The sequence below is a fragment of the Myodes glareolus genome, chromosome 4, assembly GCF_982192425.1.
Source record: "Myodes glareolus chromosome 4, mMyoGla1.1, whole genome shotgun sequence".
Taxonomy (NCBI): domain Eukaryota; kingdom Metazoa; phylum Chordata; class Mammalia; order Rodentia; family Cricetidae; genus Myodes; species Myodes glareolus.
Genome location: NC_142029.1, coordinates 112,003,362 through 112,141,900, shown reverse-complemented (window position 1 = coordinate 112,141,900; position 138,539 = coordinate 112,003,362). Strand labels below are relative to the sequence as shown.

At 40.7% G+C, this 138,539-nt stretch overlaps 3 protein-coding genes across 9 annotated transcripts; 2 read left to right on the top strand and 1 right to left on the bottom strand.

Annotated features, from left to right (window-relative positions):
* The first annotated feature begins 19,107 nt into the window (after nt 1-19,107).
* Mtmr2 (myotubularin related protein 2) lies at nt 19,108-84,284 on the top strand. Of its 2 annotated transcripts, XM_048433523.3 has the most exons (16): nt 19,109-19,365; nt 26,047-26,117; nt 53,854-53,959; nt 61,319-61,394; nt 65,524-65,618; nt 65,972-66,082; nt 66,660-66,761; nt 68,145-68,228; nt 70,288-70,437; nt 71,038-71,226; nt 74,978-75,163; nt 75,675-75,881; nt 79,470-79,562; nt 81,401-81,514; nt 82,656-82,832; nt 83,245-84,284. In XM_048433523.3, exons 4-16 carry the CDS (start codon nt 61,349-61,351, stop codon nt 83,404-83,406), a joined length of 1,716 nt encoding a protein of 571 aa, XP_048289480.1. In that variant the 5' UTR covers nt 19,109-19,365; nt 26,047-26,117; nt 53,854-53,959; nt 61,319-61,348; the 3' UTR covers nt 83,407-84,284. The 2 variants fall into 2 exon arrangements, with proteins under 2 accessions (XP_048289472.1, XP_048289480.1); XM_048433515.3 differs by lacking the exon at nt 26,047-26,117 and having other exon boundaries at nt 19,108-19,365.
* On the bottom strand, nt 70,760-103,446 carry Cep57 (centrosomal protein 57). 5 transcript variants are annotated; one of them, XM_085689913.2, is made up of 13 exons: nt 102,969-103,446; nt 100,097-100,253; nt 97,163-97,342; nt 96,654-96,775; nt 94,742-94,858; nt 94,138-94,215; nt 91,745-91,855; nt 90,925-91,002; nt 88,244-88,479; nt 87,444-87,588; nt 86,556-86,667; nt 85,212-85,263; nt 70,760-71,288 (listed from the first exon to the last, which is right to left on the bottom strand). In XM_085689913.2, the coding sequence occupies exons 1-12, from the start codon at nt 103,011-103,013 to the stop codon at nt 85,244-85,246; spliced, it is 1,401 nt and encodes a 466-aa protein (XP_085546039.1). In that variant the 5' UTR covers nt 103,014-103,446; the 3' UTR covers nt 70,760-71,288; nt 85,212-85,243. The 5 variants fall into 5 exon arrangements, with proteins under 5 accessions (XP_085546039.1, XP_085546040.1, XP_048289505.1 ...); XM_085689914.2 differs by having other exon boundaries at nt 85,212-85,260; XM_048433548.3 differs by lacking the exon at nt 70,760-71,288 and having other exon boundaries at nt 85,094-85,263.
* A 408-nt stretch (nt 103,447-103,854) lies between these two features.
* On the top strand, nt 103,855-122,706 carry Fam76b (family with sequence similarity 76 member B). Of its 2 annotated transcripts, none has more exons than XM_048433581.3 (10): nt 103,855-104,175; nt 104,869-104,933; nt 105,847-105,901; nt 106,821-106,976; nt 108,831-109,030; nt 112,258-112,305; nt 112,486-112,566; nt 113,204-113,336; nt 116,015-116,116; nt 120,155-122,706. In XM_048433581.3, the coding sequence occupies exons 1-10, from the start codon at nt 104,089-104,091 to the stop codon at nt 120,242-120,244; spliced, it is 1,017 nt and encodes a 338-aa protein (XP_048289538.1). In that variant the 5' UTR covers nt 103,855-104,088; the 3' UTR covers nt 120,245-122,706. The 2 variants fall into 2 exon arrangements, with proteins under 2 accessions (XP_048289538.1, XP_048289529.1); XM_048433572.3 differs by having other exon boundaries at nt 103,857-104,175; nt 113,201-113,336.
* The last annotated feature ends 15,833 nt before the right edge of the window (nt 122,707-138,539 follow it).

The following is a 138,539-nucleotide window of genomic DNA, read 5'->3' as shown; positions in this document are numbered from 1 at the left end:
TCCTTCAGTGGGCTGCATGCTGGTGGGGAGAGGGAGGGAAAAGAGGAAAAGAAGAAGGGAAGAAGGGAGAGAGAAAAAATTGGGAGGGAGGATAGAAGCGGATCTGGGAGGAGCTAGGGAAGGACAGAGTGAGGAATGTGATCAAAATAAATATATGTATATATAAAATCTCAAAGGATAAACATATATTCAAAATTTATGTGTTGCCGGATGGTGGTGGCGCACGCCTTTAATCACAGCACTGGGGAGGCAGAGGCAGGTGGATCTCTGTGAGTTCGAGGCCAGCCTGGCCTACGAGAGCTAGTTCCAGGACAGGCTCCAAAGCTACAGAGAAACCCTGTCTGGAAAATCAGAAAGAAAAAAAGAAAAAGAAAGAAAAAAAGTATGTATTAAGGCAAGGTCCCCAGTGAGCTTTGTTTGTAAAATAGTCCCTGAGTGAAAATTTTGTGTGAAGGGTCTCCTGAAGGAGAACCAAGCCCTAAGCTTCTAGCGGGCTCAGAGAGTCCTGCGAAACTTCAAAGATAGCTAGTGTCAAAACTCCTGAAGTCCAGGGTGCACTCTAAAAAGCCTGCACCAGGCTCCCCGTGGTGAAAACCCGAGCTAGGTAAATACACACCCTTGCCCGGTCTCCTCCCAGCCCTGAAGCGGACAGGCCTGTGCACACCTGCCCTCCTCCACAGACGTTGCAGACTTCCTCAGTTGATACTCAGGGCCACTCAGAGTGCTTCTACCACACTTCCTTTGACCTTGGGCTCCAGAGTAGTTAGCACACCGCCACCTGCTGGGGAGACGCGCTCTAAAGTCAGCACAGGACTTTGTCCTAGAGTTCAGAGTCTAGCCTGACAAGATGAAGTAAGTAAATGGCCCAAACTGTAGGCCCTATATAGAGATCGGGGCGCACAGACAGAGGACTAAGACTGGTGGCCACAAAAGGTAGAGAGGCCTGCACCCTCCTCCGGAGACTGCAGCCCTCGGCATCTGAGAGTCTCGGATGCTTCCAGCTCTGTCTCTAGCATTTCTCTTCCAACATAAGGAGGCTCCTCCCAAGGCCATCAACACAACATGGTGACTACTGTGAAGGGACTCGCCCCAAGCTCTCGGGGTAAGTGTAACTACAGCCCTCGGTAAACAGAACTGTTCATGAGCTGATTCCAGTAAGACCACTACAGCGCTAGGTTCCGCCATAGGCCCACATAGTTAGGAATGGCCTATTGCTGAGGGAACTCCTAGCTGCCTGCTAGTTCAGCAGGAGAGTGCTGACCTAGCATTGGCTTGCTGGTTTCAATCCCTAACATGAAGAAGGAAACGGAGGGGGAGAAATCACAAATAAATGAAAACATGCTGAAGACATAGCCAAGAATTTGAAGGAGGAAGAGAAGAAAGAGAATGAGAAGAGGAGGAGGGAAAGGGGAAGGAGGAAGGGAGAGAAAAGAAATTAAAAGGGACCCATGGACAGACCTCCTGTCCTCACGGGTTGAAATAAGCAATTTTGCTCAAAAACAAAAATCCATACAACCCAAAGTGACTTACAGATTTAATGTAGCTCCCATCAGAATACCAATAACAATGTTTATGTAAAGTTTATATGGAATGATAAAAAACTCCCAATATGACAAGCAATTTGAGGCAAAAAGAACAAAGCAAAGGTCATTATGCCGACTAACTTTCAATCATTCTGCAAATATCTATACTCAAAGCAGCATGGTACTGACAGAAAACCAGATCGAGGCTGATGGAACAGAGGTCCCAGAGACAAGCCCACATGCCTACAACCGTTGGTTTTCAATGGTGACCACAGTGATACATTCGTAGAAACATGGATTGGATAAGGACTTTTTTCTTTTTTGTCTGTTTGAGTCAGTGTTTCTCTGTGGGTAACAGTCCTGGCTGTCCTGGAACTCACTCTGTAGACCAGGCTGGTCTCCAACTCAAAGATCCGCCTGCCTCTGCCTCCTGAGTGCTGGGATTAAAGGCGTGCTCCACCACCACCCACTGAATATTCTTTCTAATTAACACTGCTGAGAAAGTTGGATGTCTACTGCAGCGTGTTCACACTAGAGATGTAGCTCTCACCAATGAAAAAGAAAACAGTTGAAGTGGATCAAAGAATTGAAGCTATAAAATACATAGAAGAAAACAGAAGAGAAATGTTTCATGTCACGGTGATGGACACAGACATTTGGGGACAAGGTTCCTAAAGTATAGGAAACCATACTGAAATAGACACGGGTGACTGTGTTGAACAAGAGAGCCTGGGGACAGTGAATGAGATAGTCCTCAGAGGGAGACAGCCTATAGGGTGGGAGAAAAGATGGCAGACTGTATACCTGACTAGGGGTTGATATCCAGAATATATAAGGAACTCCAAAAGCTCAGCAGATAAGAATAAGAGCCCAAATTTAAAATGGGAAAGGATTTAAAGAGGGCAAGTGAGTAATTTAAAGTGGGTGAGCAGACTCTAGCTGACTCCAGCTGACTCCAGCTGACCGTGGGTAAGCAGGCTCCAGCTGGCGGTGGGTGAGTGGGCTTCCATTGCCATAGGCAGGGGTAGGTCCCCCTGATACACCTACTCTGCCATGAAAGTGTAACATGACAGGCCTGCTTGTTGAAGTTTCTGTCCCACCTGGTACCCCACAGCCGGCAACTCCCAAGGAAAATCACACACAAGACTCCATAAGATTATAAACTGATTGGCCCATTAGGTCAGGCTTCTTATTAGTCCTTGTAACTTATATTAATCCATTATCATTATTTATGTTAGCCACGTGGCTCGGTACCTTTTTCAGCTGGGCAGGTTACATGATGCTTCTTCGGTGATCAGTGTAGGAAATAGCAGAGGGAGCTTCCTGCTTCCAAGAATATTCCTGTTTTCATCACCCCACCTCTACTTCCTGTCTGGTTGACCCACCTATACTTCCTGCCTGGCCAATCAGCGTTTTATTAAAATACACAATTGACAGAATACCGACAATTCTCCCGCACCATTTCCCTCTTTTTTTTTTTTTTAAACAAAGGAAAATACCCATAGTCCATTTGTTGGGAATGTGGGCATAGTATTTCAGGCTACTTCCTGCTGGTTGGGGGCGCTGATGATCTTATGGGGAACTAAAGAAAATTATCATCAAGTCCTGACTGGAGTATCCTGTGAGTCTTGATCATCTCAAGCAGCAGTCTTGAATCTGTTCTGGATGTAGAATTCAGACATCCAGGCCATCTGTTCCTACTGGAGATTTCTTGGGTGGTTTTCCTTGATGAAATCTGATTTTTTTTTAGTTCAGAATGAATCCACAGCCTCTCATTTCCTATGTAAACAAAAGCAAAATCTCTTCTCCAAAGTATCATACCTTTTGACTTCAATTTTGAGGCTAAGGTATTTTCAAAATACCTTTCTTGGATTAGTTCAGCAGCATGTATAAACAAAAGTCTTTTAGCAGCTGTTGCTCCTTCCTCAGCAATCAAACAATTCAAAGAGAGCATAATAGAACACAGTATCAAGATTCTCCATGTATTTTCCATCTTTATGTGGCTTTATTTTAACTTCTATTTCTTTTATTTTTACTTTTAACTTTTGGCTTTTTGAGACAGGCTTTCTGTATATATCTTTGTCCTGGAATAACTCTGTAGATCAGGCTGTCCTTGAACTCACAGAGATCCACTGTCTCTGCCTCCCCAGTGCTGGGATTAAAGGAGTGTGCTACCACACCTTGAATTCACAGAGATCTGTCTGTCTCTGCCTCCCAGGCATTGGGATTAAAAGTGTGTGCTACCACACCTTGAAGTCACAGAGGTCAGTCTACTTCTGCCTCCCAGGCATTGGGATTAAAGGTGTGAACCACCACACCCAACTACTCTCTTTCTTTTTAACTTTAAGAACTTTAACTTTTAGCCTGCATATGTTTTTAACACACTGTAAACCATTTAGAGGTTTTCTTCATCTTTGAATCTCTCTTTACTATATATATATATATATACAGTAAAGATATATATATATATACAGTAAAGATATATATATATATACAGTAAAGATATATATATATATATATATATATATATATATATATATATATATATATATCTTTCTGACTACATGAGTCTTTTTGGAGAGGATTAAAGCCGTGGCTTTGATGGCTAGAACCAGCCCATTTCTTAGCTTTCCAGCCTCATGGCAAAGGTACCACCAGAGTCATTTTTATTGCCACAACTCTATGGCGTTTCAAGGTCCCTGCCAGCAAGCAAGCTGCAGCATTCTGCTCACAGACCACACTCAGTCAGACTGCCTGCCTGAAAGAGTCAGAGTTTGCCCTGGTAGGACAGCCCAGAAAGCCGGTATTTTAAAACAGCGCAGCTTTTTTACTGCTACGGCTAAAAACCCGAAAAGCATACCTTCAGATTTTCATCAACAACGTTTAAGTGTTTCGTGGCAGGACCTCTTAAAAGAACTGCAGGGTTTTGCAGCTAAAGCTGAGTCAGGAAGCCTCTCTTAGATGAGAGCGCTTGCTTGTCTCTAGCAAGCAGAGCAGACCCGAGAAATTGCGGCTACCAAGAAGCCATGCTTTATTCTTTCTCAAGCTTTCTGTGGATTCAGTTATCCATGTGGGGTGCCATAAGCGGGCTTCCATTGCCATAGGCAGGGGTAGGTCCCCCTGATACACCTACTCTGCCATGAAAGATGACATCTCTTGAACCACAACCAAAGTTAACCTTTTCTCCTTTGAGTTGCTTCTTGACAGGCATTTGTCATAGCAACTTACACAGTGTGCTCCGCCATCTCACACTACTCGTTAGATGTGCATATGCGCTATGTGTGTTCATATTTGTATATGTGACATATTTCACAACAAATCATTTATAAATACTATCAGATGCTATTAGATATATGAGATTGCAATAAACTAACATTATAATCACTAAAGATTTTTCACTCAGATTACTATAAAGTGTCTTTGAGTTTCATTCATCTTGATAAAAACCCGTGTTTGAAATAGTAGAAAATATGTTACAAAATGGCCCAGGCAAGAAAGACTAGGAGAGTAAAGTCATAGCTGAAAGGTTTCAGCCTCACGAGTCTCAACAACTGTGAACAGGACACTTAATAAGCTTGGAACAAAAAAAGAAAGTTTTAAATTAAAAAATTTTAGGTCATATAAATTTATTTTTATACAATGCCTATATACACATAAGTAATTCTAGTCTTCCTCCAGGCTTATTTTTATTTCTTAAATTAGACATTGCTTCTGATCGTATCACGTAGAGATAGAGGGTGATCTAGTTTATTAAATATTAAGCAGACTGAAGTTTGCATATAACTTTGAAATATCTGCAAACAGAAAATGAAGTTTGCACACAGTCCCAGGAGTAATAGGAATTGAGATTACAATGGCATGGAGGTCACATGCTTATAAAAGTAGATTTTCTCTGTTAAGCATTAAGAAAGGTTATATGGAACATGAATGAGTATAACATTAAATTATCTTCAAGGATGTGCTTGCTTGTTACTTGTTCTATTGTAACTTTAAAGCAATGTGCTCCTCAAAGCTCTTTAGAATCAGCGAGGAGGACAGAGAGCAGGGATCACCCCATTCTGTGTAATGTGTGTCTGTCCTATCTTCTGTAATTCTGCCTTTTATCATTTCTTGAGATGAGAGAAGATTATTTTCCACCTGGTATTCTGGTTAAAGTTAGCAGGGCATTCTCCTTAACCTTTGGAATGGTCAGTGACTTGGAGAAGGCTTGTAACTCTGCTTGGAGAGTGACAAAATTGATATAGTGTTTCATTTTTTAAAACCAAATGCCAGTGGCATTTGTGAGGATTAGATTTTGACAATTGAAGTTAGAAAACCACTTTATTGTGGGAAACTATTCTGTATATGAAGAGAGTAGCCCAGTAGCTCCATCAGACTGCAGTTTCAAGTGTTGGGGATGAGGGGCAGAAGACACACAGCTGTGGAAGGGCAGGGGCGAGGGCTGATTCGAACGCTACTTGGCTGCAGTGAGGAGAGTTATTCAAGACAGTTCCTAAACCTCGTTTCAAAGCTTGGCCCTTTAGCATTTCAAAGGAAGTGGATAACATCTGGAAAGGGAGTTTCATTTCTTCTAAATCCAATAATCATGTGGTACTAAAGCTAATTAACAGACATATAAAATATTGTGCACCAGTGCGCTCTCCACACTAACTGTGCACAGATGTCCCAGGACGAGGTCTTCTCTCCTGTCAGTATAATTCTCATTTCTGAGGACATAATTCATACTGCCAGAAAGTCATTTGCATCTCATTAGGGAACACGGATAAGATTATCTCCAAAAGGGTTTAGATCTCTAGGTTAACTGATCTCAGAGTGAACTATGAAAAAAAAGGGTGTGTATTTATTTTCTTTTATTTCAAATGCTCAGAACATTTTGAGGTGTATTTCACCTCAGAGAAGCATTCTAGAACAATTTCCAATTTGTAAGTTAACATGCATGGTGCTTTGTTAAGAAATCTCAATTCTTAAAAAGTTATTTAGTGCTAGAGTTTTTCCAAAGACTGTATTTCTTTTCTGGAGGTCCATTGATAAATTCATTCCAGCAGCCAGTTAGTGCAGATACTTGTACTGGGCCTTGGTTAAGAATTCGAGTCCAGCCACTCAGCATCTTCTCAGGGATGCAAGGGACCTTGTTCGGGGAATTTTGCTAACAGAGAAAACCTATCTTAAAATTTTAATTTCCTAGATCAATTTTCTAGTGGATGTCTGTGGTACAGTTAGGAAAACACTACCTTGTGTCAATGTAAGAGTGTACTCTTGGGGCCTTTTATAAAATAAGATTTTTTTTAAAAAAAAAGATGAAGTGCTAAATATTGACATATTTGCAATGATAAAAACATTTTACACTTAAGTTTAAAAATTAAAATTTTATTGGTTTACCTTCAAGGTTAACCAGTCTTTCCAAAGATTGCTTTAGTTTCCCTGCCATGCCCAGAGCAGAGTAGAACGCTCCACACGACATTGAGTAGAGCACTCACACGACATTGATTAAGCACTCACATGACATAGAGTAGATGCTCCACACGACACAGAGTAGAGCGCTCATACGACACAGAGTAGAACGCTCCACACAACACAGAGTAGAACGCTCCACACAACACAGAGTAGAACGCTCCACGCGACACAGAGTAGAACGCTCCACACGACATAGAGTAGAACGCTCCACGCGACACAGAGTAGAACGCTCCACACGACATAGAGTAGAATACCCCACATGACACTGGAACACTTTTCAGGTAAGAAAGGCATTGAGGAATTGAAGTTTAACATGAGACGACCAGGGTGGGGAAAGCACCCCACTTTCTGTTTTGGGAGGAAGGGCTCAGGGTAGCATGCCCTGAAAACCGGCATTGAAAAAGTTGCACTTGAGACTCAGGGCATAAGAGAGAGTGAGGGAGGCCGGTGTCAGTTTTAGGCAGAAAACATCTTCGAGGGACACCGAGGAGAACAAAAGTAAGAGACATTTTCTGGACATCTACTTTTGTTTGAGATCTCGCGTTAGCTTCTTAGCCGTTAGTATGGGTTTATTTCTTCCTTAAAAACCAGCGCATGTTCTTTTCTCTAGACTGTGAGAGTCAGTTGCCAAGCACTGCTTCACATTCCTGCCTCTAGTGCCTCTAGTCTGTACAGTTTTTAAAAAGTATGTGTGTGGGTGTTTTCTCTACATGGATGACTGTGCACCACAGTGTGTCTGGTGCCCTAGGAGGCGAAGAAGGTGTCGGGTCCCCTGTGACTTGAAGGTTGTGTGAAGTTTCGGGCTTCCCTTTGTCACAGCCCCCGCACTGTTCACCAAAGATGAATATGTTATTTTATCTATCAAGCATGATTTTTCAATTTTTTAAGGATTCATTTATTTTGTATGTGTGTTTGCATGCATATATGTATGTGCAACACATGTATGTCTGGTGCCTACAGAGACCAGAGAGGACATGCATGATTCCTCCTGGGACTGGAGTTACTGACAATGATAGCCTGCTATGTAGATACTGGAAATCAAACCCAGATGGAAGAGCATCCAGTGCTCTTAACCACTGCGCCATTTCTCTAGCACCCCCCCCCCTTTTTTTGAGACAGGGTTTCTCTGTAGCTTTGGAGCCTGTCTTGACTCTAGCTCTGTAGACCAGGCTGGCCTCGAACTCACAGAGATCCACCTGTCTCTGCCTCCTGAGTGCTAGGATTAAAGGTGTGTGCCACCACTGCCCAGCTATTATTTTTAATTTGTATCTTCTGTTTTCCTAGTATAATAATTTTCCCCATATCATCAACATTTCTTGACATTTGTTTTTTCCACTTTATTACCTAATCCCCATTTTATCATGTAGTCATCTTGCATTTTTCTTTTATATTGCTTAACAAGAATTTTAGCAGTCACTTAACTTGCATGATCTTTTATTTAATAAATATATCATCAATTATTTCCTTCTGCTCTTGAAACTTGTTAGGTGCCTGACAGCAGTCTGAGCAGAAATTGAGGGCAGTCCTAATCCTAAGGAGCCAAAGGTACTTGAATTTTTCTTTCTCGCTTCTTTAGTTCATCCGTTCATCTTCCCTTAGAAGACTTTAGTCTTCATTCTGTCTAATGTTGAAGACTTTGAGCTTACAGATACCTATAGAGAATCCATTTGAGAGTATAAAAGGTGTTTTGTGGAAAGCAGACACACAACTAAGTGTCACTTAGTAAACAGGAAGTGCAGAGCGAAGCAACTTTTCAAAGTTATATAAATGAAAAAGTCACCTGGATGCATAGACAGTCACCAAAGTTTCCTCTGCAACATTTTCAGCCTACAGGCCTAGAATATCTGACAGACTTTTCTATGAAGTAGAAATTTTGAAGGACTGTCCCACCTCATCTTGGGAAAACTCAGCAGTCTTTTTCTTTTGTGTCTTCCTTGTCCAGTTTGTACAGTATACTGTCAGCAGTCAAGGCAAGAGCAGTTTCTTGCACTGTTGTAAGCCACATTTTTGAGTGACTTCTGTCATAGTCCAGCCATGACCTGTTCTTATGTTCTAAGGTAGGGGCACGTGAATTAGAAAAGTTAGGTAGAATAAACAGAGATGTGAAAGAAACACAGAGACCAGGATAGTACCAGGAGGGCAACTCAGTGAATACTGAATCCAGTCCATGTTTAATTTTTATATGCTTTTATACCCAATACAAAAAGGGGGAAGGCAAGACTGCTTTAACATAACACAAAGGACGACTAGAACAGTTATTTGCTTGAATACTTGAAACATCAAGCCACCATTTCTGAGTTAAGCTTTCTGATGTTTTGGGCAGGATATGCAGAAAATATAACCTAGACCAAGTATCCTGTAGGCAGCCACTCCCTATGTCAAATTTTCTGTTTTAAAATGAAGGAGCAGGAATAGGCTTGAATTCTCTGGCCTTTGTTCAGAGTGGAGTTCATCCACCTCTGTGGGCCATCTTAATGCCCAGAACACCAAGTAACCACACCCTAGGTCAGGATCTCTTGTTTGTTGCCACACCTGTTGTCACCAGCTTTGAAAGAGTAAAATTAAGCTCAAACTCTCTGACCTCCATTCAAGGTGGAATAGGCTCACATCTGAGGACCCTCACAATTCCTTCCTTTTTTTTTTTAAGATTTATTCATTTATTATGTATACAACATTCTGCCTCCATATATGTCTGCAGGCCAGAAGAGGGCACCAGATCTCATTACAGATGGCTGTGAGCCACCATGTGGTTGCTGGGAATTGAACTCAGGACCTCTGGAAGAGCAGCCAGTGCTCTTAACCTCTGAGCCATCTCTCCAGCCCCTCCCTTCTTATTTTAATTAATAAAGCCTATGCTTCTGCTATGAGACAGATGACTATGCTGATAGAAGCAGACATGTCTCACTGTCAAGAAAAGCCTTAGGTCATCTTAAATGTCATATTCTGAAGATCTCTGAAGCATTTGAAGATTATCTATCTACTTAAAATACATCTGTTTAACCTTGAAAATATACCTAACATGACTATAAGTTTGGTTGTTATAGATGACTAATAACTAACCTGCATTTCTTAATTATCCTAAATAGTTTGTAGAACTTTATTTTAAATTTTAGGGTTTTTTTTCAAGTCAGGGTTTCTCTGTGTAGCTTTGGTGCCTACCCTAGAACTGGCTCTTGTGGACCAGGCTGGCCTTGAACTCACAGAGATTCTCCTGCCTCTGCCTCCCAAGTGCTGGGATTAGAGGCATGTGCCACCACCATTCAGCTATATTACATTTTAAATTGGAGCGGATAGGTAAAATACCTTAAACAAGAGTAGAAATATATATATATATATATATATATATATATATATATATATATATATATATGGTATGACAAAATAACCTTAAATTTATATCACTATATAAAAATCCATACCAATGTAAAATATTAGAGATGAATAGTCGTCTTTTTATCCTATATTCCTTTATTCCCACTAATGACAGTAAACATCTATAACCTACCAAATGATCAAATAGCACTCACAACACCTCTTGGAAATGTGGGCATTGTGTTCTTTACACTGCTTCCTGCTCTCTAGGAGTGAGGTCATCCCCAGGTGAACCTGAGAAATTGTCAAGGCCTGGGAAAACTAGCTATAACACTTGTTGCCCAGTCTCTGTGTAATGGGAAAGTGCAAGGCTTATCTGCTGTCCTGGCTAGTATAGTTTGTGAGACTGGACCATCTCAGCTAGCAGCCTTGAAGCTATTCTGAATGCAGAACTCAAGAGGAAACTGCAACAGAGATACTCTGAAAGGCTCCACCACCTGACCACCCATTTTCATTGGTGTCTTGTCCCCTTGCTCTGAAAGCACACGAACTTTCAAAGGTTAACATGCATATCTGCATCAACACAAGTTTGGACTGTTTATTGTACACAAGCCAAACAAAGATGATTCCTTATTTTATGTTTGAGCAGATAAAGACAACTGTCAACTTTATAAGTTTGTTTTGACTGTATAACCAAACCTCTATCCATGCCGTATGAAAGGATGGTATATAACAACAAGCCATGAGGACTCTGTAGCCAACAAGATCTATCATGTCTCATCCAGTCTCAGGGCTGTTTCCATGTCAAGGGATCAGCGTATGTCACCTGTCTTGTAGTCTTTCTAGGTTTGTTTCTTTATGTCTGTAGTCACAATTTTTAGAGTCAATCAAATCTAGTCTCTATTAATTTTGAAGAAATCAACAACCTTTCATTTCCTGTGGAAACAAAACATAACCTCCCCCCCAATGCAATACAGTTTCTGAATTCAATACTTTTAGCAATAGAAATCTTTTATTCTTGACCTTTGTTTACGTAATACTTAGCTATTGGCACTAATTTAGAAAAGATTTAAGATTCAAATGGAGTGGTCCTTCAATCCCTGTGTCTACTTTATAGGATGCCAACCATGTTGGTTAGAATCACAACAAACAGCATACATTTAATGAAGCACAAATTAAATAATTCTCCACATCATCCAAACTCAACTGCCTGTTTAATCCTTCAAAATTAAAGTTTTGAGCATCAAAATTTTCATTTAATTCTCTTTTATTAATTTTTTCATTTGTTTCACATACTGACCAGTTTCTCCTCCCTCCTCTTTTCCTGTACCCTGCCCCTGCCTTCCGTCTACTTCACTCCCCACCCGCTCCTCCATTCAGAAAGGGGCAGGCCTCCCATGGATTTGAACAAAGCTTGGCCCATCAAGTTGAGGCAGGACCCGTGCTGGAAAGGATGTGAAGTAAGGGGAATACTCCTCCACTGCTGGTGGGAGGGCAAACTGGTACAGCCACTTTGGAAATCAATATGGCAGTTTCTCAGAAAATTGAGAATCAACCTACCTCAACACCCAACTATACCAATCTTGAGCATATACCCAAAGGCTGCTCAATTATACTACAAGGACCCTTGCTCAACTATGTTCATAGCAGCATTACTTGTAATAGCCAGTACCTGGAAACAACCTAGATGTTCCTCAACTGAAGAATGGGTAAGGAAAATATGGCATATTTACACAATGGCATATTTCTAAGCTGTAAAACATCAATAACCTTGTGAAATCTGCAGGTAAATGAGTGGAACTAGGAAAAAAATCAATCCGAGTGAGGTAACTTAGACCCAGAAAGACAAACAAGGTATGTACTCACACATAAGTGAATATTAGGAGTGAAGTACAAGATAAGCAACCTACAATCCACAGCCCCAGAGAGGCTAGGTAACAAGGAGGGCCCGAAAGGAGGTGCATGGATTTTCAAGAGCAGGGGAAACAGAAGAGATCTCCTGGGTAAGCTGGATGCAGGAAGAGCAGGAGGATGGAGACAGGAAGGATCAGGTTGGGCAGGCTGAGCATGGGAGGCAGGTTTGGGGTGGGACAGAGGGAAGAGTAATGAAAGAAACATCTTAACAGGGGCATTTCAGGGTTCGAGAAAACCTGGTGCCAGGGGAGCTCCCAGGGATCCACAAGGATGACCCCACCTAAGACTTGTAGCAACAGTGGAGAGGGTGCCTGAAATGACCATCTTTTGTAATCAGATCGGTAACTACCCTAATTGTCATCAGAATACCTTTATAAAGTAACTGATAGAAGAAGATGCAGAGATCCACAGCCAAGCACTGGGCTGAGCTTTGGGAGTTCTTTCATAAAAAGGGAAGACAGGGGCTGGAGAGATGGCTAGGCAGTTAAGAGCACTGACTGCTCTTCCAGAGGTCCTGAGTTCAATTCCCAGCAACCACATGGTGACTCACAACCACCTAAAATGAGATCTGGTGCCCTCTTCTGGCCTATAGGCAGGATACTGTATGAATGAATGAATAAATAAATCTTAGAAAAAAAAAAGGGAAGACAGGTTATTTCAGTCAGGGGGGTCAAAGTCACGAAGGGGGAACCCACAGAGACAGTCAACCTGAGCTCACGGGAGCTCCTGAACTCTGGACTTGGGGAGCCTGCATGGGACTGACCTAGATCCTGTGCATGTGTGTGACAGTTATGTAGCTTGGTCGGACTGTGAACCTCCTAAATAAAGTTCTCAAATAAAGGCACAAACACGTATTAATGATTTAACCCTCGACCTTTAGATTACGCTTGTCCTACGAGTTCTAATAAGTTAATTTAACCTGTTTCTATTCTTCTGTGTTTTGCTTCTTGGCTTTTTACCTTTTTTTCACTCTGTGTGCCTTGCTTTCCTGCTTCTTCCAAGTCTGGTTGACTGCTGGCCCCTTGTATCTCCCTGGCATCTCCTTTTCTTTCTTTGTTGAGCCTAAATTCCTCCTCCTATTTATTCTCCCTGCCCAGATGTCCCAAACATACCTCCTTCCTTGTTATTGGCCACTCATCTTTTTATTAGACCAATCAGGTGCCTTTAGCAGACAAGGTAAAACAGCAACACATCTTTACATAATTAAGGAAAATGCAACACATCTTTACATAGTTGAACAAATATTCTGCAACATAAACAAATGCAACACATCTTTACATAGTTAAATAGTCCATAACACATTCTCACTTGTGCTTATTTTCATGAATATTATCAAATCATATCAATTTTTTAAACTGTGAACTATATCCATCTACTCATTCATCTCAATATCTTGTTGAATGCCTATCTCACACCATGACCTCTTGCACATGCTCGGAAAAACATTGGTTGGCAAAGTTGATAGATTTCATCATATACAATTGAGGATTATACCAATACATAATGAACAATAGATAATAATATATTGATTATATTATAAATATACAAGGTATAAAAAAGACAAATGTAAATAAAGAAAATTTGAATGTAGAGTTCATGTAGCGATTTTAAATAGGATATTCAAGGTAGGTAGGAGAAAGGAGATATTAGATTTAAGTATTTATACTAGGATACAATTGCTGTTAGCAAAGGTATGTCAAACTCATTGGCTATGGTAAGAGAGATTGAAGCAAAAATAAGCTTTAGATTATTTTTACTCAATTTTATCCTCAATTCTGAATGTTTCAAACTGAATTCAGCCTTTTATGAAGATATGTGTATTTTTATTAGCATTCATTTTAAAACAGGAACTTCATTTAGGGTCATGGAAAGGTGACTGCTGGTGTATTCTTATTCATTGTCGTGGGTTGGAGCAGACATTCAAAGCAACTCAGACCACAAAAATGGGATGCACATTAGACAGCAAATGTTAGACACTGGGGACAAGAACCAAAGCTTGGCAATTCATACAACACCCTCCAAGAGATTCAATAACAATATATCAAGATGTAATCTCTTCCAGGACAAATTCATTCTTCCCAATATGCTAGCAATCTTTTTCTACTTCCCCATGCTTGGAGCAATATATCAAGAAGTCACAAGAAGGTGGTGAATGTGAAAGTCATTTTAATGAATCAAAGGAAGACAGCAGCCTGTGCAAAGCTGTGGAGTTTAGGAACTGGTATCAAACTGAGACAAATCATTTTCTCAATGGAAAAATGACTACTACTCAATTAAATTACAGTCATAGAGATCACATTACCTGGGAAGACGAAATGAATGGATTTAAATTCAGAAATAGTTTATCTCTAAAATATGTTCATCATAAAAGAGGAAAAGAGTATGGGGGTAGGTTGTAAGGTAGGGGTAGGGTTAGCAAGGGGCCGGGGAGGCAGGGAAATGAGAACTATGAAAACATACTTTATTGAAATATGTCATAATGGTGTCTGATTTTTAAAAAATTTATATATATATGTGTGTGTGTGTGTGTGTGTGTGTGTGTGTGTGTGTTAAGTGGTTCTGTCTGTGAATATTGTTTAACATATTCCTGGGTTCTCTTAAAAAATAACCATGGGGATCTTTAGTTAGTTCCAAACCGGTTGCAATGCTCAATCGCTGTCTCTTTTCAGTCTGACCCACACCGTTATGTCTCTCTTAATGCAACAACAGTTTTAGCAAACTGTTAGAGTTATGTATGCTTCTTGCCAGACACTCAATGGTTTATATGCGTCTTACTTCATGCTCACATTTGAATGTGTGTGTGCTTGTGTTTATACGCACATGATTTGAGTAGATGGGAAGAGATGGAAAAGTCACCAAAAAACCCACTAATTTATACTATTAGTATGTGTTAATTAAAAGCGGTTTGAAGTAGTTTGGTGTGATGACTCATGAGTGTTTGCAATCCCGACACTTGGGAGGTCAAAGTCAGGAAGACTGCCGTGAGCTTGCAACTAACCTGGCCTACACAGCAAGCTCCTAGCCAGCTCGTGCTACAAAGTTGGACTTTGTCTCAACATAGAAAAGAGAAAGGAAAAGGAGAGAGAAAGGAAGAAAAATAGGATGGGTATTTTTAAAAAGAAGGGATGTTAACTGTATCCCCACATGTATAGAAGAGCCAGAGAGGCTAGGTAGTCTAAATGCACTCTGCATCGAGGAATTTAGAATTCAGGTACCTCTCCTAGTTTGCCTCTCTGCTGCTGTGATAAACACTATGGCCAAAAGCAATGTGTGGAGGAAAGAGTTTATTTGGCTTACACACCATCCGAGCCCATCCTTGAGGGAAGTCCAGAACTGTAAAGGAAAGTTGTCTACTCGCTTGCTTTCTCATATAGTCGAGAACTTTCTGCCCATAGTGGGCTGGGCCTTCTCATAACCATCATTAATTAATAAAATGCTGCACAGACGTGTCCACAGGCCAATCTGATGGGAATAATTTCTTGAGGCTCTTTCTTCCCAGGTGACTCTAGTTTGTATTAAGTTGACAGAAACTGACCAGCATACCATCCTTCTTGCTTTGTGGGAAAGACTCACTTTTATCTGAACTCCTCAATTTGGATAGCCTGGCTGGCCAGAGAGAACTAGGAATATACCCATCCCTGTCTTCTGGGCAGTGAGATTACTAGCAGACCACTGAGTTCAGCTTTCTCTCTATGTAGGTTCTCGGGAGTGGAGCTCAGCGCTCTCTCTCTCTCTCTCTCTCTCTCTCTCTCTCTCTCTCTCTCTCTCTCTGTCTCTTTCTCACTATATAGGTTTCTCAGGGGTGGAGCTCAGGTCCTCACGGTCAAACAGCAAACACTTCACTGATCTGTCTTCCCAGCCCAGATGCTGTTATTCTTATAAAAAATGAGACAGCTGAGGTACAGGAAGGCTTAGGTTCATTTTTCTTAGTTATGTGACAGAGCAACCAATGTATAAGACAAGGAATGCAGCAATTTACCTTCCATCTGAAATTAAAGTATTCTTTGCTTGTTACTCTTCACTCAGGTTAGAAGTAAAGCTGAAGCGCAGTGGGAAAGAAACAATTACAGCAACACAATCTATTTACTAAGTGCTTCCTGCGCAGAGATGAGAAACAAGCATTCAGGGCAGGTTTCAGCGACTGCATAGGATTGCAATGCAGGCTTTTCTGGTTGTAATCTCGATCCATTTAACACTGCCCCATAATAATCGCTAGAGAGGGCCATGCACAAGTTATTACCCAGGAAGACATTTTTTTTTCTAGCATTCAACACAATGCTAAAATGAAGTGGATCTTCCTTTCAAGGGTTCATCTTTCTCCAACATGTGTAACTTGGAAGACACAAATTGAAGTGCCAAGTGATCGTGAGTCAGCATTTAGAAACACTGCTTGGGACAGAGAAGTAGATGCATTCTCTCATGAATCTTACAGATATTTATGCTTGTCAAAGTGTTTATTTGACTACTTATCCAGCTGGCCTATCAGAAAGGTACAATTAAGATCTCTTGAAAAATTAGAGATAAAAACAATTGCTTGCCATCTGTCCTTGCACGGAAAATGGAAGAGAAAGGCTATCTCTTCTGAGGCTAACTGATGAACTAGCCTGCCTCCATCTTGGGTTTGAAAGCCATCTTATATAAAGTCAAACTAGATTCATTCTGTTTATGATTAAATCTGTTTCCCAAGGATTGGGCTACGCTCCACCTGTAACCTTAACAACTGGCTCTGTACTTTCTGCTCCAGAAAACAGAACCATGCTTCTGTTTCAAAAAGGTTAAGATTACCTTGCAATCATGCCTTTGTTTCAGGTTCTTATGATTAACTTGCTATGCTTAAGTTCTGCTTTTGTAACCACCTATTTACCTGCAAAATTCCCCACTTGGAAACCCTCTACCCCTGAACCATAAAACCTTATCTTCCCCACTTCCATGGCTCTTTTTTTAAATCCCATCTTTAGCGGAGACAGCCCATGTACACAAATAAAAGGGTTGCTTTAATTAATTTAGCCATGACGACTTGGGTCAGTGATTTTTTTTAAATCTTTTTTTTCTTTTTTAAATAATTTATTTAACTTTATGTGGATTGGTGTGAAGGTATCAGATCCCCAGAAACTGGAGTTACAGTTGTTAGCTGTTATGTGGGTGCTGGGAATTGAACCCAGATCCTCTGGAAGAACAGTCAATGCTCTTAACCGCTGAGCCAGCTCTCCAGCCCCTGGGTCAGTGATCTTTCTCCTCCAATCTGTGGGATTAACATAACCAATAAATTAACATATTTATTTATTCATTGATAACTTTTCTAGTTTATGTAGAACACAATTCAGATAGGTTGAGCTTGTGATCTTTCAAATTGTTGAGGTTTTGGATATGAGATATCTTCTACAGGCTATGTCTCTAAAGGTTAGGCTGTCATCTGATAGTGTCACTGGGGGGCAGTGTGAACTTTAGGAGGGGAGTAGTTAGAGTCTCCTTCAAATGGGGACTAGAATCCTCCCCTTTTCTCTCCCTCTGTTCCTCCTTTCTGGGCACCTGGAGATGAGCAGATTCTTCTACCACGTGTTCCCAGCTAGGATGTTCTCTTGTATTGCAGGCTCAAAAAAATGGAGCCTAGTGACCATGGACTGGAATCTTTGAAATCATCAGTCAAAATAAGTCTTTCATTAGGAACACTGTCACAGTAATGGAAAGCTAGCCCACAAATTATTTCCTTGGTTCTAAAAATTAAAATTTTCTTTAAAAAAAATCAAGTAATTGCATTAAATTAAATCTAATTTGCATAAGCACAATTATATTTACCCTAGCAAGTAATTTTTAAAAGAGTCTCTAATTTATAGAAATAATTTTTGCATTAATTTTACTCTCCATATGTGTGAGGGACTAAAGCGGAGTCACAGTTAGAAAGCTTCCTCTAATATTACCCATCTTGTATCCTGAGTAACAGAAAGTCACTGGCATCCACAGTCTCCTTTACCCAGTTCCTGCTCCCTTATCAAACTCCATCTCCACACTCGCTTCCTGTTTTGCAGGGGAATCTGAAGGAGTTGGGATCTGGAGAGGTAAGTCTGTCCTCTGTTTCAAACACTGCATCCAGCAGTGTTTGCATCTAGTTCTTTTTGAGAATTTCCCAGTCTCCCCCATTCTCTCTCCAGTCCTCTTCCTAGGATTTACAGTTGCTGTCCACGTGCCTGTCAGTTACAGACCCACTCCTAAGTCACACTGACCCACACTCTTGTCACAAGGGGCCGGAAAACTTCAACTCCATCCCCATTCTCCTCTGTATAATGATGGTCAGAGATGGAAAGAAATGTAATTTTCGGCGTTTTCCCTCCGCTTCCCCACTTGGGGTTGGGGTGGGGAGCAACTGGTGGTACCTTTCTTCTCCCAACCATTTGTTATTGGTCTGTGATCCTTTACTTTAGCTTTTGCTCATAACAGTTACCGATTATTAAATCTGTTAGAATGTTTATATGCGTGCTCCGTCTTTAGGCAAGCATTGTTCTAGGCGGTTTACGTTTATAACTCACATAGAAGGAAGCTGGTGGAAATGCAACAGGTGGCAGTGGAATCTGAGTCTGCTTTGCTTCACAATAGATTCTCAAGTAAGCTGTACCTTTCGCTACCTCTAACCTCATTCTTCAATACTCTAGCCCTGGATCTCCTCAGGTCTCTTCCTCCTTTCCCCTCACTCCCTCATCCCACAGACTGCCCACGTTCCTCTATTTTCCTCGACTCCACCGCTTCCAAGGCCTCGCATCCTTCCGTCTTCTCTATGATAAAAGGGTGTTCCCTTCCTTCTGGAAATTTTCCTCTCAGCTCAAAGTCTCCACCCCGCTGGCCAACTCCTCCTCATGCAGGCCAGGCGCTGGGCGGTCAGAGCGCATGCGCAGGGCCCAGTTCTGCAGGGCCAGGGGTCCCGGCTCCCAAGAGCCCCCGCGCGCGGTGCAGGCTGGGGGAACATGGCCGCTTCCGGTCTCGCACTGTGGCTGGCGCTAGGCTGACCACGGCCGAGGTCCTGTGCGCTCCTCCCTGTGCATCTCTCACCCGCGGCCGCAGAAGGTGCAGCGGCCTCCTGTTCTCGCGCCATGGAGAAGAGCTCTAGCTGCGAGAGTCTCGGCGCTCAGCCCCCGGCGGCACGGCCACCTAGCGAGGACTCACTGTCCAGGTGGGGACGGAGGCCGGGGCGGGCGGACGGGAGGAGAGGAGAGGCCAGCGGAGGCTGGCAGAGGGGCAGGGGCCGCGGGAGAGATGGAAAGGGCAGAGCTGTGCGGGGACGGAGAGGCCGGGGCCCTGAAAAGGTGGAAGCCGCGGACAGCCGGTGCGGGGATGGAGAGCCCGGCCGAGCCGTGGCTCCTCCGCAGGGCCCTCGGTGCGAGGGGGAAAATGCAGTTTCTCTGTGGCCTCTGCCCTTCTTATCCCTACTCACTTTCCGCTCGTCGAGGTTGCTTCAGTTGTGTTTGAGGACACAGCGTTTTTACTTTAACAGGAGGTCTGTTGTCAAGGGCTTGGTATTTTCACTCTTCTGCCTTCATTGTCACTGAGTTTGGGGGTCAGCACGTCACTAGACAAGTGGCCTTTGGGGGCACTCTGAGACAAGTATGCTTGGGACACACAGCCACACAGAGCCAGTGTCTTAGCTTAAACATCAGTGATATTACCAACGTACTGTGCATTCTATGTGGTGTTTGTTTGGGACACTCTTTAACTTTAGAGAATAGTTTCATTATAGGAGCTTTTTAGCTGCGTTTTAGCTTAATGGAGACAAACAGTCACAGGTGATTCTAATGTACAGGCAGGGCAGACTATGCTATTTCTACTAGTGTATTTTATCTCAAGTTTTGTTAGTCTACGAAGGACTACAGGTAAAGTCTGGATGTCTGCCTGTGCTAGCTCAGCTTTTTGTCTCGTCACTCTAACATTGTACTTTGTTTTTTGTTTTTATTCAGAGCACGAATAAATTTTCTTATGAATTCGTCTTCATACATGCTACAAAATAATCTTTTATAGTGCTTCATGTATCACACAGTTTCTTTCACCCAGTAGATTGATAAATTTAGGAGACCAGAAGTTCAGAAGGGGATATCAGATTCCCTCAAACTGGAGGGCTAGGCAGATGCTAGGTGCTGGGAACTGCAAGAGCAGCAAGTGCTCTCACTGCTGAGCCATCTCGTCAACACTGACTTAAATTTCTATTGAGTTTAGCTACAAGGAAAATTATGCAAAAATTATTACTTTCAATTTCATGGAAAATAGAAACTGTCTCCTCAGCTAAGCAAAAAACTTCAAATTTATAACCGAAGTTGATAAACCACTCACCTCTGATGGTCTCAAATGCTTCTATGATGAGATGAATTTGGGTGAAATATTATGTCTGAACAGTTAAATAGTTAATTGATAGTGTATTTTTGTCCTTTCTGGGAAGAATATACAAGGAAAATGAACACTATAGCTCGTTTCAGGATCCCTTTGTTTTGGTTTCTCTGTAGCTTTGGAGCCTGTCCTGGAACTCACTCTGTAGACCAGACTGGCCTCGAACTTACAGAGATGTGTCTGTCTTTGCCTCCCCAGTGCTGGGATTAAAGAGATCCATTGTTTCTTAAAAAAGGACATACTCTGTTGAAGTTGGTTGAAAGACTTTGGAAAGTCTGTAGTTCCTACTAAAAGTGTGTTGTCTTGATAGAGTGTGATGGGTCCTTTTAGAATTGTGCTGGTTTAACTTTCCTTCTTGGTCAGCATAGATCTGATTGATCTTTTTGGCTGTAAAAGACCATTTATTTTTCTTTATTCAGATAGTTTCTAATGAGCTGTAGTAAGCAGTGTTTGTGGTGAATCTTGCTTTGTATTGCCCTCTTTAGGCAGTTCTTGCCTACTCTGCACACATGTAGCCCCTCCCCGCCAGGGTGTTGAGACAAACTTTATTTTATCATACTGGTCATCCAACTGTTTCTATAATTATACTTTTGTTGGTCTCACTCTGATTCTTGGTGTAAGTAGGACTCAATGAAATATAAATATAAATACGTCCTTGCATAGGCCAGTTATGAAGGCTGGGACAGACCTGTCCTTCGGCAATGTATTGTCCTATTTTACCACCTACATTTAGTTTCTGTCTTCCAGGCTGTTTACTGTAGATTGCACTGTCTGAGTAGGTTTCTTTGATGTCTGCTTTTTACAGTGTGTCCTCAGATGGGGTCTTTCTAGTAGGTGCTCTGAAACAGAGGAACGTTGATGTATGTTCACCACTGGTCTTGTTTGTTGTCCTCATTCGGAGGATTAAAAGGGACTCTGTCCTGTTGTGACTGACCTGAACTGTTTGACCTCAGGTTCATCCTCAGCTTTCTTGTCTGCGAAGCACATAGCACCGGTGTGGTCTTTATTGACAGCATGTTCTCACTTCTAAGCAAGGTCCTTTTCTTGTGTCCTCCCCTTGTTTGTCATCTTTCAGTATTGATCACTTTGACTCCCTATTCTCTAATTTTCCATGCCAGTCACTTTAATGTGTCTTTTTTCCTCACCACATATTCTTCAGCTGTAGTTATTCTGGGTAATACTTGCTTGTCTCTGGTTATTTTGATATATCAGTTGTTTTCTAGTTGATAAATAATTTAGCATGCATACTCTGTGCCCCATATTTATGCCTAACTTTCATTAATAAAACAAGAGAATTTACACATGCATAACTGATTTTTTTTTTTTGAGGAAGGCTCACTGTGTAGCCCAGTCTGGCCTTGAACTAAAAAATTTTCTGCCTTAGTCTCCTGAGTGTTGTGATTACAGGTGTGCATTATCCTACCCTTCAACTTAATTGCATTTTTAAATTGCATATCTTTCTTAAAACTATCATCATTTGAAAATAGTGAATCCTAGGCTACTGTTTCTGTGAATTTTAATTATAGTTTTAGGTGGCAAAGACTTTCTGGGATGCCGAAAGCATATTTTGTTACAAAATCTCATCTGTAGTTTTAGCTTGAAAGTGATATATTGGTACGAAGTATCTTTCAGATTTTTTCAGTAGTGATGGATTTATATCATCACATCCTTACCTATTCAGTGGTGTGTTTTCTGGAGCAGCTAGCCAGAAGTAGTGTTTGAAGTTACAGCTTCAGGACAGAGTGACTGTCTGGTTGAGTGTCTTCTTCGGCATTGTTAGTACTGGCACTGAGTCAGGCACTGATTGTAGTGGTAATCTAAAAATCATTTTGAAATTTATTATTTCTTCTCTATGTAAGGCCCAATATTATTATGAACTTACAAATACTTACTATCAAGATTTTTAAAAGCCTGATTACTATACGAAAGTATGAAAGTTAATCCTGACACTGGGATTGGGTCCTGTATACTTTGTTGTTGTTTATTAAATCTCATCTTTAGAGGAAATTCTAAGTATTACTAGTATTCTAGTATAGAAGACTTTTCATTTTTAGGGAAAATGGCTTTGAATTTGTAAAGTACTTGCTATATTTGTGTCAGGACTGGACTGATTTCAGTTGTGAATACACAAGCCAAAACTGTAGGCTCTAGGACTTTCCCTAAAAATAGGCATCCTATATAATGCATTATAATATGATACATTTATAAAATTATTATATGGAGAAATAATGTGAGAGCATAAACAAGTCAAACCAGCAACCTGACTTGTACCCAAGGGAAGGCAGTAACTCTGGAGGGCACATTGATTCAGAAGGCAGGAAGTTTATTTTGGAAAGCTACCAAATTAATGCTATTGTATTAAAAAACCACCAGGGCCTAAGAGTGCGTGTGATTGAGGATTTTGAGTAGTGGAAATTCCCCCAACAGATTCTAGTATAGAAGGTTTTTCATTTTTAGGGAAAATGGCTTTGAATTTGTAAAGTACTTGCTATATTGGTGTCAGGACTGGACTGATTTCATAAGAAGTCAGGTTAAAAGTGGGGTTCTAAAGGTGGTGATGTCAGAGCACAAGGGACTGTGGGAGATGCCCTCCTAATGTAGCCCCTCCTGTCACTGTAACACACAGCTGGCTGCTGACCCCTGTACTGTGATGGTCACTGGAGGCCACTGAAAGGACAAGTGAACTGACTCCTCGCTGGGTGCACAGGACCCATGGTAGGAACCACTTTCCTTCACAGACTGTGCTTCTGTGAATAGCCTTGAGCTCTTCGAGGACTTTTCAGTCCAGATACTGGGCTTTAAATGTAAAAAAGGGAACTTTAAAACATGCTTTAATATATAAGGCACCCCCCCCCCCAGCCTAAAACCTGGTATGTGAGAAATTTCTCTTTTTTTTTTTTTAGGGTTAGGCTGTGCGTATGTACACCTGTGCTTGTCTTTTCTCTCTCTCTCTCTCTCTCTCTCTCTCTCTCTCTCTCTCTCTCTGTGTGTGTGTGTGTGAGAAAGAGAGAGAGAGAGAGAGAGAGAGAGAGAGAGCGCACACAACTGTGTTTGTGCTTGTGGGCGATGGAGGCCAATTTTGGATGTCTTCCTCTCGTCCTCCATCTTACTTTTGGACAGGGTTCCCTAGTGAACCAGGAACAGACTTCCCCTGGAGTCGCCAGCCCAGGAGTCCTTCCCTCCTCACCATCAGCCTTTTTCTACTTCCAGCACTAGAGTTACAGATACTTATGCCTGGCTTTATCTGTGGGTGCTGGGGATCCAAACTCAGGTTTTCATGCCTGCACAGCATACACTTTACTTACTGAACTGTTTCCTAGGTCCCATGTTTTATGTTTTTATTGATATTTAGTTCTGTTTTGCAGTACTCATGATGGAACCCAAGGCTTCATGCATGCTAGGCAAGTACTGGACCTTTGAGTTATGCCCTCAGTTGGCTTTAGGTTTAGTCGAGTACAACAGGAAGCATGCACTAACGGTGATTTAATCCAACAGATTTTTCTTTTCTCACATGAAAGTCCACAGAGTTAATGCAGTTGTAATGTAGTGTATCTGAGTCAAGGATCCAGATTCTTCATGTGTATTAGATTACAAAATTACTATATGAGCCATGATGGCAGGTAGAGCCTGACATTGCATTTTCAGATGAAAGGACGTTTCCTGTCTTTAAAAGATGGTAGAGCCTGACATTGCATTTTCAGATGAAGGGACGTTTCCTGTCTTTAAAAGACATGCTTTAGCGATCACAAGTTGCTTTTAAGCTACTATCCAGTTGACTCTTGCTTGGTCCTGTGGCCATGGCTAGCTGTAAGACAGTCTAGGATATTAGGTTCTGTAGACTCTTTTTTAAGGCCTTGTGCTAAGGCAAAGCTTGGAGGTTTTGACTTAAGGAATAGAAGAGAGAATATAGGAGACAGGCAGTGATTCTCCCTGACACAAATGAATCCTTTAAAAGCAAGAAGCACGTTCCTGTGATGCTCATACAAGCTGGACATGCCTCTGTTTGCAAGGCAGTGGTCACAAGAGAAAATGAGTGGCTTCAAAGCCATTAACAAAAACATTTTAACCTTAGCCACACGGCAGTGGTGGTGCACGCTTTTGATCCCAGCGCTAGGAAGGCAGAGACAATTCTATGTGAGTCAGCCTGGCCTACAGAGCAAGTTTAGGACAGGCTCCAAAGCTACACAGAAAAACCTGTCTCAAAAATCATAAAAACAAAGGGGGAAAAAGAAAGAAAGGAAGGAAGGAAGGTAGAAAGGAGAAAGAAAAGCAAAACAAGAAAACCAGTACCACCACCACCAACAACAACAAAAAGTCTTAAGCTAACTTTACTAACAGTCTACGTCTTTCTTAGGGTGTGATTGAATCATTAGTCTGTTCCAGCAGCAATGCTTGCAGAAAGCCAATCACTGTTATTTTAAGTACCAGTGGCACTGCCCAGTGAGGTGCTAGGGACCTCTGAGAGTTTCCATACAACTTATAGATTGTAAGGGATGTGGTGACTTAATAGTATCGAGGTCCTAAGGAAACTAGTCCTCAGGGCTCTGCTTCTCTAAGACACACCCACCATGATTATGCTAACCAGTGAGTTTCCCATGAGTTCCAAAGCTGCTTGCTGTTCCTCTCCATGGTTCCTGACAGCAGCAAACGAGTGGTTGTTCCGGCAGTTCTATGTGTCTCACCTCAAGTTTGTGCTTCTGTCAAAAGGACAATAATTGATGGGCCAGTGACTATGGGTCATAGGTTTCTTAAACTAAGCAAAGATGCCTGCCTGTAAAGGTCAAAAATAAAGTTATTCTTATTTTACTATTATTAAAAAACATTCGTTATATCAAAAGGGCTAACAAAATAGAAACATCCATGGTAAGTTTTGCTTTTCTCATTATAGTTGTTACAGTGACAAATTAATAGAGTTAATAAACAACATAATGTAAACAGTAGCCCTGACTGTTTGTTGAAGGCTTACTATGTGCTGTGACGCTCGGTTTCCTAGGTGCTCTTCTCACCTAAGTCTGTATAAGCTGGGCAGTATTAAATTTTCCATTTTACAGATAAGAAAATTGAAGATAGAATGGAATGTCCTTGGAGTCCAAGTCTGTTTGGCTTCAGGGTCTGTAGGACACAGAAGCGATTGTACCTGAAGATTAGGTGCCTGGGGTTCAGACAGCTTTGCAGTTAGAGGACAGTTCCTGCATAGATTGACACTGACCATGTTCCCTGTGAGAAATGGGAAGTTACGTTGGTGAACTGAGGATTTTCTTTAGCTTTGAATATTTCTTTTTCCATAAAGAAAGTTGGTGATCATGTAGTTTTCATTTGCAAGGACAGTTTTCTTTTCTGAAGACCACGTGAATTATGCAAGGGAAGCCTTTCCCCCTCTTTCCCTGCCCCTCAGACTTTGCACAGTCATTTAGAATACTTAACTCTGGGCTCATCCAGTGTCTGAACCCCTAAGTTCCTTTGTGTTTGTTTACAGTTAATGTGTTAAGAGCCATTGACATTTGAAGATCATCAGAAGTGAAGATAAAAGATCTCAAAAATTATAATGTAAGTGAATGGGAAACTATGAAAAATGGACAGATATTAATTGCCAGTATATCTTTGGAATCTGATGTTATCCCAAATGAAATGTGTGCACATGAGTAATCAGTGATTTCAAACTTTAGTCTCAGTTCCATGCCCAGTCCAGAACATCCTGTGATTCCTTCTACCTGGGGAAAGCAGTCATTAAGTTTTAGTCACCCAGTAATTTTCCATTAGACTTTGGGGCATGGGGTGCTTCTGTGTACTTCCTCCCTTTTCTTCCTTTGAAGTTTGATGTGAGAACAGGATGAATAGGGTACCAATTGCATTTATGTGGAAACTGTTTTCTGGCAGTAGATACATATGTGGTTTATGTTGCTGCCATGTTGTATGCCTTAGTCTTAGTCTTAGAGAGGACCGTTAGAGGCAAGTCTTCTCCCTCCCTTTTCCATCTGTTCCTTTCTTTGATTCTTCTGTGATTCACTATGTATTATTCTATGGGCTACCTCCTACATTTTTATTTCCCTCCTGAGAGTCTAACGTAGTCCAGTCTGGCCTCAAACTCACTTTGTAACTGAGAGTGGGCATGACTTCTGATCCTTTTGCTTCTACCTCCCGAGCACCAGGACTACAGGAGAGCATCATAGCACTTGGTTTATGGGATTCTTCAGATCGATCTCTGGGCTTTTTAAATGCCAGGCAAACTCTCTACCAATTAGTTCTGAATTCTTGATAACTTGGTGCTGTGATAGCTATATTACAGTTAGGTCCATTAGCATCTCTGAAAAAGATGCTCTGGAGACCGCACATTCTAGTTAGGTGATGCTTGGTAAACACTTAGTTTGCAGTTTCTAGCCTGTTCTGGATTATTGGGAACAGGTCCAAGAACCTGTACTGAAATTTGAGATCCATTTTGTACTCTCAGTCCAACTCCAAGTTTGCAGATGATGGAAAAATGTTGGGAAGTTTATTTATCCAGTTAATTTGGAGAGACTGGGAAAGCTTAGTGTTTTTTTCTCCAAAGTCTTCATGGGTCATGTTGTATTTTTTATTTGGCCAGAGAGCCTCACTGTCCTTCATGTTTCTAGGCCCCCTGCTTCATCTTAGATATTAGCATCATGACCAATGTTCCTGGAAAAACCCAGAAGCTGCGGATGTATCATTTTCCTGAAGATTGTGTTGCAAAAGGAGCGGCGCAGTGGCGGGCTGTGTTCCCGCCCGAATCCCGGCTAGCTTACCCCGAAATAATTACACAGAAACTGTATTATTTCAAACACTGCCTGGCCCATTATCTGTAGCCTCTTGTTGGCTAACTCTCACATCTTGACTAACCCATATCTAATAATCTGTATGCCACCACGAGGTTGTGGCTTACCAGCATGAGTCTCTAGCCAGTATCCGTCTTGGGAAAGGGAATCATGGTGTCTGCCTCACTGCCTTCTTCCTCCCAGCATTCAGTTCTGTATTCCCCACCTACCTATGTTCTGACCTATCAGGCCAGGCAGTTTTCTTTATTAATTAACCAATGAAAGCAACAGATAGATAGAAGACTCTCCTACATCAAGATCACACACTTTCTCAGTCTTTAGCTACATGTATGGTTGATTCTGATTTTGAAATCATTGGGTAATAGTTTTGATGGAGAAAGAATACTTTTTTTTAATATCAGACATTCATACTCTTGTCTGGATTGAGTGTCCTGTACTTCTGAAGATCTTAAGTCTTTTTTTTAGAGTATGTAAGTGGGAGGTGCAGACCAGCTGTGCTGTGAGCAACTCTGTTTATTGTTTTTCTTCCTTTGGGCTCTGTGAAGCAATGTTGGAGTCGTTGAGTTTACTGTATGAACCACAGAGATTGCCATTGAAATTAATTGTATTTGTAGTATTTTTTTCACAGTGTATTTGTAATATATTGGCATTTATTGACAACTCTAAGGAATGTTTTGAACCATACATTTGGAGTTAATTTTTTATTTTACATATTTCATATTGTATCTTACATTCCTGAATTATACCTTGTATTTTTAAATGAAGTTAGCTCCGTTTAAAAAAAAAATCCTATAGTGTTGGAATTATAAGAAAGTTATATTCCTAATCTTACTACTCAATTTCTGAGTGTTTTGAGGTATGTCTTAGTTTAAGGATGCTTTTCAGGTGTTAATTATTTGCTTTTGTGATGTGGGGGACCAAGCCTAGGCTTGCATATACTCAAAGTGCTTGTTGTAAGTAGCTGTTCGTTATCCTTGGCTTCCCAGATGCCAATTCCATTATCATTGATGTTGTACCCATAGGCTCAAATTTGCAAATAGATCATCTCCAGAAAGGGACTTAGCCTGGGAATGTAGCTCATTGGTAGAACAGTGTTGGGCATTCACAGGTTCAGTCCCCAGCATCACAAAGGAAAAAGGACTTTATTTTGTAGTGTTAATTCCCTTCCAATGATATTGATTTAAGACATTTCATACATGCTGAAAGATACTTCGGAATGACGCTATATTTCTAGGATGACCTGGGAAAAGTGTGGAAACCTAGAATGTCACAACTGTAATGTAACTGTCACAGAGTTGCCCTAGTATTTAATTATAAATGTTTGCCATTAATTTAGTTTAAAATCAGAATGAAAAATGTATATACTGATCTCTTGACTTGTTTCTTATTTCTTGCGCTCAGATTTTACTAAGTATTTAAGCATATGTTATTAAAGTAATCTTTATACAAGTAACCTATATTCTTTCATTGTATAAGAGTCTGTGATGTTGTCTACTTGACAGGATCTAGAATCCCCTGGGAGAAGTGCACTTGGCTTGCCTGTGGAGAATTATCTTGATTATGTTATTCCATGTGGGAAGACCCTTCTTAATAGAGGTTAGGACTTCTCTCTCGGCAAGGATACATAAAATGGAGAAAGTGAACTGAACTCTAGGACATGCATTTCTACTTCTTGACTCTGGATGTGAGGAATCTACTGTTTCCGGCTCCTATTGCTGGGACTCGGAGCTGAAATAAATTGCTTCTTCCTTAAATTGATTTGTCAGGTCTTTTATCACAGCAACAGAACAAGGAACTGGAGCAGAGTTTTAGTGATCAGTCAGCTCAGGCCATCACTTTCAATACATAAAACACTCAAGGATACTGTATTGGAAAACTTCTTCCAGGAAATAGTCACAAGAAAATGATTAACAAATAAATAAATGAGTATCCACTCGTCTGATAGTGTGCAACTAGATGTCAGTTTTATAGATGCACAGCTCTTTTGCCTATGAGGGCCGTAATTTCTCAAGAGCCCTGATTTGATAGATAACAGACTCAAAATTTTGCACTGTCCCTGCTAATGAAAGATGAAACTGGAATTTGGATTTTCGCAAAAGTGCTCTGCTGTTTACAAAATGCTCTCCCAATATAAACTGTAGAGCAGGAGTGGTGAAAGTTCTTGGGGTGAACCTGCATAGCCTAAGGAATGACACCAGTTCATTTAACAATGAATTCACATTTGCCTGTAGCATGAGAAGATTGTACAAAAAATCACTTATTAAGACACAAATGAGGGTGGGGAGATAACTCGGGTCAAGAGCACTTGTTGCTCTTGCAGAGGACTTGGGTTCAGTTGTCAGCACCCACATGGCAGTTACACCCACTCATAACTCCAGTTCCAGGGTATCCGACACCCTCTTCTGACCTCTACAGGCATTACGCATACATATGGTACACAAATGCTCATGCAAGTAAAACACGCACACAAAGTAAACAGATGTGAAGAGTCTCAATGTGCATGTGTTCTCTGTGCTTGCTGAAGTCAGTGTTGCCCAGATCGAAGCTTTACTGACTAACCTGACTCCAGGTAGCGTGAGTTATAATCTGAAAACTTCAGTTTAGATTATTTCTCTCTGCTAACTTATATGTGAGGAGCTTTGCCTGTCGGTTACTTAGAGTCCACTTAAGTACTAGTTTAAGCTGCTCTCTGAGCATGTAAAAATCATTACAAGTCAGTGATTTTTAATAATATACACTTTGAGTTATGTTAGTGCTGCTGTGGCTGCCGGGTTGGTGCTCATCCCAGCCCTGACCTTACTCCACCTCGTGTTGACACTTTGATTACAATGCTTTGGTGATGTAGGAGGGTCATCTGTCTATGTGTTACTTTCATTGGTTAATAAAGAAACTGCCTTGGCTTTTGATAGGACAGCAGCTTAGATAGGCGGAGTAGACAGAACAGGATGCTGGGAGAAAGAGGTAGAGTCAGGCAGACACCATGGAGCCAGCTGCCAGGTCAGACATGCTGAATCTTTCCCGATAAGCCACCACCTCGTGGTGCTACACAGATTATTAGAAATGGGTTAATTAAGATGTGAGAGTTAGCCAAGAAGAGGCTAGATATAATGGGCCAGGCAGTGTTTAAATGAATACAGTTTCCATGTAATTATTTCGGATAAAGGTAGCTGGGCGGCTGGAAGCGGCCCACCGTTCCTGTTTACAACACTTTGGTGTTTGCCAGGTCTGTCAAACCATACGGTGGGAAAACAAGTCTTGCAGGCTGTTATCAGTATAAATTAGCTGTTAGATTTATGTTGAAATTAACAGATCACATGCACTGAATTGATCTGGAAATAAGATGATACCAATATAACTGTGTGTCCTGGATGACCTGTTCTTACTTTGCATTTTCAGAGCTCAGGTTCACTTTGTTCTCTAAATGAAGACTTAATTTCTGTCACACAGCGCGATAGCACATTGTTTCTGACACCTCTTTTGTCCTGTAGATTGGTGACATTTAAACATCAGAGCTGGCATAGCATTTTAACAGTACACAGTACTGTGTTATAGTGAGGTGTTCTCTGTTTTGGAGACAGATATTCTCACAGTAAGTTTTTGTGTTGCAAAACACACTGCAGGCTTTTATTACTTTAGTACAATTTTCAGCATGATGACTAACAAGCACAAGCTCATACGACGGTTAGGAAGGACACTGCAGTCCATTGTGTGGGTGCTGAGAGCAAAATTTGCATTCCTAGAAAAGCTTTATCCCAGTCAGAATACAGAACGCATTCTTTAATATTCGTGGGCGACAGCATTATTAGGAAGAAAACATTCTGAAGGTACCTCTCCTTTTCATGGGATACTCACCAAAAATGGAATTGTTAATGAGAGAAGCTGTTTAAACAAGGCAAGTGGTTTAGATCTTACTTTAACAGCTGTGTTCAGCTGCGCCTGGGCGTGTAAGAAACAATGGCCGACAGATCCTGAGCCCTCTTGAGACTTGTTTACGAGGACTGAAAAGCAGGTGAGGACTGAAAAGCAGGTGACGTGAATCTAACTTTCTGGGCTGTTTTAAGTATGTGTGATGCTAGTAACGTTTCTAGTGTCTCTGATGTCACTTTTATGAATAGTGGGTTAGGAGGAATCGGGCATGAATATTGGAATCTGTTAGTGCTTGGATTTTATTTTCTGTTATTGTTGAGTGCTGCTAGTGATGAGTGACAAGGATGTAGTATGATTTTATTAACAATCCAGCAAACCCGGTGTCAGAGACAGGACTCCACTGTTGTTTTCATCACAAGCACTGGTGGTAGACTTGGCCTTGTGATTGAAGCTTGAATTAGTCTTCTTGAATAAATTGAAAGTTGTGCATGGAGTGTGTGTGTGTGTGTGTGTGTGTGTGTACTTTTAAAACTCTCTCCTAATATTTGTTTAGTGTTGACCAGAATTATTTTGAGTTTAGAAATTTGTCAGTTTTCCATTGTACATGAAGACACTTCACAGTGTCAAACTCATGAAGATGGACTTTTAGGCCCAACTGTTTAGTTTGATTTTCTTCTTTTAGTAGTTCCTTATTTCTGATTTCATCTTGTTACTTTTCTAATATAGTGCTCTTGTATTTACACAATGCTGTTGTTTAACACTTTCTACTAGTTCAATATTAAACACTACTTTTATATAGTGTCAGCAGTTTATTGTATGGATAAAGAAAGAGCTTAGATTAAGTTGATTGGATTTATTTGTCAGGTGGTGAAACCAGGATTCTTTGACTGAAAGCACATGTTTCAGCCAGTGGATTCTCTCTGTATTCTGGGCTTTCCTTGTTTTCTTTACATCTTTTATGAACCTTCATCCTCACTTTGGGCTGTGATGAGATGCCAACGTATCAAACTAGCACCTTGTTAGCCTGCCGGTCTCTTAAGACAGTGAACCTACTTTTTACAATCCATGATACACAATAACATATGTTGGTTATGTAGCAAAGGCAGATGAAAAAGAGATTGAAGAAGTTTCTGCTCCTCAAATGGAGAGAAAGAGGGAGAGAGTAGGAGGGCGGTTAGCTGACCCTGCAGTTGGAGGTAGAATTCCTCAAACTCCATCTTTCTGGGAAGCTGAGGTCGTGCTTTTAGGTATAGGGATGTTTGAGGTGGTATATGAATCCTGCTGTCTTCAGACATTATTTTTTTCTTTAGCAACATTAGCAAAAGATGCTTAAGTCTGGTAATGTCTCAGTACTTCCTTAGGTACCCAGAGACAATAGCATTCATTTGTTTAGGAGGGATTTTCTCAATTTGCAAGTTTGCATATTAACCACTTCTAAAATATGTGTATTAACCACTTCTAAAATATGTGTAGCAGGGGGACAGGGGCTCCCAAGTAAAAGAAACCCCAGTAAAATAGAAGTTTCTTTATGTAGCCTTTTTTATTGTTTGGAGAAGGACAGAGAAATTCCCGCCTGCCTGTTGGGTTACTGTTCACATCAGTTCTGCACTTTGCAGTGGTGGAAGTTCTGAGTGGGACAACAAAGGGAAAGAGCATTGTGGTACCGCAGCAGGTGAGCAGATGATGGGGGTCTGTCTGGTTCTTGTGGATGAAGCACAGCCACTGGCGGGGGGTGGGGAGGGCTGGGGACAGAGACTGAGTGCTCTTGCTGCTCTGTGCCCTCTCTTACTGTGTACATGTCTATCTTTCAGAGCTGTGTGGGAAACAGAAATTAGCATTCAAATAATACCAGCTTTATTCTTCTTATGTAGGAACTAAAACGAGTGTAATTTGGGATATAAAGAGGAGAGAACTTAGATTGGCTTCCATTTTTTAAAGTAATGCTGAAAATTTAGATAAATGCATTTGTGGTGGCCATTGAGCTCATGGGTCTTACTTCTCCTAGGCCGCACACAGCCATTAAGTTACAACCAAGCATGTTTGTGAGTTGTTAGTGGCCTTCTTATGGGGTAATGGTCAGAATTTATTATATTATAGTAAAATCGTAATGCTGTTGTGAGGGGTATTCCTCATAGGAAAAGCTGTCTACACGAATACTGTAAAGTACAATTGATGTCTTGGACAGTGCTGTCTGTATTCTGACCAGCTTTGCTATAATGTTCATTAATTTCTAAGATTGGTGCTGTTGATGCTTTCTGTCTTGACATAACATGCTGGCCTCTCTGAAGAGATACGGCAATGCTCTGGGGCATGGAGTGTGCTGATCACTTCATTGCAGAACACAGTCAATTCTGTGTCACTTTAAATCCTACTGGTACTGACATGTTATCCAGTGCCATGGAAGTTGCTACTAATGGCTTTTAGCTATGTCAGAATATGTTTACTAAGTGTGTGTATGTGTTTGTATGTTGTGTTTATATATGTGTTGTGTTCATGTGTATGTATTTGTGTTTAAATGTGTGCGTTTTTATGTATGTATGTGTATTTATATATGTGTGTGCTTGTATTTCCATTGACAGATATACAGGAATAGAAGAAGATTGTAATTTTTAATTTAATTTTAGTTCTTAACTCTAATTTTAGTTCTTAACTCTGCTTACTGGCTTGGGCCAAAAGGTCCACACTGATCAGAAATGAAAAACGAATGATGCTGCAGTTTGAGGAGAACTTCTGCACGGGGAGATAAGGGACAAGGCTAGCATCTCTCAAATGTTTACATTGTGTGTGTGTGTGTGTGCGCACACACACACGCACACACATACTGGAGAGGGGAGAGTTGGAACTATCCACTGTCAGGGACTGAAGAGTCATGAAGACCCTGAAAACTAGTTGAGCACAATGTTTTCAGTGTTTACAACTATGGCTCTCAGCTTCGGTCAGTCTTGAGGCTCAGTCTCTCTACTGGCACTGTCTGATCATGGTAACTCTTCTGTTTGCTTTGTTTGAGGCAGGATTTCATCATTTATCTATAGGCAGGCTAGAACATGCTGTTTGCCTCTGCTTTCCATTCCACATCCTGCTAGCTGTTTCTTGGTGTTTTGGTTGTGAGCCTAGCCTTTAACAGATGAGCCATATCTCTAGCCCCAACTCTGTTTCTGTAAGGATCAAATTGTTAGACTGTAACCCATTTTAACGTTACACTTCTGTATTTAACTCCATGGTGGTCAACTGGGGTTTCTAGTTGTTGGGAGGAGTCCTTTTCTCATCTCCGTAGGTAGAATAATAGTGGTTATGGTATTGCTTGCGAGATAAGGTGCTACACTGTTACATGTGTTATTTTATTTTATCATTATATTTATATGTATATGAATAGCTCGTGTGGGTAACTACTCAGTAGATATTAAGTGATTTATCAAATACATTTAAACCTGTGAGTATCTACTGTAATGCCAGCTATTGAGCTAGGCCAGTGTTTATCATTCATGAAAATTGTTACACTCCTAAGGAACGTTTTTTAAAATACATTTCTCTTTGTTCTGCCCCTTCCCCCATGCTCACAGAGCGAATATGATTTTATATACTATGTTTTGGAATTGAAATAATAAATTTTCATTGATTGTGTTGGTACATGCTTGTAATGCCAGCGCTTGAGCAGTGGAGATAGAAGAGTCAGGAATTCAAAGCTAACCTGGGCTACATGAGACTTTAATCTCAGAAAACAAAATAACTTTAAATTTTTTTTGTTGTTTTGTTTGGCCCTACCTCAAAGGGCCATTTATTCACACCTATGGCGCTCATATTCTCCCATTGGGAATATAGATTTTTGACTCTGGGGATCCCATGATGATCAACATAGACAAGATGTGGAATCCTTAAAGGTTTGTGCTGTAGTGAATATGGGAGACAGAATAAACACATAAGACAAAATGTGATGCTGTAGAAAGAAAGGAAGAAAGCAGGTGGAGGATGGGTTGGTAATGGTGCATTTTAAATAAGAGAACCCCATGTGAGCAACAGTTCTGAGAGGACCAAAGGGAAAGCAGGAATGTGTGCAGGAAAAGTTATCAGGAGTGGTGCCCAAAGGTGCAGCGGAGCCGTAGAACAGATAGGAGATGAGGTCAGGACAGCAGCAGATAGTGAAACAATGCATGGTCATTTTAAGGACTTGGACTCACCCTAGCAGTGGCATGGAAAGCTTGGGATAGTTGAGAGGAGATGAATGACGACCAGCATTTTCCAAAGGCTGCTCTGTGAAGAGTGAATAAGAACAGAGGCAAGGCATCTGTTTAGGAAATCATTCAGGAAGAAGATGGCACACTAGCAGGAGAGATGTGTAACGGTGGAGAAATGTATGTGTTTTGGAGACCAAATAATTTCTTGAGAAAAAGTGAAAAGTGAGTCAAGTTTTTGGTTGGAGGAAGCAGAGGGCTAATTGCTGTTTACTAAGATATGAAAGACTTTGGAGCTGGGTAAAGAAGCGTAGAGTTAGGTTTGGGGTCTGTGGGGGTACTTAAATAAGTCATTTGCTGGAATCTGAGAGTCTAGAGAGAGGTCTAGAGAGAGGTCTGGAGTTGACCAGAAGTCAAGATTCCCTCATGTAGAGGTGGCGCTGTTGAGAGGCCAGATGAGATTATTAAGGAGGGAATACATATAACCCCAGAGAAAAGGCTCAAGGTCCTGGTGGAGGTAAGGGACAGTCCAGTGTGAACCTGGGGCCTGGAGAAGGGATCATTTCAAGAGACAAGAAGAGTGGCTTCTGAATAGGGGGAGACTGACTCCGTTGGTTCCACATGTGACTCAGGTTGTCATCCTAGCCGAGGCTCTAAGCCTGAGGTACCTGGTGTAAGTTGTCAGGACAAGCCCAGGCGTGCTGACTTCCCCATGTTGTCAGCAGTGCAGGTGATTGTTCTCATAAGCTTCTCAAAAGCTGCTGGCAACAAAATTAAAGGATACTGCTTGGAGTATATCCTTGGATATATCCACAGGTTGTTTAGGGATTGTGATCTTTGAGCTCATAGAGACCAATCCTCCTGCCTCTGCCTCCCAAGTGGTAGGATTAAAGGCCTGTGCCACCATTGCCTGACTATTAGTCGTTCTCTTCAGGCTAGAATCTGAGAGGAAGTGTTCTGTCTAGCCTCTTAAGGAGCCATTGCCTGGGAGTGGGGCCCTTGATATATGGTACATAAAAGCACACACACAGGACTCCAGAAAGCACAAACCTTGCTTTTCTTTCACCCGCCACCTTTCCCTAAGTTTCTTTTTCATTTTATCTGTGTGTCCTCATCATGGCCCCTAAGGGGTTTGGTTTAAATCATCCAGTCTTTTGATCCTTATTCTTTCACTCATGTATTTACCAACAAGAACTTTGCAAGTATCTGCTTGTTGCCAACTGCCTGGGAGAGTCTAGGGACAGAATGGGGGTAAATAACATTCTTCTTTCGTGACATTCCCCTTCCTTCTTGAAATTTGCGGTCTTATGGAATGTAGTAATTTATTAAAACCCTTGCCAAGCTATGTAGGAGCAGACTAGGATAAGTGGAAAGATATAAAAGCATGAGTGCCATGAGTTTGCTCTGTGGGTCCACATCTGACAGGTTCCTGAGGAGATGATATGTAATAAGTCTTTTTCTGTTCCACCAGCCAGCTCCCAAATGATGACATGGAGACTTCTTATTAGGAAAACTCAGCCTATAGCTTAGGCTTATTCCTAGCTAGCTCTTATAACTTAACCCATTTATATTAATTTACTACATTCTCTTCCATCTTGCACCTCCTGTTTCTTCTGTGTTTTCCGGCATCCCCTGCATGCCTAGATTCCTCCTCCTCTTCATTTATTGCCCCAGAAATCCCACCTATACCTCCTGTACATGTATCCCCACAACAGATCCCCCCTTTTGTATAAATTAAAAGGAAAGGCTTTAACTCTAACATAGTAAAACTACATACAATAAAAACAATTATCAATTAAGAATTACATTCACAATTGCTTAGTCCATATGTATTTGGCAAATTTGGAGAAAGTACTATATTATCTATTTTAGTGAGTCCAGAGTTTTATACCTAAACTGTTTTCTATCATAACTTGTATTACTTACTACCCAAAAATATCTTCTTAGGTAAACAACTTAAACTTTTATGTTTCTTAGCCTTATAAACTTTACATCTCTTATGTAAGTTTCTTTTCTGAATTTGGTAACAAAGAAAACTATAACCATCTCATCTTCAACTTCATCAGAGACCCCAGAAGGAAACAACATTATCTGAATAAACAGTGTGACTTCCAAGACTAAATAAATGTGAGAGTCATCTGGATGCCTGGATAGTCACCCAAGGTTTCTCTGCAGTATTCAGGCATCCATCCTTGGTCTATAGGCCTAGGATATCTGATGGACTTTTCTGTGAAGAAAATTTAGAAAGACTGGCTTACTTTGTCTTGGCAAAGCTCAGCAATCTTTCCTTTGTGTCCTGCTTGTCCAGTTGTACAGTGTGTTATCATCAGTTTTAAAGTGTTTGAAGATCATCTACCTATTTAAATATATGTTTGACCTTGAAAGCATACCTAATATGACTATAAGTTTGATTTAGATGATTAACTACTAACCTGTCTTTCTTTATTATCCTAAATGTCTTTCAAGTACTAAAACTTTACATTACTTTTAAAAATAAACTGTATAGGTACAATATCCTAAACAAGAATAGAAATATATACAGTGTAACAAAATAACTTTAAATTTGTATCACTATGCAAAAATTGTCCCATGCTACCGTCTCGCCAGCAAGAACCACGCGGAACACTAGGATCCTTCTGCAGGAATGGCTTTAATACCCCTTGGGAGAGCGAGCATCAGCCAACATGGCCGGGGACCCAGATATGATGGAACCCATCCCTTATATAAGAAACAGACCCTGCTTCGGACGTGTCACTCTTGGATTGGTCCGCTGCTCCCAGCCCTAGGTGATGCCTCAGGAGTAGGCGGGGATGCTAGTGGAAAATTACCAACACGTGTGCGTTCACCTGGCGGTGAAGCCGGATGTCAGCGCCATCTTGATGATGGAGAATGTGGCTGTGGCCTTCTACATCTCCCCCTAATTATTACTGCTTGCAGAAAGGCAACTCCCTCAGAAGGTAAAGATAGAGGTCGCACTTCCCAAAGTGGAAACATTAAAATGGGCTTACACGGAATCTGCCCCTAGGTTCATGACACCTGGAACCTATCCAGCCTGCCCTCTGCCATTTTTCTGGGAAAGGGAAATATACGGAAGGAAACCCTTATGCAGGGCGACTTATCTCTCAGAGAGGGCTATTCTCTGTGCGATGCTCTTCAGCTCGACAACCTTCAGGGCTAGCTAAGCCAAGCACTCCACCCTGTGCCATGGACCACAGTCCTAGGGGTGCAGGAGCTGGTTGGCTTAAACCTTACTGCTTTAACATAGATAACCACATATCAAAAGAGGCTCCCTGTTCTAGGGCAGCCAGCGCTGTGCAAAAACCACTTTGTCCCTAAGACTTTGGTATTTAAGTCAGCAGACCATCCAGAGGAGAAACACTATTCCATAGCGTAGGACCGTTCCAAAACATTTCCACCCCCACCCATTCTTTGAAGTAGGGGATGAAAGACACGACCCAGGACTGTAATCCTATGGCCAAGCTTAAAAAATCATCTCTAGGACGGTGGGGGGGGGCAGAGTCTTATTAGTTGTAAAAAATCGAGGAAACACCGCCATCCCATGGCTGACTGGTAACAGCTTCGGGAAAGCTGAGAGTGTCCTCCATCGGTGCTCTGTCATCCATCTGCAAAATGGCAGGAGGAACAGCAGCCAGGTCCTCAGGCGAATCCATGTGTTGTGGATCACTCTTCACTGTTTGGGTCAGTCGCTCTTGCAGCCAGAATGGGCTTTCTTGATCCTGTAGGAAGACACAAACAGCTCCCCTGGATCTCAATAAGATGGGATCCGGGCCTTTCCATTCATTAGAAAGCACGTCTTTCCACTTAACCAAATCTTTGGGCCGCTGCGGATCCGAACAATGTCGTGTTGCAGCATTTTGGCCATTATCATCCAGATTTTAAAAATTTATGGTGAACAGAGCCATGGCGATGGCCACCCTTGGCGTCGTGGGCAGCTCTGTCAATATTCCCCCTTTCTGTTTAAGTAGACAAGATTTGAGTGTGCGATGTGCCCGCTCTACGATACCTTGTCCCTGGGGGTTATAAGGCAGGCCTGTAATGTGGGTGACCTGCATCTGCGCATAGAATTGCTTAAACTTTTGAGAAGTATAGGCAGGCCCATTATCTGTTTTTAAAGATGTGGGCTTGCCCCAAGCATTCCATGCCTCAAGGCAATGTTGAATGACATAAGAGGTTTTTTCTCCTGTAAGTGGTGTGGCATGATAATGCCAGAGCATGTGTCAATCGACACATGCACATACTGAAGTTTTCCAAAGGCAGTGATATGAGTTACGTCCATCTGCCATATTTGTAAGGGCGTAATCCCTCTGGGGTTCACGCCAGTGTGTCTGATAGGAAGAAACTGGCAACAACTGTGACATTGGGTTACAATGTCGCGAGCCTCTTTTCTGGTAAGTGAAAAACATTTGCGCAGGGTTTCAACTGTAACATGAAAATTATCATGAAAGGTTTTAGCGGTCTGCAACGGGGAGGCAAGAGCTACCGCAGCAAGCCGCGTAGCATGATCAGCCAGGTCATTGCCCAAACTCATTGGGCCTGGAAGCCCCGAATGTGCTCTTATGTGTGTGATAAAAAATGGAGCTCTCCTATTTAGTAAGCAGTCCTGTATCCTCTGGAAAAGAGCTGCCACTGTACTAGTAGGTTTTATAATTCCAGCGGCCTCTAATAATTTAACAGTGTTAACCACATAGGCAGAATCAGAAACAATATTAAGGGGACAAGGAAATCTTTGAAGAACCTCTCAAACCACCATGCATTCCACCACCTGGGGCGAGGTGGCAGAAAAGTTCTTTGTATATATTTTAGAACCTACAACATAAGCTCCCACACCATTCTTGGAGCCATCTGTATAAACCGTCATCCTGTCTTTTAGCGGGGCAGAAGACGTAACTCGGGGAAACACAATGGGATGACATGCAGCGAACTGCAGCAGAGGGTGTTTAGGATAATGATTATCAATTTTCCCTGAAAAGGTGGTAACCAAAATGGCCCAATCGTCAGAGGCGGCGGCCAAGGTTTGTACCTGAGAGGAGGTATAGGGAATTATCATAACCTCTGGATGCTTTCCAAAATGACTAACAGACATTTTAAGGCCTTTAAGGGCAATTTGAGCTATAGCGGCGGGATACCAATCAATACTTTTGTTAGGAGAAGCATGCGGATGGATCCACAGTAACGGTCCATCCTGCCATAACACAGCGGTGGGTAGCTTTCTTGTTTTAAACACACATAGAACAAATGATTGAGTTTCATCAATACAGCACAGCTGTGCCTCCTTAATGGATTCCTCCACTAGCAACAAGGCTGCCTCTGCTGCCGGCGTCAAGGCCCGAGGGGAGGTAATATGAGTATCTCCTTCCAGGATATCAAATAATGGCTTTAAATCAGCGGAGGGTATTTTTAAGAATGGTCACAGCCAATTAATATCTCCTAACAACTTTTGGAAATCATTTAACGTTCGCAAATCATCCCTATAAATTTTTATTTTTTGAGGCAGAATCTTTTCAGGAAGAATAACAGAACCTAAAAATTGGCCAGTATCTGCAATCTGGACCTTCTCAGCGGCTATTTGAAGACCCCATAGCTGTAAGCTTTTAACGAGCAGCGGGTAGGCTTCCTTTAGGACCTGTAAGTCCTCATGACACAAAAGTATATCATCCGTGTAATGAACCATGAGCAAACATGGAAACCGTTCACGAAGCGGTTTAAGAGCCTCCTGCACAAACATCTGACAAATGGTCGGACTGAGGCACATACCCTGAGGTAGGGTTTTCCATTGAAAACGTTTATCAGGCTCTATATGATTAATTGAAGGAACAGTAAAAGCAAAGCGGGGCCTATCAGCAGGATGCAATGGAATAGAAAAATAACAATCCTTAATATCTAGTATTACCAGACTCCAATTTTTGGGCAAAGCTGAAAGCACTGGGAGTCCTCGCTGCACAGGCCCAAAGAGGTGCATTTGTTCATTAACGGCTCTCAAATCATGCAGCAAGCGCCATCTTCCGGATTTCTTTCTAATGACAAAGATGGGTGTATTCCACGGAGAGGTGGATGGTTCTATGTGTCCCAGAGCCAACTGCTCATTAACTAGCTGATTCACTGCTTCTAGTTTTTCAGAAGTAAGTGGCCACTGGGGAACCCATACGGGGGTCTCTGTTTTCCATGGTATGGGCCGTGCTGCCCCAGTGGCGCCTAGGAAAAACCCAGGCCCTGTTTGCTGATATTAGGTTTAGGATTTATTGGCTCCTGTATTCCCTGCTGGGAGCGACCCAAGCCCTTTCCTGGCCTATGACCCATTCTGATCATTATATCTTGGGCCTGAGATGACTATGCATTAGATAAGGTCAATCCCATGCCCTGCATCACGTCTCTTCCCCATAAGTTGACCGGCAGGGGGAGGACATATGGTGTAAAATATCCTGACTGCCCTTCATCTGTTTCCCAGGTTAATCTGGCGGAGCTAATGGTGGGGTTTGCACTGTAGCCCAAGCCCTGTAGGGCATGAGACGACTCAGTAACTGGCCAGGACTGTGGCCACCAGCGCGATGAGATAATACTTTTGTCCACGCCGGTGTCCAAAATGCCTCCGAAGCATTTACCATTGACCCAAAGGGGCAGTTTGGGTCGATCTTGAAGGCTAACAACCAAGTAGGCTAAATCCTGTCCTGTTGACCCCATTAATTTATTCTCCGGCCTCTGGTGGATGTCTGCCGGGAGAAGCAGTAACTGAGCTATCCTGTCTCCTTTACTGATGGAAAAAACTCCACTAGGGCAAGAGCATAGGGCTTGTATCTCAGCAGTGTGCTGACTATCAACGAGACCTGGGTGGACAATTAATCCCTGTAGGGTAAGCGAGCCACGTCCTAAAAGCAGGCCCACGCTTCCAGGGGGTAGGGGCTCAGGCAGCTGCACAGGGACGGGTTGTACCCCCATTTGAGGCATCAATAAGAAGTCGGTGGAGGCACACAAGTCCATTCTTGTTCTGCCTCCGAGGGTCCCTCGGTCGTTGCCCTGACGAACTTGTTCCCATATTTTTGGGGGCCCTGGGACCGAGGGCCCGCCATCCCGTTTTTTGGATCACCAGTCTGTGGGTTTCCTAATGGTGGGAGGATCTTACCATGGGCGTCCCTAACGGAGCGGCAGAGCTCTGCCCTATGATAACCTTTACCACAGCGTGAGCAAAGCATAGGGGGCGCTCTCTCCTTTTCTGATGACCTACAGTCCCTTTTTAAGTGTCCTGGCTTCCCGCATTTAAAGCAAACTCTTGTGTCTGGCCCTTTAAAAGGGAGTTATTGTGACCGCAAGATGGCTGCAGCCAAACCTGCATTCATCAGGGGTCCTCCTAGTTCTCTACAGACCCTGAGCCAGTCCTGTAGCCCTTTATTTTTCCTAGGGGCTATGGCGGCACGGCACTCCTGCGTGGCTTGCTCAAAGACGAGCTGCTCAATTAGGGGCATGGCCATATCAGTATCGCCAAAAATGCGTCCTGCTGCCTCGGTCATTCTTGCCACGAAATCTGAAAAAGGCTCCTGAGTCCCTTGTATAATCTTGGTGAGCGGAGTGCTCCCTTCTCCCTTTTTTGACAAGGCTTTCCATGCTCTTACAGCTGTATCGGCTATCTGGCGGTAGGCGCTGTAAGGGTCGTTTGTCTGGGCAGCGGCATAGTGCCCTCGCCCAGTCAGGAGGTCAAATGTCCATTGCTGTTGTTCTGGAGTTAAGGCCTGAGCGTTAGCTCTGGCTTGTTCCTGGGCTGCCTCGTGCCACAGCGCTTTCCATTCCAAATATTGACCCATGCTGATGAGCGATGCTTTTGCAACTGCTTCCCAGTCCGCTGGAGTCATGGCAGACGAGGCCAATCTGTCCAACTGGGCTAAGGTAAAATTAGCAGTCACTCCATACTTTCTGACTGACTCTGCTAACTCTTTGATTTGGTTGTACTCCACAGGCGCATGTACTCGCCCGTTTTCCCCTTCATAAACGGGGAAGGCCAAGTGTAGCTTTCTCTTGACCTTGTCAGGGATAAATGAAAAGGTCTTTGGCCCAAGGCGTTCCTCATAGGGAGGCGCCGAAGGGGCAATTGGGGGAGGGCGTAGCCTATAAGGAGGCGGATGAGCTGTTTGGGATGACCTCATGGCCCTGCCGCTGGCTAATTTTGCCTCCCCCTCTGTATCCAGTTCTCCTACCTCTTCTCCTGAGCCAGAACTTTCGTGCTCACTTTCATGGTCACTTTCAAGGTCACTTTCAATTTGCAGAGTTTCAAGCCCCTGCAGAGGATATAAACTACTGTTCTTTCCTTTTTTCTTATTATTGATATCAGAAAGCTTTTGGCCTTGTGGGCCAATGTTCTCCCCCATTTTTACTTTCTTAGAATCACTGGGGGATCCTCTTTCCTTAATTTTTTTCCTCACGCGCGCGTCTGACCTCCCACTGCATTCAGTTTCTGATATTCTGTCCTGGATTTCCTCCGCCTTTGCAACAACCGCTTGGCAAGATTCATCTTTTAAGCAATTTCTGGCGGAAAGTAAGAGAATTGCTAAGATAAGTATCAAGGCCTGTATGAAACCTTCCCAATGCGGAAACAAGTCAAGCTCAAAACCGAAAAATCCAGGAGCAGACATTACCTCTCTGATTATGCAGACCCACAGTTCTGAATCCTTCCTGAATCCAAGGTGAATCCAAGAGATCCCCGTAGGTGCGGTGGTCAGGATTCCTCGGCGTCCCGAGGGTTTCGAGCACCAGATGTCCCACGCTACCGTCTAGCCAGCAAGAACCACGCGGAACACTAGGATCCTTCTGCAGGAATGGCTTTAATACCCCTTGGGAGAGCGAGCATCAGCCAACATGGCCGGGGACCCAGATATGATGGAACCCATCCCTTATATAGGAAACAGACCCTGCTTCGGACGTGTCACTCTTGGATTGGTCCGCTGCTCCCAGCCCTAGGTGATGCCTCGGGAGTAGGCGGGGACGCTAGTGGAAAATTACCAACACGTGTGCGTTCACCTGGCGGTGAAGCCGGATGTCAGCGCCATCTTGATGATGGAGAATGTGGCTGTGGCCTTCTACAAAAAATATCCTAAACAAGAATAGAAACATACATAGAATATGTTCTAAAAAATTAAATTTGTATTGATATATTAAAATCCATACCAGTGTAAAATATTTAAGATTAATAGTTGCTTTTTAAATTAAAAGTAGAGTCAATAATTTACCCTTTTATCCTACCATTCTTGTATTCCCTTTTTGTTTTCAGAAAGAGATCCTTGAATCCAGCCTCCCTTGCTTAGTTTCCTCCCTAACCATAACCAATAACAGCATGTAACCAACCTCCCTAAACAATGACAAACATTCATAACCCATGGAACAACCAGAAACTACCTACCTTACCTCTTGGGAATGTGGGCATTGTATTCTCTAGACTGTTCCTTGTTGTCTGAGGCTGACAGCATCTTTAGGGGATCCTGAGAAAATTGGAAAAATGGCTAAGTCCTGGGAGATCTAGCTGTATTAATTTTTGTTTAGTCTCTGTGTGATGGGAAAGTGTAGAACTTATCTGAAGTCTTGGCTGGATAGCTGTGAAGCTGTACCATTTCAACTAGCAACTTTGAAGTTTTTCTGGATGTAGAATTTTGAGGAAACTACAGCAGAGGCCCTCTGAAAACTGTACTTTATTTGGTGTCTGGTTCTTTGTTTGTTTGTTTTGAATATACATAAAGTTTTAAAGGTAACACACACATAAATCTGCTTTAACACAGTATGGAATGTGCAGTATGCACGTCAGCTAAAGATTTTTTTTGTTCTCTTTTGAACAGGTAAAGGGTGTCTGTTAACTTTGTAAGTCTGTTTGAAGTGTATAACCAAACCTCTATACATGCCATGTGAAAGGGTGGAATATAGTAAGTCAGAAATCAGGAGGATTCTGTAGGTCTCGTCCAGTCTCAGAGCTGCTTCCATGTCAAGGAATCAGCTTATACATCACTTGTCTTGTAGTCTTTCTTGACTTTTTCTATCATGTTTGTAGCAAAGATCCTCAGGGGGTCTCCCCCGGTCAAATCTGATCTTGATTAACTTTGAAGGAATCCATAGCTTTTTATTTCCTGTGGAAACAAAAGCTTAACCTCCCCCAAAACGCCCCAGTGCAACACATTTTCAGATTTCCAAAGTCTAGTGCAACACATTTTCAGATTTCTAAAGTCTAGGCTTCGGCAGTTCCTTCCACAACCCAGTGTCTCTTAACAGCTCTCATTCTCTGTTTGTTAGCATTCATTAAAAGTTAACAAAGCACCATACAAGAGCCACACACCCTGTGTATTTCCCATCTTTACGTGACCTTTTCCTTTTGTATTACTTTATTGTTTCTTTAAAGACTTCAACTTTTTTAAACAAGTCTAACAGAAAAAAAAGACTTCAATTTTTTAAACTATTTTTAATAACTGTCTATACTCATTTTTTTTCTTCAGCATTTTAAAGCATACTATACTTGTTCAGAGGTTTGTTTTGTTTTGTTTTGTTTTTTGTGGGGAGGGGTCTGGATCTGACTTTGTGCACATCTGCAGCATTCTCTGATTACATTGGCCAAACCTTAAACTGCTAAATGATCCCTATGTGGCTCTGATAGCTGGCTCTTCTCCCTTTGGTACCCTGAGAGCCTAGCCTCATGCCTGTGGTACCAGTGGAGATGCGTTAATATATCGCCCCAGCTCTGGGGATGTGTTGTGTCTGCCTGAAGCAGGAGTTTGTACTCAGTGCTGACTGTTCAGGTGTTTTTCCACACAGCAGGCAGGGCCTATAAAAGAGCTGCATCTGTATATGAAGCCTATCTGAGAGACTGATAGCTTAGGTTTATTCTCAACTAGTTCTTACAACTTAAATTGACCCATTTATGTTAATTTATGTTCTATCACATGGTATTACCTCTCTTCCATCTTGCATTTTGTCTTTCCTCTCCATGTCTCCTGGCATCTCCACATGCCTAAATTCTTTCTTCTCTCATTTCTCTCCCCAGAAATCCCACCTATACCTCCTGCCTAGCTATTGACTGGTCAGCTTTTTATTATACCAATCACGGTAATATGCCTTCACACAGTGTACAGACATCTCAGAACAGGTGATGCTTCAGTTGAGAACTGAAATTGAAGGTGCCTGGTGGAACCCTGCTCCCTGAAGAAGTCTAGCTTATTTAAGGATCACAGGGAAGGCTTGTTTGTTGGACTGAGGAGAACAGGGGAAGCTGGAGAAATCTGGGATCAGTTAGGATCAGTTAGATCATGTAGTAAGACATCCTTGGTAAGATCTGAGGGCTTTGTTGCTGCTCTTTGTTGTTTTGGGGACCAGAGATGATTTGTTGCCCCGGTTGACCTCAGGACTGTGATACTCCTGCTTCAGCTTTCCTAGTCCTGAGATTAGAAGCTGCATTACCACAACTCCCTCATGAAAGGATTTACGCCAGAGAATGACATGGTTTATTTCCATCTTTTTGCTATTATGAACAATGATACTATACACATTTATATCTGTTCATGTGCCTTGTGAGTCTATATTTTCATTTCTTTTAGGTCTATGTTTAGGAGTTGGAATTTCTAGGTCATAGTATTTCTTTGTTTCATTTCTGTTGCTGTGATAATATACCCTGCCCAAAAGCAACTTAGGGAAGTAAGGTTTATTTGGGTTACAATTTCAGGTTACAGTCTATTATTGAGGTTAAGGCAGAAACTAAAGAGCAGCTAGTCACATCATGTCCTCAGTTAAGACAGAGAAACAAATGCACCCAGGCTGTCTGCTTGCTGCCGTGCAGGATCAACAACTTCTTTACTTTTACATAGTTCAGGACCCAGTGTAGGGAATTGGTACTGCCCACAATAAACTGGATTGGCCTCCATCAATTAACAATTAAGATACACCCCTCCCATAGACATGTTCAGACATGTTCATAGGTTAGCTGATCTAGGCAGTTTCTCAACTGAGCCTCTCTGCTCAAGTAATTCTAAATTGTGGCTAGTTGACAGAATGAACCATCATGTAGAGTTATTCTGATTTATATAAACAGAGACTCCACTTTCATTTCCTGGACGCCCAGACCTGAATAATCACACAGAAACTGTATTAGTTACAACAATGCTTGGCCAATGGCTCAGGCATATTTCTAGCTAGCTCTTACATCTTAAATTAACCCATTTCTATTAATCTATGTGTCTCCATGAGGCTGTGACTTACTGGTAATGATCTGGCATCTTTTTCCTTTGGCAGCTACATGACATCTGCCTGACTCTGCCGTCTTTCTCCTTGCGTTCAGTTTAGTTTTCTTGCTTACCTATATTCTGCCCTGCCATAGGCCAAAGCAGCTTCTTTATTAACTGTCACGCCCGCCTCGACCAGCAAGGAAGACGCAACACAGACTCTTCTAACTGCGGTTTATTCAGGAACCTTGAACAATCTTCTGACCCAGGGGAAAGCCAGCCCACAGCTTAAATAGCCTCTGGGTAGCGAACCCCAGCATGCCACGTGGGAAATACAGATAGGTCCAGAAACACGGAAGCAAGCCAGATCCTTAGCTTTAGCCATATATGGAGTTGTTTATGACCAAGAGCACTCACCATCGGGAAGATGGAAAGCAGAAACCAGCACCATCTTTAAGGCATGGCATTACGCAACTCTCTACAATTAACCAATAGTAATAAAGCATATTTATAGCATACAGAGGGAAATCCCATATCAGATTTGTCTATCAAAAGTGACTGTACCATTTTGCATTCCAGTCAGCAGTGTTTGAGTTCTAGTTTCTCTACATTTTGTCAATTTATAATGTCCTGTTGGATGAACAGAAAATAGAGATGTAATTTTCAGTAGTCTAAGGATGGGGTGTTGACTTAAGAGTAAGAATATCACTGAAGTAACATGTTCAGACAATATGAAAATAGATCTACAGGACTTTAGAGTGATTAGGTGAAGTTGGTGTTCAAGCTAGTTTATACCCACTTGACACAGACTGGAGTCATTAGGAAGAAGGGACCTCATTTGAGAAAATATCCCTTCCAGATTGACTTGTGCACAAGCCTGTGAACATGTTCTTGAGTGGAGAGAGATACAAGAGGGCCTAACTCACTGTGGCTAGTGCCATTCCTGGGCAGTGGTCCTGAGCTGTGTAAGAGAGCATGCTGAGCAAGCCTGCAAGCAGTACTGCTCTGTAGTCTCTGCATCAGCTCCTGCCTCCATTTTCTTGCTTAGAATTCCTGTCTTGACTTCCCTCAGAGATAGAGTGTGACCTAAAATGTGTAGTGTAAAATGAAATGAACTCTTTCCAACTCGTGTTTTTTGTTTTGTTTTGTTTTTTGTTTTTTTGTTTTTTTTGTTTGTTTTTTTTTTTTTTTTGGTCATGGTGTTTTATAACAGCATTAGAAACTAACTTGTAGAACAGTTTGTAAAACAGAAATGAAGAAAAGGTAGTAATAGTTTTCAGAAATCACTTGGGAAGTGGGATTTTTTTCTGGGCACTGCCGTGGTTCTGAGTCTTCAGTGGACTCAGTTTCAGGATGTCTTTCACTGACTGTTAAGAAGCCCGTGGAAGTGTCTCCAAAGCATCAGGTACTAACCGAGTGCACCCTGGGAACTGTAAGCCTGTGAAAGTGTAAAGTTGGGGGTCAACATGGTGACTGCAAGAAGAGGACACTGAGGGTTTACCAAGGTAACAGAGGAGAGTCGATGTTCTCGTTCAGTGAGGCAGGCAGGGGAGAGCAGTGGATCAGCAAAAATGGAAGGTTTGATGGGCTGGAGTTGTGCGGGGCTGAGCACTAGCTGAAAGGAAGTAAGAAAGCAAGACTGTTGGAAATGAAAAGCATTTGTGGTGGGAAGTTGAATCCCTCAGGTTAAAGATAATAGAGGGTGGGTTGTTCTAGAACTGACAAGTTTCACATTGATGAAGTGGGAGAGTATATGAGGAGTGTATCCTGGTGAACAGTAAAATCACCACATAGATAGCAACTTTGGAATAGAAAGAAATAGGAAAGGGCCAAGTGACCAGCAGAAACCCTTTGTTGCGAGGTGTGCTTAGTTAACAAAGAAGGCTCACAGTGAGTTGAATAAAAGGCTGTCTCTCTTGTATGTGGAGATAGAAAAGTATACTACTATAGAGTCATGAGAACTGAGCTAGAAAAATGCTGGGTCACTGATTCTAGGGCCTTGGGGAAATAGATTCCTAGGAGATGTCCGCTGAGGTAGAGTAGAGGTTTTGAGAATTCTGCTGTAGTTGCCAGGGATGGATTTTCTGTGGAGTGAAGACTCCAGCATACATGTTGAGAATTCTTCATGGACATCCTTGACAGAAAGTGGGTAGTCGAAGTTAAGTAATATGTGAACACACATGTAACCAGGAGATGACTAGAAATAGAAGCCCAGCAGAGCAAGAGTAGCAGGGACGTGGGTGTGGACTAACGAAGTGTGTGTGCCTAGGAAACCTGAGGACAAAAATGGTATTGGTTGATAATTAATGTTAGCAGACTGCGTGGTTTTCCCTGAGATCCAGTGCCTTGCCAGTTACAAGGTTCTTAGTGTCTGACAGTTTATACTTTACAGGGGAGGTGGCCATGTAGTGTAGCTCAGGCTCTCCGGTGTAAAGACTGTGGAAACCTAAGACAGGAAAGCCGCGGTTTTCCCTGAGTCTGATAGGAAAGGTAAAATGTTAATAAATGGACTGAGCTAAAGAAACAGCCTGTGTGGGATAGCATGAGGTTTGGGCTCGTGGAACTATTGGTGAAACAGATCTTGACATGAAGGTGAGTAATGGAGAAATGGGAGAGAAAAAAGTGGAAATGAGATGTGTTCTTTAGTAGCCATGGTGACCAGAGCTTATATGTGAGAAGGAAAAAAGGGTCCTGAAATAGAGCTGTTCTGCGTTGTAGCCCTCAGTGCTCCAACCCCCTCCCACTCCCCAAGCAGTGCTTGATAAGGACAGCAGCTTTTGGCAGTCCTGCCAGTGTGTGTGTGCGATGTCATCACGGGAGAGTCTTGCGACCTCCACACCCTTGTGCCCTCCGTCTCCTCTTGTCTGGTGAGAGAACTTAAAGGCTGGCCAGCTTGTCCTTGCTTGAAAGCCCAGATTTTAAAATCGGTGCTTTTCCCTGCTACATTGATCTGTCAGTATTTTTCTAAACCGTGTCATTATCTAGAACTGTAATTTCTAATTGCATTTTATTGCTTTTAAAAGTTGTTTTCCCCATTCTCCACAGAAGGCTGTGAGGTAGTCTTGTGTGTATTTGAACTTTCCCACATAGACTTTGAGCTTGGTGAATTAGAGTTTTATTTAGTTGTATAGAGCAGAAAACCCTATTGCAATGATCTTAGAAATCAAGGTCATTTGTTTTGTGTGACTTGAATTCTGTTTTGTTGTGTGTGTCTCCCTCTGTTCTGGTGAACTTTTTGTGGGTCCTCCTTTTACAGAATGACTGCTGTACTTCCAAGACTGATACTTTCACTTCAGGCAAGGGAAAGAGAAGTCCACAAGGCCTGTCTTGCATGCCTTCCATACTCCTTTAATAAGGCAAGATCTCCATTGCTGGTAGCAGGCTACCCATCTAACCTCAGTGACCAGAGGGTTCTCTTCTGGTCTTCCTAGTCACATGGCAGCTAAAGTGAGTTTGTCTTCTCAGGCTCAGCACAGGATGATGGGAGAGGAAAGGGATTCATACATGGAGCAGTAAAAATGAGCATCACGCAGACCGTGGTCTCAAGCTTTATTTCAACTGCTAATGCACGCAGTGTTGAATTAGTCAGAAATAGCTGCAAACAAGAGAGACATTTTTAGCCCATCAGTTTTTCTTTTCTTATAGAATTGGATGATACAAAATAACAGGTGTTTTATTTTTTTATGCAGTGGTTTTATATTTTTGTTTATTTGTTATTATAGACAGGCTTAAGATGAACTTACTCATTTTAAAGATAAAATAATAAATATTGTCAGAGTCCTAAGATAGGAAGCATTTCAAGAAAATAAAATGGAACAAATTTAAATTTTTTGTGTAAAGAAAACTTTTATTTGGGAACGAGACCATAAAAAACATGTTTTTTTAAAGCTGTACCTGGTGGTTTACACCTGTAATCCAAGCACTTAAAAGACTGAAGACAGGAGGATCATAAGTTAGATGCCACCGTGGGCTAAATAGTGAGACTAATTTAAAAGTGTATGTGTGTGTGTATGTGTGCACTCGTGTGTACATGTATGTACTAATGTACATGTATGTATGTATGTTTTAAATCTACATTTTAAGCTTTAATGCACTGTCTTTTCATTTTTACTTTTTTTGGACTATTTTGTACTGATTTACATTTTGTAGAAATAAAAATAAAAACATAATTTTTATCCTTGAGGGGGAGTTGAGTTACATATTTGACACTAGTAAGTAATAAGATAATAAAATAATAAAAGTAGAATGTGATCAAGTATCAGAAGTTGTGAAAGAATTTAAGAAAGTAAGATAACTGGTGAGTGTGATTACTTACATAGTTGTTCAGGACAGGCTTGGTAAGAGTCTGGAGTCAAATGTGATAGGAGACCCCAGGTGCAGAGGCTCCCCGGCCTGTCTGCACATCCAGCTTTGCTGAACCACATATGGTTCCTTGAGTGTTCTTTGTGCTTTGATGTTGCCATACCTTTGTAGCAGGTTTTTTTTATTCATGAAAATTTATTGCATGACTTATTTTTTTATTTTTTAAAAGATTTTTTTATTAATTATATATACAGTAGTCTGTCTGCATGTCTGCTGCTGGCCAGAAGAGGGCACCAGATCTCATTACAGATAGTTGTGAGCCACCATGTTGTTACTGGGAATTGAACTCAGGACCTCTGGAAGAGCAGTCAGTGCTCTTAACCTCTGAGCCATCTCTCCAGCCCCAATGACTCCTTAATTTTAAATGATCAGTTTTTTTAAAATTTATAGTGTTATTCACGTAAAATAGTATTAAATGATACATTGTGTAAAACACAATGTATGTTACAGATCCCCCTCACACTCAAAAATTCTAAGGCCCTCCTACACTTTTTTTGTGGATGTAAAGACTCCTCAAACAGCATGTGAATACATTTTTTAAAAAGAAAATTAATGGGAGAAAATTTAATAGCACTATACTAACCAGCCTTAAAACCAGGGCTGACTCTGAATTGAATGCTGGCTTTTATAAGGAGATTATCAATAATGCTTTGTGGTCTTAGAGCATACTCACGAATCAGCACCTGAAACACAAAACCGTCTGTAATTACCACTTTACTGAACCATCTGGTTTATATCCATGGCAACATAACTTTTCAGTAAAAACTATGTGCCTGGTTTTTTTTCACCCCCCCCCCCAAATCAATATTCTTTTCCAAAACCTACTCACTAATGTAAAATATTAATCAACCCACTAGTGAGACACTAAAAAGAGAAATTCACAAAAATAACCTTTAAGTCTTAGTTATTTTGTTGCATTAACATAAACTGTTTGGAGTGCCAGTCAGACATCATGCCTATGTACTGCGGTCAGAAAGTATTCTTTGCAGTGCTTTTTGTTTGTCTTTTTTAGTGGCCTGGCAGTTTGCTCTTTCAGGATTCAGCTCAGATGCAGTTCTATGTCCCTGGGCACTGGGGTGAGGGGTGGGCTGTTGCAGGAAGACTAGGTTCCCGCCAGCCTGGGAAAGACACTGATTACCAGAAATTGAAGTATTTTTACAAAGGGCTGGAGTACAGCTCAGTGGAAATGCAGCCTGGAGTGCACACAGTCTGGTCCAGCCCTTGTGTTGTATAAAAGGCTCCCATCATGTGCCATTGCCTACGTTCTCCCTGAATTTTCTGATGTGTGTGGAGGGGGAGCTCTTATCACATGGCCCGTTTATTCATTTGCATGTTTTATCACAAGCTTGTGAACCACATGTTCATGGGGACTATGCCAAATTTGCCTTTGCCTTGCTGTGCCTGATGTAGTGGTTTTGCATATTGGAATGGTCTTTAATTTTTTTTTTTACATTTATTTATTTTGTGTATATTTGTGTTTCTTTGGGTACTCATGTGCATTATATTATATTAAAGAACAACTTGTGGGGAGTTGGGATCGAACTTACGTTTTCAGGCTCTGAGGCAAGCACTTTTACTTGTTGAGCCATCTCACTTAACCCCTCCCATGGATAAATAAATAACTGGATGGATGAAGGAAAGGAGTACTGGGAAAGTCTGTTCAGACTTGAGTGTCAAGCATACTTAACTCTTTAAAGAACGGTCTGTAATTTTTCTGTCTTTAGGAACCATGGAAGAGACAACCCAGGACCTGCTTACAGTGCAGGTTACAGTAAATATTGGAGTTATAAACGCTTACAATGCAGGTTGTAGTAAATATTGGAGTTATAAACCAAACATCTAAGATTGGTCTACATAGCCCCCTTTTTCAAACATCCTGTGTTTTTATATTTTGTAGTGCTTCTACTTCTCATTCAGAGAACTCGGTGCACACCAAGTCAGCTTCTGCTGTGTCTTCAGATTCCATTTCAACTTCTGCAGACAACTTTTCTCCTGATTTGAGGGTATGTATGCTGCATGAACATACTGAGGATATCAGGATATTCATACTATTCAGTGCCTGGCCAGCACTATCAGTAGAACCTATGTAGGTAATAACAGAGAATTTTCAAAGACCTCAGTCTTTACAAGTTATTCCAGACCAGACTGCCAAGCTTGAATGCTTACTTACTATTTTAAAAAATTTATGTTTCATTCTGTAAGTTAATACTTCTAAATATTTTGTTTAAATTTCTTGTGGTATTTTTTTCCTGATAGCTTTCATATTAAGAGGAAGTAATGCACTGAGAACTCATCATAAGCCACCGGTTCCTCCAAGTGCTGAACTTATATAATTTCTTGTAATACTTGTGATGTTCTCTCATGTCTCCATAGTACCTCAGATTAAGTAATATGTCTAGGAATGCATAGCAAATATCATAGCTTGTCAGTTGTATTGCCAGTTGCATTAGTCAGGGTTCTGTAAAGGAACAGAACTGATAGAATGAAAAATATATGTGTAAAGGAGATTTATTAGAGTGTCTTGTAGGCTATGATCTGAGTAGTCCAATGAAGGCTGTCTCCTGTGGAAAGACCAGAAAACTAGTAGTTTGTTCATAATGTGAGGGAGGCAGTGATCACTTTTTTTGTCACTTTTTTTGGTTTAATAAAATGCTGATTAGCCAGTAGCCAGGCAGGAAGGATAGGTGGGGCGACCAGAATAGGAGAATTCTGGTAAGAGGAAAGGCTCAGTCTGCAGTCATCACCCAGACACAGAGGAAGCAAGATGAGAAAGATGCTTCACTGATAAAAGGTACTGACACACATGACTAACACAGACAAGGATTATGGGTTAACTTAACATGTAAGAGTTAATTAATAAGTTAGTTAATAAGAAGCCTGAGCTAATGGGCCAACCAGTTTATAATTAATGTAGGCCTCTATGTGTTTCTTTGGGACTTAACTGCTGTGGGACCAGGTGGGACAGAAACCAATGATCAACATGTGCAGTCCCAGTCTGGTGCTGGAATCCCGGAGGATTTGTAGAGAGCTCCTGGTCTTTAGTTAGGCTCTAGAAGTAGATTCTAACAACAGTGAAAGAATGCCTCAGCAACAGAATAGATGAACTTACCAGCAAGAGTGAGGGCAAGCAGGCAAAAAGCGAAAACATCCTTCTTCCTTCCTTTTTATATGGGCTGCCACCAGAAGGTGTGACTTAGATATAATGTGGATCTTCCCATTTCCAATCATCTAATCAAGAAAATTGTTCACAGGAGTACCCAGCTGCTTGGGTTTTAGCTGATTTCAGATATAGTCAAGTTGACACCAAGATTAGGCACCACACTGCTGTTTTGTCCTGTTGAGTCCAATTCCATAGTGTAGTTAAGTAAGCACTAGGTGATGGCTCTCTGGCAGCATGGAGGAACAGTTGCTATGAGCTGAACCCTGTACAGCCATGCAAAGGCATATTTTTTGATTATTACACTAAAGTTGTTATTTGGGTAAAACAAGTTCCTCATACCAAAGCCCTGATCTAATCTGTGTGTTTCATGAAGGAAATATCACACCCTGCACCTTAGTCCTTGTTGTGCATTGTGTGCAGTACCCAATAGTGCAAGATGCTGCCGGTATGCCAGAATTGTCCTGACTAAAGTCGCACCACAATGGCTGCATTAGCTTTATATGTATGTTTGTGTGTGTGTGTGTGTGTGTGTGTGTGTGTGTATTATAAACTGATTGATTAGTCCATTAGCTCAGGCTTCGTATTAGTTCTTATAACTTATATTAGCCCATTTTTCTAGTATATGTTAGCCACATGGCTCAGTACCTTTTTCAGCGGGGCAGGTCACATCCTGCTTCTTCAGTGTCTGGACAGGACTGGAGAGGAATGGGTTTCCTCCTTCCCAGAATTCTCCTGTTCTCTTTGCCCCACCTCTACTTCCTGTCTGCTTGTCCCACCTATACTTCCTGCCTGGCTCCTGGCCAATCAACGTTTATTTAAAACATAATTGACAGAATATAGAATTGTCCTGCACTATTCCCTTCTCTTTTCTTTTTTCTTTAAAAAAAAACCAAGAACACAAGAACATCCATAGTTCATCTTTTGGGAATGTGGGCATAGTTTTCCAGGCTACTTCCAGCTTGTTGGGGTGCTGATAATCTTATGGGGACCTAAAGAAAATTTAGAATTATGATCAAGTCCTGACTGGACTATCCTGTGAGTCTTGATCATCTCAGGCAGTAGTCTTGAACCAGTTCTGGATGTAGAACTCTGACAACTGGGCCATCTGTTCCTACCAGAGATTTCTCAGGTGGTCTTCCTTGATCAAACCCGATTTTCTTAATTCAGAATGAATCCATAGCCTCTCTATGGAAACAAAAGCAAAACTTCTTCTCCAAAGTAACATATCTTTTGACTTCAATTTTGAAGTCAAGGTATTTTCAAAATGCCTATCATGGATTAATTCAGCAGCATTTAAAAGCAAATACCTTTTAGCAGCTGTTGCTCCTTCTTCAGCACTCAAACAATTCAAAGAGAGCATAATAACACACAGTATAAAGATTCTCTGTGTATTTTTCATCTTTACGTGGCTTTATTTTAACCTCTATTTCTTTTATGTTTACTTTTACTTTTTGAGACAGGTTCTCTGTATATCTTTGGCTCTCCTGGAACTCCCTCTGTAGACCAGGCTGTCTTTGAACTCACAGAGATCCACCTGCCTCTGCCTCCCAAGTTTTGGGATTAAAGGCGTGTACCACCACACCCAACTACTCTCTTTCTTTTTTGTATTAAGGACTTTAGCCTGCATATATTTTTAACATACTATAAACCATTTAGAGGTTTTTTCGTCTTTGAATCTCTCTTTACTGTATCTCTCTCTCTCTCTCTCTCTTTTTGACTACATGAGTCTTTAATTTGCTAAGCAATATGAAGAGGATTAAAGCCGTGGCTTTGACAGCTGGATCCAGCCCATTTCTTAGCTTTCTGAGATTTCAGCCTTATGGCAGAGGTACCAGCTGTAGCCATGTTTATTGCCACAACTCTATGGCATTTCAAGGTTCCTGCCAGCAAGCAAGCTGTAGCAGTGTGCTCACAAACCACACTCAACTGCTCTGTAGTTGAACCGCCTGCCTGAAGGAGTTAGAGTTTGCCCTGGCAGGATGGCCCAGAAACCGGCATTTTTAAACAACGCAGCTTTTTTCCTGGTACGACTGAAAACCAAAAAACATGCAGTCAGCTTTTCATCAACACCATTTAAGTGTTTCTTGGCAGGACCTCTTAAAAGAGCTACAAGGTTTTATAGCTAAAGCTGAATCAGGAAGCCTCTCTTAAATGAGAGTGCTTGCCTCTAGCAAGCAGAGCAAAACCTCAAAATTGCTGCTACCAAGAAGCCATGCTTTACTCTATACTTTGCTGTCTAGAATTACTTCCTGAGCTCTTTCAGGCTTTATGTGAATTCAGTCGTCCACACGTTGGCACCATTTGTAACATGAGGGCTGACTTGTTGGACTTTTGTCCTGCTCAATTCCCACAGCTGTTTAGGTCCCAAAGAAATCACAGAGAGAGTCTGCATTAATTATAAACTGATTGGCCCATTAGCTCAGCCTTCATATTAGCTCTTATAACTTATATTAGCCCATTATTCTAGTATATGTTAGCCACATGGCCCAATACCTTTTTCAGTGGGGCAGGTCACATCCTGCTTCTTCGGTGTCTGGACAGGACTCTGCTTTAACTTCTTCAGAAGAACAGCTTAATAGATAACAAAAAACAATCACTGTTTCCACAGTGATTTCTTAAGTACTTCCAGAAAACAATTCCATTCTAAAATTTAACCTAGATACAGTGAATTTACTAATTTTTTCTCTACAGTAATCTTCCTGGGTTGTCTTCTATTCACATGGTGGAGAATATAAATGTCTTCAGCAGGGAAGTTCATTGCTTTTGAATATTTATCGAGAATACTATCTTTTTCATTTAAATAAATACATGAAGATAGCTTAGGAGTATCTATAAAGGTTCTAAAATATTTGTCATTATTTTTGTGAAACTTCCTAAAACATTAGATTAGAGGCATTTCTCCAGCTCCAAGGGTTGTCTTCAAGGTCTGTGAGTGCCTTTCTAATGACAGTGGCTTCCTGCTGTGTTGACTGGAGGGAATGGTGCAGGCTTGGTGCTAAGTGGTGTGCTGCTGTTCTTACTAACACTGACAGATATGTGCTTTGTAGCTATTTTTGTCTGTTGTTGCATTAATAAAAGTAAAGTAGGGCAGAAGCTTGATTTTGAACTGTTTTGATCTACTTGTCAGATCTTTACTAATTAAAAACAGAATTGGTTAGAAATGTAATCTTTTCAGTTAAAAATAAAATTAGCCTCTATTGTCACCATCTTTACATAAAACAGTGGTTATTGACTTCTGGGACAATACTCTCAAAGATATTTACGATTCATAACAGTAGCAAAATTTCAATTATGAAGTAGCAACAAACTAATTTTATGGTTGGGGTCACCACAACATGAGGACTTGTATTGAAGGGTTACTGCATTAGGAAGGCTGAGAACCACTTGGTGTAAAGACTTCTTTCATTCTCTTAGGATACTATATATGCCTTAAGTAATAAGTGATTGGCTCAAGCTTGGGCATAATAAGGACCAGAGTGTTCATTTGTATATAAAATATTTGTTAGTCTTACTAGGTCAGCTTAATTTTAGATCAGTTTAGAGTTGAAGAAAAACTGCACACTGTTATCTCTCATAGGTCACATGTGATTTATTGTGTTGTTAATGTCTTATGTTATCAGTATGGTGTGTGTATCACATGTAGTGGACCAATACTTATTCCAGTTACTAAGGTAGCCTTTGGTTCAGATCTCCTTAGTTTAATCCAGTGTCCGCTCTTTCCCAGATCGTTTGATATTTGTGCCTCTCAGGCATCCCAACACTGTCACAGTTCAAGGACTGTTTGCCAAAGTGACCAGATGTTCTCTAGAATACATACCATTTTAATTATTGTTAAACTGGGGTTCCAGGTTTTGGAAAGCCCTCAGAGATGAAGTGCTGTTTCCTCAGCCTTTACAGGGTTCTGTCCTGTCACCTCGTTCATCACCACCATGTGCACCGTGTATAATACTGTCTTCTTATACCTAGTCTTCGGAAAGAAGTTGTTGCATACAGCCCTGTGAAGTTCTTTTTTTTGCAGCCTAACGAGTGGCCCAGCAAACCTCTCCACTGATGCAGTAATCCAGATCAGACCGAGTTAGAAAAATCCTAGGTTTAAGGAATGAAGCGCTCCCAGGTGGCCCTCAGGCCCCCCGGGGAGGAAGACTCAGAAACCGCGGAGACCAAGTGTTGGTTCTCTGGGAGGCAGTACCTGTGGAAGTGGTCTTGACCCTCTCTGGGGAGGAGGGGTCACCATTTGGCAGTTTTTCTCAGAGGTAGAGTCTGGATGACAGCAACTCCCAGGGGAGGCGGGCTTGGTGTGGAGCTTCCAACCACACATGCCAGACTCCTTGGATAAAGGGGTATCGGGGCTGGGGTGACACTTTCAACCAAACATCCCAGACTTTTTATATGAGGATGTTAGGGGCTGAGGTGATGCTTCCAACCAAACAAGCCCATCATTGAGACCTGACCCAGGGCAGAACATCTACATACAGTTTTTGGTATTATTTATGGAAGATGTATTTCTCTGCCCTCCTTTTTTGAGTTAGTTACTTAGTCATTTACTTCACTATGGGTCTTACTATTAGTGTACATCTAACAGTGACCAGTGCTCTCACTGTGGAAGCTGCCACTGGGAAGATCTTTTGCTTAGGTCCCACGCCCTTGGTGATGTTTGAAAGTTTACTTTTTGCATTGTGAGGTGCCCTTCTATACTGTGCCCTGGTTGTAGCACCATAATCTATTTTTCCAGAAGCTCCTATTTTCTTTTCATCTTTGCTATGTAAACAATGGATCTTGGTTCTATCTACTCTTAACTACCTGCTACCGTTGTCCCTACCGCCTCAGTGAGCTGTCCTCCTCACTTCCTGTTCCCTTCTCTACCTTCCCCTCACTCGCTCTGGTGGCTTGTTCTTACACAGACACCCATAGCTGCAGTGAGTTTACCAGTACAATGGCCACCACATGTCCAAAAACGCTTTCCAGAGTTTTCCTTTCCATCCTTTGGCTCTTGCATTGTTTCTGCCCCTTCTTCTGAGGTGCTCCCTGAGTGCTCTCTCCCTCTCTCCCTTTCTCCCTCTCCCCCTCTTCCCCTCTCCCCCACCTCCCTCTCTATGTGTGCCTGTGGGGGGTTGGGGGATGCATGACTGGCAGACTGGGGATGCAGATGGCTGTTTAGGGCTAAGCACTCAGTAGTCACTTACTCTCAGCAGTCTTTACTAACCACTGTAGAGAATAGCATCTCTGGCCAAGAGGGCAGCAGTGGCACTCATGTACAGCAAATATTTAGGGGTCATCTGTGTCTGTTTCTTGGGAAAGTAGAGCATGTTTCTCTGGATCAGGATTTAATTTAATACCTTTTTTCCAATAAGTTGGGAAGGAAAGGGTTTATTTAGCTTACACTTTCACATTGCTCTTAATTGTTGAGGAAGTCAGGACAGAAACTCAGACATGGCAGGAACCTGGAGGCAGGGGCTGATGAAGAGGTCATGGAGTGTTGCTCCTTCCTGGCTTGCTCCCCTGGCTTGCTCTGCCTGCTTTCTGAGCACCACCAGCCCAGGGATGGCACCACCCACAGTGGGCTGGACCCTCCCCCATTAATCACTAATTTGAGAAAATGCCTTTAAGCTGGATTTCAGCTGGATTTCATGGAAGCATTTTCTCAACGAAGGCTCCTTCCTCTCTAGTGACACAAAACCAGCTAGCATGGGCTACTTATCAGTATGACTTAAAAATTCTCTAAATAGTAAATGTACACAAGGATCTGACTTTGTCCATTGTAAATGCACTCTGCACCCTTGGCATGATTCATTGAGAAGGGGAATGGGCTTTGCACTTCCCTACCATTTCTATGGAACCTAGACTGTTGTTTTAGCTTTGTGTCTTTGAATAAGTTAACTGCCTTTTGGACCTATATTTCCTCATCTATGAAATGAGTATACAAAACTTGCTGTATTTTTATGGTGTTTTTAGGATTTATCGTGAAAATAAGCAGTTTTTGATATGAATGTAAGGTCTTATAATTCTTAGGCAGTCAGGAAATACTTTTAGAAAAATGGCAGATTCATATTGTATGTGGCAATATTACAGTTTTTATAATTTGATTTAAAGTAACGTAATAAGATTATAACTTCAAATAAAAGCAAACAGTCTGAATGAAATTTGAATGGGAAAAAATAGCCTTTGAATAAAAACTGTTTCCTTTTTGCACACCCCCATCTAGGTCCTGAGGGAGTCAAACAAATTAGCAGAAATGGAGGAACCAAGCCTGCTTCCAGGAGAAAACATTAAAGACATGGGTCTGTAATGCTATTTTAAAATTGTCTCTTTTGACTGTGCACAGCTGCTGACTCTCCTGTAGCTCCCAACGTGTGTGCTGTAAATCCAGATCCAGAGTTGTTGGGAGTGTTCCTGTCTGACGGTTCGGAAATACGCAAATTTATGTTATTCTTTTTAGATTGTTGCTAAATTCTGTGAAGAAAGTTTAGTTATTTTGAATTACTCCATTCAGATACTGGGTTGTCTAACTAAACACATTGAACAAGCAGTTTTTATTAAAGTACAGTTCTCATTTGCTACTTTTTATAATTGAAGAAAATTATAAAATTTCTTAGATAAACTCAGGTTAATTTTTGAGTGAAGTCTTTCATGTGCATTGCAGAACAAGCACTGTGTTTAAAAACGGACTGCTGCCCAGTGCAATGCTCATAATTTAGATTTTGCACTGGGAATGAGCAGAAAAACTGTCCTTTTGTGCTCTTGTTTTGTTATGCTTGCTCACAGAAATCTTCCTGTATTTTGAGGAGTAGCACACTAGGAGTGAAGAAAGCGCTCTCCTTCCTAAAGGAGGCCCCACTCTCACACTTGATCAGTCATTCTCTTTCTAGAGGAAAATAGGCATGCCAGAGCGAGGCCGTGCCCTCAGATGGACTGATGGTGACTGCCAGCTTAGCGTCTTAGCATTGCTTGCCCTTAGGATTTTGTCACTGAGTAACTTCCTCCATCTTTGTTCCTCTCAGCCATGTCTATGACTAAGCTTGATCCAGTGATCTACTATTGAGTTTACATATATCTCATGGGATGCTAAGTAATGAGAGTAGCAATCATAGTGATCCTTAGAATAAAATTGTGGGAAAGACATTAGCTGGCTCAGCATAGGGGCCTTCCTCGCTAATAAAACCACAGCTCACCCATGATGGTTTCTTTGCTGTTGAGCCCAGTGCTGGTGCTGCTTCCACTAAAGTGTGTGGTCTTAACAAGAAAATCTTTTACTATCAGCGTGCCCTGGGACTTCATCCACAGTGGATTTCCTTCTTTTCAGTTGGTTAATTCACATAGTAGATTTACCCACATATAGGGGTTAATGGCTACAAAAACATGTGTTTCAGCCTGAGCCTCCACCCACCCATATGTGAACAAGTGCCTCTGTCTCTGTCTGAACTGGCTTAGCTGTCCCATGCATCCCTCCCTATTCCAAATGTTCTTAGCCTCAGCCTCATTCTTTATCTCACCCTCAGGACTGCTGTTTTCCCTGGACTGTCCTCCTGGTTACCACACGTAGACTTAGAGAGTACAAAAGCAGGTACCTGAGAGCGAGTTGACATGGACGTAGTGAATAATGACAAAGAGGTCTGGACGTGAGTCATTAGCACATGGGTGTCTGCTGAAAAGGAGAGTTGATGCAGTTGAAAGCTACATGCAGAGAGCTCTGACCAGCACTGACACGTGGTTCTGTGAGAGGAGAGCTGGGCAGAAGTGTGGTGTAGAACACCCTGGGGAGCCAAACTGAATACTTGCCTTCACTTGAATATGCTCTGTGCTTTGTGCAGGGCTGGCTGCCAGGGCTCCTGTTGCATGAGTGCTGCTTTGTTAACTCCCACCCCATCCCTCTGCTTGCCATTGCGAAGACTTTTGTGTCTGCATGTCTGTACTGCTTGAGTGCTTCTCTGATCCTGTGGCTGAGTGGACTTGTCCTTCTCAGCATTACTTGTTGGCTTTTGTTTGTTTTTAAACATGGTCTTTCTACATGGCTGTCCTAGGGGAATTCACTATGTAGACCAGGCTAGCCTCAAATTCATGGAGATTTACCTGCCTTTGCCTCCCTAGTGCTAGCATTAAAGACTTATGCCACCATGCCCTGCTTTTTTCTGTGTGATTTAAACGGGCTTATTACCCTCTTCATGTTGGATCTTTTAAAGTATCTATTAGGGAGCCTTCCCTTGGTCTCTAAAAGTTTAAGATAAGGAGATCCAGGGTACCTCAGTACCAGCCTGCAGCATCATTGTTGCCAAATTTAAAGAATACCTAACATAACATAAAAATGTTTAGAATCATCTTCACACAGTTGTTCAAAACATAAATTTACTAAAAAAAAAGTAAAAAAGTTGACAAATGTGCATGTCTTCATTAAAACACCTTGGATTTTACATTGACTTAATATAAATCTGTGGTCTCAGTGTTTTCTTTAGTAAAATTGGGGACTGGTGAGGGGGCTCAGTGGGTAAAGGTACTTGCTGCAAAACTGACAACATGAGTTCAGTCCTTGCCACCCACATGGTAGAAGGAGAGTTCATACTTCTGCAGATTGTTCTCTGACCTCTACATACGTGCTATGGCCATGGCATATACATACCCATATACACATAAAAATAAAGAAATGCAATAAAATGCAAAAACGGTAGTAGAAGCATTAAGTGAATACTTTAGGGATTAATAGTCTCAGAGTATTATGGTCTGGTATTCCCACACTTCAGGTACTTAGCCTTTAATGTAGGGGTCAGACGCTGAGCAACAGTGCTGTTACTGGGTCAGTTTTGTGAAGAGGCAAGACACGTCAGAACTGAATCCAAACCAGAGTGCTTCTATACTTTAAGTTCTGTGGGACCATTGCTGGCTGGTTCTGCCCTTTACTCTGTTCTCCTTTCTCCCTGGTGTGAACCTGCTAAAACTGTCACACAGTGCCTGTAGTAAGAGCATGTAGAACAGTATAGACTGGTGTTGGCAGTGGTGGCGTTGCTGTAGACCTCTGTGTGTGCACAGTCCTGACAACTTTGGGAACACACACATGCATCTTCTCTGCTTATCGCAGGAAGGGCATCAGTGATGACTCTAGCGGAAGAATTCTGACTGCTTTTCCTGCATAGGAAACGGGCTCTGATGGCATCCAGAACCATGTCAGTGGCACTAATAAAGCTTTCTTAGGTTACAAAATCTATCTTTATATAGTTGTGGGTTTATTTGATTTTAAAAGTTTCCCTATAATGAAACATGCACTGGAAGTTGATTAAGAAAATGTAGCTGACACTTCTGGTGGAGCTGATTAGAAGTTTAGAGACAGTTGCTGAAAAACTGGTCTCATTTCAGATCCAGTGTAAAGTGGTCAGCCTTTCAGATTGACTAATATGGACCAAGTCAGGAAGCTTCAGTGTCTTACAGATTGTGTAGGTCCATGTCACCCCCAGAGCACCCTGGGGAGGCTTGTAGAAGGTTTTGGTTCTGCAGAATTATCCTGCATTTTCTTGGGGGGATAATCTGATGTTTTGCTCTAATAGTGGCATGGAGAGAATCTTTAATATTTTAAGATTAAAAGAAAATCCCTGTACTGGGCATTATGAAGTCTGCCATGGTAAATGTATTTTGAGCTAGTGGTTGCACTCACCATGTTTAATCAGGTAGTGCATATTTTTAGAACTATAATGTCATATAGCGCCATCATTTAGCATTTAATAAAACATTGATTATGTTTATTTCTAAAATTTGATGTCAGTTACTTGGTCAGGAATATACTATTTTCTTTTTAAAATATTCTATTCCAAATTGGCCCAGAGAGCTGACTCGGTGGCTGTGAGCACTTGCTGCTCTGGTGGAAGACTGGATTTGGTTCCCAGCACCGCCCGGGCAACAGTCTGGCACTCACACGGTGCTCTGACAACACATAAAAATAACATTCAGTCCGCTCAGTACTTTCTGGTGTGTGTATTGTGGTCTTTTTTTTTTTTTTTTTTTTTTTTTTTTTTTTTTTTTTTTAAAGAGAATTAGTTCAAACTGAACTCTGGCTCAGAAGACAAAGTGGTAGGTGAAAGTGGCCTAGAGGCTGGGAGGTGAGTGTTGTCTCGGTGCTCATACATTGACCGTCTCCCTGCCACGCCAGCCTGTGGCTTGCTTTATTTAGTTGGAACAGCAAACAATCTTTGCTCCTACTTTTGCTGTCTCAGGAGAGGTCTCTTCTGCCTTTCTGTTTATTCTACAGTTCTTGGATTAAGGCAAAGTTGGAAGCATGGATTAGGCTTCAGGAGGTTTTTTAAATTATTTATTCTGTGATTTATTTTGTCATAATTAGACAAGCATTAAGACTGATTTTATAAATTGTACAAGCTTATTTTAATAGCACATGGCGTCAAGTAAACTATGGCTATTTTGTCTTTTCAGCCAAAGATGTGACTTACATATGTCCCTTCACTGGTGCCGTACGGGGAACGCTGACTGTCACAAATTACAGATTATATTTTAAGAGCATGGAACGGGTGAGGCTTCCTGGGGTTGGCTTTTGCCTGTACGTTTGCATGGTATTTGGGTTGAATTTGCTCACTTGTGATTTAATTTTTATTATTGAGACAAAATCTTAACTATGTAATCATAGCTATCCTATGTAGACCAGGTTGTCTTGAAAGATCTGCCTCCTCAGCCTACAAGTGCTGGGACTAAAGGTGTGCCCCATCATACCCAGTTCATTTCTGGGTGATTCTTGATTCACAAATTTCTGGTTAAGATTTTTAACATTTTTGGAGATTGATTGAACTCCATGTACTGTTCTGTTTCTGTTATTCAAGTACTTTACAGTTTTTTAGAAGTTGTGTGTTTTCTTTTCATCTTGTAGGACCCCCCTTTTGTTCTAGATGCTTCTCTTGGAGTGATAAGTAGAGTAGAAAAAATTGGCGGTGCATCTAGCCGAGGTGAAAACTCTTATGGCCTGGAGACTGTGTGCAAGGTAAATGTTACAGTTACTGGTGTGGTTGTATTTGCTTTGTAAAACTATTAAACAGAACCTATACTTGGAAACTGATATGAGTAGACCTCATATTGGAAATTATCTCGTAGTAGCAAATGCTGGCAATTCATGCACATGGCATCTAATACCAGGACCTAATCATCATCAGTGCACACCTCATTCATTCATTCATTTATTTATTTTGGTTTTTGCTTTGCTCTGTTTTTCTGAGGCAGGGAAAAACAAACATATCTCTGTGTAACCTCAGCTGTCCTGGAACTTGCTCTTTAGACCAGGCTGGCCTCAAACTCAGAGATCTGCCTACCTCTGCCTCCTGAATATTGGGATTAAAGGCGTGCGCCAATACTACCTGGCTTGTCCATATCCCAGTTTCAGACCACATCGCTTACGTCTTGTTCTCTCAGTGCCATGTAGACGAGTACTTTGTGTTTCTTCTCCTCTCAGTGAACCAGTGCATCCTATATGTAGAGCTTCACCTTTATAAATATTCCCAAGTAATCTTATTTGCTCATTAAAAGGAACACAGTGATTTAATTGGATACTGTATCTTTTCTAGGATATCAGGAATTTACGATTTGCTCATAAACCAGAGGGGCGAACAAGAAGATCCATATTTGAGAATCTAATGAAATATGCATTTCCTGTATCTAATGGCTTGGTAATTGTTTTTTTCTGATCTGTATTGTAATTATTAATGTGAACAAACTCAACTAGGTTGTCCATTTCCTCCCCTTTGTGTTCCTGCTTTGTCACTTAGCCTCTCCATTTCAGTAATGACATCCTATAATTACGTTGATTTGAGGGGATGGGGAAAACTGGAGATGGCAGGGCTTTGCACATGCTAAGCAAGTGTGGTACCACAGAGTGGTTTTGTTTATTTATGTGTCTTTATTTGAGACAGGTTGTGAAGGTTCACAGGCTGGGTACTCCTGCCTCAGGTCCAGGAGGCCTAGGTTATAGCCTGTGCCACCATCTCAGATATCTTGTTAGGGTTTCTGTTGCTGTCAAGAGACTCCGTGACTGCACAGCTCCTATAAAGGGAAACATTCCCTCGTGGTAGCTTACAGTTTTAGATGTTCAGTCCATTATCATTTTAGCAGGGAGCAAGAGAGCAGGGAGCAAGACATGCTGTTAGAGAAGGAGCTAAAAGTTCTTACATCTTTACTCACAGGCAACAGGAAGTGGTCTGTGGAGCTGGGTGTGGCTTGAGCATATATGAGTCCTCAAGGACCACCTCACACTTCCTCCAACAAGACCACACCTCCTAATAGTGCCACTTCCTTTGGAGCCCATTTTCTTTCAAACTACCACATCAGCTTATATAATATTTTTCTTTAAGATGTTTCTGTGATTGAAAGCTTTATGTAGTCTTCATTAGGGTTTGAAGGCTAATGAATTTGGGGCAGGTACTAGTCCAACAGTATTGTGACAGTACTAGGTTCCCTCATCTACATGAGAGAATTTCACCTCATGGCCACCAAATTCCTTCTCATAGGAGAGCCAGGATAGGTAAGACAAGAACTCTATTATTCCAGTATTGGGGTTAATAACTGGATTTTTCACTTCAGTTGCAATTTATTTCTTAAACACCATAGTTTTTTCTAGTTACATATTTAAAACACTTGCATGCTAAAGTGTGAAAAAGTTCCTTAGTGTATTAGAACATACAGAGTCAGTCAGCTGCTGCTGCCTGGTGTTGGACCAGTCATTTCTGTTGGACAGTGCATTGTTTGAGATGTCGTTTATTACTTAGAATTAAACCTACAAAAACGACCAAAATATTTAAAGGAAATAGATCAGCATTTGGTAAATTTCATGAGCGGGTCTTTTAGCATTTCTGTACTTTTTAAAGCTTATAAAAATATTTAGTGTTGCAAACAATAATTTTAATCATAAAACTCAAGCTATTTAAAAAGGGGCAATGTTAAATACTCTTGCAGATAAGTAAATAAAACAAATAATTATAACCCTTTGGGGACATATTTCTGATTACTTTCTTAAATGTCTCTTTAAAGCTGTTAACTGTTTGTTTATTTTGTAGCCTCTTTTTGCTTTTGAGTATAAAGAAGTATTTCCTGACAATGGGTGGAGACTGTATGACCCCCTTCTAGAGTATAGAAGGCAGGTACGTGCTTTTGTGTTCCAGCTTTTGTGTTCTATGTTATTTTCATTACAAGCAGTAGGTCGAAGTAAGGTGTTCTTTCACCGTCTCTTCCTTTTTGGTGTAAGTGAAGGCTGGCCCTGGTCTGCTTGACTTCTTTTCCTTTCCTTTGAGTTGCTTCCCAGAATACACTAGTGATCTATGAATCTTTACTTACCTAGGAGTTGATAAGTATCACTTTGTCTAAAAAAATGTTTGCTCAGTATAAAGATGAAAATGGGATCAGTATGTATAACATTTAATGTTCTTATATGCCTTAATATTATTCACTTAGTTTTTTTTTTCTTTTTAGGCGTCCTATAATTTAATTGTGAAAAACAATAAATTGTACTGCTTCTAATTTAGCTCTGCAAGATTCTGGGTACTCTTTACAGACGATTGAGTAACACTTTCCCTTGGGCTAAGGGCAGTATTTACTTTGGTCAGTGCCCATATATTTTAACTTCAGTGTGTGTGTGTGTGTGTGTGTGTGTGTGTGTGTGTGTGTGTGAGAGAGAGAGAGAGAGAGAGAGAGAGAGAGATTGATCAATGCCCATACATTTTAACTGTGTGTGTGTGTGTGCGTGTGTGTGTGTGTGTGTGTGTGGTGTCTGTTCATATTTGCTTGCATGCTTGCTGTGCAATAGGGATTGGTTCATGGCCTCACATGTGCTAGGCAAATACTCTATTACTGAGCTACATATCTCCCTTTTACATGTAGATCAAAGTTTAATTTCTGTTGATAGCTTTTCAGATATTTTCCACTCATTTTTGATTCACTTAAACTTGATGGGTATTTATTAAGGCCTTGTGTGTCCTGCCTGTTTTTCTTTACTGGGTCTGTTTCCTCTGCTTTGGAGCAGTCACCTGTTGTTTCCCTGGTATTGTCATTGCTTGTGCTCCACTAGGGAAGGCACTGGCCAGTTTTCTCACTGCTGTGTTACCAGAATGTAGCAGTACCTGACACACCATAGACAAGTGACTGTTGGATGACTGAGTGCATGAAGGCTAGGGAAGGAATTTGCTTACAGTGTGTGCTCTCTGTGTTAACTAACAAATGTTTGTATACTGGTTTTATTTACTAAACCATGTGGTACTTAAGCACATGTAAAGTACTAAATATTATCTGCATTGCACAAGTAAATTGGGGCATAGGCACATTAAGTGATCTGTTCATGCACAAATAGTTATTAATGTGAAAGTTAGGATTTGAGTTCGCAGAATCTTATTTCAATAGGTAAGTTAGTCAGTTAGACTAATGAAAGCTACAATCTGTAGCGTGATGCCTGTAAAGACGTTCACACAGACACAGGGTCACTCTGGAACACCAGACCCACAAAGCCTCTAAAGTAGCTAGAAGAAAGAATTATTCTTAGCTGGTGAGATGGTGTTAAGCACACAAGGAGACCTGAGTTTAGTCCCCCAATTCACATCAGGATGGAAGCAGAGAACCAGCTGAAGTCAGCTGTCCTCTGGCCTGTGGTGAGCTGTGGTCCCTAACTTTACCCTTCCCTGTGCTCACTCCCCACCAATAATAATAATGGGTTTCTTTCTATTACTCTCTTTGAAGGCAAAAGTTTGACTGACAGGTCGTACAATGAAATGTGCTAACTAAATTCTTTGCCATTGATTATGTCCTGCAGAACTGGAAGTGAAATAGAAACATTTCCTGACAGTTCTAGAGGATGTGCACCTGTGTCTCTACCGCAGCAAAGCCAGTCATTTAATCACTCCCTGAGATGGCTCCAATGTAGAGCAGGACACTGTCTTCCTTCTGTTCTCACCCTCCCCCAAATATGCATAGCACAGGCTCATACCCTCTGGTAGTATTTAATGAATCATTAGGCTACTAAACGTTACATCTGATCCCTGTCCCAAATGCAGATTTACCCCCCTCCCCATTAAAATATGTGTCTTCCTAAAAGCCTGGCCATGACCATTTGAGCAGTCTTAAGATGAGAACTGGAGATAGGTAAGGTTGACTACTGTCCTGTTGTGTGTTCTATTTTAGCTGACAGTTTGTCTTGTGTTTTATGTCATGTAGGGAATTCCAAACGAAAGCTGGAGAATAACAAAGATAAATGAACGCTATGAACTTTGTGACACATATCCTGCCCTCTTGGTTGTGCCAGCAAACATTCCTGATGAGGAGCTAAAGAGAGTGGCATCTTTCAGGTCACGGGGTCGAATCCCAGTAAGTAGGCCGTGTGCCTTGATGAGACTGTAGGCACATTTCAGTATAGGATGATAATGGCCATAGCTTTATATGAGAATATCAGAGACTGAGTCAAATTATAAGTTAAAACAGAATTGCCTAGCTCCTAATTTAAAAAAAAAAGTTTGCCCTGTGCATTCTGTATTTTATATATATATATATATATATATATATATATATATATATTCTTTAGTCATGACAAGAAATGCTTTTTTCCCCCAAGAAAGTAGGAAACTTTACAAATTGATGATGTATAACTGACTGTATCTCAGAGCAGATGAAATAATATTAGGAGCAGAAGTGTAGAATCTGAGGACTTTCCAGTTTTACTGATATAATAATAAAAAGCAGGGCAGGGATTGTTTAGCTCTGTTTTGATGTACTTTTTTCTAAAACAAGATTTCTCAATAATAAGTTTTACAACATTATCTGATTAGGAATTAGGCAATTCTGTACAAAGCAGAGTTGGCTCTAAAGAAGGGTGACATGTTTTCTTGGCATCCTGAGGGCCCCTCAGCTGTCTGCTCACTAGGAGCCTCACAGTCAGGGAAGCAGTGTCATTATGTCCCTTTCATTAAGGTTTTATCCTGGATTCATCCTGAGAGTCAAGCCACAGTCACCCGCTGCAGCCAGCCCATGGTGGGGGTGAGCGGGAAGCGCAGCAGAGAGGACGAGAAATACCTTCAGGCCATCATGGACTCCAACGCCCAGTCGCACAAAATATTTATATTTGATGCTCGGCCAAGTGTCAATGCTGTTGCCAATAAGGTGAGTTTTTGTTCTTGATGTTGCTGGCTCCCCTTGTCTGTGCTGGAGCCTGTGGTCAGACCCTGTGGGGGCAGAGAGAGGTCAGACTACACTGAGGTGATGATGCTGACTTTCTAGAACTGTATTTCATACGTGCTATGGAAAATTCAGTTCATGTGGTTAGCTAAGTAAGTGAAGAAAATGCTTTAAAACACCCCTGAATTTGGAGCATCATTAAGCTTTGCTCATACTTCCAGATCTATGGAGTTGTCCATAAATATTTGAAGTGAAATGGAATAATTTTTCAAGCTAACACAGTTTATGTCAATGAAAACTTTAGTGTCATCTTAATGTCTTTATAACAATCTCAGTAAACGATAGATTTTTTTTGACCTCCCATTATGAGTGGTGCTCGAATGGCCGTCCTTTACCCATGGAGGAGGACAGTCCGCATTCTGCAGCTGCACAGTTGGCACTAGGGCGCTGTAAGCCCAGATATTCTATGCAGAGGAGATGAGATGAGGGAGGGCCATGATATCCTCAGTCATCGCAGCTGGAAAGCATGGTTATTTTGTTTTATCTTTTTTTTATCAGTTAAGCTGATTACCTTTATTGGAGTTAAAACTACAACCAAGTTCATCATAAAAGATTTTGTAATGAAAAATTCTTTCATTCAGTGAGTATTTAATAATTTGAACGCATAAAATCACAGGCAGTTTTCAAAAGCACTTTCATTTGTGCTATGAACATCAAACAGGCATCATCCACAGACATGCAAAGACATGCTTTATCATGACTTTAAATTACACTGTTTAACACACTACACATCACCAACTGTCTTTCTTCTTTATGTTATCCTTCTTAATATTTTACAGAATGAGATACATAACTGAAGCCTGTAGCCAGGAAATCAAATGTATTTTCTAGCAAGTGCTGATTTTCCTCCCTAAATTCTAAGCCTTGAATAAAAGGAAGAGTCAGACTTAGTCATCTGGGAGGAGAAAAGGATTAGAAGGCAGCAACTGTGGTAGGGCAGAGTGTTGATGTGGTCACCTCTCCCTCCCCCACACCTCACTCTGGAAATCCTGAACACCACGTGTGAAGTGCGCAGCAGCAGAGGAAGAACCATTCTGCAGCTGGATGAGTTACTGCTGCGGCTGCGGTGGTCGGGACCCTCGGGCATCCCTGCGTGTCCTGCGCTCCCCACACATCTTTATGCTGTTCTTCTATCAGTGTCCATCTCTGCACTCCGCACTTTCCACTCTTCCAGAATAGTTCAATGTCTTAGGAGTCTTGGTGTGTGGCCTCCTCTTGCCTGTCCACCTTTTCCTTCCCTGTCACCTGACTGCATAACAGCTTGGGTTGTTTTTACTTTGTTCCCAAATCTCTGAGTCAAACCTAGGGTTTATTCAGATTTAGGTTCCATTGTTCTGTGGGCCCCTGCTGACCGCTGAATCTGAGTTACTTTGATTAACTTGGGTTAAAGTAGTACTTTTAAATATACTGGTTGAATTCTCTTTATAAAGAGATGCTTTGTCTTCGAATAATCAGAGTAAATGATCCTTAATTCTCAGAACTGAAAGGGGCCCTGGCTGCTCAGGTAGGAATTTGTAGAGATTATGGTGCTGGCCCTTTAGAACTACCCTAATTCTTAGCACGTGGCTTTCAGGATGGAAGGGCCCCTCCCAGTTTGGTGTAGTCTCTCACTGTGGAGCCAAGACTAGCTTGGAACTTGCAGAGATCTGCCTGCCTCTGCCTAGTGAGTGCTGGGGTTAAAAGTGTTAGCTGCCGTGGCTGGGTTAGCTACACTTCTAAGATTAAAGAAGAAAGGCAAAACAGCCAAAACAAAACTAAGAACTATGACTTTCTTGAGGGTCTTCTAACTGAGGTCACCTGTATCCATTACAGTCTGTTGCCTCCCATTCACTGAGGGCGGTCAGCCTTTGGGGCCCTTGATAGTCTGCCCTACACTTCCCTATACTTGATATTTTGGGACTCAGTAGAGGTTAGTTTTAAATGATTTTCCTGTTTTATTCTCTAGTTGCCTTTTAAAGAAATACTTAATGGAGATATAATTCACTCTACCATAAGAACGGATCCACGCTGGTAGTGTACTCATAGCCCTTCATGGTCTGTCCCTTGTCTGCAGTGGGTTTGGGAAGTAGCTACTGCCACACCATGGGTGGCCTGTGTCTTGTTTCTGTGATGGCCTTGTAAGGCCAGTAGTTACCACTACCATCTTCTGAGATTCATTGCAACAGAATTTCTCTATCCTCAGTCTTACCTGTTTAGTTACTTTTTATATCCTGGGGTAGAATAGCTGCAGGGTCACTGTGAGCATGTGCCACTTACTCCCTGAGGCATGCTGGGAGAGACAACTTCTAAGGCCTCACATTGTAAACATCTTCTCACAATCACCCAAATTTTACTAGCAGCTAGGGACCAAGTATACAGTACATAAACCCATGGGTGACATGTTCAAACCATAACACCATTCTCACTCTTCAGAAGTCATCTTTGTTAACATGAATTACTACATTGATTTTTGTAACAATCTTGAATATAAATGCTTTATAGACGAGAAATCTGACCAATTTTTTTAAAGTTAGTTTGAAATTGAATTCAAAGGTGTCATGGTCATGATCATATTAGTGGAGTTGTTACACTATCCTTCCAATTTGTTTTGTTAAGACCCTCAGAAATGTGATTTTTATATATGAGTTAGACAAGACGGAGGATTTTCTTTAACCATAAGGTATAATATTAAACTTGGGAAAATCAGATTCTCTTTTTCAGCTATAGCTTGTTTTGAAAAGCATGTATTTTCTTATAAATTTATGTCAGTGGGATTCTGTTTTATGTGTTAAATTTAAAATGAATTAGCTGCTTATAAGTAAACTGTGCAAGCTAATCTTGTCAGTGTGATTGAAAAGAGGGCCAGCGTTTCTGTGGGGGCATTTAGAGAGATAAAAGCTTTGACCTGCCCAGTGGGTCCATTCACTTTTTGATTCAGACTTTAGATTTCGGAATGGTTAGTATACAGAAGGTGGAGCTTAGCTGGAGGAAGCAGACTACTTTGGGTGTACCATTGAGGGGTGGCCCTCTGTCCCTCCTACTACTCTTCTCTGTACTCTGACTGACATGAGTGAATGGTTTTCCTTTGCCATACTCTTTCCCCATGATGAACCCCATACTCCAAAAATGTGGGGCCTGCCTGTGAACCTGAGCCCTGTCTAAGTGACTGCGAGGTATATATCCCCAAATAAATCCTTCCAAGTATTTTCACAGCAGTAGAACACGAACTTGGAAGTCATAAGGCTACAATGAGTTTTTCTGTTTTTATTTTTGGTTGTGAGCCTAGCCTTTAATGGCCGAGCCATTTCTCCAGCTCTTTTCTATGTTTAAATGTGAAATGATGTGAAAAGAAAAACAAGCTGAAGTGGTCCAGTATAGGCCTGTGCATATGGGATTGATAATCTGACTACTGAATAAGTTTGAAGGGAAGTTTTTGTAAGTAAGAGAGTTAGGGAAAATTATCTTTAAAATGCTGAAGTACTTTGGGAAGATTCAAAATGAACATGCTGATCACATAGGCTTAGAACAGGCTCCGTTGCAGACATGGTGTGAGGTGGTGTGTGTTTACTCCAAGTGGTCCTGGCCCCCTGCTTCCCAAGGGTTTTCCTTATCTTCTGCAGTGTTCATCCTCTTTCATACATTTTAGAAATCTTATGGACTTTTGTAATGGATTTTCTGTGATGTGTGCTATTTGCAGGCAAAGGGAGGAGGTTATGAAAGTGAAGATGCCTATCAAAATGCAGAACTCGTTTTTCTGGATATTCACAATATTCATGTTATGCGAGAGTCATTACGGAAGCTTAAGGAGATTGTGTACCCCAACATTGAGGAAACTCACTGGTTGTCTAATTTGGAATCTACGCACTGGCTGGAACACATTAAGGTGTGAATTTGCTGCTCTTTCTCAAAGCCTCCACCCCTTTCTCTGCTTTGGCTCTTGGCACTGAAGTCAGCAGGCAGGACCGGCTGAACAGTGGAGCCAGCAGCTAAACACCAAGTCTGACAGGACTGCAGCCTGTGCACTGCATGCTTCTGCTGCTTCTTGTTTTCCTCTTCCATCTTGTCTCTCCGTGCTCAAGATGGTAGTGTCTTTCACTTCTAACAGTCTCCCCATATTATACCCATCTCCAGTCTCTGCGGTTCTCAAACTCCACCCCGCTTAATATGCCATTCTTCATTTATTTGCCTGGTTTTGAGGCAAGTTCTCATTCTGAAGTCCAAGCAGTTCTCCACCTCAGACTCGTGGAATTATAGGCATGAGCCTTGGCACCTGCCTCCTGTTTATTGATTGCTGATGGATGCTTCTTGTGACAGAGGTGGTTATATGTAACAAACTGTATTAGTTTCTTTTAGGAAGTGTTTTTTTGAACTGTCATTTTGTAACTTGTTTCCAGCTCATCCTTGCTGGTGCTCTTAGGATTGCTGACAAGGTGGAGTCAGGGAAGACGTCTGTGGTGGTGCACTGCAGTGATGGCTGGGATCGTACAGCTCAGCTCACTTCCCTGGCCATGCTCATGTTGGACGGATACTATCGAACCATCCGAGGATTTGAAGTCCTCGTGGAAAAAGAGTGGCTAAGCTTTGGACATCGCTTTCAACTGGTGAGCAAAGAACTTTCATTTTACTGTGTGTGGGGGCTTTGTGTGTTCATGTGGGCATTTACATTTATGTGCAGGCCAAGAGTGGTTGTTTGTTTTCTTCCTCAGTTACTGCCTACCCTTTATTTAGAGACATGGTCCTTCACTGAAGCCAGAGTTCACAGATTCAGGGTAGGCTATTAGACAGCAAAGCCAAGAGCTCTACCATGTCTGCCTGTCTATGCTGGGGTGACAGGCAGGCATACTATGCCTCACTTTTATTTAGGTGTTGGGTCCAGACTCAGACTTTACTGTTTTTTGGTAAATATGTTACTGACTGAGCCATTCAGCAACTTCATTTTCAATGTTTTGCAAGCATCTTGTGCAAGATAGAAAATTGGCCATTTTTCCAGGAGAGTGAAGTCTCAAGAACACTGTATTTGGTAAAGTGTCAGTATATTCTTAACGTCATGCATTCTGAACCCAGGGTGGGCCATCTGTCAGACTTCTGACCTTTCGTGATCCTTTCCTAGAAACTCAGCTGTTACTAATGGCCGTGGTGCCGTCCCTCCAAATACTGCTAGCTTCCCCTTTGGGCTTGTATGAAAATGACAGTGGTTCAGTTACTAATTCAGATATATATATATATATATATAATGTTGCTAATGTAGATCAGGATCTAAAATAATTCTGGGGTCCAAGTGGTTCAGAATACTTGCTCTTGTACAGGATTTGGGCACACTTCCCAGCACTCAGGTCAGGTGGCTCCCAAGCGCTAGAGGAGCTAACATTCTTCTGGTCTTTGGGAGTCAGTCTTCACATGCACATACTCAAACACATATAAAAATAAAATTAAAATTTTAACTAAAATTGAACACCTTTAGACTAAAATCTACCTCCATAATTATGCTTTCCATAAATTTGGAAAGTAGTACAGATTCTCTTATGGAAATGACAACATTTTGACTGTATTATTTAAAGTTTATTATTTATTTAGAACTTGTGGTTAAACCCAAAGCCATATACAGTCTAGATAAGTACTCTACCACTTAAAAAACAAACAAATGTTTTATTTTGAGACATGGGTCTTGCCAAATTTCTAAGGCTGAGCCCTAAGTGTGCTTTCCAGTTCCATTTGTGATCTAGCCTCAGCGTCCTGAGCACCTGGAGTATCTGTCTGCACCACTGGGACTGGGCTGATTATTTTTATAGTGAACTCCAAAATTAGGAGTTTCTGAGAATGTGTTGTTAGTTGGAATAAAAAGTTTGTTTATCCATGAATCCAAAGTATGTATCTAAAACAGCTAAGGTGTGCCTGTGAAGTTAGTTTTAATTCATGTCCAGAAACAAGTATATATCCTTTTCTGAGGCCATCATTCCACTTAGATGCTCTGCTGGAATGCCTTTGTGATAATGAAATGAGGCTTCCGGCCACACTCCCCTTCGAGACAAATGAAAAGCATTCATTGTTGCTTTTCAGATATTTGACCATAGTTGTCCCTCCACGTCACCCATATGCTCCCCCTTTCCAGGATGAACATCCTTGGTCTTCTCTCCCCAGCTGCCCACCAGCATTATTTAAAACTGTCTACAAGTGTGGTACCCACAATTTATCTCAGTTCTTTAGTGAAATGGGATTATGTCCCCTTGAAAAGAGAAAACACTTCACCTTTGCATCCCTGTGCTATGCTTTGGACTCAGAGCCTTCTTCAATGGGATGTTAAATGGCCTGTGTTCAACGCTGTATTGGAATCAGGAAATCTGGAAACAGCAACCTTGTGGACCTCTGTCACCCTATCCATCTGTGTCATTTGTATTGGAATTAGAGTGAAGACTGGGTCCTCTTCCCAGGAAGGAGAAGTAGGATGAGCAAATGTCTGGGTTGAGAATGAGTAATGACCAAGGCAAGAGTCTAGTTGAGAGAGAAGCCAGAGTATTAAAGGCCTAGAAGGCACTGAGGATGTGGGTCAGTATCTGCATAAATGTTCTTTAGTATTAATCTTTAGAAGGGTTTACTAGCAGTGTTTATAAGTAACTTCAAAGAACTGGCACTTGAAATTGGTTGGCTCTTTTGAATGTCAACTGTCAAGCAAAACTAGGCACCTGGGGCACCTCCCTTAGTGCCTCACGTTTTCCCACTTTCCTTTATACAATGTACTTAACAGAAAACACTCTTTAAAACAAATTCTCCCTTCAAAGTGCCATGTGTTTCAAAACCATAAACTCCTTGACTGCTTGCCCTGGTCACCCATTCCACTCTTCCTATTTGTACATTAAAGGGGCCTTTTCTTTATTTTTAAAAGACCATCCAATCCATTCAAGAAGGCATGCTAATAACTAATGCTACAATCAGTCTATTGAAGTTTATTAAGAAAAATCCTATGTAGGTAATTTTTAAGAGCCTTTTTGGAAAATTATGGATGTTTTGAAATCTGTCAAAACTTAGCAAATAGTAATAAATTTCTTAAGGTTGTAGAATCCAGAATTTTTTCGTGGTTTTTTTTTTCCCCTCCTAAAATCTTTTGGTCTCCTACATATTCTATAATTTTTTCTAACATTATGCATTGGTTATGCAGAAATCACTAGCTCATAGTTATACAGAGCCACCTGATTTATTATTTCATTCTGCTGTATCAGGCATATGCATGTGGTTTTATCAGAAAAGTAGATATGCAAAAGTTTACTAAAACTTTTATCTTCAAATGATTAGCATCAAATACTGTCTATAGTATTTTACATTAAAGAAAACAAACTGCAAATTTCTGGAAAACATCCATCACATATTCAAGTCTTTTGGGAGCCACAGTTAACAATAAAATGTTATTTCCTCCCATTCAGATGCACAGTATAATAGCAAATCACACATGTGCCTTCTCCATTTTGTCACGAGATTGTTTACTCATAGGAAAGACTTACTTAACAATTTCTTCTGCTTTGCCAATAATACTGTCTTAAGAAAACTTGATTCTTTTCCTTCAGTTGTGAGCATCTGGCAGGATAGAATACATGCAGCCTACTGTGACCCATCACCACTGCCCAGCTTGACAACCAATAGCAGTATGTATTTACACATGAATACCAACCAGTACTGCACCCTGGGAAAGGCGAACCAAAGCAACATTTTAGGATTATGACATGGACGCCTGCCCCAGAAGTTTTATACCCCACTTTCTGAATGAATCCTTGCTTTGGGATCTTCAAATTGTGTGGGTGAAAACCCATTTGTATGAAGAAAAACAAACCCAAGTATTTCTGAAAGTTCTTAACATTTATGCTAATGTAGCTATCTCCTGAGGAGGTGCCCTTTGTCCAGTGACCTTTCATAAAGAATATCTTATCACAGGAAGTTAAATCTCTAGGATAGGACAAAAGTCTGGGCTCTAAGAACTGTCTGACTTCTGTTTGAGAATCTGGTTCTCATTTATTAAAGTAGTAATATGGCATTTTGCATGTGGGAATGTTATTTTTGTTTGGTAGAGTTGTGATTTCTACTTTCCAAACTTTCAAAAGACTTTTTGAAGAAATTAAAAATACTAACCAAATTATACTTTTAGAAAATAAAATTCTGCTAAATAAAATACCCTACATGTGACATTTCATTCTTTGCTTCAGAGAGTTGGCCATGGAGATAAGAACCATGCAGATGCAGACAGATCCCCTGTCTTCCTTCAGTTTATCGACTGTGTCTGGCAGATGACAAGACAGGTAACATATCATCCACTAACCCCCCCTCTCACAGATCCCCTCTAAGCTCAGAGTGAGGGAGACTTGATCACTGACTGGCTTATGATTCTTGGGTAGAATTCCCAGTGATTATAACTGTTGTTGTTGTCAGGTATTAAAACTTGTTTTTAAGAGAAATACTAATGAACAGTTAGTTGGATACTAGTAGCATCTCAACCAGGGGACTGATAAAAATGAAGATTCCTCATATGATCTTTTGCTCACTGAAAGCTCTATATTCTTTGCTAAGGAAGTTGAAGAAACAGGCTACATTAATTCCAGCCAAAACCAAACACTATTTTGAGTCATTTTAACTGTTTTAAAAGAAGTGTTGGGACAGAAAGCATAAGGCAGGGATCACTTAGCCCCATCTCAATCATGGAGCTGTCAGAACCCTGTAAGTCTTTTAGGCAACATGCTTATTTGAAACAGTTGTGTAAACTGTTTTGGTCTAGAAAGGTACTAGAAGATAGCACTTGGTTAGCAATAGGAAGCAGAGCCTCAGGGTCTTGAAAATGGTTTTAGGAGTAGGGTTAAGCCATAAGGCATAGTTCTTGTCAGTGGAGACATGCCAGTAAAACAAGTAAGGCAAGAATATGACCCAGCTGTCAGATTGGTAGATCCACTAAACCCTAGCAAGGTATAACCTAGGAGCTGGGACCAATTAGGGTGCTGTTCAGATAGGATGGAAAGACTTTTTAGAAATGTGATATAATTTAAATCAAAAGGGGGAAAAAACAAAAGTTGAAAGCATCTTATCAGTATATTATCGATCTAAAGAACTGTTAGCAGTAAACTACATGTCTCCATAGAGTTGAGTTAGGTTGATAGGGACTTTTTCTAAAATACCAAGGCAGTATTTTCCAGGTTGTTGTGGAATCTTTCACAAACTCTAATACAGACTTACAAGTAAGTTTCTGAATGATTTTGCAATACTGATAGAATGGATTAAATTTTCTTTCGGTGGTAATTTAATTCTTCCTTTGATGGTTCTCCAAAATTGGGTTGTATAAAATTAAGACACTCACTGATGCTTGGGTAAGGGTGAATTCTGTGTTGGACTGATGTGAATCACAAGGACTTGTTTGTCTTGTAAGTTATCTGCATAGCTGTACAGATACCTATTCTGTGTATATACTGATCACATTTGCTGGGTACATTTGATATTATTTATATGTGTTCTGCCTCCATGTATGCCTGCACGCCAAAGGCGGTACCAGATCTCATTATAGATGGTTGTGAACTGCTATGTGATTGCTGGGAATTGGAACTCAGGACTTCTGGAAGAGCATCCAGTGTCCTTAATTTCTGAGCCATCTCTCCAGCCCCACATTTGATATTTTTAATTCTTAGAAAATAAGACATGTTAGCTGGATGGTAATGGCGCACACCTTTAATCCCAGTACTTGGGAGGCAAAGGTAGGCAGATCTTTGGAGTTTGAGGCCAGCCTGGTCTACAAGAGCTCTTCCAAGACAAGCTCCAAAGCTACAGAGAAACTCTCTCGGCAGGGAGAAGGGGGAGATTAAAAAAAAAAAAAAAGGAAAAATAAAAAAAGACATGTAAAAAAGTAAGCTGGAAGACCAGACTTGTCAGAATTACTCCAAGTCATAGATCAGTGGCTCACAACTATAGGGTCAAGGCAGAGCACTTTATAGGTCCACTCAATACTGCTGCATTATAGTGACTCAGAGGAAAACAGATAATGCCATTATGGCTTAGATAGTTTCAGATCTGTTTAAAAACTGCTTCAAAGAATCTACTCATGACAGGGATAATGATACTTGAAAAATGTCTCATGTTTGTGGTGCTCAATTTGCAGTTCCCTACTGCGTTTGAATTCAACGAATATTTCCTCATTACTATCCTGGACCACTTGTACAGCTGTTTATTTGGGACCTTCCTCTGTAACAGTGAACAGCAGAGGGGGAAAGAGGTAATGTATGAGCTCTGGCTCTCACTCTGGTATGTATTTGGTTTTACTGTACCTCACAAGATGTACTAAGATTATTTCTACCCATGAAGTGGGGATGAGGGATTCACACCTATAATCCCAGAAAACTCCAGAGGGTAAGGGAGAAAGATCACAGATCTGAGGCCAGCCTTTTAAAAAGACCCCATCTCAAAATAAGTCTGAAGATGTAGAGAATGCTGGAGATGTACACTTCCGTGATGGATTGCTTCCCTAGGTCTGTGAAGTGCCGGGTTCAATCTTGCTACAACAAAAACAAGCAAAAGAACCACTCTATAGAGGGGTCACTGTTGGTGGTATTGGTAGCACCTTCCATGGACATCAACTTTTATTCTGAATACTGTCGGATACTACTGTCAATCTTTTGAGACACTACCCTTAAGTCTTAATCATACAACTTAAATACCACAAACCCTCTTTTAAAGTGATAATTTAATGTATAACCACAGAATTTGGACCATCACCATTTAATTTAGAGCATTTTCCTCACAACAAAGTCACCCCATACCTGTTTGTCCACATTCTCTCAGGTTTGGGCAGATACTAGCCTGGTTTCTCTATAGATGGGCTTCTTGTGAACATTTCATTTAAATGGAATCATCCCCATGTGACCTCCATATCTGGCTCCTTGCATTAATATCTTTTCAACATTTTTACCAGCACCCACTTTCTCTTCATGGTCAGATAATCTTCCATTATGTGTATCCATCAGTTGATGATCCTTTGGGTTGTTCTTAATTTGGTTGTTGTGAGCAGTACCACTTTAAACATATGGAGCTGTGTGTGTGTGTGTGTGTGTGTGTGTGTGTGTGTGTGTGTGTGTGTATGGAAATGTGTGTTTGTGTGGTGGGATACCAGAGAGGGTATTGGATGCCCTGAAACTGATGTTATGAACTACCCAATGTGGATGAATTTTGATCTTATCTCCAGCACTGAGGCACAAAGACTAGAATTGCAGGGTGCCTCCCGTAAACTGTTTAACTTTATTTTCATTGAAGTAGGTCTGTTCCCGCAGTGTCAGTCCTTTTCCTCCATTGTTGATTTCAATGACCATGCAACACTACACAAATCTCAACTAACGCTTACCTATTTCTCCCTCCTGCAGAATCTTCCTAAGAGGACAGTGTCATTGTGGTCCTACATAAACAGCCAGCTGGAAGATTTCACTAATCCTCTTTATGGGAGCTACTCCAACCATGTCCTTTACCCAGTGGCCAGCATGCGCCACCTAGAACTCTGGGTAGGCTATTACATAAGGTGGAACCCCCGGATGAAACCACAGGTACAGACTTACAATACGCAGTATGACTCTACTAGGTCTGTCCCACTCACAACCCCCACTCTATTTATTAGTTGAGTATAATCCACAAAGTTGCAGACACTGCACCTGACAGTCAGGAGACTATATCAAGTGCACACATCTTCAAGAAAATAACTTTATAAAGGCCTAAAAACTATAGGTCAATAATCCTGAAGAATTTTAACTAAATGGTGCAAAGTAGTATCATCCAGAAACACATAACAGACATTGAAAGATCAGTGGTGTCAATAAAACCTGAATTTAAGTCCACTGAGGAATTGAAGTTTAGGGCTATCCAACTGATGAGACAGCCAGTGTCACAAAGCACAGAGAGTGGTTAAGATCTTCAGGTTGGCCGGGATTCCTATTGCAGTGATTTTGTTTGCTCTTGCAGGAACCTATCCACAACAGATACAAAGAACTTCTTGCCAAAAGAGCAGAGCTTCAGAGAAAAGTAGAAGAACTTCAGAGAGAAATTTCCAATCGCTCAACCTCCTCTTCAGAGAGAGCCAGCTCTCCTGCACAGTGTGTGACTCCTGTCCAAACTGTTGTATGAAAGGACTATTAGGCCAGGGGCATTGTTGCCAGGAATTCAACATTACAGCACCTTAGCAGGCTTAGGGTAGAAAGCCTTCTGTGTTTTAAACCCATCTATGGGAGAAACCTTCAAATGCTGTATTTATTTCAAGTCTCTCTTAGATGAGTTTAGAAACGTCCGGTGCAGGTGACAATGGAAATCATTTCATTTGTAATTAAAGTATGACACTAATCTTAAGTCACCCAAAGAATACTAAAGTACTGGAATCCTGTATCCACCATGGGAACAAGTTTTTAATGTCTTAAAAAACTGAGCACCTGTTCTTATACCCAAGAGCATATGTGCTGGGCCTTGTTGGACATGTCAGATCAAAATCACCCTTTTCAAATTTCCTAATTTTTGTGGTATTTAATATAGAAATTATTATGGCGTATCAGTAGTTATAAACAGCAGTTACTAAAGGATGATGCCTTATATGTGTGCTTGGGGGAGGGGAGGTGAAGGGACAAAGCAGTAGCTGTTATCCAGGAATTCAAAGAGCATTCCATTTGTATGCTTATCGCTAACATCAAGACATTTTAGAAACCATTACACCACTTTATCTTAATGCTAATTGGCAAGTTTTAAGACAGTATTTTAAAACCTTAAAAGTCTGACTTTAGTGCTATGTTTAAATTTCACATGAACACTTTACCAAAGAACACACTGCATGTAAAGACTTACAATCTCAGTACCAGCAAGTAAAGCCTTGTTTCTCTACTCACCGGAGTTGGGTGCTGGTGTGAACAACTGACCTCCTGGTGTCTATTTTACTCTGTATAAGAGCCATATGTAATGTACTGTAACAAAGGAGCTTATTACCATTGCGTCTTTTAATTAAATGCTTTCAAACTTTGTCCCTGTCCACAGTTGTCTAAAGTCTCTCCCCCAATCCAACTACCTAGAAAGTTCAATTTGAGCCCATCTGTCCTTGACACCTCAACAACCCTTTTCTCAGTCACTAATTCATTGCCTGAACTGTTGTCCTGTTGTTGATGTTAGAACGAACACACGAACACACACACACACACACACACACACACACACACACACACACACACACACACACACCTCCCCATCCCTTTTATTTCTGCTTGTCTGGACAGTGAACCCAGAATCTCATACTTGCTAGGCAAGTGCTATATGACTGAGCTATATCCCCAGCATATCCAGTATTAACAAAATTGGTACTAAATTATTTGGTTTGATATGGAAATTTTTAGGGGTTATTTATGTTACTAACCAGTATTCAGAAAAGGTCTCTACAGTAGTTCACACTTTCCAGACTGTTTCCCTCATGGAAACTTTTATCATCTTGGTATGGTGCAAAGGGAAGCTGCTGAGATCCAGACATTAAAAGTGGTCATATAGTCACTCAAAAGCCAGAGGAATATAAGTGAAACTCTGTTGTGTTTCCCTTCAAAACTTTCTGGTGTCTTCTATAATCTCCAAGAAATTTTCATCGTGGCATCTGCACGCTAAAAGCACTTTATGTGGAATCCAGCTGCATTCCTGGCACTCCTTTGTTGGCACCTTATACAGAGTACAAAGGAGCTCTGCTGTGAGTGAGCAAGCCAGAAACTGAAGCAGGCTCAAACCCAAAGCCCAGAGTTTGAATCCAGCTGGAGATAGGTAAGATTTAATCAGGAGTTGGAGACATTACCACTCAAATGACAATTATACAGTTTAATGTCCTGATATTCAAACATGAATTAACATAAGTGGAGCAGTTGAAGTGGTGGTTGAGATGTAATATTTACCATGTCATCAGAGTAGTTTCTCACCTTCATGGGGTCTATGGACTCACTGTTGTCATTCATTGTTGCTGCAAACCTGCTTGTCAGAAAATTGTACACACAAGTAAAGTTTATACACAATTTCAGATTTATAAATCTCAATCTATGTAATGACTCTGAGAATTTTAACTAGAAAACTGTAGCATGAATAGTCTATGCTTTTAAGCTGTAATCCATAACCTCCACTTCAGTTCCTTTAGTATATAGCTAGTGTGTTCACCAGCCTGTCTAATAAATCAGTCAGTCATACTGGGCTTAGGTGAAAGCAGGAGAATGATAAGCATGAACCAAATACTGTTTCTCAATCAGGATACTAATATGCACTCTTGAGATGTACAACAAATGACACCTTTGTTAGCTGGCTACTAAGTGAAGTGTAAAAATTGCTTTATTGATTTCAGTACCAAATTTATAAAGTTTAACATGTCAATCTATTCAAAAGTATAATTTACATTAACATAATGATAGTTGTGTGTGTTCAGTTCACACACTACCCATATTGCATATGCTAAAAGCAATGGGATTCTCTAAGAGTCAAGATTAAAAGCCAGTACTTAACTGAATAACATGATTACAAATAGGTATGGACTAAAAACTGTAGCCGTGTACATTTCACCACATTCCCTCTTAGTTCTTTACTCCAATATTTCATTTATTTCATTAACAACTGTTTCTAGTTTCATGAAGAGGTTATATATTTCATGAGCAACTTACTTAAAATGTTTTGGTCTTTAAGAATCAACATCTGAAATACCAAAAAGTAGAACAAAACAAAGTCCTCTTAAATAAATAAATATTTAAATACAGAAAACCTCTATCAGTAGTTGAAACAGTACATTTAATGGTATCTGGAGAAGGGAAAAGTAGTGGTCATTTCATGCCATGGGAAGATTTTAAAAACGAGACTTTTCAAGCACTGACTATGGGGAAAGCCTCATATTCTAAATTTTCAAACCCAATTTACTTATATTCCTACTTAAAAAACACACCCACGGGTAAAAAACTGGTCATTTGTTTACAAAGTGCAGTATATAGGGTATAGAAACAGCGCAGCTTCTCGGGTTCTAAAACTCCATTTCCATTTAGTTGTGCTGCAGAACACAAGAGATTATAATGAAGCTTGGGCCCCTTAATACCTGCTAGTAATGGCAACATTAGCAAGCATGAAACCTGGAAATATCCAGTAAGGTACATCATTTATGATCTGGTGTCAGTAATCCCAACACAGATTACTGCTCTGCAGTGAATTCTGTATGGTTTGCATGTCTTTCAGTAACTGAAGATTTTTCCTGCTTTTTTCTCCAGGTCTCTGTTTGGCAAAATCCTTCTTACTTGTGGTCCTTGTGCCTCCAGATGAGCGACTGCTGCTGTTTCCTTCTTCCTCAACAGTCTTTTTGTTAGCTTTTAATTCCTTCTTCTGCTTATCTATGTTTTGTTTCTCCAGCTATCCAAATAATCAAGGCAGGGAAAAAAATCGAATTCAATAAAAACATTTTCTTTTAGCATAAGTATTCTGTTTTTGACACACAGTCTTGCTATATACAGTCTAAAATTCTTGATCCTTCTGGCTCTGCCTCCTGAGTGCACCAATACCTTAAATAGTCTTCCTCTAACATTCAAAATGATACATTCTAGGCAAGGTTGTTTTTCTTTTTAAGCATATAACCAGCAGAAATCATCAATTATTTAGTATTCTAGTACTTAAGTATGTAAAAACACTAAGTAAAGGTAGGAGGTGTACTCACATTAAATAAACCTCATCAGGGCTTTCATCTAGAGAAATAAACTGTGGTTTTGAGATTACTGTGGAGCAGAGCCAGAACAAAGGTGGAGTCCAGTTCCTGGACTGACAGTAACTGAAGTTTAGGAATAAGTGGGCAAAGCTAAAGTAGGTTTTGGTATGAGCAAACATACTACTTTTTCACATATTTAATCAGACTTTCTATGTTGAAAACTGAAAAACTCTAGGTTTGTTGTAGACAATTTAATTTGGTCAAACTCAACCATTTAAACCATAAGTTAAAATTTATTCATAAGGCTAAAGATACTAAATATATTCAGTAAAGACTTATATGAAACCTAAGTGAGAATTAACACTTCTTTCTTAAACCCTGTAACACAAACTGATTGAGGGACAAGTAAACATACCTTAGCATCATCAATTAATAGAGACCAAGGGAGAAAGTTAATCATGACCAACAAGTGAGGGGAAGGAGTTACCTGGGCTTGGTATTTTCGAACTTTAGTTATCTGGTTAGCCTTTGCTTCCATTCTTCCCACTAATGCCTCCAATTCACACTCCAAGTTGTCTTTCAGTTCCACAGTCGTTGACTCCTGGATGAGTTTAGCAAGCTGCTGGTGATCACTGCACACACAACACAGTGCAGCTTCCTTAAGTTTCTCATCTTCAACAATTATACCTTTAAATCTCGGTATGGGATACAACAGTCTTAAAACAATTTAAAAAAAATGACCCACTTTGCTTTTTAACAAAGAGCTGCTTCTTCCAGGGAACCTGAGTTCAGTTCCAGCACCACAGTGATACATGAGTGGTTCACAACCACCTGTGACCTCAGTTCCAGGGGCTTTGGTGTCCTATATTCTGGCCTCCTTGGGCACTAGCCCATGTGCTATACACATAAATAAAAATAAATAATACAAAATGAAACTATACACAAGTATTCAAGTTTGTGTTCATCCAGGGTTGTAGACTAATACATTTATTTGCTTTCTTCTCCCTCCATTTACATTCCATAGGACATTGGTTTCTAAACTGTCCTAACTCAGTTACATTTAGCTAACCCTAAGAACTATTAACAGTCACATAGCATTAACCGTATAACAAAATTAGAAAGGAGGTTGTAGCCTTGTCAGTTACATTTATTTCACTTCTAGCCTCTGAGCTAGTTTAAGGAATATGCTCAACACGTTAAACAAAATTAGGATTAATAAATTCAAGCAACTAAAAAATAGGATTTCAGAGCCAAATGTAATTTTAAATTAAAAACCTTAAAACTCACAAGCTCATTTGCCCAAATTCATCCTGTAGCGTCTGTAAGACATCTGACAGCTCTTCACTGACACTGCTGGAAGGAGGTGTCACTGGCTTCTTACTCTTGCTACCTCGTGAACAAGCTTGCTTTGCCAAGGGAACACTGTTAACAACTCGATCATTGCACAAAGCTTTACTGTGGTGCTTCATCAGATGCAAGACATGCTGAACGTTGGCTACTACGGCATGGCTGGGACTGGTGGACTAAAGAGAAAGTAAGTTAAGCAAACAATATCCTCTATTCCCATTTTCTAGTTCTTAACCTGGGCAAAGTAAACCACCTCTGAAGTCTAAGGCACAAATGTCCTACATTGTCCACCCTGTGTCACACACATATGTCTAGTATCATAGTGCAACCTGTAATTCCAGCACTTGGGAAGTGGAGGCAAGGGCACCAATAATTGTTCATCCTGTGCTACATAGGGGCTCAAGACCTCGTCTAAAACCAAGGACAACCACCACCAAAACCACCCCAACTGGCCTTCCTGCCTTGGCCTTGTGTTCTTAGCTCCACCCCTATCACTCATTATTCCTGAAATTCCATGATGTGCTCCCAAGCAGCCAAACCCCTTAGGACAGAGAAAATGTCTCTATAAGTGCAGAGCACAGCCTACACTTCAGCTCAACCCTCTACAGTCTCTTGACTTAATTCTGTGAGCAAACTGTATTTGCAAATGGTATTTCTTTGGTGAAGCCACTTTCATACCCAGCCTTAAAGCCTAGTTAATGTACCATTTCTAAATGCCCCGGAGATTAACTGCTCCATTTCCTAGCCCACTGGCAATTTTTATACCTGTCTATCATTGTTTATCACAACATACTCTGATGGGGGATCCCCCTCTGTATGTTGTGAATACTACTGGTTAATAAAGAAGCTGTTTTGGGCCTGTGATAGGGTAGAGCAGAGCTAGGCAAGAAAAACTAAACTGAATGCTGGGAGAAAGGAGGTGGAGACAGAAGCTATGAAGCTGCCTCTGAAGACAGACACATCGACACTTTGTTGGTAGACCACAACCTTGTGGTGATGCACAGATTAATGGAGATGGGTAAATTAAGATGTAAGAGTTAGCCAATAAAAAGCTAGAGCTAATGGGCCAAGCAGTGATTTAAATAATATGGTTGTTATGTTTGGGTCTGAGCTGCCAGGCTGCTGGGAAACAAGCCACCTTACTACAATACTCTGCGTGTCTACATGTCTATTTTATGTACTCACTTGTTCTTCCAGGTCCTAGAGCAGTGGTTCTGTACTGTGACCCTTTAATACAGTTCCTTACATGTGGTGACATCCAACCATAAAATTATTTCATTACTACTTCCTAACTGTAATTTTGCTGCTGTTATGAATCATAATATAACTGTTTTTTTAATAAATGCAAATATCTTGAGGTGCACACCATGCTCAGCTTCCTTTGAATAGTAGAAAGCAGTGAAGTGTATCTGTCACAGCATAAACACAGAAGGAATAAAACCTGATAATTGTCTCGAAGTTCTTGTTTTCAATGGGAAATAAAAATCTTAATAGTTGGCTGGACTTGTTGAGCCCCATTAAGCAATCAGCACAACTTGTTTAAAATGCAGATTTGTGGGGGAGCCCTAATATGCTCATTGCTTAAAAATGTTTCCTTGTAAGTGCTTAGTTTGAGTTTATTCTAAGTTTGTCGCATTAGGAAAGGAATCTTACATCAGACCCAGTGGGGTGATCCTAGGAATGCAAAGGTGGCTAATGACAAGCAAAATAATCACTACTTGCCACATACACACACACACACACACACACACACACATAGTATGTATACTTTAATATGCAATGAACAATTTTTGAAAATTTTTTGTTGCTATTTTTCTGATTGAGTAATGAAAAATTTGGGCTAACAGTCTTTTCTAGTGACTCAAATTACTAAAGACAACAAAATGGGTGTGACTCTGGACAGGACAAAGAATGAAGATTGCCAGGTGAAACAGGGTAAATGTATCACTACAAAATTAAACAGTATTATGGCTCAGCAGGCAAAAGCACTCTTGCTGTACAAAGCTTGAAGCTATTGTGGAAATAGAGAACTGCCTTCAACTTGTACCCTGACTTCCAGATTCATCGATGCTCCCTCCATTTTTTCCCCACACTGAAAACAAAACGTTTTTAATGAACACAAATTAAGAAGTTTGTATAAAGAATAACTTCACAACCAAACTTACAGAGGCTTACACTAAGACTCAGGAGAAAGTCTGTTCTTTGAGCTGATCTTATAAACAGTAGTTTGTGCCTTCTAAAAGGGTTTCCTAGAGCCAGGTACGGTGGTGGTTTGGTTCATACCTATAATCCCAGAAGTTCTGAGGCTGAGGCAGAAGAAATTTTTTTTTTTAATGTCCCATAAAATGTGGAATAAAGACTAAAACAGGCTAGAGAGATAGTTCAGCCAGTAAGAACACTGGCTGCTCTTCCAGTGGAATTCCAGGCTCAATTCTCAGCACCCATTTGGCAGCTCATCTGGAACTTTAGTCCCAGGAGATCCAACACCCTCTTCTGGCATCTCTGGGCATTAAGCACAGATGGTACACAGACATACAGGCTAGCAAAACACTCACACACATAAAGGGGAAAAAAGACACTGAAATAATTTAAACATGAAAATCAATAGCTACATAACTCACCTTTCCAGCAACAAAGGGCATATCGCCTAAGCACAATCTGTAGTGAGGCTGTGCACCGAAATAGTTCTTAGAACCTTTCTGGATGGAGATAAAAGAAAGCCATTTCACTTATTTTGGTGAACTAACCCAAGACTTCAGTTCACTTTGGAACTACTGGGTTCCTAGCTGTACCAGCTACTTTTTTGCTGCTGTGACCAAGTAGAAACAAGGCTTCAAGAAGCTACTTATGAAGGAAGGACTTACTTGGCCCACAGTTTGATAAGATAGAACTCATCATGGAAAAAGTTTGACAGCAAAGCTTGGAGTTGGTGGTATTCATCATACTGTACAAGAGTCAAAATGCGGAGATAGAGGACAGTAAGTGGGCCAGGCTAAAAACCTCAAGGCCTGCTTCCCAGTGACTTCATGGGGGGCCATTTCACACCATTTCACATTCAAACCACAATGTCTTTTTATACCGGGGATCATATTACTTAAGGCCTGAATGGGGGTGGGGAATGACTGGCAAAACAGACCTCAGAGTTAAATAGAGGAACAGTATTCACAAAGCATTTTAAGAGTAAAAGCTGTGTTTATACACAGCTGAATATTCCTAATATGTTTATGCTCTTTTGTAGTTCCCCATGCTTTCATATAGGCCCTCACTACCAGGAAAAGAATTCACAAGTAAATTTTATTTCTCTTCAGCTTTGAGTACAGAAACTAAGAATGAAAGAGACTCACTCTCCCCATATTCTAATACCATGTGGCTTGAGTGTTGTTGGCACAAATTACTACACAAAATTGGGACTTAAGATTGTGACTGGTTCAGTTTCCATACCTTTTCTGGCGGTCTTGACTTCTTTTTTTTAATTTTCCTATTGTTGGCTCGAACGTATGAAACTGTCTTATCTTCAAAAATAAGTCTGTTTGCTTCTAGACCAGTCTGCAGCTAGAAAAAAATTAGCATGGAGTTAATGATGCAAAATAAAAGTTATCATTCACATTTGAGGTACCATCTAAAAGTCTGTAATAGTGGTAATCATCTCACTGGTAGAAATGGCATGGCTTTAGAGTGTGTCTTTAGTCTCTCATTTATGTGAACTGCTGAGCTACAGTCGGCCATGCCTTGCAAGGAAGCACTGTTCCACTACTGGTAGTTACTCTGCAAATTCTACTTCAGGAATTAAATGGAATACATACAGCTCTAAACTGACAGTGTGTTGCATACAGATAAGCAAGCAAAACACCCTTATCTATAAAATAAATCTTGCGGGGTTGGGGGAAGCTGCATTTTTCTCTAGACTATCTTTCAATAGCCCTGCTCTTCAAACATCTGTAAAAGTGGTTATTTTGTATCTCTATATATTAAAAGTAGTCTGGAGTTTAGTAAAAATTCTACTACCAGATTCCTCCCCTTAAAGAGCTTAAAAATTCCAACTGAGAAAAAGTTCCTCAGAAGTTATGACTGACTTTTAAGAAACAGCACTAGTAATGGAAGAAATGCAAGGAATACTGAAAACATAGAACATTCCTTCCTCATCTCATGCACTCTAAGGATAGGGTCGTCACCGGCAGTGGAATGCTGGGCTCATTCCTCAGGAGCATGCCACACTTGGACATACTGAGTAATACTTATACTAGACATAACTCCACAGGACGCCATCCCTCTGGAACACTTACACTGCCAACAAGTGTGAACAACAGTAACAAATGGACCACGTAAGGGCTACTTTTTGAGCTGCTTTTCTAGCTTATATCCAGTTTTTGTAGTGAATGTCTTCTACGTGTGCCTGAATTTAAAAAAGCTTTTTTATCATTTCTTGTTTGATTTCCCTAGCACTAGAAAATCCAGGCTCTAGAGGGTTAAATACTCTGTTCAAGGTTTTATAAATCAGACCCAGCAAGATACAGAAATGCATTTACTCCTCCACCTGCCTTCCATTAGCACAGCATTCACCATCAGAACTCAAACTGACAAGAATTCATTAATAAATTTGTGAAGATTTCTGTTTAGCATACAAAGACTATCCAATTTAATAAAGAATAACCTTTGTAATATTTCATGTGAGGAGCAGAGACATCTTAAAACAGGGATCAAAAATGGTTAAGTGGCCATTTAACAAACACACAGAAAAAGGAAATCTACAAATCATATCAGGTTTAATTAAAAAAAAAAGGCATACTCAACCAATAAATAATTCAAAGAAGCACTGGAAGAAAGAGTAATATTTCTATTCTTGCATCAGCAGCTGCGAGAATACAGGACACTAAGACAAGATGCCATAGGCTCAACTACAACGGGTCCATTAGTAACTTCTAAGATCTGCTTTGTGGGTTACTATGATAAAAATTAAAATACTAGCATAATCTTAGAGGTTGGAAAAGAGAGACTATCTAGGAAATATCCAAACAACTGTAGAGAAGTCTCTAGTTAAAATATAAAACAACTTTATCTTAGCGTCTAAGTAAGACTTTATTATTCTCACTGGGCCCTCTTCAATGCAGTTCTGGCTGGAATACATGAACTCATGTTCTGAATCATCTACACAATTCTACCACCAGGTGGTTAGCCACCGCATAGGATAAAATTCAAAACTAGGAGAGAACAGAGTTCATTCTTCTACTAGGGCAGGCAACTAGCTTAATTTCGGTCCCAGTATCTTAATAGTCTCAAGGAAAGCAGCAGTTTTGTTGCTGCAGTACTGAGGACTGAACTAAGTGTCTCATGAATGCTAGGCAATCAATCCTTCAACTATAACTCCGACCCAAGACACGCTCTTAACAGTGGATACTGAATGGTCACGAGCGGCTCATCATACCTAATGATATAATGAATACGTGTGTTTGACATGTTTTTACCTCACAAGTATTTTTTATGTCTATGGATTTATGTATGTGAATGTGCTTGGTGCCCCAGGGTTGGACGTCTCAGACTCTGGAACTGGAGTTATAGACGGTTGTAAGCCACCATGTGGGTTGCTGATAATGAAAGTCAGGTCTGCTGCGAGGACAACCATGTGTTCTTAATCTCTCTCCAGCTCCAATCTCACAGGTTTTAAATGCTAATCCAGGCTGTAATCTCAAACATCCAAAGAACTGCTCAAATTTTACTTTGCAAAGTTACATTCCTAATTTCCAATACAAAGCTATCTGAGGTCTACTTATGGATCTGGTGCTCATGTGTAATTGTTCCCTATTAAAACACGTTTACCTGCTCATCATTCCACTCACCTCTGCTGCCTGAGCCTGCATACGCTTCCTTTCCTTCTCTTCTTCACGGAGTTTAGATTCCAGTTCTTCCATTTTTTTCTGGTGATAAGAATATCAAACAGATAATGGTTAAAAGTATCTTTTTGTAGAGTTTTAAGAATAGTCAAAATAAGCATGTTAGTTAACTCTGGTAATGGCTCAGGCCATCAGATCAACTAATAGTTATTAGTGAAGTAGCTATGACTTAAGTGGCCAGAATTACGGGGGGGGGGGGGGGGATCTATGGCCAAGAACACAGTTTGTATAAAGGAAAAGATTCCATAAAGACAAATCTAGATATTCACTCAGTAGTATTAATCTTTCAAGTAAAACACAAAAGTAAAATTAGTTCAGAAAAATTAGATGATCAATTTTAAGTATGAAAAACATTACACCCTTCACTGTTTTCAAAAAGACCTACCTTATGTCCAGCCACCAAGATTACAAAATGCCAACATTTCTTTTCAGATTACTTTCTTTTTTTTAAAAGACTATGTATAAGACCTTTGCATTATAAATATCCACATTTATGAACAAATAGTGACAACCACAGCACTCTACATCAATAAAAGTCATGTCTACTGACTTCTGCAAGGGCCTGCATTGTGGTAAGCTTGTTGTATTCCTGTTCAAGAAGATCCAGTTTCTCCAGCTGGCTCTGAACGTGAGTTTGATCATGTTGCCGTTCTCTTTCTAGGGAAACCTGAGAAACATCACCAAAATGCACTATAATGTGATGATTAAAAAGTTTTAAGCACAGCACACACCCAACATAATTCTATGTACTTTGCCTGTACTTTCACAGACCTGCTGGATATGGAAAGGAATTCTGGGAACAGAACACTAAGAGAAGACCTCAGGGGTGCCGATGATCTGTGTCTTATTTTGTATGTATATGCATAGGGTGACTTTGGATATCAGAGTACATCTTGTAAGAACTGGTCCTTCTTTTTGCCATGTGGCTCCCCGGGATCAAACTTGGCTTTTCAGGCATCAATGCAAGTGCCTTTATCCACTAGGACATCTCACCAGTCTTGGAATATTATTCTCAATATAGTACTTTACCAAATAGTTTATATAAGGTTTTATATAAAGGCATATATCCTTAAACCCTAGGATAGAGGATTTACTAGACACATACACAAATACAAGTATTTCCAGTTAGTCTGGTCCTATTAAGTAATCTCTTCAGGACTATAAGAACTTGTATGCATTTATTTCCTTTGAATGCAAAATATACTCTTTTTTCCTTCAAACTTAAGGTCTGATTTGGAAAGACTGTCCATATACTTAAGGAACAACAGTTTCACAATAAACAAATCAAAATAAATGGGCAAATATACTAAATAGACATATTTGGAAAAGCCTAACACTAAATATCTGAATATGCCATTGACATTTCTTCAAATTATACAAGAGAATAATTATACAAGAGGGAGTTATGCAAGAGAATTCTGGATAATAAAACAATCCAAGCAGTAAGACTGTGAAAAGATGTGTAACATGATTAATCAGAGGCACATTTTTCCCAACTCTGCTGTGTAACTGCTTAAGGTCTAGAAAATAGTATTTTCTCTCTTTTTTTTCCTATTAATTTATTGATTTAGTGTGGATACAGCAGTCTGTTTGCGGGCCAGAAGAGGGCAACAGACCTCATGACTGAGCCACCTGAGCCACCGTGTGGCTGACGGGAACTGAACTCGGGACCTCTGGGAGAGCAGGCAAAGCTCTTAACCGCTGAGCCATCTCTCCAGTCACTAGTATTTCTCTTTTACAACTGCAGATTATGCATTTAAGCATGTAAGAAATCAAGTTTTGCATAATAAGGTTTAACTGTCCATATGAAAAGGATGTTTAAAAAATATTACGGACACTGATGTTGTAACTATCCTCTACAACTGACAAGTTACTTAAATACAAAGACTATTGTTGCAACAGAAGAAAACCATTTTGTTTAAAATTTTACAAGTATAGTAGTTGGGCACATAGCTCATCTGGTAGAGTGCTTGCCTAGCACTAGAGAAAGCCTTAGGTGCAATCCACAGTATGACGTACACCAGGTGTAGTGGTGTGTGCCTGTAATCTCAGTACTTTGTAGATGAAGTCAAGAAGATGAGAAGGGCCAGGTCATCCCTGGACAACACAGTGAGCCAGCCTAGGCTCTATGAGACCCTGTTTCAATAAACAAATTAATTACCAGGCTTTTTTTAACTGCAAGGAATTTTACAAAGAGTAGTAGATTTCAGAGGTGCATATGGTTATTTACACATTTGATAATACAGACTCCAAGCCACTGACATGACCATTTTTGAAATTTAAGTACAAGTCTACCAAGTATAAGAATCATACATAATAAACAGAGTCAGTCAAACCATTATCTACTACACTGAGCCTAACATATTTCAGCAGGAGGCTTTAATAGTGCCATCAGGCCTCTCTGAGAAGAGGTCTACTAATCATCTGTCACCGTTATTCATTCCATGTGGGAGGTGTCATACCTGCTTTTCTAAGACAGATGTCCTTTCCATTTCTGCATGCTTTATCATATTTCGCATGTACTCCAATTGTTTTTCTAAAAGATTACATTTATTTTCTGCAGCTAACAACTGGGATGTCAGTTCTAAAATGAATACACACAAAAAAGTAGTAATTAGCTAACACAGAGGCTTGTTCCAACAGCTTGTATACAGGAACTGGACTTACAATATATACGTGGGCTCGCGGTAAAGTTTCTGATAGAGTGCTTGCTCGGTATGCCCGAGTACTGCAAAACAAAACAGCAGTCCTCCAAAACTGCCAGTCCCTCCCAGTAGTTCTAGAAACCTCTCTAGGTGACTTATGTTCTTTATGCAAGTCACACACTGCCAATAAGCATGATGTCACATCTCCCACAATATACCTGATTGTGATGTAGTTCTGTCATGGCTAAAGAGTGACCATCACAATGTGGAATTCTAAAATAATTTACATCTGGATAGATCTTAGTTTCCTTCTTGGTTAAACAAACCTTGATTGTGCTTTGATTCTTTATTCTTTGAATTCTCTCTCTCTTGTATCTGTTCATCCAGTACTTTCTTATATTCAATTGTTTCCCTAGACAAAGTTTTCACACTTTCTTCTGCCTGAATCCTTTCCAGTTCCAAGCGTCGAATCTTATCTTGAAGATTCTTAAGAGCAGAAAATATGGCTGCCAAGTAAAAAATGCACACCTTAAGTTAACAATGCACACAGAGAAGCTCACCAAAAAAGAAATTTTCTTCTGACAGAGTGTTACTCTGTACCCTACAATGGCCTCAAAACTCACAGTAATTCTCCTGCCTTAGTCTCCCAAGGGCTGGGTTATAGATGTGAGCAGTGGAGCTCAGCTCTGAAAAGTTCAGAAGAATGACAAGTCCAGTGGGAGATCACTCTCCCACTGGGAAAAATAAGAAAACAGAGCCTTATTTCCTAATTCAAAGGTCTTCCAAGGAGAAGCCTTGGCTAATCATAAATTCACAACCGTCCTGTGGTGCTTTGAATAAGAATGGCTCCCAGATTCATGTATTTGCTTGGTCAACAGGGAATGATGCTACATGTTAGGGTAGATATGACCTTGCTGGAGGAAGTCTGTCACTGCGGGTGGGCTCTGAGGTTTCAGAAGCTCCAGTCAGACCCAGTCTCTCATCTCTTCCTGCTGCCTTTAGAATTGGATGTAGAACTCTGATACTTCTCCAACACCATGTCTTCCTGTATGCCACCATTGTGTAAAGCTGTGTAGTTCTGGCTTTATAATCTAAAGGGTTGTAGGATCCCCCTCTGAGGCTAAGGAAAGCTACAGAAGCCAAACATGTGTCAGGGTTGTGTCTGAACATAGCAACACTTATAAAGGAAAGCATTGTGTGAAGCTGTGAAGGTGAAACCTGGATTGTGTTGGAGCCCCCAAGTTGTTAGAGATGCCAAAGTCATGGAATACCTGCCAAGAAGAGCTGCTAACAGGGAGTGGAACCAGCAAGAAAGACATATGTAGCAGTCAACAAAGCTGAAAGGAGTTAGAAATCTGAAGATCTCTTGGACGTCATACACGAGATACACAGTATGGAGTTTGTCTTGCTGGTTTCTGTCTTGTTCTAGTCCAGTTCCTCCCTTGCCCCTTTTGGAATGATAATATATGTTCTGTGCCACTGTGTGTGTGAAGGATGTAACTTGCTTTCTTATTTTGATTTTACAAGGGGTACAATGAGGAGATTCCCACGAGTCTCAAGAGAGGCTTTGAACTTTTAAACAGTGTTGAGACTGTGATAAGAGTATTGGGATTTTTGAAGTTGAACTGAATGCATTTTTGCAACATTATGATATGGCTACAAGCTCATAGGGGCCTGGGAGTGTGGTCTGAATAATAATGCCCCCATAGGCTCATGTCTTTGGATGTTTGGCAAAAAACACTACTTGTTGGAGTAGGTGTGGCCTTGCTGAATGAAGTTTGTTGTCACTGGTGGGTAGGCTTTGAGGTTTTAGAAGCCCACACCACGCCAAGTATCTCTTTTCCTCCCACCTTCAGATCTGGATGTGAAACTCAAGATACTTCTCCAACACCACGTCTGCCTGCATGCCACCATGCTCCCTGCCATGATGACAATGAACTAAACTTCTGATACTATAAATGAGTCCCAATTAAATGCTTTCCTTTGGCGTCTTATCACAACACTTGTCACAGCCCTAAGACAGTCTAAAAGTACATTATTAAATGTCGTCAACCACAGCCTCTGGAGGACACACTGAAATCAGAGCAGCTATGCCTATTCATAAAAGACCCTAAAAAGGTGTCCTAACATTTCCTCCTGGAAGGTGAGGAGGCTCACAAAGCTTACCAAACAGCTCAAGAGGCAGGATACAAGGCCCTTCTCCCTAGACAGCTCTCAAAGGTTGCTAATAACTGTCAGTTCCAGGGAGACACTTCCTTAGTGACCTGTAAATTGCCCATGCTCATCTGAGGAAGCTCAATAAACACACTACTTCATCAAAGTTGTCTTTAAGGATGGTACCTCTCTGTGGCAAGCAGATATTTGTTCATGTATCCCTAGCAACAGGCACACAACAAATGTCTCAAATGCGTAACTATGCCAAGGTCAGAGGTCAGCCTTGGTTTCCATTCCTCAGGTAATGGTGTTTGTTCAGTCAAGGTCTTTCACAACTGAGGCTCACTGATTAGGCTATGTTGGTAAGACAGTGAGCCCCCAAGATCTGTCTGTCTTTCTCTGGGACACAGCACTGGGAATAGAAATGTGCCAAAAAGCCTGGCTTAAAAAAAAAGTATTGGTTTTGTTCATCCTCTGACAGTTTCATATATGTATGTATGTAATGTACCTCAATCATGTTCACCTACCTCCTTTCACACTCCTCCAGGCCCTGGCCCCCAACACACACAGCCTCCTAATGTTTATCTTCTTTTGAAAAATATAGTTTAGAGTCTAATCAGTGCTGTCTACATGATGACTGTGACTTTTAAAAAGGTTGTTTATTTAATGGGTATGGGTGCTTTGCCTGCATGTATATCTGTGCCCCATGTGCATGCCCAATGCCCAGAGGCTAGAAGAGGGTATCGGATTCTCTGGGAATCGAGTTACAGAAGGTTGTAAACTGCCATGTGAACACTGGGAACTGAACCCAGGTTCTCTTGGAAGAGCAGTTGGTGCTCCTCACTACTAAGCCATCTCTCCAGCCCCTGTCTGAGACTTAGGTTCCTGACTGATTTCTGGAGATGACAGACAAGCAATAAGTGACTCAAGAGTATTTTAGCCTCCATGATTTGGTGTATAATGTTCAACAGCCAATATGAAGAGCTCTATAAACTCACAGAAATAAAGGGAAAATATATATTATTCAAACTTCAAAACAAGAGAGGTCAAAGCTAAGAATTTTAAACTAACCAGTAAACAACATTTACTTTGTTACAGTTGGTTACCTCTGCTGTTGCTTTCAGGATAGGCAAGTGTGGGCTTATTTGGAGAGCGTCGCAGATCACTATTAAGGAAAGGCTTATCAGGTGGATATAATACATATGGAGATGAAGAATGACGAACCATATTTCCATTAGACCTTGATGGTTCTGCTAGGATGTTCTGAAAAAGAAAATAATGAAATTACTTTTCAGATATTTAAAGCAAGTACTCATGACTGGGAAACACAGCATGTTTCTCTAAAAGGCAATAGAAAAGAAAAACAGCATACTGACCTCACAGTAGAACCCAACCTCTACTGGCAAAAAAAAAAAAAATCATGCTCACACAACCTCAATACAAGTATTTAGGCAAATCAAATCTTTGTTCAGATCAGAAAGGTACAAACTGCTGAATTACTCTATCCTCAATAAACAACATATTTGCCAAATATTTGTAACGAGCAAAAAACTCTCTAAAGAAAGCATGTTCTTTTCTTTAAAAAAATTATATTTAGTTAGCAAAAAGAGGAAACTACTATAAAATATTCAGGCTTATATATTCTCATATAAAACTATTTCTTCACATGCACCATCTGTCACAAATCTGTATGCCCCCAAATGTAAACTGGAATTTTAGTAGCAGATGAGTTTGCGGTGAAGAGGGGAAATAATGGAGATGCTAGGAGCTAAGAGAGACAGGATGATTGCCAGCTGTTCAGAATTCTCACATCTAGTTCTTTACAGACTTTACACACAAACTAGAATTTTCAATTTTCTGAAGAACTTTATTGCTAAAATATTAGTGTAGTCTGTAGGTACAAAGCAGTACAACAATAAACTGCTTTATAGAAAAACAAAACTATCCAAATACATACATAATGAAAATTTGTATTTTTGTGCTACAATAATACAAACTTCCAATGGACTCATAAAAGCAATTACAAAACACACTGTTGCTATGAAAACTACAAGGGGCAATGAGCTTAGGAAAGGTAGAAAAAGAGCCATGGTAACATAAGTGCGATCACTTCTCAGCCTTTTGCCTGTTGTAACATGGGCTCAGGCAATAACATTTATCCTTTGAGAAAACTAATAGCAAAATAAATAAATAAAATCCAATGGCAAACTGGTATGAGGTTTTTGAAGGTAATTGGAAAAACAGAAGTTTTTAATTTTTAAAAATATAAAATATCAGTTACTATATAGCATCATGAACTGTCCCATACATTGATCTTGTAAACAGTTAACAGAGAACATTTTTTTATTGAGGTCTTTTTATGAGGTTTTTATTGGTTAGCTAGAAACTGCTAGAATCCCATCATTTAACACTCAAAATAAGCTAGTGGTTTTTATGGTAGAATTCCCTTACAGAAGCAGCAGAATCTAGTTATGTTATCACTGCAACCAAATTATCAGCTAGTTCTAAATACAAAACCGATGAATTAGCCCTTCTGTGTTCCAAAGCAAGCAGCAAACATGACTTGTTTGTTGTCACTTCCCTCTCAGCTCCTATAAATAACATCCCCCCCCACCCGTACCTCTTATTCCCTCCCCACTACACTTCCCAGTGCCTTGAAAGGATGAAGACAAAACCTCTTCCTGGACGCCAAGACTCCTAAACACTAGACTGATTACTGAGTTTTTAAAGCAAAATCTAGGTCAGTGGATAAAGTTGCTTGCTGAATAAGCATAATGAAGCTCAGTTAGCCCCCAGAACCCACTAAGGTCGAAGAGCAATTTCAAAGCTGTCTTCTGACCTCCAGGAGCAAATTGTGGCATGTGCTGCCCACAGTATCATGCACACACTAAGAAAACTATTAAAATTTTTAAGTAAAATAATCTTTCTCTGAAGCATGGATCACAATCATCATTTACCTAAGCACTTTATTCAGTGGAGGGGCAGCAATGATTTTCCTTCAGTCTCCTTTGTCTCCTCAGAAACTTCCTGCATCTCTCCTCCCACTTGACAGAGTTCCCCAAGGCTTGGTCCTCAAGGTTCCTTTCTTGTTTACATAGATTCTCTTTTTTTAAAAAAAAGTCTCTTCTAATCTCAGGCCTCTTAATTTTTATTTGCTAGTAGCTTTCAAGTTAAATTTTGGAATTGAGATCTGAATCTAAAACTCCAAACTCAATCACTCATAACCTCCTTAGTTATAGGTTAACATGGCTATAACCAAATGCTTGGTTAGTTACCAATCTGCTTCACATGAGCGTACCAAAACAAATGGCACTGGCATTTACTAAATTGCTCTGTACAAAACCCTTTTACAGAGTCATTACATTCGCCCATATCTAATCTCTGCAAATCATTCACGGCTCTTTCTCCATAGCATACTCTGAATCCCTAACGCCGCAGATGTTGCTGTAGTGGTTATAGGTGGTTCTTTCTCCACTGAATTCTATTTCTTCTTACTAGAGCGTTTTCCAAGAGACTGAGCGCCACAGATAATCTTACAAACGTCAATGACTAAATTCCCGCGCTAGCGTCTCCAAAGCATTTCCACAGCGCCCTAGCGATCCCGAAGGAAGCGGGAGCGCGGACTCTAGCCGCCAGGATCGCACTCCAGGGCCCGGGAGCCGCAGACCCGCACACCTACCTGTTCCCCGCGGGTTCCCGAGCGGGGCCGTTACGCTCACGTGACCACGCGGCTCGGTTTGCACAGGCCCGAGCGCACCGGCCCGGCCGGGACAGCGCTCCACAGAGCCGGCGGCGAGGCCAGCGAGCTCAGGGTGGGAGGGGAGGCGGACAGGGCTGCACCGGAGGGCAGGTGCAGCCTCCCGGGGGGACCCGCCGTCCGCGCAATGCGGCCGACGCCAGATCCAGGGCCACTAGAAAAGTGAGACAGCCCGGAGAGCCGTCCCGGCCCACCCGGAACCCAAAGAACACGCTGCTTACCGAAAACTGAGACTCAGAAGGCGCTGAGACCGAGGCCGCCGCCATCTTCCCGCCTGCGCAACGCGGGCAGCCGTCCTCGAGCTCCTCCTTCGGGTTCGACAGCTGCCCGCCAGGGGCGAGCCAAAGCCGAGCCCCCGATGGAAAGGGCGGGCGCGCTGCGAACCGGCTAGGGGCCTCGGCTTCACACCCTCCAGGGACGCCACACTCCGCAAGCACTGAAAGACCGCCGCGTCCTGACAGACGTCTTCATTGACCAATCAGGAAAGAGGACATCTTCTGGCGGCAGGCTAGAGCCCGCCCCCTCTCCCGGTGACGTCACAAGGTAGCGCGCCGCTGAGCTTGAGGGATGGCGATGCTGTGAGCCGACGGCCGCGGTTGAGTATTCTGGACAGGGCCGGTGTCGCGGAGGAGGGCGCGGAGACTAAGACCACTGGACCGCCCGGCGGCCGCTGGGGCGGGTGACGGCGGCCCGGAAGCGAGCGGAAAGTGCAGACACGCCATCAGCAGCCCAGCAACAAACTCTGGGGCACTCGCCTGACCACGCCTCTCCAGGTGAAGTGATGGCCTTCCGGCCAATGACAGACAGGAGTGGGAGGGGCTTAATCACACGGTCCAATGGAAACCGATGGCTGAAAAAAGCGGCGCTTCGTGACTTGTGTCCCAAGGGCCCAGGCTCCCCGCCCACACCAGGACCCGCCGTGGCTTGTGGGCGGGGTCTCTTCGGAGCGGATTTCGCGCGCTCAGAGCACCGGCCTCCTATTGGTTGTTGCTTTCCTCTCTTTGTGGGCGCTCCCTGCGTAACCTAGGCCAAGGGTTGGGCAGGGCTTCCGAGTGACGTGAGGTTCTCTGTAGCCAATCATAGAATGGGACGCGAGGCCGAGGAGGAAGCGGAATCCGCAGCCTAGTGCCCGGTTCGTCTCCCTCCGCCGCGTTCCGGGCCTAAGCGGGAGCGGCGGGGCGGACAGCAGAGGGTGTCCCGGGACGGCGGCAAAGGCGGAGGGAGACACAGGGACCTTGGGGGTCGCTAGGTAGGGGCCGCAGCGGCAGAGGAGCCCGCGGGCGGGGCAGCCGAGTTCCCGGAGGCCCCGCCTGAGCGCGCGCGGAGGAGCCCGAAAGCAGGATGGCGGCGTCGGCCCTGTATGCCTGCACCAAGTGCACGCAGCGCTACCCCTTCGAGGAGCTGTCGCAAGGCCAACAGCTCTGCAAGGTCGGTGGACACCGGGCGCTCGGCGCGCCGATCCGCTCCGGGTCCCGGGCATCAGGTGGGCGAGACCGGGGTGACTGCGTCCCGCCTGCTCGAATGCTGGGGCCGACTCCGCCGTGCTCGGCGGTGTCGGGTGGGGCTGAGCCTGGCGGCCACCAGTCCACAGCGTCGCAGAGACCCGATGCAGACTCTCATCTCACCCCAGCCTTGTCAGGGGCCGCCCTCTCCTTCCACTGGGAGACAGGGCGCGGTGTTTGCACTTTCTTGCTAGGAACCCGAACCCGAAGCTGCAGAGCTGATGGCATCCTGCTTCCTGTCCCGGAAAGTGAAGCGACTGGTTTGGGAACAGGGTGCTCTGATTTGGAGCTCCTCCCATCCCATAAAAGCTGGGATGCTGTCTGTGAGCCACCGTACAAAATAGATGTACAAAGTAACACATATAACCGCCCCTGGAAGTCAGTCCTGACAGCTCCCTTAATTTATGTGTTCCATATCCCCCCACATCCAATATGGATAAAAATATCTATGGCCTCCCCTTGGAATTATACTGTGTCTAGCCACTGATGGGATAAGTCATCCAGTTGTTGACGTTGCCAGCCAGGTTTTATTGACATTTTAGACACTTGACTGGGTTGAGTAATTACCAGAAAAGTGAGATTGGATCCATAAATACTGACTAATGTATTCTTATTACAGGAATGTCGGATTGCACATCCTATTGTAAAATGTACTTACTGCAGATCAGAATTCCAGCAGGAGAGGTTTGTATACTGAGCACGTTTTCACTGTTAAAAATTCCTGTAAGGAATGTCGGGGGATTGTCATATTTGCGTTAAAAGTGTTTTGAAAAAATGCTTATGCTTCTGAAATTTAAAATTAAGAACTTTTATACATAGTATGAGAGAACACATTAACTAAAAAAATCCTGGTGTTTATTTTAGAATTAGACTTTAATTTGAACATGAGAAAATAGTAGATAAATTGATGAGTGGAAAATGTACACTTTGCCAACAATCAAAATATGAACAATTATTTTTAAATGATTTTTAATGGAAAAATGCTAAGGAACCAGAGGAAAGAGCTATAGTGTTACCAGCTGCCTTCCAAGACTGAAGTCACTGACTTTTCAGTGTGACTGTTAAAGATGTTTTTAACAGAAAATCCTTTTAGAGGACACACAAGTAAGTAGCTCAAGAAAGCAAATCTTCCTGAATGTGTGGACATGACAGTGGAGAAGAGCTGACTGAGGAGTGAGGTGGGCCCTGCTGCATGGGACTGTGTGTTTAGTGATTGGTAAGAAAAGTTTAGAAGGAGAGGAACACAGTGGGACTTTTGCTTTGTTTTCTGTACAAAAATTACAGAGTAAGTTAGTTGGTTGCCTATAAGTACAGTGTTTAGAGATAGAGGCAGGAGAATTACCACTTAGAAATCAACCTTCACACGTATCCTGAGACCGTGAGGCACTTGTCTCTAATAAGTTAATAATATGGAAAGTTTGTCTTTAAGAGAAATAACTTTACAATCATCCTAAAATTAATAGCATGGTTTAAGAAGCTACTTGTTGTGAATTAGAGTAAGTAATCTGCAGATCTTTTGACTCGTTCATTACAGATGAGCATGTGTTACTTTCCTAGGGTGATATGAGTAATCACCTGGATATAATTTCCTTTTCAGCAAAACTAACACAATTTGTAAGAAGTGTGCTCAAAATGTCAAGCAGTTTGGAACAGTAAGTATGTTTTTCATTTCTTGTCATTGTTATTGCCAGTTTTGGTTCATGAGTCCCTCATAAAACAGCCCAGTTTTATTTCAGCATGGGGAATAAAAAGCTCCATAGACTTGATGGGAAAATTAAAGCATTTTTAAAACAAGTGCATGCTTTATATGTTATGGAGTGAATTTCAATGTGCAGCTTGTGAAACTATTTCTTAAAGATACAATTACAACAAATTCCTTAATGTGGTGAACCTATTTGTTTACAGTGTTAACATAATCAGACTTTCCCCCGATTTCTGGAACTTTTTTTTATGGCAGTACAGTTGAAGGGTTCAAGACTAATGACAGTGTCCCGCTACAAAATGGCCACATATGTGTTGTAGATGTTAACCATGCTATATAGGTCAAAGTGCTGCCGACCTTAAGCCTCCATACTGTCCTGAATATCAAAGAAGGCAAACACGTTTATTGTTATTTAAACTAAATATGCTTATGCTAGTTTTTTATATTGTCATTTACTGTGACAACCACTTATGTTCGATGAAATTCTTTTTAGTTAAGTAAATGATCTAACAGCTAAGTCAACTAATATTCACTACAGGTTCATTTCCTCAGATTATATGTTCTTGAGACTTTTCTGTGAAGAATTATTTAACCTCATAAGCACATTTTATATTATGTAAATGCTATGTAAGTCCTGTGTTTCTCACAATGGCCAGATTTCTAAGCATACATAGTTGAACTTCATAACTGTCATATAAAACTTGATTGAATGAATAGACCCATTTTTGACTTGGAACATGTACTTGGCAGAAACAAATGATTTTAGCTTATTTCTTTCATTAACTCCTCAAATATTTACCAATACTGATTGTGTCTTATGCAACAAAGTTTTAAATAGCTCAGTTAAACCAAATGTGTTTATTTTTCAGCCCAAGCCTTGTCAATACTGTAACATAATTGCAGCATTTATTGGTACCAAGTGTCAGCGTTGCACCAATTCAGAAAAGAAATATGGACCACCTCAGACCTGTGAACAGTGCAAACAGCAGTGTGCTTTTGATCGGAAGGAGGAAGGAAGAAGGAAAGTATGTTTTAGTCATGCTATGACATCTTCTAGGAATAAAATACCGAACAACTTGGCGATTACTATAAGTATACCCCTCAGACATTTGTTTCTGACACCTGAAAGCAGAAGTGGAGGAGCAGCTCATCTGTCTTTGCACCATGTGATCATGTTGGTAGTTAGGATGCCTGAACTTTAAAAATCGGTCGTGCTTCATATGCTGTATGCCTGTGTCCCAAGCTTCTTAAGGCTACAGCTGGAGGGCCTTTTAAAACAAGGATTTTAAGAGCAGCCATGACAGTACAGTAACACTGTCAAGGTTTTTAATTTTGTGATAGCTGTTCTGCACTGTTATCCTCACTTCAGTTTGCAGTAAGTCCTTTCACTGTTACCCTTTTGCCAGTTACTTAGAGTTGTCGATATGACAAAAACACCCACTGACATTAGCACATAAAATTCCAAGTTAGCATTCTGCCTTTTCTTTAGGCTCATGTTTGAAACCACTGTTTGTTTCTCTCTGCCTACAGTGACCTAATTATTAGGTGTACATGGGCCATTCCTCTGCTGCTCGGCATTCACACAGGCCTCCTGTTGTCTGTCAGTTTCAGTTGCTTTGGAGGATGACTATCTCTTTGAGGGGCTTACCCAGATACCCCACAGCACTGTATGTACCCTAGTTGTAAGACATGTCCCTCCAGCCTTTTCTGTATGAAATGAAAGAAGGCAGAAACTCTATCTTAATTGTCCATAGAAGTCACTTTCTCTCCCCTGGACTCACGTGGTTGGTTCTCGTTATTTGCAGTTGTTAGGGTCCATGAAGTTGCCAGAAACACCAGTGGCTGGTGAGCTGTGACTTGTAAAGGAAATGCAGGGTTAAGTTCCTGCCTGCCCACAGCCATAACATGCTTGTGTCTGCTCAAGATAGCGCATATGTAAATTTAGTTGAACCCAAGGCCAAGAGCAGTAGTAATAGCTGAACAAAACGTAACTACATGTTTTTCTGCAAGGTTTACCACAGCCTTTGGAGCAATTTTAAAACTAAAAATGACAGTAGTAAATGACCTGTGGAAAGCAGAGTGTTTACACTGTGAGAGGGGAAGCATGGAAGAGTATCACCACCTCGTTCTGCTTTAGCTGGGGCTGTGATGTCCGTTAGCAGGAGTTTTCCACTGCTCTGTAGCTATGTGAATGGCTGTAAATAGGATTTTAGACTTAGCGATCAATAGGCAAATCTACAGAAAAACAAACTGAATATGATGAGTATTGATTATAGGTCATATATTTACTACTGTGAGAAGTACTCTATCATTTTGGTAATTACACTGAGACTAAAATCAGACTAGATTTCTTAAAAACAATTAGCCATTTGTACTCTTTCTTGAAAGTATTGTTAGACTTATTTATATATATTATTGTTTTGCCTGCGTGTGTGACTACCATGTGCCTGCCTGGTGCCTATAGAATGCATTGGAACTGGAGTTAGAGGTTGAGTCACCATCTGTGTGCTGAGAACTGAACCCGGGTCCTCTGTAAGAGCAAAAAGTGTACTTAACTCCTAAGCCATTCCTTTAGCCCCTGCTGGAGTTATTTTCTAGAAATAAATAAAGTTACTGTCTCAGAATTAAAGGGCTATAACAGTACTGGAGGTCTATAAATCAGTTCTCCTAGCCAGTTTAATAATCTCTTGCAATATTATGTCAAGTGTCAGATGTTTTAATTTTTTAAAAAAATCTACACATTGCATTCATATTCTGCATTTTTATAAAACTCACATGATGTGGCTCAGGTGGTATGAAGTGTAATTGTAAGTTGAGTCTGCTGGACTCAATCTTGGGTTAGTTTACAAGTGCGCTTAATGCAAATACTTTCTTTAAAGGTCGATGGGAAGTTACTGTGCTGGCTCTGTACCTTGTCATACAAGAGAGTTTTGCAGAAGACAAAAGAACAAAGGAAGAGTTTGGGGTCTTCACATTCCAATTCTTCATCTTCATCTCTCACTGAGAAAGACCAGCACCATTCAAAACACCACCACCACCACCATCACCACCACCATCGCCACAGCAGTGGCCACCACAAGTAAGCACTTTGAAATCCTTTGTCAAAACCCTTCCTGGCATTGCTAATGGTCTTTGCACACCACCTGGGACACATCATGTAAGTAGTGGTAAGGTACTAGGGCAGTTTGTGTTGCACCTGGTGAGCTGCCTTAGTATCTGGTTGTACTGTGAAAATTTTTCACACAATATATTCAGTGTTATGAAAATAGTAAAGAATTCATCTATAAAATCATCATGTGTGAAATCAAAATATATCAGCATTACTTGGCATTTTAATTATGCCAATTAACAAACGCTTTAATTTTAAATAAGATTTTAGGGTTTTATGTTTGTATATTTTGTTTATTTTTTTTAATCTTATGGATGTGTATGTCACCACAATTTAGAGATTAGAGGATGATGTTGTAGAGTCCACCTTATGTGGCTTAGGTTGAAGGCTTCATAGCAAGCCCTTGATCCTGCTAAGCTGACCCGAAGTGAATTTCACTTGCTATTCTTTTATCTTACTAAAATCATATTTAAAACAGCGAGGAAGAAAAACACCTTTAGCTCTTTCAGAGAGTGGATTGTAGAATCCCTTGTGACTATATTATACTCTTTTTTTTTTTCTTTTGCGTAAGGATTGAACCTAGGTCCTATGTGCTTAAGCACAGGCTCTACCTTTGGGCTACATGCCCAACCCTTATAGAAGCATTGCTAATCTTGGTGATTCCAAAACATACTAGATAGTATTTTAACTATGGGTACTATGTTTTTGATTTTTGTTGGTTGTTGGGTTTTTTTTAAACATAGGTATAGTTGTAATGCTGATCAAATAAAACATCTTAATTTTTAAAGTGATTTCAGGTGAGGAGAAATTATGTAGTAGTAAGATCTTAACTGTGTACTCTTTAGAGCGTCTGTTTAGATGTAATTTTAGATTTTGTAGGAAAAAAAATCAGCATTTAAACAAATTAAATATGTAAATGTAAATTGTAAATAAGGACATGTATACCCATTTTTTCAGAAGAATTTGGTTTTTTTCTCCAAATTTTACTATGTATCTTTAGAATTTCATATAGTTATTTAGAGTAAGATTTTATATGTAGGAAACAAATGGCTGCCACTTTTTGCAACACAAAAGTTTTAGCTTAACTGCCAGCAAACACTTCTTATATTGTGAGGATTCATTGAGGCCTTGGCATTTATTATGTTGTCGTATTTCCTAGGCTGACAAAGGTAAACTGCAATACAATGACATGTAGTTCAGTAGTTTTAAAGAGATTTTGGGGTTTTATATCTGAGTAACCCAAGGAGCCAGTGAATACAAGCTTTGGTTCTGTTTCTTGTTTCAAGAAGAATGATAACTATGTACCATAGGTCCTCGTCCTCAGACCCTAGGATTTCTTCTTCCCTGGCTGGCTTTCCAGGGTTAATTTTCTTAGCGTGATGGCAGAGACCAAGATGGAGAATTAGGTGACAGCCATCTAATCTTTTAAAAAGATAACCTTCTAATGGGAAGTGGGGAAAGACAATGCTAATTTTCCTTTTTTTTTTTCTCCTTTGGAGGGGTGGATACATTAATTCCTTGTTATTCATAGAAGATCCTTTCTAAGTCCTTTGGATACCAAAATCCAAAGTGCTCCAGTCTCCATGATGTAGTCTAGTGTTTGCATGACCTATGCCTTCTTAAGCACTGTAAATGATCTGTAATTAGCAATACCTAAAGCAGTGGATATGTTCATAACTCAGTGTCAATTATGTTATTTATGCAGAAAAGGCAAAATGGTATGTATTGTTCAGTGCAGACGACCACTGTAGGCTGACCTACATTTTCTCTGCAGTTAGTTGAATCCTCAGATGCAGGATACATAGGGCTGATGGTACCGGTTTTTTATCTGATGACTGATACGGGTAGGCAAGCCAATGTCTTCTGTTCTGAGGACCATAGATGATATGATGGTGAGGGTTTGTTATAGCAGGGTATAGCACTAAAGTCAGTTTGAATCCAGGAATGACAACCCTCAGATCACTAAGATGGAGATTCCAGGAGTTTCTGACAAATCATCAATGTGCTGTTGCTACTTGATGAGTAATTACATGATTTGGGAATGCTTACATGTAATGAGGATTGTTTTAAACATACTTATATACATACAGATTAAGTCCTCCTTAGGACTGCAGCTGCCAGGTAAAGTGTCCAGCTTTATAGGATCACAGCTCCTGTTTCCCCACTTCTTCATTTACAGCTCAGTCTAAATAATATGATTTTCAAGGCTTTTTATTTGTTTGTTTTGGTCTTCTGGGTACATTTTAATTCCTTATTTTACTTTGCTTAAAAGCATGACTGAGCTGGACCGTGGTGGCACAGTACTTTAATCCCAGAACTCAGGAGGCAGAGGCAGGTGAAAGTCTGTGAGTTTGAGGCCATCCTGGTCTACAGAATGAGATCCAGGAAAACCAAGAAAACCCTGTCTCAAAAAAACAAAGCAAAGCAAAATAAGACTGAAAATGGTCTTAAACACATATAAGTATATATATTATACATTTTAGTACTGTATTAGGTGGTCTTATTCATATAAACACTTGTAACCATAAACAGTGAATTTCACCTGTGTCACAGATGTGTGATGTGGGACTTTAAATAGCTTTAATAAATCATTATACTACCTTTATGTCATAAATTATTACCACATAAAGGTCACACAACGTAGATCCTGTGCTTTTCTTAAGTTGTATTAATATGGTTTCTTGTTTGTAGATAATGTAGTGAAATTAATTTTATGGCAAAATGGAAAGGAAGTCATAGTATCTTAAGTGAAATCAGTTGTTTTAATGAAATTTCCAGTATGTTCAGTGTGACTTTTGTATTCAATACAGACCAAGGAGAGACTACAGACTTTGGAGAGGCTGCTTAGGGAAAATGGGCAGAAATGAAAGAAAGAAGCTATTTCCTGGTTCAGCTTGAGTTGTGCAAAGGAGTTTATCTGCATTTAGGATAACCAGATGGATTTCAGGCTTCTGTTGACATTGTCATTCCTGGATTCTTACGTGAAATAGTCCACCATTGTCCATGTCTCTAAAGATTTAAGCTGGCTAGTAATCATTGCCTTAAGAGTTTATCCTCTTAGAATGTAATTTGGTCCGTATGTTAGATTGTCTTGCTTCTGTGAACAAAGGTTTATAACACAGTTTGATTCTGTGGGGAAAGGTGTTACGTGTATCTGTGTCAAATAAATGTTATCATGTTACTTGCATGTATTTCAGAATCAGCAGTCTAAGTCCTGAGCAGGAGCAAGGAGTGTGGAAACAGAGGTACGTATGCTGGTGTGTGCTGTGTATTTGCAGTGCACTTGTGTAAATCAGCCTTCCTGATGCGGGTATTTAGATCAGCAAAACTAGTGATGTTCAGTGCTATTTCAGAGGAGGAGTAACTTGTCACTTACTGCTTCTGTCTTTCTTATCCTGATCATCTCTGCTAATGTTTGCTTTCAGCCATAAATCTGCTGCAGCAATTCAGAATGAAACTCCAAAGAAAAAGCCCAAGTTGGAATCTAAGCCATCTAATGGAGATAGGTAAAAATGAATTCTTTAGTGCTATGAAAATTAAACTTAATTGAATAGTTCTAGTTAATTATGAATTTTTATTACATAATTTATCTGAGAATAGAAACATGGGTCTCACACACCAACTTCTTTATGTCACATGACCAGTAAAGAAGATTTTAATTTTGGCAATAAGAAAGTGGCACTGAACTATGTTGTTATAACTGGGGAATAAATTGGGTTTGAGGAAAGAACAAATCTGAGAATAGAACATTATAGTAATTGTTCTTCAAGGAAAAGAAACACAAATCTGTGGTATTTTTAAATTGACCTGCTTAGAAATGTTTTGATTTAAAATATGAGTATGACTTTGTTTTTAGTTCATTAGCCAAAGTTTACTGATGTTACTGTACAAATTGGCTGCCTATTGCTTTACACTAGAAGTATTGACCCCCTAAAAGCTAATACTGAATTATATTTCTGCAGGTGTATGTAATGTGTGCCATTAGTAAGGTAATTTGCCAGTTGCATCCATTTCTGTCAGGTACATATTTTTTTGCATTAGCCTTAAGGATGTTTGTGGAATTGTCTAATTTATGCAATTTGAACATCTGCAGGTTTTCCTTCTACTTTATGTAACTCTGTTTTACTTTTTTCTTTTTAGTAGCTCTATAAATCAGTCAGCAGATAGTGGGGGAACAGACAATTTTGTCCTTATAAGTCAACTGAAAGAAGAAGTGATGTCACTTAAGCGTCTCTTACAGCAAAGAGACCAGACCATTTTAGAGAAAGATAAAAAGGTGAGAATATATATAGCTTGGTGAAGCCTGGTACGATTTGCATTTTGACTTTTATTTAGCCCTTGCAAAATTTCTTTAACTGTTTGGTAATGTTTGTAATGCATGACTCTTACAAAACTACAGAAGCCCAAATTATGTCTCAAACATCTAATGAAGATAAGTTAAAAAATGGTGTATTGTAGTAATTTTTGAGCATTTGTTTTTAGTTAGCATGTAAATTTAAAATGAGATATATGGAATATATATAATAAATGAAGTATATAAATTACTGTAGTTTCAGAGATAATTGAAAACAGTCTTTGATTAATATATCTATGTCATGTCTCTGTCAAGCTATCAACTGATGAGAAGTAATAATATTCTAATTTCCTGTGGTAGTGATCAGCAATAAGTGTTTAAGAGAGCATTTTGTAGGAAGGAGGAGGTGTACTTACTGACTTTATAGTATTTAGCCACGTTCAGGATGAAATCCCAATCCTGGCCATTTCTATGTGGCCTTAAGTAAAACGTGCTCACTAGGTAAGGTCTTGGTTTCTCATTTCATAAATGTGTGCTGTGCTGACCGTGTGAAGAACTTCCTGCTGCCCTGGGCAGCATGCTGGCGCTGCTGTGTGTCACATTGGAAGAGACCTGACTGCATAGTTAGGCTCAGACAAACATCCACTAGGAAAACAATGAAATAATTTGAGTGACTCCTAAAAATCCTTAGTTGTATTTTGAATAGACAAAAGAAATGAGCACAAAGAAGACTAGAATCTCTAAAAGGCACTTTCCATCAGCAGAAAAGGAGGTCAAATTTAAGTGGCCCCAGTAGGGTGTGCGCCAGTGCTGCAGTTCCCACGCTAGGACGACTGGTGCTCGTCATTTTACTGCTCTGTTTACTTTCTAGCTTTTGAAAGAGAGTGCCACTGTGTACCTTCTGTAACTCGGGACCGCCTGCCTTTTCATCTTAAGTGCTGAGATTAAAGACATGCCCGGCCTCTTTATTCTAGTATGTACCACAGTTTTAGTAAATTCAGTATGTGAAAATTGGCATTGTGTGTAATGTAAAGCTGGACAGTTGGAGCTGTCTATTTTAGGGTTCCTTATGCATGACAGAAGTTTTAAATTAACTTGCTTTTACGGAAATGCGTACACAGAGCTTTCATTTATCACACAAAGCCAACTATGTCTGCATTAACGTTGAACAAAAGTCGAATAACATGCCAGATTTACTGCAAACTAGCAGGCAGATCGTAGAGCAGTGGCCCTTGCCCTTCCCAATGCTGCAGCCCTGTGTGTGTTACAGCAGCCCTGGGATCCAGCTCCTTCCGTTGTGTGACCGACCCTTAACCATAAAATTATCTTCAATGATAGTTCATAACTGCAATTTTGCTACTTCTGTGAATTGTAGTGCGATTATCTGTGTTTTCCAGTGGTCTTAGGTGACCCTTGTGAAAGGGTTGTTCAACCCACCGGTTGAGAACCTCCATTGTAGACTCTTGGGTCCTTTATACCTAGACTGTTGTGTTTAGGTCGTTTGTTGGCATTTCGTGCTTTAGTGTTTGCTTTAAAAATCAAAAACCTAGCAAGTTTATAATTAGGGTTGTAAGGAAAATAATTTTATCTAAAATTAACTACACAGTTGCCGTTTTTCTTTATAATTCTAAAGGGATCAAGTTAGTTTCCTGTCCCTGTTTGAACTCTTGAGTGATTTTTTAAAACCAGGCACTGTACTAGGTCAGAAAGAGTCACAGGCAGATAAATCGATGGTGTCTTTACCCTCTGGCAGTTGACAGTCTGGAAACAGATCACAGTTCAGCAACTAGAATAATTACCAAAGTTGGTAGTATAAGAATTGATTGGCGTTTCACAACAGAAGTCTGTTTAAAATATTGGCCCAGGAGAGAGACTAAAGCCCTTTGTTTGGAAGGATGAATATAAAACTCAATTTTTCTTTCAGCTTTTGCATCTTTTCATATACTAAGTACTTGGTAATCAGTACAAACTTTGAAAGGTCACATAACAACAGAACCCTGAAGTTGTGTCTGTATTTTGTTAATAGCAGTATAGGTTGTAAATTTGAAATCATAAGATACTACACTTTTGTTTGTGTTCATATTTATGAAAACATTGTCCTATAGTCTCTATACCACTGAATTTTCTCTTAATACTTAACTAATTTGGTTCAGGTTTTACAGTAATTGCTTTTCCACATGCTATTGATTGTATTTTTTTGCTGATAGGTGGATGTAGTATAATAGCTTCATATACATAAAACTGGGTAAAAATGAACAGTTATAAACACTGTTGCCTTTGTTTGATAACTGTTGTGTAAATTTACACATTATGAAGCCTTTTCCTTTCATCATTGAAAGATGATTTTAACTGGAACCTGTTTACTTAATGTGAAGTGTATTTGGTTGGCACACTCTCCAGAATACAAACCATTAAGCTTTGCTTTGGCATGGTCGTTGTGAAAGCATGACCAGTTAATCCAAAAGCAACTTCTCCAAGATGATCCTACCATTAAAGTCCTGACAGTAGTAGGAAAACCGCTCTTTGTGTCATAGAAGATGCAGCTGCTACCACATTTCCACCCGCATGACAAGTGCACCTGTGTGGAGTATTTAAGTGGTATGTTTGAAGGGATAGATACATGTAGATATGAATGGCTTTTTTTTTTTTTTTCATTTCAGTTAACGGAGCTGAAGGCAGACTTTCAGTACCAAGAGTCAAATTTGAGAACTAAGATGAACAGTATGGAAAAAGCTCACAAAGAAACTGTGGAACAACTTCAGGTAAATGGTGTTATTTATGTGACATTTTGTATTGGACTGGAGATTTAAGTCTGTATTGTAGTATTTCTTGAGTTAGGTAAGTTGGTATTACCCCTATTTTGTGCATTTCCAGTTTTAATTCTGACTTTATAAAGTTTTGAAAAGGTGACTCACTGCTAATCTTAAAACAGCGTAACACATTAAGTGGTCTTCCTGGAAAGCAGTGAAGACTGTTCATCTGACTGTTGAGCTAAGGTTGGAGTGCCATTTATGGTGCTAAGGTGAGAATATGGTCTTTACTCATTCTTTGCATTTCCTTTTGGATACCGGAAGGGAGATAGATAAAACCAGTTCTCAAAGACCATGATTGAAGGGCCTTTATGTTGTGTGCAGGTGCTGCAAATCAAGAACCCTTAACCGTGGACTGTCTGAAAGTGTTACAGTTTATTAGGTTACTGTTACAGAATCACAGAAGCTGAGTCTCCACCCTCACAAAGGGGGTAGACAGCGAGCGTCAGCACAGAAAGGGTTATTCCCTTATTCAAGCTTGTCTGTTTTACACATTTGCTATGAAACTTCACTACCTTTATTTCATGTTCTGTAGTTTATAAATTGTCACATTCATAGAGTTCATCTCTGAGTACCAGGCTCAGGGTTTTATTAGCTTATTTATGCTATTCTAGGATCAAACCCTGGTTCTCACACATGCTAGGCAAGTGCTCTCTACCCCTGAGTTTAACTCCTAGGTTAAGCAGCTTTGAATCTTAAACATACAGATGATGTCATATTCAGACTTGATACTTGAAGGGAGAGTGTAGCTTTGAAAAGGGTGTGAATATTGCTTTATCGGTATGCTTTATTTTCTGCTGAATTTTTTTTCCGTAACATCTATGGATATTTTCTGATCCTATTGTAGTTTGCTATGCTTCATAATTGAATAGTATTTACATATTTCCTGAAGTCCAGATATATATTCCCTGCTCATTAACCTCTTTTTACTAGTGGCAGGAGTCTGAAAGGAACCCTCTGTAGCACCAGAGGCATGGTGAATGTGTTCAGGGAACTTGTTCTTAGCTGGTGAATTGTGGAAATGTATTTACCTTCCCTCAGAGATGACCTCTTGTTCATTAGTTAACCCACCAACCATTATGTTGCTTTATATTATTTTTATTAAGCTATGTTGAATGTTTACCTGGGCTATAATCAAGCTTCTGTAACATAAGTACTGAAGTAAATACTTCTAAGTTATAGAATAACATGATAACTACCTCCTAGGTTTGATTCCTGGTACGTACTTCCCACTGCTCCAAAGAACAATTCCTGTTGTTATAATCAGTTGTAAGAGAAACATTTTTGCTTTAGCCTGGTTGGTGTCTTAAGCTTACTTCCTCTTAGTTGAATTTTCCTATGCTGCCACTGTGGCAGACATTTACGCAGAAGGAAGAGAGAGAGTGGGGGGGGGGGGGTCAGTGTGTTTTGTATATGCTGTTCATATATGCTCCTTACAAGAGCTGAGTTATGCCCCCATCTTACTGGTGAAACTGATTATGTAATCAGTGAGATGTAGAGTACGTACATTGTGTGCCTGTGCCTTGGGTTTACCGGTACGTTCCCGTTCTGCATCGGCTCACAATTCAGGTTACTCCTCCTTAGCTGTTGCTTCCCCAGACAGTGAGTTTCTGCCAGAGACACTCTTCACAGCTAAGTATAGTCCCCACCCACTTGTTTTAGTAGCAGTTACTGAGGTGAGTATATCTAGTTGATGTTTTTCTCTTTTTGTTTTGCTTTTGAGGTAGTACCTCACTGTATAGCCCAGTTGGCCTCAAACTCAAAATCCTCCTTCAGCCTCTAAGTACTTGGACTTGTCCCTTTACTCATGTCTTTTTTCTTAATCTTCTATGATATACAGAAGTTAATGATTAGCAAAACTTATCTTGCTCTAATACCTCTTTAAATATTTTAAACTATCAAACCTAGGAACACAGACTGAAATTTATCCCCCAAATGGTGTACAGTCCTCCTAAGTACCAAATAATGCCAAGTAATTCTTTTTAGTAAGACAAGTTAAAAGGGGAGGGCAATTACCTGTGAATGTTTTTATGTCCAGGCCACTGCACTGTGGCTGTGTGATTAGTTCTTTCAGCTCCTTGAGGCTCTTGTTATGGATAAGGTGTCCTCCCGTTAAGTGTGGGTAAGTAGATAGGCAGGGTCTATGTAGTTATTCATTGAACATTCTTCCTTTATTTAGGCTGACATTTTTAAATGTTTCTGACTTAAATATTAAAATAATTTCATTGGCTTATAAAGTCAGTATTAGAATAAAACCTCACTGTATATTTAAATAGTGCACTGCAGTTTATATTGCAAATGTTTAAAATAAGACTGATTAAGTTTATTTAACAACCAGTGCACCATTTTTCTTAAAGCCTTTGTCTTATGTAATTTATCAGCAAATTACTAATCTCATTGGGAGACTAAATCTATAAATACATATTGAAAAATAACTGCAAAAATATTAAAGAGAAAAACTGCTTTCAAGGTCTATTTTTTTAGTTCTTTTTATTTTAAGAATGAAAAATAAGTTCAGTTTTTCTTGATTGAAAATCAAGAGTTTCAATTTTTTGGTAAGTCAGTGTAGATACTTGGTATCTGTCTCTACAGACTTGGTGGGTGCCTTCCTATAGGTATGCACTCTGAAATTTATTTCTTGGGTTTTTTTCCTCCTCTTAGCTGATAGGTCTGTTTGGTTAAATAAAACATAGCTACAATGTTACTATTTAAATCTGGCTAGCATTGACTGGGATTTGTCAGAGAGTAACAGTTTAAGTTTATGAGTAGTGCAGCCATCTCTTTGTGTCATTTATTTTAGGATTGTGTTGTTTTTGAGTGGTGCCCAAGCTCCATACTGTTTCTTTTGGCTCGGAAACTTCAGAACTGCCTTGATAACTTGTAAACTATCTGTTTACTCAAGGAACTTTCATTATCTGACTGAAGAATGAGAAAGACTCAGTGAAGGTCCTACCTGTAAATCCCTCACAAGCTCCACTGGTGCAGGCAGTGTTCCTGTCTGATGACCAGGCATTGTATAGTCAGCTGAAAATTCAGATTATTGGTAAAGTGAAATTTTGAGTCTTTTTTTTTGTTTGTTTTTTTTGTTTTGTTTTTTTTTTTTTTTTTTTTTTTTTTTTGTTTTTCAAGACAGAATTTCTCTGTGGCTTTGGAGCCTGTCCTGGAACTAGCTCTTGTAAACCAGGTTGGCCACGAACTCACGGAGATCTGTCTGCTTCTGCCTCCCAAGTGCTAGGATTAAAAGCGTGCGCCACCACTGCCCAATGAAGTTTTGAGTCTTTGACCAGAAAAAAAGAAGAGTTTTTTCTTATGAAATTATACTAGTACTGTTAAGAATTTGCTTAGATGATACTAAAGTCATTGTCACATGAAAGGACCAGTAGGGGCTGGTAAATGGTAAAGAACAGCATCTTACTGCTAAGTCTTACAGCCAGAGTTTGATTTCTAGTCCCACATGATGGAAACAGGGAATGAACCCCCCACAATCTTATTGTGTGTACGCAAATAAGTAAAAATTGTTTTTTTAAGAAGGACCTTTGGCAAAGTGATAGAATGATTTTTATAAATAGTCTTATACTTTTTTTGCATAACAGTAAACAGCAAATGGAAGACCTCATTCGGCTCACTGGAAAATTCTCCAGAATAAACATTTGATTCACTCTTTGATGCTATCAGGTGTAGAATAACACGAATTTAAATAGCTTTCATGTCTTAAAAAAACAAACCTTTTTTCTTATTTTAAATTTGAATCTTGTAGGGAGAGAGCCACTTGCCATTTCTGGACAAATTTTATTAACATTTGCCAAGAGCTGATAAACCAGTTTAGAATTTTCTTTCTACCTATCTAACCTTAAAAAGATTAAATATATGGATCTTTTAGTGTTTCATTAATAAAATTTTTTATACAAATGAAAAATAGTATTAAGTAGTAGTTTTCAGCATAACTTAATAGTTCAAACATTTTAAACCTTGAATTTTTGTCTCTCACAGGCCAAAAACAGAGAACTACTCAAACAGGTTGCAGCCTTGTCAAAGGGTAAAAAGTTTGACAAGAGTGGAAGCGTGCTAACATCTCCTTGAGAAGGTCACTTGTGTAGCATTTCTGCTTGACAGTGTATATTTGAGGGGTCCTGTGAAGCCCTTATGTTCTGTGCAGTGGAAAATATTTTTACATGCCAAGGAAATTGGTGTGTTTCCTATTCACTTTTATAATTGACACAGCATTTTTTAAGTTGTAAACATGCAGATAAAACTTCAGCTGGTTTGGAGTGACTTCTTAATTCTTTGATACCTAGAACTTTTTTCTAGCAATAGTATTAAAGGTTGTGTAGCACACGTGTGTGCGCTATATAAAATGCAACATGCAATAATGGAGTGGTTAGAAGAACAGCAGCAGGGTTTTGTGTTTTGCTTTTGTTTAACACTATGCTGATTTCAGATAAATAGTTTTCAATTTAGAAATGCAAAACTTTTAAACAAGGAAAATGGTGAACACTGGTTTTTTGGGAATTGTATTTTTACTTCGCATCAACATAAATTTAGAAAATCATGGTGCTTTTATTAAAAGAGCTTCAGAGTATATGTAAATATGTTTTTAAAAGTTACATCACTAACGTTAGTTTAGTAATCTAACATTTCATTGCTGTTATAGGATTGATGTTTACTGTACAGCATCCAAGATAAAATGTGTTTTTGTTTTGTAAAAACTGTAGATTTTTACTTACAAGTGCCTTTTGCCACCTAATGTTTTTATTTATAGGAATGCTGAACTTTTGTACATATGGTTTGTTTAAAAATCATGTTAATAAGTGTTTGTATATAAGTGCATATGTACAGAACCAATTTCAAAAGGAATTCAATTGTCAAGACTTCATATTAAGAATTAACTGATAATGCATATAGACTTAAGTGACTTTGTGCTTTGTTTCTGTATCATAAGGGAAACTATTGGTCATTGAGTTCATTTAATTATGTTGAAATACTTTCCTAAAGATTTAATTTTTAACTCCGCTTTGATAGAGTGATTTTATTTTTATGTTGTGTGGCTTCACGTTTATATTTTGTGAGTTACATGTTTTACTTTATTTTTATATAAAATTTCTTTAAAATTTATAATGTTTCTATAATGGTCCATATATCTGCTTTTTTTTATAATGTGTTGCTAAGTTAATATTTATGTACGCCATACTTACTTTGTAAATTTAATACAAATCTGGAAAATTAAATAACTTTTTATAATCAAATCCGTGCTTAGGTCTGAATAATAATTGAAATCTGTAAGATTCAGACACTATTTATAAGTAATTTGTCTCAAAGTATAAAATTGTCTATAAAGGAGTACAATAGTATGGAATAGATTCTGTGAAATTGCAAATTAGCTTCTGTACTCCAGTGGTTTTCATTAAGTAACCGAAATTGATTACTTAATTTTAGTTCTGGTTTCGAGATGAATTTTAAAACTAAAGGCATTGCTAGAAACAACATATGGCTTTCTTTCTCTTAGAAATGTGCAGTTAAACTTATTTGAGTCAGTTCTGAAGGTTTTATTTTTAGATAAAAGTTTATAATGGTCTTCATATCAAAAATTAATGTTCTTAAAGCGTACGTAATTATAACAGTTCTTTTTAAATTATTCAAGTTTTAGTAAACTTCCCACAGTTGTTTACTACAAGTGAAGGCAAATCTACCAATTTGCAAACACATAGTTTTCAAGTAACAGTAAGATTGAATGGGTCAGATTTGGAAAAAGCAAGGCAGTCTGTTTTTATGAGGCCCTCAAAAATAATGTTAATTTATTATACTGTTCTCAACCATAGGAGATAATGCCTTAATGTGAATTCTACGTTTGGAGGATTTCCTGCATTCTGAAAGTAGTCATTACTTTGCTTTTTAAATTATTTTGTAGTTATTTGTATTTCAGTTTCCTGGCCATTTTTCAATCCACAGTAGTCACAATTCTAAATGAACTATAGTAGTTCTGGTACTTTATTGAAGATAATAGAAACGAAATCCTCCCGTCCTTCTTTAACTAACATGGAAATTGAGAATCAGCTTAAAATAGTGAAGCTTTGTAAAGTGCAAGGCCAAAACCTAAATTTAGGGACTTCAGGCTGTTCAGTTCTAATTAGACAAACTCTTTACTTCCATGACCTTATTTTTTAACTTTTCCTTTTGCAATTGTATAAATTAGTAATTGAGTCCCAGTCCCAGATATGTAGTGTGTTGACCGAATGAGTTGATATCTTTAAATGTGGACCTGTCCAGAGATACTATGGTGTGCTGTATTGTGCTTTTAGCCTGTTTGCTGCAGTTAGCATAGCCCAGTGAGGGCCATTTGAGCTCCAATTATCATGTATTAATTGCCTGTGAATATTAAGGTCATCTTTAGAGTGTATTGGTCTAAATACGCATTTTACAATGAACCTGTTAATGCTGGTCACATGTATAAATTAATGAAATACTGTACCTGTACACATCTGACTGTTGACATTTTGTACTTTTTTTCTAAACCCAACTATTTCACAATAAAAAGTATGCCAAAAGTTTTGTGTTAATTCTACTTGGACAGATCATTCTAACTTGGGTGGAAATACACACAAAATAAATCCTGAGGACCACAAATCCAAAATTGACCTCAGTCTGAAATCAAGTGTTGGCAGGGTGGTCCTGGATATGCTGGAGGGCCTTGCCAATCCCTCTTTCGTCCCACTCTGAGAGTTCCCTTCCTTTTACTAGGTGGTCGCCTTCCACCTCCATAGCCCAGAGTCACCTCCTGAAATCTCTGCTCCTTGGTCCCATTCTCCCTTCTTTCTTACTGGGTGTATTATTGTGACCTTCTGTGTCAGCATAATCTCCCCATCTCACACTCTCAGATGTATCTGCAGAGTCCCAGTTGTTCAATAGGGTGCCATATTTGCAGATGTAGGAATCTCATTATGGATGTTTTGAGGCAAAGCATTATTGACCATATTCTAGGGTTCATGGTTTTCCCTCCCAATGAAGTCCTAGCAGTAGGTAAGAGGAAAATGAGTGGGACTAAATATTAGAAGAATATCCTGTCCAATTCATTCTGCCTTAGTAACATGGATAAGCAAGTCTGAATATACAGTTTAACATAGTCTAGAAGGTAGAAGTGATGCATTGATGCACTGAATGAATTTATGTACATAATTAGACTAAAGAGAAACATAAAACTAGAGTAATTGGTCACTGTTGGCAAATGGTTAGGGACCAATTCATTATTTTCAACATTGGTATTATTTTCAACCACTAGGCGAATAGACTAGAGGCACTTTTAGGAGGAAAACCCACTTACTGAATGCCAAAATTTAGGATGGAATTTTGCAACTTGCAGTAGAGAGAGGGCACCAAAAATAGCTAAACTTAGGAAAAGACACAATTACTCTGAGTGTTTCTGGTAGAGAAACACTTCCTATTAAGAGTTGCCCAATTGGTAGGCTTAGCTTTCAAATTAGCAGGAACTAGAACTCCAGGTTCTATTGATTGAAAGGCACCCCAAAAGGATGTGATTGGCACTTTTATTCACAAATTGCAAGGGGAATGAAAGCCATCGAGGTGGTACCTGAAGCTCTCAAATACCTAATCATTTGGTGGCCCTCATTTGGAATGTGGATCAAATTTCAAAAGTTTTTCTTTCAAAAATTTATGCAATGGTGGAATTTGCCTACCGGTTATCGTATAATGTGATTGAATCACTCTCCCATTGTGATAATAGTATAATTACTCTTTACAAGTCCTTGTGATATCTGTTAAATACGTTAAATACTTGGTTAATCACATTGAGAGATGGCTTGGAATAGACACAAAGCAGGATTGGTTGAACTGCTGCTTTTAAGTGAATGATGTATAAATCACTGTCCTTTTTTTTTTTTGTGAGGAGGGAAAAAAAGCAATGCAAACAGCATTGTGCCTGCCTGTAATTCCAACACTTGAGAGACTGAGGCAAGAGAATCACAAGATTGAGGCCATCTTGATCTGTGTGATGAGACCCTTTCTTAAAAGACAAAACACCAGCATCCACCATCTCTACCAATTACACTCAGTTTGTGTTTACTAAAGAAAAAAAATGTGAGCAGAATTAAGTTGAAGTAAGAAAGGAGAAAGATGTCCCCAGCATTCCCGGTTGTCCCTGGAGACATTGATCTGATTCTGCTCCTTTTCTTCCAGCCATGCCTGAGTATTGGCTGTTGTATGCTGCAGTGTAATTTTGGTTCCTGTTTCTCCCTTCTAACAAACGGTATCAGTGGCGCAGAACAACATAGGCTGGAACTGAACTCTGGTAGAGATGTGCCATTCGCCAGGCATTGCTTGGAGTTACAGGTGCAAAGACATCTGCACGCACCAGATTGTTGCAGGGAGCACAGAGGCTGTAAGGGATTGCACTGCTGAGGGAAGAACTAAAGTGTTCAGAAAACTGAAGAAGTTCAGGGCCCCAGCTTTGCCACAGCTGCCTGTGTCTCCTGCCTTGTCCCTGTCCTTAGTCTCACTTCATCCCTGATATGGAAAGGTCAGAGGTGATCAGGCCTCTATCCCGTGTCTTTTTTTAAAAATTCAAAACAATATTCATTTCCTAGATTATTAAATGTTACCTCTAAGTCTAGTGTTACATAAACATATAATAGCAGACCAGATCCACGTTCATTTCCACACTGTATCTCGGTGCAACTTGGCAGTTCCATTTAGATGTCTAAGCCTCTTCCATATATCTTACTATTTTACCTTTTATCTACTTGTGGGGTATGTGTGCATGCACGCACACGAACACACACGCGCGATGGACACCTATGCCACAGTGTGCATGTGGAGGTGCGAGCACTACTTGCAGGACTCAGTTCTCCCCTGTGTGAGCCCTGGGATTCAAACCCAGGCCATCACATTTAGGGACAAGCACCTCTACCTGCTGAGTCATCTTGCCAGTGCAAGCCTCTTAAATTTATTATGTTCAAAGTTGTCCTAGTGTGTAGTTAGCTCTGCCCCGACCCCCAGTCAAAATGGCAGCCCAACCAGCCCCTCTTGGTGTTCTCACCTTAGTGGAAACGATTCAGTTAGTTGGGGCCCAAGTCTTCAGAAATGCCCTGCCTCTTCTCTTTCTCACACTCTGCCCATTCTTTCAAAATTTCTACCAGGTCTAACTTCAAAACAAAGCCAGAATTTGAGGACTTCACCCCGTTTCCACTGCTATGTCACTTCTCAGAGTAAGCCTAGGAGGTCACCTTATCTCTGGCCTCCAGTGGTTTCTTTTTTGAAGACTTTTCCTGGAGGCAGTTTTGGGGATCAGGGCAGCTGAGGTTGGAGAGGGTCTGCTCCTGGGATGAAGCAAATAAAGGCTGGCCAGCTTCCACAGTGCAGCAAACAAGCCTACACAAGCAAGAGATGTTAGGAAAGGTGGCTGCAAGCGCAGGCCGAGATCACCTGACCTAGTGCAACTTAGATTGGTGGATTATTAACCTTGGTTCTCACAGTTTCGCAGGCCAAGCCCATGATGAAGGCACTGGCTGATTTCCACTTGTGGAAGGAGTTCATTCTCAAATGGTGGCTTCTCATCACATCCTCAGGGGAAAGTCAAGGCAGCTGGCTTCTCCTCGTGTCTAAGGCATGATCTCATTGCATCCGCTGTCTTTCTACTGCCATCACTTGGTGATCCAGCAGAAGAATTTTGGAGAGAAAACAAATGCAGACTCCTCTGGAAGCCGGAAAATGGATTTACATCTCAGCTCTGGTAGCCTAAAAACCTTGACTTTAAAACAACCTATACAAAACTACAAGTCGCTGACTCATGGGTAACTATCCCTCTGTCTTAAAGTCTGTGCATACAAGAGGAAATGAAGAATCTTGGTAAGATTTTAACCTTTTTGTTAAAATTCCTACCATTGTCCACCAGAGGGAGGGCTCTGCTACAAAACCGTACTACCTCTAGCCATTCCAGTTCTTGGACCTTCCATGGTTAGAATAAGCTTCTCCAGTTAGTTTATAGTGTTGATTCTGAGCCTACCCTTTAAGGGCTGAGCCATTATCAGCCCTCTAGTTACTTACAGTTGAATATTTTGTTATATGTGAGAATACATTTTCAGAAGCAATTAGTTTTAGGTAATTCCATCATCCACCGCCCCCCCCCCCACATCTAGTCAACCAAAGAGTTCAATAAAAGCAAATTTTAAAATAAAATTTTCTCTTTTGATGGATTGATTTTAAATTCAGAATTGCTGTGGGGACTCCTTAAGCCAATAGCCTTTAAGGTACCAGCCCACTTGGGCATGGTCTCTTATACTATAAATGCAGTTGTAAAGCTTGCACACATATCCGCTCATGCACTCCCTCTTTCTCTCCTGACTGCTGGAATTGGTTCCTGTTCCCTGTTCATGCAGAGGACTGTGATGTGAGAGTCTACCCCTAAGTAAATAAACCTTTGTTATACTCAATTCTGAGCTAGTGTTAGATTACTTTATAGCATTCATCTTCATCTGGCTCCTTTATGGAGTTTCTTAGCCATTTGGACAAAAAAACTGCTCTTGCCTGGACTGCTTGATATTATGCTGTACATGCAGGACCCACAAAGAAATGACTGCTGAACTTGCCTAAAGGTGAGACTGTCCTTTGGAGTTCCTGCTTCATAAAAGAGTCTGCCAGACATTCTGCAGGATACAGAAGAAAGTGACTGACAAACTGCCAATATAAGTGGAACTGTCTTTGAAATTCCCTGCTTCATGGAAAAGTCTGCTGGATACTATGGGTTCATAGGCTGATGATGGATGCTCCAACAGTACAGAAGAACTTTGGGTGACTGTCCAGGCAGCAAGATGTCTCTGTCAATTCTAGAGTTTTTGGAAGTTGTTTACAATGCACTTCCTGTTAACTTAGGAAATATATCCTTCTGGGGTCTTTGATGGGGTTGAAAAATAAATATAATTATGGTTTTCCTTAGTTATGATAAAAGATAAAGTAAATATAAATATTGTAGCTGTAATTCTTGCTTGACACCTGTTTTGTTAAAACCTTTTTATTTAGACAGAAAAGGGGAGGTGATGTGGAATTCCCCTCTGTATGCTATGAATGTGTTTGGTTAATGAATAAAGAAGCTGCTTGGGCCTATTGCAAAGCAGAATAGGGCAAGGCAGGAATTCCAAGCAGATAAAGGAGGAGAGAATAGGTAGAGTCAGAAAGACCATATAGCTGCTGTAGGAGACAGACGCTGGAACCTTACCGGTAGGCCACCACCACGTGGCAATACACAGATTAGTAGAAATGGGTTAATATAAGAGCTTGCCAATATGAAGTGTGAGCTAATAGGCCAAGCAGTGTTGTAATAATACAGTTTTTATGTGATTAATTCAGGGCTCTGCAGCCAGGACACTCACAAGCAGCCTCTACCAATGCAGAATTAGTATTTTTTAAGTTGTTTTGAGAACTTCAGACAGAATGTGTTTTAATTTTATTTCCCTTTCACTAACCCATTAATGCTTGGATTGCAGTATGTATTTGTCCTCTCCCCAAGGGGTACACCTAGAGATTTTCCTGTAGCGGGTGTGGTCGATCGATAGAACAAACAGACCAATACTATGTAAAAGATTTAGTTTTACATAAAAAGGGAAAACTTACACCAGAGTCCCAACGGTCCATCCCGAATGCAAGGGCCAAGAGAGAGAGCAGGGAAGTGCACCTGCCAGGTTTATAGGTAAATTTTTGCCTTAGGGCAACACGCCCCACGGACAGAATGTGATTGGCTGACTGAACTCCCCTATCATCTCCCCCTTTTTTCTAAAATAAGACAGAACAAAACCAAATACAACTATATACAATAGAAACAAATAATAAGTATAAAATTACAAACAACAAACAATATTAAGCAAGAAATATATAATAAAAGTTTTACTAAACATTCTATTTCAAGGAGTCTAAATAATGTAGAGGGTAACTACAACTATCTAATCTTCAACTCCATCAAAGATCTGAGAAGGGAAATAATTTTACTCAAGCAGCCCGGAAGTACAAGCGGGAAACTTCCGAAATGTGCAACAAATGGAAGAGACAACTGAATACCTGGGCAATCACCCAAAGTCTCGTTTGCAATGTTGAGTCAACCAACTTTGGCTAAGGCCTGATGTAACTGACATGCCATTTTCAAAGGCAAGAAACCTTTTAGAACTCTCTTACCCTATCTTGGCAAGATAAGACAATCCTGCTTTTATCCATTTATGAATATTCTGTAATTCTGTCAGTGGTCGAGGTATGGGCTTTTTCTTTGCCCAAAGGCCAGTTCTGCCAGGAAGAAGACAAGCTCCAGGTGGAGTGTCTTTGGTACTCAACGTTCTCTTGGGAGTAGAGCGGTGATGCCAGAAGTAATTGTGTCTCGTTAGTACGGAACTCTAGATTAGATTAAAGGCCATTTTCTACAGCTCTTCGAAGAGGTTGAAGATTATACTATCTATACTAAATATGATCTCTATGCACCTAAATAACCTGATTAGCCTAAATATAAGTATGACAAACATATATGACTATTGATTTATATCTGTCTAACTTGAAGACTAAGAGAATAAACAACTGTGCAATGAATGAGGACAATGACCTCCAAATGTAAACAATGTATACAATATCTTAATAAGAGGTAGAAATGTAATATATGTATATATATATCAATACAAATAGAGGTAGAAGCATACTCACATACAATATTCAATATATCAATATACAAGAATCAACACCAATACAATTTTCTAAAAACAATAACTCACAAATACCAATATATTAATATCCCATCACCAATCAATCCCCTTTTTTAAAAAAAAATAATGATAAACACCCCTGAGCTTATAAAATACCTCTCCCATCCCCTCATCCCTATATCAATTATAACCAACCCCTAAATGATGTCCCTAAACCTAAGGGCAAATTCTACTAGGAGAGGGGACATCGTCCTCTAAAATTGCTTCCAGCTGTCATGGGGGCGACATTTTTATTAGAGGGTCCTGTGAAAATAGTTGATGATAAAATTCCAATATTAACATTTGGTGTGAGAAAATTGCAAATAGTCTCTGAGTGGTTTGAGGAGGTCTGGCCAGAGTGCTGTCAAAAATTGTGCACCATTCGGAACTGTTTTGTGCAGCTGGTACCAAAAAACAGTTCTAAAAGTAGCGCTATCAACATTATGATGTAGTGTTCCATTTTGCCACAATGAAAGCATTTTGTAATCTGATGTCTCCTTTTACCTTTGGAAATTGCTTCTTGTACCCATGTTTCATTGTCATAGTCAAAGGTATCAACATTTATTGTATGCAGGACCCATTCATCCAAAGGCACTGATCTGATCTTTAAAGGCCCCAGGATCCTTTTGCATTCTACGTTGGCATTCTCATAAGTCAAAGACTCAATTACTATATTTCTTGCTTCTGGGTCAGGTATCCCTATTTGTACAGCCTTAGTTAGTCTTTGTAAAAAGTCATTAAAGGGTTCTCTCTGACCCTGTTTTATCCTAATATACAATTTTATTCTCTGACCTGAGTCTTGAACCCTGTTCCAGGCCCTTAAAGCTGCTGTGGCACATATGGATAAAATGTTTTCATCACAAAGAGCTTGTTCCTGAGGATCAGAGTAAAGTTCTTCACCTAGAATTTGATCTAGACAAATCTCAATTTCTTTCACTGATTTTTGCTGTTGTAAAAGTCTGGCCTCTTGTTTGAATAGGCATTTGAAATGCCATAAAGGTCTGTTCTCAAGGACAGCTGAGACCAGTTGATTCCAGTCCTGAGGCATTGCTTTGTTGCTAAGAGCCCAGGTTTTGAGCATCTCTCTAACAAAGGACGAATGTAGTCCGTAATTCATAATTGCTTGTTTAAATTCTTTCAGATCATTCATACGTACAGGCTCCCATGTATGTTTTGTAATGACCTTAGGGTTTTTGGAGCCGGTTATCTTTTTGGATGTTGTTACTGGAAAGGCAGGTAGAACTCTGTGTAGACGAGAGCTTTCGGAGTTAAATGTTGTCTTTCTACCTTTTGCTCCTGTTTATTAGAGTCTATGATTTCTTCAATCTTATTAAATCTGCTTACCATCGCCTTCTGTAAGCCCTGAATCTCCTGTCCAGTATTATGCTCCAAAGCCTTCATTGAGGATTCTAAGGTATGGAATTTGTCCATTAGAGATACCATATCCTCCTTGGACATAATCCTCAAGGCATGTACTGTGCCTTCTTGCATGGATATCTTGTCAATTATTCTATCATACCCTTTTGATAAAGTCCGATTTTTACATTCAATGGTTTTAATCCTCTCAGCTGATGTTTCAGCACTTACAGTCATGGGCTGGAGGTTAAGAGTCATTTTAGTTGTTCCCTCCTCCAGAGCAGTGAAGCTCCCTTTTAAAGAAATAATATTAGACTGCACCTTCTGGATATTTTGGTCAGTCAACTGAGTCATATCAGATAAAGATCTAGTCTCCTCCTTGAGAACTCCAAACTCTTTTTTGAGGAGTTTGGTGTCAGTCTGAATTGTCCTTAAGGTTTGACTCTTTGCCCTCAGCATTCTGTAGTCAGTCTGTAAGGACTGCATCATTCTCAAAAGACTGCCAAGCATCAGAAAAACAATAAGCCCCAGAAATAACCAAGTAAGAGGAATATCAGAAATAGGATCTCATCCATAGTACAATTTAAAAGGCTATAAAAACCTGAAACAGTAATATTATCTGACATTTTTAATCAAAAGAAATCTTATTTGTATTTATTTATTTATTTTCAACTGGAAAAAAAAATCTTACCTGTAATGACTGTTGCCTGCCAGTAGGTGGTGGGGTGTACCTGAATCCACATGGCAAGGGAGTCAGACCCGGAAGCAAATTCTGAAATATATATACTCAAATCCAGAGGTTAAATTCACAGACTATATGCTGTGTGGGTTACAGTCAAGCAGCGTGGGGCGGTGTTAGGCGCACCTGCTAGGTGTGCCAGGCCAATAAGCCGCGGCCTTGATCACTGTAGTGCAAAAGAAGTTCCCCTGCCCCAATGTAGCTGGTGTGCGCGCAGGGGACTGTTCCTGGCCCCATGCTGCTGCTTCTGCAGAGGACAGAGGCAGCGGCAGAGAGGGGGAGGGGGCGGGGCTGCTGGCTCCCAGTGGCCACGTGGCAACCAGGAGGCTCCGTGGGAATAAAAAAGAAGCCCTACGGTCGGGCGCCACAATGTAGTGGGCGTGGTTGATTGATAGAAAAAACAGACCAATATTATATAAAAGATTTAGCTTTTAATAAAAAAAAGGGGAAAACTTACACCAGAGTCCCAACAGTCTGTCTGGAACGCAGGGGCCAAGAGAGAGAGTGGGGAAGCACATGCGCCAGGTTTATAGGTAAATTTTTGCCTTAGGGCAACACACCCCACGGACAGAATGTGATTGGCTGAACGCCCCTATCATTTTCCTGTTCTTAGGCCATCACAGGAGATTAGGAGATAGCAGCCCTGAGTTGGATGCTGACACCCTATAAAGACAGTGTGTCCTGGGAAGGTATGGCCTGGATAGTGCATCACTGTGCTTTTTGTGGATGCAGCACACAGATTTTGTAGGATAAAGTGTGTCAGTTTTGTCAGAGGAAATTCTTAGCAATCATTGACAGAATGTCCTGTGTTATGGAAGCCCTGGACCAAATATTTTAGTGTGCTAGTGCCTTGAATAACACACCTGGCATGTTATAGCTTAGTCACTGTATAACTTAAAAGATTTCTGAAAAATGAGTGAAACCCAAAATAGGGGTGGAGCAGGTCTGAAGATGGAGTCATGGCACTTTGCTGCCTAGTTTTTAGTGTATCTGGTACCTCAGTCATGACTTTCAGCCTTATGGCATCATGTATGGAGATGTTGCATTTATATTCCTAATTCAAGTGTTGGTTCCTTAGCCCAGCACCTAGCATCCTGTTAGGTAGATGACTATCTACCACCATTGGTGGTAGTAGAGAGGCCCTTTTCTTCTCCATCTTCTGTCTGCCCACCCTTTTCAGTTTAGGTTTTTTCTGGCTCAGCTTGTACCAAAGCAGGCAGACATGAGTCATGTTTTACTTTGTTTTTGAGACAGTTAAGATGTTGACCTTAAACTTAATGTGTATGGGCAAGAGTGACATTAAACTCCTGACCTCTGGCTCTGACCCCTGAACAACACAGTTACAGGCATATGCCCCCATACCTCATGCCTGGCTTCACCTGGAAACTTCACTCTCTGGACTCCGCAGATGTCCATAGCTGACTTCTTGAGATGGGACAGGCAACTGAGCAAAGCTGTGGCTTCCCCACATTCCCCTGGATGCCCCCTCTAAAAGTCACTGAGACCATTTCACCTGCCTGTGTTGTGGGCATGCCATGCTTCCACGGCCTTATGCTGGCCTGGAAACTCAGCTTGGTTTTGAGTCCTAAATGAAGACTCTTTGCTGGATTCTCTCATGATTTACTTCCCACCCACCCAGAGCAGACTTGAGAAAATGTTAGGACATTGTCAAGCCAGCTGGGCCTCATTTCCACAATCAGAAACCCTCTTAACATCTCAGCTTTGTGCTCATTCAGTCTGTTCTATGAAGAAGAAATAAGATTTCAAATCTTAGCTGAAAGAATCTATTGGGGGCTGCAGACCCCTGGCACCTTGACTTTCTTTGCCTGCCTTAGACCCTCTGTCTGCTGGAGTGAACTGAGCAAAACAACTTGTTTTCCTGTGCCTGCAGCTGCTCTGAGCATGAGACTCTGATGACAGGGGAGTGGGTTCTGGTGAGGCCTGCAGCTGAAAGATCCTGAGAGCTGGGGCGTGGCTATCAGTTAAGGATCCCTAGATAAGCTTCCCTGGAGCACAATAAAATTGGCATTCTTGTATCAAGGATGACCCATGTCCCCGTGTCTCTGTCTGTCTGTATGCATGTGTTTTTAAGTCTCCAGCCTAGTTCCTGGCTCGCATACCTTCCCGTAGTACAGGCACTACAAGAATCCAACTGACTGACCTGGTCTAAGTATCAGATGCAAATCCATTCAGCTCTGGCTAGGGGCACAGCTCTGGCTAGGGCACAGGCAGTCTGAGCATGGCCACCAGATCTCTACACCATGGGAAAGGCAGTCCACATGAACAGTCATGGATGGTGCTTGTAGGGCCTCTCAGGGTACTACAGGTTGTAACCTGAGGGCTGGGCTTGTTGGGGTTTCTGTCCTGCCCAGTTCCCACAGCCAGTAAGACCCAAAGAAAATCACACAGAGTCTACATTAGATATAAACTGATTGGTCCATTAGCTCAGGCTTCTTATTAGCTCTTGTAACTTATATTAACCCATTATTCTGATCTATGTTAGCCACGTGGCTCGGTACCTTTTTCAGTTGGGCAGGTTACATCCTGCTTCTTCCTTGGTCTGGGCATGACTGGGAGGAATGGGCTTCCTCCTTCCTAGAATTCTCCTATTCTTATTGCCCCACCTCTACTTCCTATCTGGTTGACCCACCTATACTTCCTGCCTGGGCAATCAGCATTTATTTAAAACATGATTGACAGAATACAGATAATTCTTCTGCCCCCCCCCCTTTTTAAACAAAGGAAAATATCCATAGTCCAATTTTTTTGGGAATGTGGGCATAGTATTCCAGGCTACTTCTGGCTGGTTGGGGACACTGATGATAATCTTATGGGGACCTAAAGAAAATTTAGAATTATGATCAAGTCCTGACTGGAGTATCCTGTGAGTTTTGATCATCTCAGGCAGCAGTCTTGAATCTGTTCTGGATGTAGAACTCAGACATCCGGGCCATCTGTTCTTACCGGAGATTTCTCAGGTGATCTTTCTTGATCAAACCTGATTTTTCTTAACTCAGAATGAATCCACAGCCTCTCATTTCCTGTGGAAACAAAAGCAACATCTCTTCTCCAAAGTAACATACCTTTTGACTTCAATTTTGAAGTCAAAGTATTTTCAAAATACCTATCTTGGATTAATTCAGCAGCATTTATAAGCAAATATCTTTTAGCAGCTGTTATTCCTTCTTCAGCATTCAAACAATTCAAAGAGAGCATAATAACACACAGTATCAATATTCTCTGTGTATTTTTCATCTTTATGTGGCTTTATTTTAACCATTTTTTATTTTTACTTTTAACTTTTGGCTTTTTGAAACAGATTCTCTGTGTATTTTTGTTCTGGAACTCCCTCTGTAGACCAGGCTGCCCTTGAACTCACAGAGATCCACTTGTCTCTGCCTCCCAAGTGCTGGGATTAAAGGTGTCTGCCACCACACCTTGAGTTCACAGAGGTCTGTCTGCCTCTGCCTCTTAGGCATTGGGATTAAAGGCATGTACCACCATGCACAGCTACTCTCTTTCTTTCCTTTTTATTTTAAGGGCTTTAACCTTTTTCTTTTCTCTCCCAAGCCTGCACATATTTTTAAACACACAGTAAACCATTTAGAGGTTTTTTTTCTTTGAATCTCTCTTTACTGTATATCTCTCTTTTTCTGACCACATGAGTCTTTAATTTACCAAGCAATATGGGTAGGATTAAAGCCATGACTTTGATGGCTGGATCCAGCCAATTTCTTAGCTTTCTGCGATTCCAGCCTCATGGCGGAGGTATTGACTGTAGCCATGTTTATTGCCACAACTCTATGGCATTTCAAGGTCCCTGCCAGCAAGCAAGCTGCAGCAGTGTGCTCACAAACCACATTGAAATGTTCCATAGTCAGACCTCCTGCCTGAAAGAGTCAGAGTTTGCCCTGGAAGGAAGACCCAGAAAGCCAGCATTTTAAAACAGTGTAGTTTTTTTCCTGCCACAGCTGAAAACCGAAAAGCATGCAGTCAGCTTTTCATCAACACCATTTAAGTGTTTCGTGGCAGGACTTAAAGAGCTGCAAAGCTTTGCCGCTAAAGCTGAGTCAGGAAGCCTCTCTTAAATGAGAGTGCTTGCTTGCCTCTAGCAAGCAGAGCAGACCGGAGAAATTGCTGCTACCAAGAATCCATGCTTTATTCTTTTCTGTCTAGAATTACTTCCCAAGCTCTTTCAGGCTTTATGTGGATACAGTTGTCCACATGGGTGTCATTCTGTTACAGTCTAGGCAAGAGCAGTTTCCCGTTCCTTCTACTACAGGTTAATATAAGTTAAAAGAGCTAATAAGAAACCTGAGCTAATGGGCCAATCAGTTTATATCTAATGTAGACTCTGTGTGATTTTCTTTAGGACTTACTGGCTGTGGGAACTAGGCAGGACAGAAACCCCAACAAGCCTGGCCCTCATGTTACAACAGGTAATGTGTCTACTTCCAATTCATACTTAAACTTGTTTTGAACAAAGTTTAGAACAATTTTTTTCCTCACAGACTTCCAAAGTACACTATAGGTTATATTTACACCTTAAAGGAAAATTATTATGTTAATTTATCACTCTACTTCTTTTGTGTTTTCATTCTGATGGGTGCATGTACCTCTCATGAAGTCATATTAACAACATATGGATGCTGTTGGGTACCAATTTCCTAAAGATTGGAACATTCCCTCCTACAGGGAAGCTCCTTAGGCTGGAAAGTAAACAGCTCAAAATAGCTCCAGGAAGTCCCGGAAACTGATCAGATTCACTAGATCCCTACTTCCCAGAGTAAAAAAGCCAGGCTGCAAATAAAAGACTCTCAGACAAACCAAGCTACAAAGAAGACTCAAAGACAGTGGTTCTCAACCTATGGGTGGTGACTGATCCTTTCACAGGGTCTCCTGAGCCCTTTAGAGAACATAGATATTTACATTACAATTAATAAGAGTAGCAAAATTACAGCCATGAAGTAGCAAGGAAAATGATCTTATGGTTGGGAAGTCACCACAACATGAGAAACTGTTTCAATGGATGCTGTTTTTAACAGCATTAGGAAAGTTGGGGACCACTGGTCTAGACCAGACCAGCTACCTGAAGAAGCATAAACCAGCTGAGCTTCCTGAAAGAGGCTTAGACTGCAGTCACTTGGAAAGCACACTCTCCAACCTGTTAAGTGCCTGTAGGCTGTGCAGTGTGCTCCAGATCCCCAACTTTGTGAGCTGACACCCATGCTGAATGGGCTTTGGGGGTGCAGCCGTCTGTGATAATTTCTGCCCCTCACCCACATTCCTGTAAGTAAGCCCCTCTCAGTCATTGTTTACCTAGTTAGACTTTGGCGGTATCCATACTTTGGTCTGTCATGGGCTCCCTGTCTGGGGTGAGTAGATGTGCCTCTCTCCAGGGAATGTTTTGTGACACACCAATGCCATGTTATTTAAATGTTATTCAACATCCTCAGGTGTCTTCTGCCAGGCAGGCAGTATTGTCAGGGAATAATGGGCACTTTTAGGAAATGCAGGAGCAGGAGCATGGTTAACCTGACTGTTAGGGAGATTTGGTATTTGTCGATCTATGACTGTCTGACTTCCAGTAGCAGAGCATGCATGCTTTTATAGTTTATGAATGTTGTTGAATTTATAATGCAGACAATGTATAAAAGGGAAGTGTACTTTAAAGTTTGAAATCTGTATGCAAAGCTATGTTAAAAAAAAACAACTTAAAAGCAGCACTAAAGAGATGGCTCCTTGTCCTTGCAGTGCCTCGAGAGGACCAGAGTCTGGCCCCCAGAGTGCACTCTGGGTAGCTCACTCACCTCTCACTATTGCTTCATGAGATCTGATGGCCTCTTCTGGCCTTCTGGGGCATCCATGTGGAGGTGCACATGAACATATTCAGACAGATGCAAAGATAAAATAAAAGAGAAAATAAACCCTTAAAAATTAATCTTCAACCTCACCATACCAAAGTAGTTACGAATGCCTGTACTGAAGTTGTGTGAGCACATACAGAGCTTCCCTCACTAGCTGTAAGACTGGACACCCTGCCCAGCTTTATGTCCACAGCTCCTTCAGAGCTGAACTGCAGTTGTGACAGGTCATAGAAAGTCACTGCAATGAGGCAAGGTATGCAGATATTCTTGTATTTAATAAGTACCAGTAGAACTGAGGCTAGTGTAGTGTCTATGTTGAGCATTCCCGGCCCAGAGCTCCAGCTCCTTCTGGTTCACTCGTCCTCTATCCACCGGTTGCTGGAATGTGGAAACTTCCTAATGCTGTTTGAGTGTTGACATTGACCCTCTTTACATGTATTTTACTTCCATTTTCATCTCACAGCGTGGCTCAAAATCAACCCCTTTTCTCTACCATGCCTGGGATGAAATCCAGGGGCTTTACACACTAGTATAGCATTCTACCATGAACTACAGACCAGGCATGACAAAGAAGTCTTTCTGAGTTTGTAAAAGACATAACTGGCTCTCTCCTATGCCAGTTTGCACCACTTAAGAAAATGTCAGTATGCTGAAAACCTGATGCTCACTAGTGGCAGTGTGTGAACTATGTTAGCTGTCATTAGCAGTCTCAGAGTTTTACCAGTGGGGAGCAGCACGGGTTCATCCCCACAGAAGACTCAGCACTCAGCATCAGGAACCCTGGAGGGTGGGACTGAGGCACGGGGCTGCAACAGAAGATTGCTCCAACACTATGGAAACAAAACTGAAAGTTGGCAGAAGACCTTGTATATGGCTCCGATGTGAGAACAGCAGGGAGCAGGAGCAGGGGCATCCAGAAAGTCACACACAGAATGAAGACAGGCCCTCCAGCCACTTTCTCAGCTATCATGGCAGATATGAGATGCTAACAAATATTTTAGGAGAGAGAAAGTGGATGGTCAGCTCTGACTTAGAAGAGTTGAGACTTAATGCCTGCAGCGGGTGAAACAGTAGTGTGGCAGCTGTTGCTCTCCACAGGACCCAGGAAAGATAGGGGGCTTGAAGCAAGAGACAGGATGAGCTGAATGGAAGACCCATGAAAACTTAAACTCTTTGAAGCTTTCTGCCCATCCCTATCAAGGTAGGCATTTAGAGACTTGCTTAACAGAAAAATTAAATCAAGACACTGTAGTTAGTGATGACAGGCAAAGTCAAAGACCAGAGTGAGTCAGCATGCTAGAAATAGGGATGACATTACATTCTGCATAGAGATGGTGCGATCTCTAAGTACACTTATCTATCTGAATTTTCAGCTAAATTACAGACACTCATTGAGTCATAAGTTTGGGGGTGTTGCACTGAGTCATGTTGTATGAGGCCACTTGTTTCCCGGCCTCCTGGCAGCTCAAACCCAAAATAAGCACACAGAAACTTTATTAATTAAATCACTGCTTGGTCTATTAGCTCTAGCATCTTATTGGCTAACTCAGACATATTAATTTAACCCATCTCCATTAATCTGTGTATTGCCATGAGGCTGTGGCTTACTGGGTAAAGTTCCAGTGTCTGTCTCCGGTGGGGCTACATGGTTTTTCTCTGACTCTGCCTCCTTTCTCCCAGCATTCAGTTTA

Bases quoted from the DNA above. Each gene is read 5' to 3' on its own strand.
- Mtmr2 (XM_048433515.3), top strand. From the start codon at position 19,286: ATGGAGAAGAGCTCTAGCTGCGAGAGTCTCGGCGCTCAGCCCCCGGCG. The intron at 53,960-61,318 runs GTATGTATGCTG...ACCCCCATCTAG, and splicing joins ACTTTTCTCCTGATTTGAGG to GTCCTGAGGGAGTCAAACAA. The intron at 65,619-65,971 runs GTGAGGCTTCCT...TTCATCTTGTAG, and splicing joins ATTTTAAGAGCATGGAACGG to GACCCCCCTTTTGTTCTAGA.
- Cep57 (XM_048433539.3), bottom strand. From the start codon at position 103,013: ATGGCGGCGGCCTCGGTCTCAGCGCCTTCTGAGTCTCAGTTTTCG. The intron at 100,254-102,968 runs GTAAGCAGCGTG...TTTCTTTTTCAG, and splicing joins CTTCTGAGTCTCAGTTTTCG to AACATCCTAGCAGAACCATC. The intron at 91,003-91,744 runs GTATGGAAACTG...ATCTCCATCCAG, and splicing joins AGTCAAGACCGCCAGAAAAG to AAAGGTTCTAAGAACTATTT.
- Fam76b (XM_048433572.3), top strand. From the start codon at position 104,089: ATGGCGGCGTCGGCCCTGTATGCCTGCACCAAGTGCACGCAGCGCTAC. The intron at 113,337-116,014 runs GTGAGAATATAT...TTTTCATTTCAG, and splicing joins TTTTAGAGAAAGATAAAAAG to TTAACGGAGCTGAAGGCAGA. The intron at 116,117-120,154 runs GTAAATGGTGTT...TGTCTCTCACAG, and splicing joins AAACTGTGGAACAACTTCAG to GCCAAAAACAGAGAACTACT.